General features: G+C 47.9%; 1 protein-coding gene across 1 annotated transcript; it reads left to right on the top strand.

Annotated features, from left to right (window-relative positions):
• Positions 1–135,013: 135,013 nt before the first annotated feature.
• LOC121008737 (guanine nucleotide-binding protein-like 3-like protein) lies at positions 135,014–140,484 on the top strand. The gene is made up of 5 exons (XM_040441432.1): positions 135,014–135,089; positions 136,253–136,397; positions 137,369–137,456; positions 138,581–138,758; positions 140,419–140,484. Exons 2-5 carry the CDS (start codon positions 136,331–136,333, stop codon positions 140,482–140,484), a joined length of 399 nt encoding a protein of 132 aa, XP_040297366.1. The 5' UTR covers positions 135,014–135,089; positions 136,253–136,330.
• Positions 140,485–144,179: the final 3,695 nt, after the last annotated feature.

Raw genomic sequence — 144,179 nt, 5'->3', positions numbered from 1 at the left:
GTGTCTATGATGGTAATGTTATAAACTTACCTGGTGTGGCAGGCGCAGCACTATGGAGTGCCTTTTGCACTGTGGCATTAGAAGAATTTTGGTATCTCTGACTTTTAGTCTAAACAGACTGCCTATTACTCTGTAATTCCTCTAGCGCCATTCTATGGAAACAGGTTTAAAGAGCACAACAAATGCTTGAAATAACTTCTTTATTAACTTCAACTTTTCTTCATATATAACACTGCCGCCTCCGCAGCAGATAGTCCATGTACATAACACGTGTTGAAAAGATATCACAAAATGGCGGTATGATTAAGATGGTGGTTCAATTGTTCAATCTTGTAATTTAACATAAAATGGTGGATATATTTCTCTCTTGAGTATCTGTACTCTCACTTTAAGTTATTTAAAGGGTTTCTATCACTTCGTTTCACATATTTAGGTGTCAGACACTAGCGATCCGCTAGTGTCTGCTCTAACAAACCATCCTAATATAATAGGTTTTGGGGCAGCCGTTTCGCTAAAAAAAGAACTTATATCTATATGCTAATGAGCCTCTAGGTGCTATGGGGGCGTCATTAGCACCTAGAGGCTCCGTCTACCTTCACAAACTGCCGCCGCCCAGCGCGTCCCTCCAGCCCGCCCATCTCCTGCTGAATGCGATCCTCCCCGTGCGCGTCTCTATTCGGCGCATGCGCAGTGAATGTCTGACCGCTTCCCTGCTTAGACATCTCCACTGCGCCTGCGCCGATGACATCATAGTGCTCCGAGGAACAGGCGCAGTGGAGATGTCTGTGCAGGGAAGCGGTCAGACATTCACTGCGCATGCGCAGAATACATACGCTCACAGGGAGGATCGCATTCAGCAGGAGATGGGCGGGCTGGAGGGACGCGCTGGGCGGCGGCAGTTTATGAAGGTAGACGGAGCCTCTAGGTGCTAATGACGCCCCCATAGCACCTAGAGGCTCATTAGCATATAGATATAAGTTCTTTTTTTAGCGAAACGGCTGCCCCAAAACCTATTATATTAGGATGGTTTGTTAGAGCAGACACTAGCGGATCGCTAGTGTCTGACACCTAAATATGTGAAACGAAGTGATAGAAACCCTTTAAGCACTTTATGATCTTTTTGAGAGTTATATCTGAGGTCTAACTAATAGTTCTGCTTGCTCAACTTGGTTTGCAGTATGTAATTGCTTATGATCTCGTATGAGCAGTTTGCAGTTTGTATGCAATTTGTATGGAATCTAGTTTGTATGCTTGCAATTTGGTGGAACTGTAAGTAAACACATATATAACTGGTTCGGTATACAGTTCTAATCACAATACTAATAATATGAACATTATATCACTGTTTTAAATACCTATTTTGGCCTCTTGTTCCCATAAAACTGGACTCTGACTGGAACTGTGTGTCTGTTCAGCTCCTCTCTCTGGTGAGTAATGATTCCAGCAGCTCCTGCTAGGGGAATTCCCAGACAGGCTGTGTGTGAGGCTGGCTGTGATTGGTGAAAATTCTTGCTGTGTAAGAATCTGGCTGTGATTTGTCTAGACTTCTGCCCAGCAACAACAGATTAACATTATGCTTTCTGTTGTTTCTGTTGTGCCACTGAGCTTACCTTACATTACAAAATGAATCTTAAAAGCATATTATCTTTTTCTGCTTCTGTGAACACAAAATATAAGTTATATGACATCCAAAACATGCTTTTGTCTTTAACACATAAACATAGGAACTGTATTAAGGTTATTAGCAGGTTAAGCTGTATACACATATAAGCTATACTAGCAACCTAGGACAGGTCTTAGCTGGCCAGCTACACCTGGCCTTCATCCAGCTGTCTCTGCCGAACAGCTGCCACACTGGTCTGTGCTATGATGCTGGTGGAGACCTGGAACAACCATGTAACAGCCACTTATGCTCCACTCCTGATATCCCCTAGCTTCGTAAGCACAGACTGGAGTGGCAGCTGATGAGCGGAAAGATAGACACTGCTGGACCGAGGTCAGGTAAGTTTATAACAGTACCACCATAACATGGACCAGAGTGGCGGCTGATGGCATGAGAGACAGACACTGCTGGACCGAGGCCAGGTGAGATTATAACAGTACTACCATAACATGGACCAGAGTGGTGGCTGATGGCATGAGAGACAGACACTGCTGGACCGAGGCCAGGTTAGATTATAACAGTACTACCATAACATGGACCAGAGTGGTGGCTGATGGCCGGTGAGACAGACACTACTAGACCGAGGTCAGGTACATTTATAACAGTACCACCATAACAAGGACCAGAGCGGCGGCTGATGGCTGGTGAGACAGACCCTGCTGGACTGAGGTCAGGTAAGTTTATAACAGTACCACCATAGCATGGACCAGAGTGGTGGCTGATGGCAGGAGAAACAGACACTGCAAGACCAAGGTCAGGTATGTTTATAGCAGTACCACCGGACCATTGAACAGTGCAGCGGATGAAGGGCAGAGAGACAAACCCTGGTGGACTGAAACCACGTTAGAATGCCCGGTGTAAGGCCTCTTTCACATGAGCGTGGCGGATTGGCTCCGGATGCGTTCAGTGAAACTCGCACCATTTTGCAAGCAAGTTCAGTCAGTTTTGTCTGCGATTGTGTTCATTTGTACAGTTATTTCCGCGCGGGTGCAATGCGTTTTGATGCATTTTTCACGGGCATGATAAAAAACGGAAGGTTTACAAACAACATCTCTTAGCAACTGTCACGGCGGACGGGGAACTCAGACTCACAGATAAACCAACAACCAGGCTCTAGGCGAGAAGCAGGGGAAGGGTCACCTCCTAGCTAAACCCTGACCTCTTTCTCTGCACTGCTCAGCCCACATTCAGACCTTGAAGGTAGGAATGATGTGTCCACGTGCCTGGGCTAAAACACCCTAGATTCCCTGAGATGGTGAAAAGGGGAAAAGGAGCAGCCTGCTCGCACAGAACCTGGATGGGAAAGATGACACAAACACAACCTAGACAGCAATCAACAAAAACTGAAACCACACTTATCTTTTCTGAGCTGGAACAGACAACCTTCCTTCCTTGCTTCCAAGGCCAGACTGATTTCTATAACCCGCTCAGAACACTGGACTAGAGTGATATTTAAACCAGTGACCCCACCCAGTGCACCTGATGGGAGGCGGGTTCAGCACGACTCCAAAACAAAACAAAACTAAACACGTGCTGCTATTCTGGCCGACCTCCGCACATAGTCAGAGCAGGGCATGACAGCAACCATCAGTGAAAAACGCATTGCATCTACACTTGCTTGCGGATGCAATGCGTTTTTCACTGAAGCCCCATTTACTTCTATGGGGCCAGGGCTGATTGAAAAACACAGAATATAGAACATGCTGCGTTTTTCACGCAACGCAGAACTAATGCGTGAAAAAAAACGCTCATGTACACAGACCTAGGGAAATGAATGGGTCAGGATTCAGTGCGGGTGCTATGCGTTTATGTTACGCATTGCACCTGCGCGGAAAACTCGCTTGTGTGAAAGAGGCTTAAGGGGTGCTGCACCCAGGTCCGGTCATCCGGAACATGATGAATACTTTCCATGTACCCAATGTCAGTACAGTGTATTGCTGGTGGAAAGCAGTGGATCATTCATAACTATGGTTACCAGAGAAGGTCAGCTATTCTATGTTCTAGTTATGATTGTCAGCAGACAATGGACCAGTTAGAGGAGCTTTGGTCACCCTCCGGGACCTGCCCAAAAATCTGGGCCTAGTGCAGGAGGCCACATTCCCCTGTGCAGAGTCTATCATTTAATCTTTTCCTCATTGTGAATTTTTAGATTCAAGTACACTAGCCATGAACCTTACTCATCCCGTTTCCATGACGATCTGACAGAGGCTTTTATATTTAGTGCCTCCAACCTTACATAAAGACATCTGTACGCTCTGCAGTATTTAGTGCGGGCAAAGCCTGTAGAGCAGAACCTTGCGAAAAAAAATTAACAGTTAAAGGGACAATTTTACATAATTTATAATGCTAAAAAAAAATCTGTCCATCCAGTAAAGCCTGTTATCCTGCAAGATGATCCAGAGGAAGGCAAAAAAAAACTCATTTGATAGAAGCCAAATTTCCTTATTTTAGGGGGAAAAATCCTTCTTGACTCCAATCAGGCAATTAGAATAATTCCCTGGATCAACGACCCCTCTCTAGTAGCTATAGCCTGTAATATTATTACACTCCAGAAATACATCCAGGCCCCTCTTGAATATCTTTATTGTACTCACCATCACCACCTCCTTAGGCAGAGAGTTCCATAGTCTCACTGCTCTTACCGTAAAGAATCCTCTTCTATGTTTGTGTACAAACCTTCTTTCCTTCAGACGCAGAGGATGTCCCCTCGTCACAGTCACAGTCCTGGGGATAAATAGATGATGGGAGAGATCTCTGTACTGACCCCTGATATATTTATACATAGTAATTAGATCTCCCCTCAGTCGTAGTCTACCAATTCCAGTTATTACTTTAGTTGCTCTCCTCTGGACCCTCTCCAGCTCTGCTATGTCTGCCTTGTTCACAGGAGCCCAGACCTGTACACAGTCCTCCATGTGCAGAATTTTCATTTTGATGGCCTTTCCGGGATTTTCATATTGATAGCCTATCGTCAGGATAGGTCATCAATATCTGATTGGCCGGGGCCGGACTCCCAGCACCTCCGCCGTATAACTATTTAAAGAGGCCGCAATGCTCTGTTAGCGTTTAGGCCTATTACTAGGCCATGTGACGTCACGTTCATTGGTCACGTGGCCTAGGGGCAGCTCAGTCCCATTCAAGTGCACCAAAATGATACAGTGCTGTGCTTGGTAAGCCGAAAGGAGGCTGCAACATTCATCGGAGCTCCGGTGAGCGCCGCAGCTTCCTTAAACAGCTGATCGTCGGAGGTGCTGGGAGCTGGACCCCCGACCAATCTCATATTGATGACCTATCCTGGGGATAGGCCAAGAATATAAAAAACCCGGAATTTAGGGGAGATTTATCCCCTAAAGAGCAACTGGCTTACTTGCCCATAGCAACCAATCAGATTCCACCTTTCATTTTTCAGAGCTGCTTTGGAAAATAAAAGGATCAATCTGATTGGTTGCTATTGGCAACTAAGCCAATTTTCCTTTACACCAGTCTTGATAAATCTCCCTCTTTGTTTTGTAAGGAATTGTCCTTAGAAAGCAACAAAACTTTATATTTATGTAGATATCTGGAGAACATGCACTATTAGGGCTCATGCACACCACCATATGTATTTTGCGGTCAGCAAAAAACAGATCAGCAAAAAATATAAAACGGAACGGACACGGAAAGAAAATACGTTTGTGTGCATGAGCCCTATTGGACTTTTATTACTCTCCCACCTTTATGGGCAGTGACCAACCACACAGATACCAGTTGTCGTCGCAATTCATGCGACTCTCCTTCTTCTTTGTGTGGTGCCAAATCAATTAGAAGAATAAGTATGTGTACACCATACTGCCTTATAATGAGACCAGACACTCTAGGTGGTTTCATGAAAGCATCTTCTCATCTCCCTTGAGCCTTGGTAGAAGAGCCGGCGAGCGAGACTTTTATTCACAGTACATTCACTTAAATAGCAGACATGACATCACAAAAGGGGTGTTCCTTAAGAAGAGACTATTGGCTCCTTAACCTGATAGGAGTGGTTTCACTGAGTCTATAGGTGTATTTGAAGACTGTAATGTAATCCCCTCTTCCCCCTCCCTTATTGACCTTCTCATACATATGGTTTGCGGCCATCTAGTGGAGACAAATGTGTACTACATGGAGAAATCAAATCTTGTCTCTCACAAATCCCTCCTTTTTGCGGTAAATAGATACAAGATGAATAAGCAATGTGAGGTACTCTCCCAACGCCCTAAACGGCGAAGAGCTGGACTTTCCTTATTGCTTCACCAGGTCCCCCCAACTCCCTTTCGGGTTTGCCTTCATCTGGTTCTATTTATTCCGCAACTATCAACAAGATTTCATTTGTTTAAGGATGGAATAATCTTTGTCTTTGACAGGGGCACAGCACATATACATAGTGTGGGCATGGATGTATTATACATTTTCAAAAACAATTTTCCTAAAATGTAGAACTATATGACAGCCTGTTAAAACCAAATTCTAATAACATTGTAGTCGCTGAACCAGTTCCCAAAACATTATTCTGGCCATGATATTAATTTCAGAATTTTTCCCGTCAGTTCATTTGATAAAGTCCATCAGTTTCTTCAGATCCTTGGTGATCCTTCCATCAGTTTGTTCAGATCCTTGGTGATCCTTCCATCAGGGGCAGTGTTGTCCGGAATGTAGATGCAGCAGTTCCTGTAGACCCCTCCTTTTTCTGCTGTCAAGGACCAGTCGGTTCTGTAGAGTCATCACTGGAAAAGAGCTCAGTTGTTCCACCATTCCCTTAACAGCATCACAGATATAATTCACAAATCTCTGTTGATGACAATAGATATGTTAATCCAATCAAAAAAAATTATTATTAATTTTTTTATACTACTAATCATGGGAATTAATGACTCGAATCCTGCAACTATCTGACTTTTAGCTTTAAATTAATCAGAAACTCTTCTACAGATTCCTATGGCATCCATGTATAAACGTGAGTCAAAAGATGTAGGCAGTGACCTCCTTAGTCGTGACCGGACATTGTTTTCTGATTTGATCCCACTCAGGAGGTGAGAATAGAACAAATGGCATCAGTACCCGATCAGGACTTGATCAGGGTACATTGACCACTTCATTCCACCTGCATCCTGGGTCGGAGTTTCAAATCTCCACACAATCACCAGATATCTGCGTTTTGATCATTTTGGTTGATAAACCAACTGTCAGAGTAAACGTTAGAGTCACTACTTGTCTTCTTCAGCTGAATTATGTAAGAACAATATCCTGGAGGGAAAACACCAAAGTGCTTTCCTGTATAAATCCTGTCTCTAAGGTCAGTTTGTCATTATATTTTAAATTTGGCCAAATATTTAATGTTAATTATAGGTAAGGATGTAGGAGCTACAGATGCTACTGAACTTTGAGGTTTCTCTCTTACCAACATTCTAAATTTGCCTAGGGGATCTTGGTCACTTACACATGCTCCTAACACATATATCCCCAAATTCTGTTGGATAGGATTTCTAATGGACAGGAACAGAGGATTACATTCATCATGTTTACAACTGTTTGGTGGGGTTCCCTTCAGGATAGTCATTCTTTGCGACAAACCTTCAGTTTTACTGACTCTAGAGGTAGTTTCCACTAGTTTATATTTCTAACACTTTAGACTAGTACTCCATTCTGTTAATTTCCAATATCCACAGTTGGTATGGTCATATTTAAATACAATTACCATAGACTGGGTCAGTCCCCGTCACACAGATGTACTTATCAGACCAAAACCAAGTGTCCTATCTGTCATCTGTCTTACAGTCCACTATACTGCAAAAGTCAACTTAGTTGTTCCTGACTCATCTTGATAATATATCACCGTTGGAATTTGATTTGACTGTGATTTCCCCTTTGTACAATATGGAACAAACAATAAGGCATGAAACAACATTATGGCTCTTATAGTCCTGACACTTGATTGCAATACGATCAGTTTTTCCTTGCAATTCGACAGCAGTGGCGGCGGCTATCAGGACTTGATGTAGGTCTTCAAACCGTAGCTCTAGGACTTTCCACCCGTCTCTTGTTTCACCACTATCCAATCTCCTGATTGTGAAGAATGAATCGCTTCTATACAGTCTGGATTCTAGGAAACAACTAAAACTTGGAAATACACATTAGACAATAACTTGTGCAACAGACAACATCATTTTGGAAAACTACTATGCTGCATCTGGAACTATTGGGGAAATAGACACCTAATCCAGGAGCATTCCCAAAGAGTACTTCATAAGGACTTAGGCCTATCTTCCGGTTAGATGTATATCGGAGGAAGAAAAACCCCAGGGATAGGTACTCTCACCTCAGTCAGTATCTTTTAGCTGTAGCCTTTGCTACAGGCCAAATCTCCGAATATCCTGGAAAGAGATCAATACAGACACAGACATATTCACACTGTTCCACCTTTGTTCTGAATGTAGTCAATCCGCAGTCTCTGAAATGGGTAAGATGACCTTGGCATATGCCTTCCTGGAACTCCCATAGTTCTCCCATCATTATTACAGCATTCACCTAGTGGCAGCATTGTTGAACCCAGGAGTCATCCACTACAGAACCCAATCACACCTTCTCTCTCTCGATTTGCCCATGTTCTAAATCCATCCTCTTTAGGTAGAGTGCCCTCTGAAGGAAGAGTTTATTACCAACCCTCCAGAGTCCTATTATCACTTCTACCTTTTTCCTTTGATGTTTCCTTTCAGCCTCTGTAACCTGTATCTGAAAAAGACAAACTTTTTGGAAGTCCACTGGCCTTAAGCCATCCTGTATCACACAGATTTCCACTTAGGGTAGACTTCAGGTAATAATGTAGCCTCTACCTCCTCAGGCAGCATCAGGGCATCAAACATCTTTCATACACTCAGCATTCATTATTGATGGGCTTAGCCATGGATCCAACAAAATCTCTGCTTCACTAGATTAGACCATAATAATGAGTGATACCGAAGGCATACCTGGATGTTAGCAGTCTTACCCTCAGCCATCTTACCAACCTCAGCGAGTGTCTTCAGCTCTGTCTCCTGCACTACCATTGCTGGACGGAGTGGTTCTTTCTTGACAACATCAGATTAAGTAGTAACAGCATATCCTGTCCAAGGTGATCCATCTTCCAGGAACCTGAAATGATCTACCAGAAACTCAAAAATGTGGTTATTAATTGGAGACATTAAATTTGAATTTGAATTTTTATATTTTTATTTACAGAGGTGGGAAAAAGTATTTGTATTTACTACTCCCAGCCTCCCCCCTTCCAGATGCAGCAGAGTAATCTGATCTAATTTTGCACACCCTTAAGACGGTGATTAATTGGTGAGAGGAGTAGGAATTGCATTACTAGATGCTCCTACACATGTGATACTACCCTCAGTCATGAGAGATCATGGAACATGTTTGCTATGAGGCAATGGAATTAGATCCCAAGGATTATATAAATAATAGGTATCCAGTATTTGATTCTGGGTTGTTAATTTCCTATGGGTGTTTCATTTGAAGGGGCTGAACATTTGTAGCTCCTCCCATGGGCGAGGAAGTGGGCAAGTACCTACAAAGTCTTCCTCCCCCCTTGTGGGGAGGACTGATAGGCAGCCACCCCCGCCTTAGGTCTTTGTTTGATTTAACTTTAACAATATGACAAAATAGGGACAAAATTAACTTCTCTCAAGCCTAGCCAACACTAGACCTTTCTAGATGATTCTCAAGATCATCCACAAAGGCAGCACTTAGGATTTTCTCATGCATAGCTAAAGTAAGCTCAAAAATCCAAATCCACCCAACTTTCCTGGAGTCTAGTGAAAACTTTCTCCACACACTCTGTCCTGAGGACAATGTGACTGACTGATGATCTAAACACTTCATCACAGACTCACTGATCTTCACTATGCATTAAATCCCCAGCTCTACATTGGACTCAATTTTCCAAATCTCATAAATAATATGAGAAAACTCTCCATATTTTAACTAATTTTCTATAAAGCAGCATAAGTAAGTCCTCTGAATTGGGAATTCTATTCATCATGGCAAAATTGATGTTACTACTGGGTGTAATATATGTCATATATCATATAATGATGCAGATATCCCTACATTTTCACTCATACCTGAATAAGGACTTAGAATGGGTGCAATCTAGATTGAGTAGACTGGCCTGGAATATTTCTAGTAGGCATCATAGGGGCAATTACTGCAGGTACATTTTTAACTGATGGGACATACAATTGGGAAGGGTTATTTTCAGACATCACTGGATATAATCCAGTGTTGGAAACTGATAGGATTGTGTCCTGTCTTTGAGATCCACAAACAAACATGTTACTTGCACACACACTCATCCCCCATAAGGCCTAAGGAAAGAGTTTTTGGGGGGTGGGGAAGGGCTAGAGGGAGCAGAAGGCACAGTGGGTGGTGCTGATTAGCACATTCCAGCACATGGTGTAGAGGAGGGGCTGACAGAAAAAGCAATAGGTAGTCTTTGATGAACCACAAGACCCAGGATTACTTAGTTACAACACATGTGGTGGGGGGAAGGGAATGCCGCATGGCCAACTCTCTTTGTTCCCTTACCACATCCAAATCCTCCATTTTACTATAGCAATTACTTTCAACTTTCCATCTACAGTTTTCCACAACTTTAATTTAATCTATCTCCTACTGCATTTGCAATCTCTAGGGGGAACTTTTACACAAAACTGCATATTTACGGATAATACCGGAAATCGCTGCTACTTAGTATGACAGAATGCTTTCAACTTTTATTTCTAACTGAAACTTTTCCTTTCTTTTCTCGCATCAACTGAGCCACCGTTAATATCTCTTTACTCTGTCCTGCAACATTCGAATTTCCCATTATTGTAGTTGCACAAAGCTCTAACAATTGCTACTTATCAAACCCGCAAACTTAAGCGTAGTTGCACAAAGCTCAAACGGAATCCGATTACTATAAGTAATCGCCACCGAACCCACAAACTTAAGCGCAGTTGCACAAAGCTCAAATGAAATAATAGTATTGAACCCACAATCTCTCAAAGTGAAGACCCCTAGTCAATTCACCGGGATACAAAATCTTTATAACTTCCAATTGCCTATGGCAATTGGTATTAACCCTTTCCTCAAATTCTCGTCAGAATATTGGTCTGGGAACCAATTCTACGTCACAGGATATCCGGCTCAGCTGTCTAACAACTTCCGTTTAGTTTCAGCATGTTCTACCACACAAAGAAGGAATATTTCAACAGGTTCTTTCTAACGGACAGATCAGCTATAACTTGAACCCTCTTATCGCGATAACACCAATTCAACTCTTGAGAACCCACAAAAGCGGAAGTTTCAGAGGAGATTTGTAAGAAATAAAGCTTTCTTACCTTGCCGGCATGTGATCTCGTCTGATGGTTCCGTTTAAGTCGCTCTAGTGGCGTTTGAATCGGAAGTTACGCAAGCTATCTGCCCCACGTTGGGCGCCATTTTGTCGTCGCAATTCATGTGACTCTCCTTCTTCTTTGTGTGGTGCCAAATCAATTAGAAGAATAAGTATGTGTGCACCATACTGCCTTATAATGAGACCAGACACTCTAGGGGGTTTCATGAAAGCATCTTCTCATCTCCCTTGAGCCTTGGTAGAAGAGCCGGCGAGCGAGACTTTTATTCACAGTACATTCACTTAAATAGCAGACATGACATCACAAAATGGGTGTTCCTTAAGAAGAGACTATTGGCTCCTTAACCTGATAGGAGTGGTTTCACTGAGTCTATAGGTGTATTTGAAGACTGTAATGTAATCCCCTCTTCCCCCTCCCTTATTGACCTTCTCATACATATGGTTTGCGGCCATCTAGTGGAGACAAATGTGTACTACATGGAGAAATCAAATCTTGTCTCTCACACAGTGCATTATTTTTATAATTTTAGAGAAGAAAGTTGTAGACTGGGATAAGGGGGCAACATACAGTGCTGCCCATAATTATTTATACCCCTGGCAAATTTTGACTTAAAGTTACTTTTATTCAACCAGCAAATAATTTTTTGATGGGAAATGACATAGGTGTCTCCTAAAAGATAATAAGACGATGTACAAGAGGCATTATTGTGGAAAAAAAAAACATTTCTCAGCTTTTATTTACATTTGAGCAAAAAGTGTCCAGTCCAAAATTATTCATACCCTTCTCAATAATCAATAGAAAAGCCTTTATTGGCTATTACAGCAATCAAACGCTTCCTATAATTGCAGACCAGCTTTTTGCATGTCTCCACAGGTATTTTTGCCCATTCATCTTTAGCAATGAGCTCCAAATCTTTCAGGTTGGAGGGTCTTCTTGCCATCACCCTGAACTTTAGCTCCCTCCACAGATTCTCAATTGGAGTCAAGTCTGGACTCTGGCTGGGCCACTCCAGAACGTTAATGTTGTTGTCTGCTAACCATTTCTTCACCACTTTTGCTGTGTGTTTTGGGTCATTGTCATGCTGAAATGTCCACTGGTGCCCAAGACCAAGGTTCTCTGCAGACGGCCTGATGTTGTCGTTGAGAATCCTCATGTATTGCTCTTTTTTCATGGTGCCGTTTACTGTGATTAGGTTCCCTGGTCCATTGGCTGAAAAATACCCCCAAAGCATTAGGTTCCCACCACTATGTTTGACAGTGGGGATGGTGTTCTTTGGGTTGAAGGCTTCTCCTTTTTTACGCCAAATGAAGGAAACATCATTGTGACCAAACAATTCAATTTTTGTTTCATCTGACCATAACACAGAAGACCAGAAGTCTTCTTCTTTGTCCAGATGAGCTTTTGCAAAGGCCAAGCGAGCTTTTGTGTGCCTTATCTGGAGAAGTGGAACCCAGCAGTGTGCAGTGTCCGTTGGATTGTCTGCCTTGAGACATTGCCACCAGCAGAGCCCAGATTCACCAGGATGGCCTTGGTGGTGATCCTTGGATTCTTTTCCCCCTCTCTAACTATCCTCCTGGCCAACACAGGTGTCACTTTTGGCTTCCGACCACGTCCTCTGAGATTTTCCACAGTGCGGAACATCTTGTATTTTTTTTATAATACTTTGCACTGTAGCCACTGGAACTTGAAAACATTTAGAAATGGCCTTGTAGCCCTTTCCTGACTTGTGAGCAGCCACAATGCACTTTCACACATGATAAGGCGCTGTGTGAGTTGGAAAGTCAGAGTGCTGGTCACATGACACAGCTGAGGATCAGAAGGGAGGGTATAACACACAAATACAGTCACTGGTAAGAAGATTACCTTCACTACAGTTTACATCATATACCTGGTCAGAGAATAATTTTTTTGGGTGGGAGTGCTTCTTTAAGGGAAGGTCCATCTTCACGATTTTTTATTATTGTTCCAATGTACGTAACATGAAAAATGAAGCAAGTTTGGAAACTGTTTTAATTAAAAATCCTCTATGGTATTGTGTCTGTAGCTCATATGCAGATTTGTGTGTCTCCGTGGTTACAGACTACAAATGTAGTCTGATACTGCAGACATACTCTCTTCTATCTGTACCCTAATTTTTAAGCTGGTCACGCACTTCAGATACATGTTGGCCAAACCTAGCGGAGATATGGATCAGGCAGCTAGATTTCAACAGCCTGATCCTTTTCTTCTTGGGAGACTAGCCACTGCCAGAGGTATCTAGCAGTGCCTTTCTCTCCGTTCAGAACACATGCATGCTTGGACAAGCGTAGCGTCCATGTGCTAGACAGCACAAACCATCCGCCAACAGCATTATTGAATGATTGGTCAGCCTTGAAGTGGTTGTCTAGGATTTTGATATTAAAGGTCTATCCTCAGTATAGACCATGAATATCACCCCGCAATCTCACCAATCACCTGTTTCAGTTTAGCTGCTGTACTGGAAGTTCACAGCTTCGCCCATTGTGCAATGGACGGAGCTGTTAACTGCAGCGTTGCTCCCATTTTATAAGAAGGCATCCCGAAGGATAAGTTGAGGACAGGGTGCCTTCTTGCTAGTATCCATGATGATCAGCTATATCCAGATCAGTCCATAGAAATCAATGGGTTGTCCTTGTAATGGAGAGGCAGCAGGTCCTCCAGAGTGGTAGAGCACCAGATTGTCCCATTTCCTTCTGGAATAATTAAATATTATATTAGGGATCACAATGGTAAGGCATGCTGGGCTCTATAGTTCACCCATATTAGAGACTGGTGTCTCTTATACCTACGTAGTTGCCAACAGTCTTGATTATGCAGGGACTGTCCCTAATGTTCAGAGCCAGTCCCATGCCCAAAATTGGACACCTATGTTAGCCCTGCTCATAAATGGGCGACCCTGTGCTCTTTGGGGGCGTTTCCAGGGGGGCAAAACACAGATTGTCCCGAATTAGGTCTGTTTCACATTTGCATTATTTTTTTTTTTTTACGGTATTGAGATCCGGCCTAGGATCTCAAAACCAGGGGGGAAAAAAACGTTTCCGTTTAGTCCTCATGCATTCTGATTGGAAAGAGATCCGTTCAGGATTCATCAGGATGTCTTCTGTTCCGTCAGCATTCCATTTTGTGACTGCAAGCTGCGTTTTTTAAGTCCGGTCATAGATACTGAAAAAACCGTATCCATCAATAAAAACAATGTAAGTCAATGGTGACGGATCCGATTTTTTTAGGATCCTAAAAAACCTGATCCATCACCCATTGACTTTCAATGTATTTAGTGACGGATCTGGTTTGTTCCGTTTTGATTTCACACAACCACATCCTAACAGAGCGGATGCATCCCGATGAGCAAAATCAAAACGGATCCGTTTAGTTCCGGTATTGAGATCCTCTGCCGGATCTCAATATCGGAAAACAACAACGCGAGTGTGAAACAGGCCTTAGGAAGGATGCAGGTGTGTGATATGATATTACACAATTACCTATTATGGCGGCTCATTGCACTCTACTGATTTCTAGTTAATACCAATAGCTTTTTTTTATTACTTATCCATATTTATTACAGCTCGCTTGTGAGGACCCAGCAATTACAGATGTCTATTAGCATGTTATGTTCTTCAATGACACGGGCACGGCCTGTAATTTTAAGCTTCCTTGTCGTAATCCTCTTCCTCTTTGTTAACCCTCTCAGGATGGGGCAATATGTGTCATTAACTCACGAGCAGCTGCATTATTTTGCATCATCCACGTTCGCCGATGCTAAGCTCTGTCCTGTCTGCATGACTTGGCAGGAAGATGTGATTCAGCTTAGCAGTGCTTAGTGAATCTGGCCTGCTGTATACATTTTATTGCCATCGGAGAATGCAAATATATGTAATCCTTCAGCATTTTGTATTAAAGGGAATCTGTCACTAGCAATTTACCAATTTTTTTTTTTCATGAATCCATGTTTAACAGAGTACCTTTTTTCCATCTGTCTGATTCTTTTGATTGTCCGTCTTGTCATTTCTTCAAAAACTCGATTCTTGTGATATGTAAATGACGCTGTAAGGAGCCCAGAGGGGCGTTCTTCTTTCTCCACGGTGCCCAGGAACGCCCCTCTGAAGTGCCGTGCCCGGCAAAATTTGAAAACTAATAACGCCTCCAAGTTCATCTAAATCCCCTCCCAGAGGCGCGGCTAAGTTCTCAATACCCCCCCTCCTCAGCGCCGCGCTCTGCAGCAAACACCCCGATCCTCCTCTCGCCGGCATCCCAAATCCCGCGCAGGCGCAGTGCCGGCGATTGCCTGCGCTATGATGAGATGAGTGACGGCACTGCGCCTGCGCGGGATTTGGGATGCCGGCGAGAGGAGGATCGGGGTGTTTGCTGCAGAGCGCGGCGCTGAGGAGGGGGGGTGTTGAGCACTTAGCCGCGCCTCTGGGAGGGGATTTAGATGAACTTGGAGGCGTTATTAGTTTTCAAATTTTGCCGGGCACGGCACTTCAGAGGGGCGTTCCTGGGCACCGTGGAGAAAGAAGAACGCCCCTCTGGGCTCCTTACAGCTTCATTTACATATCATAAGAATCGAGTTTTTGAAGAAATGACAAGACGGACAATCAAAAGAATCAGACAGATGGAAAAAAGGTACTCTGTTAAACATGGATTCATGAAAAAAAAATAATTGGTAAATTGCTAGTGACAGATTCCCTTTAAACTCTATGCACACAGAGGTGCCCGAATCCGAGCACCCTAGTAAAGATAAGAGCCATATCCATCCATAGGCATCCGTGGAGGCCGACTGATGGTAATGGTCTGTCGGCAATGCCTCACTCTTCCTGGGAGTGGCGCTGTAGGGAAATCAGGCATTTGCTTTGTGGGTTGAGCTACTTTCAAACTAGCATTTTAGTTTTCCGGTATTGAGATGAGTCATAGGGGCTCAATACCGGAAAAAAAAAAAACGCTTCAGTTTTATCACCCATTCATTGTCAATGGGGACAAAACTAAACTGAACAGAACGCATTGCTCCAGAATGCATTACGTTCCGTTCTCATACCGGAGAGCAAACCGCAGCATGTTGTAGTTTGCTTTCCGTCCTGGGATACGGAGCAAGACGGATCCGGCATGACCCCCAATGCAAGTCAATGGAGACGGATGCGTTTTCTCTGACACACTAGAAAACGGATTCATCCTCCATTGACTTTCAATGGAGTTCATGACGGATCCGTCTTGGGTATGTTAAAGAGAATACAACCGGATCCGTTCATAATGGATGCGGATGGTTGTATTATCAGTAACAGAAGCGTTTTTGCTGAACCCTGCCGGATCCAGCAAGAACGCTAGTGTGAAAGTAGCCTCACTCTGACAATATCCAGCTGCCTTGCGTTCAGCATGACCGATGTAAGACAAAAGCGTCCATACAGGATAAACACTTAAAGGGAAGGTCCATCTTTCTTTGTTATTTTTTTATTGATCCAGTGCAACTCAAATGAAAAAAAAAATATGGTAATCCCTGCAACTTAATTTAAGTCTTAAAGGGGTTATCCCATGAAAAATATTCTACAGTTTTCAGTTTTACAGCACCTGGGTAAAAATACTTTTGTAATTGCATGTAGTTAAAAATTTAGTATAGCCATCGCGTTATTCAATGAAATCTGTATAGCGCCACCTTCTGTTTGTTCTTCTTCTAATTTCTCTGTCCGCCTGAGGTGGAGGCACATGCTCAGTTCCATCTTTCGACTGTTGCAGCAGGACACTCCCCCTGAGAAAGGACACTCCCCCTTAGAAAGGACACATCCCCCTGAGAAAGGACACATCCCCCTGAGAAAGGACACTCCCCCTGAGAAAGGACACATCCCCCTGAGAAAGGACACTCCCCCTAAGAAAGGACACATCCCCTGACCCGGCAGCTTGATCCATGTGAGGTGCAGGGCTGGTTCTGGCTTTGTTAGAGATTTTCATTTTTTATATTAATCACAGGATGGCCCCTTCAATTAAAAGTCTCCTATTTGGGTCTATAGCTACCACTTGTTTCCATGGTAACAGACTACAAACTGTGTAGTCTGATACTGCTGTTGTATTGCTATCCATCGTTTCCCTACTTCTTGCTAACATACGCAATGGGGGTCATTTGCTAACAAAACTGGCATAAAAAAAAGTTGCAGGATCCTGTTTTGTTAATTTTTAAAAGGGTTCTCCCATGACTAATGTGAAAAATGACAATAAGACATCATATAGGACATGACAATCTCTTTCTAACAAAGCTAGAACCAGCCCTGCACCTCACATGGATCCAGAGATCTCCCCATTCATTGCTCTACTAGATTTATATCAAGGGGAGTGTCTTTTCTGCTGCAGCTCAGGGGGCGTGTCCGTGCTCTCCCTATCACAGCTCAGGGGGAGTGTCCGTGTTCTCCCTATCACAGCTCAGGAGGCGTGTCCATGCTCTCCCTATTACAAATCAGGAGGCAGATGAAGGATGAAACTGAGCATGTGCGGCCATCTCAGTGAGCAGGACAAAGAAATAAGAAAAAGAACAAACAGCAGGTGGTGCTGCACAGATACATTTTATTGAATAGCTCAGTGGCTATAGTAAATTTTTAATCACATGCAATTACAAAAGTATTCAGATCCAGGTGCTGGTTTGAAAACTGTAGAATATTTTTCGTGGGAAACCCCTTTAATGCCAGTGTGACAATTTTTTGTTGCAAACCGTCCTCACCACATTGTAATGGTGGGGGCCGCGGATGTGCCATCGGCCCCGGCATATTCACTTACATTTAGGCTTATTGCACACGAACGTGTGCACTCTGTGACCGTATTGCGGACTTCATTTGCGGATTCGCAATACACAGGCATCGTTCCGTGTGCATTCCGCAAATCCAGAGTTGCGGAACGGAACCCTACGGGAGCACTATGGAGTGCTTCTGTGGGGTTTTGTCCAGTACTTCCGTTCCGAAACGGCTGGATCGCGGACTCATTAAAGTGAATGGGTTCGCGATCCGCTGTGGCTGCCCCACGGTGGGTGTTCGTGCATTCCGAGCCGCAGCACGGCCACGGGGCGCACACGTTCGTGTGCAAGAGGCCTTATGGCAGTTTTAGGGATGCAAGATACCGGAAATCTACTCCACTTGCACGGTGGTTTAGATTTTCATCCCGGGTGCACGGACTGCTGTAGATGCGCCTAATTTACGACAAGGTGCATGCGCAGGAGAGGAACAAGGTCTAGGTCTTTGCACAAGAGCGCCGTTTCCCACGTATCATTTCTGCATTCAGGACAATTCGCAGCACGTTCTGTGTTCTGTGTTTTTCCACGCAGCTCGGGTTCTATAGAAGTGATTGGGGCTTTAGTGAAAAACGGAAGGATCCAGATACAATGCGTTTTTTAACTGATAATTACTAGGAGATGGAGATTGTTATTCTTCAGGGTTTTTTTTCACGTGCATAAAAAACGCATCAAAAAACTGATTGCACCCACGTGGAAAAAACTGATTGCGGTCCGTTTTTCACGGATCCGTTGTTCCGTTTTTTGTTTCCGTTGTGTTTCTGTTTCTGTTCCGTTTTTCCGTTCCGTTTTTCCGTATGGCATATACAGTAATTACATAAATACAATTGGGCTGGGCATAACATTTTCAATAGATGCTTCCGCAAAAAACAGAACGGAAACGGAAGACATACAGATGCATTTCCGTATGTGTTCAGTTTTTTTGCAGACCCATTGACTTGAATCGAGCCACAGAACGTGATTTGCGGGCAATAATAGGACATGTTCTATCTTTAAACGGAAAGGAAAAACAGAAATACGGGAACGGAATGCATACTGAGTACATTCCGTTTTTTTTGCGGATCCATTGAAATGAATGGTTCCGTATACGGAACGCAAAAAACGGCCAGTAAACTGGGGGAAAAAAACTGTCGTGTGCAGGGGGCCTAACGCTCGTGTGAAAGAGGCCTTAGGCCCCTTGCAGACAAATGGAATATGTCCGGATGAGTTCAGTGAAAAAGTGCGCGATTTCGCAAGCAAGTTTATTAAGTTTTGTTTGCGATCGCGTTCAGTTTTTCAGTTTTTATCGCGCGGGTGCAATGCGATTTAATGCGTTTTGCACACGCGTGATAAAAAAACTGAAGTTATACAAACAACATCTCTTAGCAACCATCTTGCGATGCGATTTTCACGCAGCCCCATTCACTTCTGTGGGGCCTGCGTTGCGTGAAAATCGCAGAATATAGAACATGCTGCGATTTTCACGCAACGCACAAGTGATGCGTAAAAAACAACGCTCATGTGCACAGACCCATAGAAATGAATGGGTCCGGATTCAGTGCGGGCCTTAGGCTCCTTTCACATGAGCACGTTTTCCGTCAAGATGCGATACGTGTAGTGAACGCATAGCACCCGCACTGAATCCTGACCCATTCATTTCAATGGGTCTATGTTTCACTCATCATCTCTGCGTTCAGTAAAAATCCTAGCATCTTCTATATTGTGCGTTTTTCACGTAGCCCTCGACCCATAGGAACCAATGGGACTTGCGTGAAAAACTGAAGTCATCTGGCTGCAATGCGTTTTTCACTGATCGTTGCTGGCAGATGTAGATTGTTATTCTTCAGTTTTTTTTTAATGCGCGTCAAAAATGCGTGCAATCTGGATACAATCCGGAGATAAAAAAACGCACACCCTGAACGCAATGGCAGAAAAAAAACTGATTGAACTTGCCTGCAAAACCATCAGTTTTTTCCTAAACAGATCCTGACACCATGGTAAAGAATCCGTGTTGGATCCATGTGTCCGTTTTTTGCTGTCCGCGTGTCATCCGTGTTTCACTCACACTGCACAGCTGAAAAATCTTTTTCAAAGCATCTCTTCTTGGTGATCCGTGAAACACGGATGGAATCCGTGTTGTATCTGTGGTTTTCACGGACCCATAGACTATAATGGGCGTGATGGATCCGTGAATATGGACAAAATAGAGCATGCATCCGTGCTAAAAACACGGACCCGCGGACCATGGTAAAAAAGTGATGTGTGAATACACACATTAAAATGAATGAATGGAGAACACGTACGTGGAACGCTGACGTGTGAATGAGGCTTCGGGTTAAGCCTCATTCACACGTCAGCGTTCCACGTCTGACCCTGTGCACGTAACGATATGTTTTACGCAGTTTTTTTTAGTCCCGTTCATAGGAAATGATGGCGACACAACCCTCCAAGAGCCTATGCAGCAGGTGGCGGAAGCCGAGGGGGTATTAGCAGAGAGAAGAGAGACGCCTGTGACCAGACGGCATCAGCCTTCACCTGACCTGCCCTGTCTGGACGGAGGGAGCAATGGCTGCGTCTGTGTCAGTAGGTCAGTCACAAAGGGCATTAGCAATCTGCACAGATGCCAAGCGTTACCTGACATTCGCACCATCTATAGCCATGGTCCCTCTTCATTTGCAAATTGTCTCTGTCTGCAGAAATAAAGCTGGTAGATTGAAATACTGATTTAAAGGGGATATGTCAGCAGGATTCTGGACTGTTATCATGAGTAGTACTACACATAAGGAGTCCAGATCACTATTTTCCTACTGTCCCCCATTCTCTTACTGTCAGCACTCAAAGCTGCGCTGAGATGCACAGTCCATGCTAATATAATGGAGTCCTGACAGTGGATTCCAGCACAGACAGTGGGGGAACCGGGGACATTAGGAAAATAAAAAATAGTGATCTGAACTTCTCCTTATCTGCAGGACTGCTCACGTGTTACAGGAAATATTAGTCCGAGACTGCAGCGACAGATTCCTGTATCTATGTCATTTGTTTTTCAATGATCTCAGGATGATTGGTGTTGAAAATGCTGCATAACAACTAATAAAAATACAGCTGAAAATACAGGTTTGTCTCCTCTCCTGACGTGTCTGTTCCAGTAACTGCTTCCGTTCTCCGTGTAGTAACAATCCTGGAGCCTCTATTCTTGGGACTCTGTGTTGTGCCGTTCCTTTATTATTCCTGCTGGAAGTTTTCTGAAAGAATGAAAGAAAGTCCATCTAGGTGTTACCAGCTGGGGGTGTCCCTGCTCAGTCTGACACTATCCGATCAGTGCTTCCAGTGTCAGACAGATTTTTCTCCATTCAGAATGCATGGGGATAAAACGGATCAGTTCTTTTCCGGTATAGAGCCCCTAGGACGGAAAACAGTGCCGGAAAAGAAAGTACCCTTAGCAACCATCAGTGAAAAACGCATTGCATCCGCACTTGCTTGCGGATACAATGTGTTTTTCACTGAAGCCCCATTCACTTCTATGGATTTTCACGCAACGCAGAATTGATGCGTGAAAAAACCCGCTCATGTACACAAACCCATTGGAATTAATTCACTTCTATAGATTTGCACGCAACGCAGAACTGATGAGAGACCAGAAAACAGTGACTATCTGGGGGCTGTGAAGCATCAGAAATTGATTTATTTTATTATTTTACATTATACAAAGTCTTTTTATATATTTTTTTTTTATTAACTTCAATGGGTCCGCAAAATAAAAAAAAAACTGAAAAGTGTGCATTCTGTTTCCGTATGTCTGCATGGCTGTTCCGCAAAAAAGATAGAACACGTCCTATTATTGTCCGTTTTGCGGAGAGGGACAGGCATGGTTACATTGGATCCACAAAAAATTAGGATGCAATACGGATGTAGCGCGGACGTCATCCGTATTTATTACGGATCTGTGTTTTGCGGACCACAAAATACATATATTCATGTGTATGAGCCCTAAGGGCTTGTTCACACGACCGTGTGAAGCCCGTGCCCGTGCTGTGGACCGCAAATTGCGGTCCGCTAAGCACGGGCACCTGCCGTGTGGCAGCCGCATAGGGATCTCGGCCCCATTCACTTGAATGGGGTCCGCGATCCCTCCATTCCACAAAAAGGTAGAGCAAGCTCTATCTTTTTGCGGTGTGGAAGCATGGAACGGAACCTCAGAAAGCTTTCCGTAGTGCTTCCGTAGTGTTCCGTTCCATGGTTCCGTTCCGCACTGTTCCGCATCTCCGGATTTGCGGACCCATTGAAAGGAATGGGTCCGCATCCGTGATGCTGAATGGCCACTGAACGGGACCCGTGTATTGCGGATCTGCAAATGCGGTCCGCAATACGGACACGGGCTTCACGCGGTTGTGTGAACGAGCCCTAACGCTACAGAAACGCCCCCTGAACTCCCCCAATCTGAAATTATAAAGTCTGTCTTGTTTACGTCAGCATACGGACAGAACGCCAATGAAGGTTATAATTACAGGTGTTTTTTTTTTATTATTTGGGAGAAAGCACTCTTTATTTGACAGCTTGAATGTCTATAGTGCTTGAACTTGGATTTTCCTTCCTTTCAGTTACTTCAACATTCTTGGATTAGAAGATAACTCGCCCCGTGACCGATTTTCTTATCTTCTATTACTGGTTTTAACCAGGGAATTTATTGTATTCTCCAAAAGCAAACAGGCCACAAGGAGGAAGTCGTAGGTGAATTTTTACAATCTGGTTGACGTCATGTATCTGGAGCAGAGGTTACAGTGACTATGTTGCTGAAGAGCAGGGCTGGACAAACCCTATGAATCCCTGTAGTCAGTGCATCTAGATTTTTGTAAGAATTCGAACTGATGTCTCAGAAAATCACTGAAATGTAAACTTGGCTCAGGGTACTTTCACACCAGCGTTGTTCGGATCCGGCAAACCGTATGCAAACGGAAATATGTTTTTTCCGGATCTGTTAGACTGGTCCGGTGATATACTGGATCCTTCTCATCCGGTATGATCCGGAATAACGGACCCGCTATTCAAATTTTTTAAAAGATCAAAAGCTAAAATAGCTCCTCCTATGTCCCTGCGCATGCGCAGACCAGAAAACCGGATCCGGCAATGTGGCAATTTCCGGAACACTTGGTACCGGATTAATTAATACATCTAATACGACATAATTAATACATCTCTATGGAAAGTGCGGTAGTGTTCCGGAATTTTGTCCGGAAAAAATACCGTACAAGGGACGTAACAGAAGACGTCCTGATGCATACTGAACGGATTGCTTTCCATTCAGAATGCATTAGGACAAAACTGATGCTTTTTTTTCCCAGTATTAAGACCCATTACCGGATTTCAATACCCGAAAAGAATAACGCTAGTGTGAAAGTACCCTAATGGATTGGTCTGACCATCACCTAAGGCCTCGTTCACATTTCCGTTTTTCACTGACATGTGCAGCCCGCATTTTCTACAAACAGCACACGTACCCATTGATTTTAATGTGTTTGCTCACATATATCAGTATTTTTTCACACTCTGGTCCGTGATGCGGAACAAACACGCTCATTGAAGTCTATGGGTTCGTGAAAAATCACTGACACAACACGGATGACATGTGTGTTTGGTCCATTTTTCACTGAACACTAATAGAGGAGACGTTCTGGAAATTAATTTTCAGCTGAGCGGTGCTCGCGGAGTACGGATGTCACGTGGAGGGCAAAAAACAGACACAGGGACCAAACATGGATACTTAACAAACATCTTCACGGATGAAACATTATTTGAGTTAGGGCTCATTCAGACAACCGTATCCGTTTTTGTGGTCCGCATATTGCCTAGCCACAAAACACGGATAACGGCAATGCGGAACGGAACTGGCAACCCTATGATAGAAATGCCTATTCTTGTCCGCAATTGCATGTTCTATCTTTTTGCGGGGCCACGGAACAAGATGTGCTGTCCGCATATTTTGAGGCCCCATTGAAATGAATGGGTCCGCATTTGTTCCATTCTGCGGATTTTTTTTTTACGATCGTGTTAATGGGCCCTAACTGTGTCACCCAGGTTCCCCAGAAAGGGAGATCCTCCTTGTTGCTGCTCACCACTCCAGGTAATTACTGATAATTAGGAGTAAAAGGGAGCATTCACATGAATGTAACCATTCCGCGGATCCGCAAAACACAGATACTGGCTGTGTGCATTCCGCATTTTGCAGATCAACACGTCCCTTCTTTTGTTAGAAATATCTATTCTTATCTGCAAAACGGACAAGAATAGGACATGTTCTTTTTGTTTTTTGCGTGCACGTGGAACAGACATACAGATCTGACAGCACAGGGGTGTCCCCATCTTTTGTGGGCCCATTGAAACGAATGGGTGCTTATAGAATCCGCATCGAAAATACGGTTGTGTGAATGACTCCTTATCCAATGGAGTTTTTAAATGGATTTTATAACCTGGACAACCCCTTTAACTTTAAAGGGGTTTCTATGATTTCCATATTGTTGACTGATCCTCAGGATCGGTCATCAATATGAGATTTAGCGAGAGTCCAACTCCCAGCACCCTTGCCAATCGGCTGTTTGAGGAGGCTGTGGCCTCCTCGCAGCTTACCACGGACAGTGCCATACATCACGTAGTCACTGTGCTTGGTATTGCAGCTCAGGCCATTTCATTTAAATGGGATTGAGCTGCTCCTAGGCCATGCGACTGATGTACGTGACGTCACTGGCCTAAGAAGAAGTCTAAGGCCCCTTTCACACGGGCGAGTTTTCCGCGCGGGTGCAATGCGTGAGGTGAACGCATTGCACCCGCACTGAATCCGGACCCATTCATTTCTATGGGGCTGTGCACATGAGCGGTGATTTTCACGCATCACTTGTGCGTTGCGTGAAAATCGCAGCATGCTCCTCTTTGTGAGTTTTTCACATAACGCAGGCCCCATAGAAATGAATGGGGTTGCGTGAAAATTGCGATTTTCACGCACGGTTGCTAGATGACGATCGGGATGGAGACCCGGTTATAACATGGTTATAAGGGAAAATAATAGCATTCTGAATACAGAATGCTAAGTAAAATAGGGCTGGAGGGGTTAAAAAAATAACTTAAAAAATTTAACTCACCTTATGTCACGACTGTGACTGATCCAGACAGGTCTGGGAGGAGAAGGTCGCAGCGACTTGCTACTCGTGATAGCTTGTGAGTTTGCTCCGTGGTTCAGGGTATGTCATCTGGGTTTTGCCTTGTGAACCTTTTTGTCCTGACTGGGAGTTTGTAGGCATCCTTCTCAGGTGAGTGCTGTCTGCCACTCCCAGCTACTATATTAGTTTCACTTTCACTTGCAGTCATTGCCAGATATAGTCCTTACTTCCAGTTCTATTCTGACCTTTGAAGGAGATCGTTTGATGGTGTTGCTGTGGAGCTCTTGTCCGGCGTGGACTGTCGTGATTGGGATCGCCTTCTCTGCTCGTGACTGGATAAGTCTATCTTTGATATAGTTTGTTTGTTGCTGTCTTCCCCTGCTGTTCTCCTAGACATGAGTGATGGTGACTAGTGCTCCCATCGGCCTTTCCCCACTCTAGGCTTGTTAGGGAGTCTGAGGGTTTAGGCATCCTGCTCGCCGCACGGGTTCACACCCCGTCTAGGGTATCAGGGCAGACAGGTGCCAGCTTAGGGTTAGTCAGGGGTGGCCATACTATTCCCATCCGTAGATAAGGGTCCCCCTTCCCCTCCGTCTAGTGCGACACGACTGCTGCTGGGATAGCGGTTGTGACACCTTAATCCACTTGTTCGCGCAGCCGGCATCTCTTCTGTCTTCATCTGTGAGCAATAGGATCTTTGATGACGTCACTGCGTTCATCACATGGTCCGTCACATGATCCATCACCATAGTGATGGATCATGTGACGGACCATGTGATGAGCGTAGTGACGTCATCAAAGGTCCTATTCCTCACAGAAGAAGACAGAAGAGATGTCAGCTGCGCGAACAAGTGGATTAAGGCGAGTTAAAAAAAAATATATATTTTTTTTAACCCCTCCAGCCCTATTATACTTTGCATTCTGTATTCAGAATGCTATTATTTTCCCTTATAACCATGTAATAAGGGGAAATAATACAATCTACACTACAACTAACCCAAACCTGAACTTCTGTGAAGAAGTTCGGGTCTGGGTACCACAGTCAGTTTTTTATCACGTGCGTGCAAAACACATTGCACCCGCGCGATAAAAACTGAACATCGGAACTTGGATTGCAAGTCAAAACTGACTGCAATTGCGTTCCTACTCGTGCGGGTTTGCCGCAACGCATCCGGACCTTATCCGGACAAGCTCGTGTGAAAGAGGCCTAAGTCTGACTCCCAGGACCCTCTCTGATCTCTTATTGATGACCTATACTGAGGATAGATCACCAATATGTAAATCCTGGACAACCTTTTCAAAAGTGGCTGGAGTTGAATGAGTTACTCACTAGACTTAAAGATTCTCAGTCTGAAGATTAATTTGAGAATTTTTAATTTTACTCAGTGCTGAAAAAGCATACCATCATGGAATATCAAAGTTGGCAAATGAAATCTCCAATCTGGAAAATGTATTTGCACATAGGGGGTCATTTATCAAGACTGGCGTTTAGAAGCCATTCTTAATAACCTCTGCGCTGTCTGTGGATCAGCCAAAGTTATGCAGAGGAGCGGGCCTCTACATAATGATGAATTTAGGCAGGAGTGGGAAAAAGTCGCAGATTGAGGCGCAACTAACCTTTCTGGCGTATCAGTTCTTAAATGACCCCCATAATCTTTAAAAACTAGTTTGCAAACGGCAAATTTTTATGTCAGCAATCGATTTGCTCATCGGTTATAGCGACTAACTGTATTTTATTTTAATTCAATTATTACTAAAATGTATGTTTGATCCTTTTCACTTAAAGAGCATCTGTCAGCAGATTTGTAACTACGAAACTGGCTGAGGATGCGTTCAGGGAAACTCGCACCAGGTTACATCCGGATGCAATGCGTTTTTCACTAAAACCCCATTCACTTCTATGGGGCCAGGGTTGCGTGAAAAACACAGAATATAGAACATGCTGCGATTTTCACGTAATGCAGGACTGATGCGTGAAAAAATTTACAAAGACCCTGAAATGAATGGGTCAGGATTCAGTGTGGGTGCTATGCGTTCACGCATTGCACCCGCGCTGAAAATGCGATCGTGTGAAAGGGGCCTTACATCTGCGCTTGGCAGCTGAAGGCATCTGTGTTGGTCCCATGTTCATATGTGCCCGCATTGCTGAGAAAACTAATGTCTTGATATATGCAAATGAGCCTCTAGGAGCAACGGGGGCGTTGCCGTTACACCTAGAGGCTCTGCTCTCTCTGCAACTGCCGCGTCCTCTGCAATCTGACTTTAGGAGAAGTCAGGGCCGGGCGTGATCACGTTTACACTGCCTGGCCTTGTCAAAGTTAAGACAGTGCAGCAGTTGCAGGGACAGCTGAGCCTCTAGGTGTAACGGCCACGCCCCCGTTGCTCCTAGAGGCTCATTTGCATATATTAAAACGTCATTTTTCTCAGCAATGTGGGCACATATGAACATGGGACCAACACAGATGCCTTCAGCTGCCAAGTGCACATGTAACAGATCAGCCAGTGTCATAGGTACAAAACTGCTGACAGATGCCCTTTAAGATACACCATACATTGCTCTAGGACTGCTGTTCCTCTTTATTATATTCATATTCTCAGTCGGCAATTATTTTAAATGCTTGTGGCGGCTGTGCTGCGATGTGGGGGCCGGACTGAGCTTTTAGACTTGCACGGTATAATATAAAGATGATGTTGTTATATCGGAGGTTCCTCCTGTCCTTCCCCGCCAGCTCCAGTGTAATGAGCTCGCGTCTTCAGAACTATGGTTTGGAGGCTGATATTAAAACTCCCCTGCTGTGTTAGAGCTGATTAATTCTGTTCTCACCAACAGCTGCTCCGCTCCATCTACTATCTATAGCTCTCTTTAAAAGTCTCAAGATGCCGTACCCAGTGCAAAAACTGGGACTTTGTATTTTTTGTGGTTTAACCCTTGAGGCCATATGTCACATGATGATCCATACTGGAAGGGCCGGTTTTAGACAAAATGTGGCCCTGGGCAAAATCAAAAGTAAAAATCTTGTAATAATGTACAATTAACACAGTCACATTCTGTTGATTCCGGCCCTCCCTCACATATTTACACCCCATAAAGCCCCTCACACAGATGTGCACCCTCATGGCCCCAGAATACGCCACATGCCCCCTCCCCTCACAGGATTGAGTTCCCCTCCCTTACAAAAAGCTACAGCAGTGGAGCGGGTGGTCATACATCCTGTACCCCAGGACTGCACACCAGTAGACTCCCCCTCACTGGGGGAATACACAACCCCTCTCTCCCAAAGTACCTCCACGAGCTCCAGTGTCTGTGCAGAAAGAAAGCTCTGTCCTATACACATTTGGTCATGCAACCATTTCCGTCATCCGCCGTAAATGTATGCGCATTTTGGCTCTTTAAAAATGGTGTCTGCTCTGGAGCGGGTGCCATAGTATGAAACAGCAGGCACCCGAGGCCAATGTCCGCGATCTGTGGTAATGTTGACCTGGACATTTAACTGCTCAGATGTCATGGTCAAATGTCACCACAGCATCTGAGAGTGTTAAAAACCGGAAGCGCGGGCTTCCTGTTCAGGGACGATTTCCACCAGTGGAGATCAGGGAAAGCACCTTGTTCTAAAAATGAGCCACAGCCTGTCCTAGAATCCCAGGTTCATTTGTCACATTGTAGGGGGAGGGGAGGAACACCACAATGACAACAGAAGGAAAATTACCAGGAACTAGGCCTCAAGACTAGGGAAAGGGAAATGGTGACCACCTAAGGAAACCCTAAACCTAGAACTGACTCCTGTCAGTATGAATAGACCCTGAAGGTCGGAATATTCATACACCGGAAACCTAGGCCCTAGTAACCCTGAAAATCCCTAGGATTAGTGACAGGGTCTGAGACCACTGGTTCCTTCCCAGATGAACAAACCAGCGTCTTCCTAAGGCCTAGTAAACAACAAGCAAATGGGAGCAACAAAATATCAAGAGAAGTACACTTATCTTCAATAGAATATGGATGAGCAGGAACTCAGAAGAGGACAACACACCAGCTCTTCCAACTCCAGGCAGAGAATATCAACCGCAAGCTACACCTGACACAAGAGGTGTGTTCATTACCAACAACAACACTGCAACAAGTTAAAACAGATAGGCCGTCAGATGACCTAACGTGCAGCCAGTCTCTCAGATCTTCTAACCTCTGTCACTGGAGGGACCGTGACATCATTATTACTATATCCCAGTTCAAGCAACTAGATGGCAGCACTGAACTGTGATACAGTGATTTCTATACAGAATAATGGAGCAATTTCCATTATTCTGTATAAGTTGCATTCTAAGGATTGCAAGTTGTGGTCCGGTTGGGGACCTAAGAAAAAGATTAAAAATTTAAAAAAGTTTTGAAAATATAAAAAAAATATAATCAACCCCCCTTTCCCCAAAATAAAATAAACCAGAAAAATAACACCATGGGCATCGCTGTATGCTGTATGCGAAAACGTCCGTACTATTAAAATATTTTTAAAAAAGTTAGCCCATAAGGTAAATGACATAACAGAAAAAATATAAAAAGGGGCGATTCAATGTTTTTTTTATCATTTTATCTCCCAAGAAAATGGAATAAAAAGTGATTGTCATATATACCCCACAATGGTATTGTCAAAAATGACAGATGGTCCCACAAAAAATGAGCTCCCACACATCTCCGTAGACAAAACTATAAAAAAGTTATGGGGGTCAGAATATAGCGATGAAAAGAAAAAAAAATTTTTTCCCGGGTTGTACAGAGTCTCGCAAGCGAGTCAGAGAAGCACTAGGAGAGGTAAGGATTCTGTGTGTGGGGTTTTTTTTTTGCTTCTCTTCGGGTGCCGTCGCTGAAGAAAATCTGCACCAAAATCCACACAATTTGGTATGGATTTGCTTCTGCAGATTTCCCTGCAAATTCTTGGAATTGCTGCAGAGATTTTCCACAGCAGTTCTGCAACTTGTGCATGTGGCCTTAAGTGTACCATTCAATTTTTGTTGATGGGGTTAGCAGTCAAGCCATATCTGTGGTGTTGCTTATGCAGTACCCCAGAGTTAACCAACTCTACCACGACCCCTAGGGAAACTGCAGTGTGGAGTGTTATCTCCACCCCTAGTTCTAGTAGGGGCATTTAGTTTTAGCAGGGAAGGAGAGAGGAAGCAAAGTCCATATGTTTCTGTCATCAGTACTAGGCCTCAAGCTACAGAGACTAACCATGATCTACCAAGAGAGAACCTTCTTTAGATTGAAATATTCCTGGAAAGAGAGAAATAGAGAGAAGGAAAGGAAATCTCTAACAGCTGAGAAAACGGAGTCAGTAAGGTAAACTGCTATCAAAAGCTATAGACATTACTGCTGTGAGGGGAATACTGCTCAGGTACCATCCACGCTTAGACACAACCTGGTCGGTTGTTTCCCTAAAGCTGTACGTCACAGTAGAGTATTACAGCTATCTTTATCAGAAGTATTATTGTTAGTCTCAGATTGTGCTGAGGAATAGTGAAGGAGTGCATTGAATCTAAACCTGTCTATCCCATACAAAACCACCTAGGGTAAGATTTGCACTGTACATTGTTGAAACCATGTTCTGAGACTGTTGGAAGTACTACAAACTACATTTTGAACTACAGTAAAGAGAAATGTTTTTTTCTGTTGAATCTAACCTGGTTACTGACTCCTGCACCATACGCCATCTACTACACACCCTAAACGCCTTGCCTTGCACTCATACAAAAATTCACACCAGGGGCACGCCAAACAACCATCTGGTCGGGAGTCCTAACACTGGGGAGTGCCCCGAGGTAAGAAAGTGTGCAGAATTTAATTTTTGGACACCTGGGTCATCAAGGGGGCTGATGGTAAGCACGGACAGGAATAGTCTACTCACCTTCTCCAGTAGCCATCCAGCATCCATAAAGCAATCCATCCCCTATTCCCAATATCAAAGGGTGAAACGTCATTGTCAGTAATGCTGATACATGTGAAAAAAGATTAGATGAGATGACTACTAAGTTTAGAGAAGAGGTTACCCCTTAGCACTATTACAGGCACAGAGAGATAAAGTGGAGAATATACAGGTGGCCAGAGACCAAAAGGAATCACGGATTCCTTTAGTGGTAAAATACCACCCCTGGACTCAACGTCTGAAGACCATTGTTAATAAACATTGGCATATTATATCCAAATCCTACCCACAGATAGGTGAATTTCAGAGACCACCCATGATGTGTTTTAAACGAGCCGATAACATCAGAGACAAAATAGTTGGGGCTGATGTGGGTAGTAATAAAATGGAAATGAGACAGAGCACATTGTCTTCTCCTAGACAAGGTAAACTGTGTAAATTGCTCCAGTGTTATCCATGCGGTTTGCTATATGTGGGGGAAACCTCAATGAGAATGAAGGACAGACTGAGAAAGCACAAATCTACTATCAGAAAAGGCAATCTACTACTCCCTGCGCGCTTTCACTTTCACCAACAGAAACACAATATAGCACAACCGCGCTATCAAATCATTGAGGGTGTTCCGTTACCCCGTCGTGGTGGTGACAGAAATAAGTTATTACTAAAGAGAGAGGCATATTTGCAAACGATGGAACCCAGGGGCCTTAACCATGAATACAATGTATCCTGTTTCCTTTGATGTATCCTGAATGTTAATTGACAGCATTTGAGTATATAGATTGTAAGCAATTTCTTTCTTTTTCTTTCAGCGGAATTGAACGACCTGATGAATTGGATTATATTCTTTTTTCATACTTCATTTAATATTACACATTATCATTGCTGAGTTTTCTGTATTTGCATAAGGGAATGAGCCCTATTTATGACGTCAGTTCGTCTGTATTTTAGTTGTCTGTTTGAAGAATCAATGTGGAGATGTATATACATAGTCTGATGAAAGCACGTTGGTGCTGAAACGCGTCACTATGCTGTAATATGTGACCAGTAAATCCACCATACTAAAGTCATCTACTGCAAAGTGCCGGTCTTTTTTTGGAACATGATTTACTCCCATCTAGGCACAACTGTGTATATTGGGATTTAACCAATGCATAAAGCACAAAGGGTCACTAATGAGACAAGGCAAGAAGTGTTCGAGGACTGGAGAAGAGAGATTTGATCTATTGCTTGGCACTTTGGCTTTAAACAGGTGGCTGGAAAAGGGCCCAACAAGCTGACGGCTTCTAAATCAACCTTGTAAAGATCAGAATATCTTCTTGCTTTAAGAAAACTCCAGTTACACATGACCGTCTCAGTGTTTACTGCATGGCAGTCTGTTGTGCAGGTAGTAAATAGACTTATTGATCAGATACCTTGCATCCAGGTAAATGTACTTCTCGCTATAGCTAGGAAATGACGTTATGTTATAGTCAGCAGAAATTTTAAGGGGTTTTCCAGGAGTACAATCCTCAGGATAGGTCACCAATATCTGATCAGTGGGGGGTCTGACTTCTGGCACCCACATCGATCGGCTGTTTGAAGATGCCAAATTCGATTCGATGGGACTGAGTGGCACAGAGCCTATGTGACCAATGAACATGACGTCACATGCCCTAGGAAGAGCTTGGAGCACTCATTGGAGCACCCTGGACTCCTCAAACTGCTGATCAGCTGGAACAGGGCAGAGGCATTGGAGTAGCGGTTGGACAGATAGGTGACCCTGGCTGCTGCATTAAGTATAGATTGGAGTGGGGAGAGTCTGGTGAGGGGGAGGCCAATTAATAGTGAGTTACAGTAATCAAGGCGGGAATGGATCAGGGCGACAATGAAAGTTTTTGTTGTTTCCATAGTGAGAAAGGGGCAGATTTAAGAGATGTTTTTGAGGTGCAGGCGACATGAGCGGGCGAGAGACTGAATACAGGGGGGCGAATGATACACTGAAAGAATGGCTAGAGAGATAGGAAGAAAACCAGGAGAGGGCAGTGTTTTTTAGGCCGATAGATTGGAGCATAGTGAGAAGGAGATGGTGGTCTACAGTGTCAAAAGCTGCAGAGAGGTCAAGGAGAATGAGCAGAGAGTAGTCATCGTTGCATTTTGCTATTAGGAGGTAATTTGTCACTTTGGTGAGGCAGTTTCTTTTGAATGTAGGGTGTGAAAACCAGATTGTAATGGGGCAATATACTGTGCTGCACTGTGATATTTGTTTCTGCTGGAGCAGTACAGTTGCCTCTAATTAAGATATGGAGGAGGGGGCTAAGGAGGTGAGACGTGGGCCACAGTAGCGAGCCAGCATACTGCCTGGTCTTTCAGCAATACCAAACATACAGGAGAATACAGCATCACATACCTATTACATCAAGTGTCGTCTCCTCTGATGTGGACGTTCTCGTTCCTCATCTTCTCCATCTGACGTAGACCGCCATGACAAATTTTTTTCAGCCACGTCTTGTTTCTACAGTTTACTAAGACATCTTAGATTCCTTACTTTTCCATCATTCTGCCCACTTTATTAACACAAACTCCCTATCTTTGTTCCCCAATAGTGTCATCCTGGTGCCACCGCCAGTACTGTACCTGCTGTGCTCCCCAATGCCCCCAAATACTATACTGATAAAAAAAATAGTGCCCCAGTAGTAATAATGACCCCTATAGTGACCTGAGTAATAATAGTGACCCTTTAAATGCCCCCCAGTAATAATAATGCCCCTATAGTGCCTCCAGCAATAATAAACCCAATTGTGCCCCCAGTAATAATGCCTATAGTGTCGCCAGTATTAATGTCCATCATGTTCCCCAGTAATAATAAGGCCCCATAAAATGCTTCTAGTAATAAGAAAGCCCCTATAGTGCCTCCAGCGATATCCCCCATTGTACCCCCAGTAATAATGCCTATATAGTGCCCCAGTATTAGTAACGTCCCCTATAGTGCCTCTAGCAATAAAAAAAACCCAGTGATAATACCCCCAGAACTCAAAATTCCCCTATAGTGCCCCAGTATTAAATGTCCCAAGTTCCTCCAGTAATGCCCCTATTGTAATGCTCCCAGTATTAAAAATTGCCCCCTGTAGTACCTCCTATAGTTCCCAAGTATTACAAAGCTGATAGTTTCTCCAGTAATACCCTGTATAGTGCCCACAGTATTAGAAAATGCCTCAGTAATGCCTCCTATAGTGCCCACGGGATTACAAAAAATGCCCCTATAGTGTCTTCAGTATAAAAAACTCCCTCATAGTGCCACCAGTAATGATGTCTATAGTGCCTTTGTAATGCCTCCCTATAATGCTGCCATTAACGTCCCCACAGTGCCCCCAATAGTGTCCTTTATAGTGCCCCAGTGATGTCCCCCACAGTGCCCACAGCATTGTCTTTTATAGTGCCTCAGTGATTTCCCCCATAGTGCCCCCAAAAATGTCCCTTATAATTGCTCAGTGATGTCCCCAAGTGACCAGTGAAGAAAAAACAAACAAACAACTAATACCTGAGTGCTGTTCCTGGCCACCGTCCATGATGTAGACCCCAGGCCGCTTCTGGCCTACGTCCTGAGATGCCTGCATGCTGGCACACACGACCAATTGCGATTCGTGTTGTGTCTCTGAGCAAGCAGTTGCAATGATGTCATTGTGACTCCTGGGGCCCAGCACAGGCAGTCGTGAAAATGTCATTGCTTTGTGACCGCCTGCAATGACTTACTGAGCCATCTGCTCACGTGCCCCACTGCAGTATTTAACTGCATTGCCATCCTGAAGATATGTACCTGGAGCTACCAGCATTAATTAACCCAGCAAGCCCAACTGGCATTAGCCCACTGAAAACCCTCCTGGAAACAAAGTCAGTAATGTTCCTAGATGTAGCTAGCTAGGAAGTGGAGGTGCTTGGTACTCATCATAAGAGGACAACACCTCAGGGCATAATTAGGGCCACAGAGCAGTTAAGAATTGTGGAGGTCGGAGCTGAGGATACAAAGAATACAGCTAGCTGATGCAATCCTGGAAGAAACCAAGGCCTGTATAATAGACCTCCTGTGATCAAGACCAGCCAGTCTACTGCCTGTAAGCAACCTTGTGTGAGAGATTGTGTGGAATACTGGTTGCCATGAGGTTGGGGATATGGCAACTGATCGGGACTGTGCAGATTGGAAAGAAAGCCATGCAGTCATGGTCATTGCTGTCACTCTGAGGAGACTAGAGTGAGAATATCAGCCAGTAACTGGATGTCTCTTAAAAGGACTGTGTTATATTTGCTTGTTATGTACGGTCAACAGACCAAAAAAATCCCTTTAGGAAGTCTATAACTAATACTAAAATATATCTTTATTCATGCTGTATTAAAATTGTGATTCAATAATTCTATAAAGGAACAGCTAATGTTAAAACTTTCAGAGTACAGTGAGGTGTGATATACAGGGTGGGCCATTTATATGGATACACCTTAATAAAATGAGAAATGGTTGGTGATATTAACTTCCTGTTTGTGGCACATTAGTATATGTGAGGGGGGAAACTTTTCAAGATGGGTGGTGACCATGGCGGCCATTTTGAATCCAACTTTTGTTTTTTCAATAGGAAGAGGGTCATGTGACACATCAAACTTATTGGGAATTTCACAAGAAAAACAATGGTGTGCTTAGTAAACGTAACTTTATTCTTTCATGAGTTATTTACAAATTTCTGACCACTTATAAAATGTGTTCAATGTGCTGCCCATTGTGTTGGATTGTCAATGCAACCCTCTTCTCCCACTCTTCACACACTGATAGCAACACCGCAGGAGAAATGCTAGCACAGGCTTCCAGTATCCGTAGTTTCAGGTGCTGCACATCTCGTATCTTCACAGCATAGACCATTGTTTTTCTTGTGAAATTCCCAATAAGTTTGATGTGTCACATGACCCTCTTCCTATTGAAAAAACAAAAGTTGGATTCAAAATGGCTGACTTCAAAATGGCCGCCATGGTCACCACCCATCTTGAAAAGTTTCCGCCCTCACATATATTAATGTGCCACAAACAGGAAGTTAATATCACCAACCATTCCCATTTTATTAAGGTGTATCCATATAAATGGCCCACCCTGTATATTAGGCTCTCATATATATTCAACTTTCCACTGTTGGTTGTTGCTACCAGCAACTCAGGGATAATTATTGGAGATATATCTCCATTGTTTCGCGCTGTTCGTCAAGAACATAAAATGTACAGAGATCATCACAAAGTGACATAGACATGATCATCATTTCAGTGTGACTGTATGAAGCCGTTATCATATGTTATTCTATTGCGACTATGTGAAGCTGCGATTATATTATACTCCACAGACATATGAGGACAATAAACCATCTGGAATCAGAAACCAAGACTCTTACCTTGGGTGACAGCGGATCGCTGTGATGGGAGGAGTCAGAAGAGCGGTTTGGCCGAGTGACGGCGGACGTAATCTGAAGGGAGGAGGCATCAGTGTCGCAGAGCCTGTGACGGATCTAAGGGAAGCAAGCGCATAGTATGTGAGTAAAATGACGCGCTCTGAACTGGCGCACCTGCCATTGTGGGATAATAATGTTACGATAGGCTGTAGACAGCAGATGGGCGGACATTTGCAGTGCACAAATAGAGGTCAATGAGAGCACGTGCACGCTAAGGACCCCACTTCCCCTGACGAAGCCACGCCAGTGGCGAAACATGTCGGGAGGGGTGCTATAGTTCAGTGCTAAGTTTTAGGCAGAATACAGTGAGAAGGCAATAAGGAGCAACAGGAACAGTCTTAGATGAGATAGGAACAGACAAACGGCAGAGTGTTAATACCAATCGAGCTAAGATCTAGCTGATTAGGAATATCAGGCAGAGTAAAGAGTTAACAGAACCTAGGAGAGACCTTTCAATCCAGCCACATTGTTGCAATCAAGTGCCAACATACAGTGCTAGCAACACAAGAAGGTCACCATAGAAGTATTGTCAATTGTTGCAAAAAGTTGCAACCACCTCTAAATTGTCACACGCTAGATATATTGAGTCTCTCGAACAGTTGAGACGTGTGGTCGACTGTGAACAAGCGGCCACGCACTAGCAACATGTTGGACTGAGGGGGTACAAAATAAAAACCATAAACTCCTACCCTGCCAACACTCCACTGCAATGTGACGGTAGTGACAGTTATATCAATTTCTGTCATAAACCAGTGATACATCAACACACAAAACTGTTCCTTTGCTCCAAGTACCTTCATGGGTGATGCACCATGATAGGTATATATACAAATAAATGTTGACTGGGACTATATCCCTGAGTTGCTGGTAGCAACAACCAACAGTGGAAAGTTGAATATATATGAGAACCTAATATATATCACACCTCACTGTACTCTGAAAGTTTTAACATTAGGTGTTCCTTTATAGAATTATTGAATCACGATTTTAATACAGCATAAATAAAGATATATTTTAGTATTAGTTAGAGACCCCTAAAGGGATTTTTTGGGTCTGTTGACCGTACATAACATTGATTATCATATCCCGAGGGTCCCTATTAGGGCGTTAGATTTAATTCAATATTTGCTTGTTGCCACTTAAAAAGACAGTAGGGCACATTTATTAAGACCGGTGTTTTAGATGTCAGTCTTAATAACCCCTATAGCTGGAGGTGGATCACCGAAGTTACAGTATGTAGATGTGCTGGCCTCCATATAACTTCAGCCTATCCACTTCCCATTCTAAATGTAAAACAGCTTCCTTGCTGTCTTACATTTAGACCATTTTCTACGTCTAAACCGGGCATAAAAAATAATGAATGAGATGGGACTGCTGGTCCGTCCCCTTCAACGCCCATGTCACGCCCAACTTTTTTAGACCTCGCGTGATTGTCATCGCCAGAAATACACCTAATATAGGCGTATTTCTGGATAGTAAATGACCCGCAGTGTCCCTAATTAACTTTTTGCCTTTAACTGAACCTGCAGTTACTCTGTAACCACTAAGCCTGTTGCCTATAATGTGAACATACGTTATACTGCCTTCCTGTTTATCCTAGTAAATTACATAGGCACAGATAATACTGCCTCTCTGCAGTGATTCACCTTGCTGCTCATGATTCCTAACTGATAAAGGCTGCATAAACACACAAAAGTAGCGGTGAAGGTATGTTTTTGTGTGTTGATGAATTTTAACAGGCTGTTGCCTTCTCTGAAATGGCCACTAGATGGGGCAAATGTTTGTAGGAATTAGTGTTGAGTGAAGTATTGAAAAATTTGATTCTGCTGTTTTGCTGAATTTTACAAGACAATTTGCTTTGTGACGAATTACTTCATCACAAAGTGCATTTCTTTGTAAGTAGTAGTGGGTGCAATGACAGGGAGCGGCGATTGCGCCGCTCCCCGTCATTGTACCCCACAGAGGCCGCGTTTATAGCTGATCTTGGCATCTGATAGCAATATTACAGTGTAAAATAAAAATAAATGACATCATACTTACCTCAACCATTTGCTCGCGACGGGCCGGACGCCGCCATCTTGATTGAAAATCTTGGCAAAATCTCACATGGCCTTTTATGACGTCATCACGCCAGTTGGCGTGGTGACATCATACGTCACCGCACACAGGATTTCGTGCGAGATCTTCAATCAAGATGGCGGCGGCCCGTCACAAGCAAATGGCTATGATATTTTTTGTTTTTTACACCATTTCAGGGAAAATTGATTCGCTACCACGAAGCACGAGGAAATTCCACTGCGCACAGGAGCTGGAGTAGATTTCTGGTGCACATGTTAAATGAGTCAGGCTGCTGAGTTCCCACCTGTGGCCTGCCTCCTCCTGCTCACACCCTGCCCACATCCCAATATGGGAAAAAATTAAAATATATAAAAATATAATTATAAATATGAATAAAATAAAAAAATACACACTAAAACCTCATTTTGAAATGTGGTTTAAATGTGGTATTTTTATTTAATTAAATGCCTATAACATAAAATAACCCACAAATAACCCCCACCTATTTGGTGTCAGTATGTGTGTAGCAGCCTGTACTTTAACCATATCATATACACATCATCTAAGTTGTCGATGAACAGAGAACAATAGGTAAGACGGGCACTGATGAGAACCAACAGTGATATTGAAGTGATAATAGCTTAATAATAGTAACACATATAGAAAATGATGTGCACACCTAAAATAATAATCAAATATGTAAAAATATGATTTTAAGAAGACATATAACAAACCTTAAATCGCAACCAATGCAACAAAATCAATGAACAATCATGGGGGTCAAAAATAAAATACAGTAAATAAGTGATAAAATTGAACAAACATTGTCATAGAACCCCAGTAGAAAACAATAGTGCACAGGAAAAGCACAATGAAATACACAATGACAAAAAAATTGATATACTGTAAATAAAGCCTCATGCTCAGGACCGTACTATGTATCAATTTCTGATCCACATTTACTCAGGATCACACGCGGAACCATTCATTTCTATGGGTCCGGAAAAAAACAACCTAAAAAAAAACTTGACAATACACGGATGTTATAATAATCTTTACTACTTTGATCTTTTCTACAGTATTATTTTTCTTTATTAATAGCTCAGATTAGTGGCAATCTCTTATACAAGCAATTAAAGATAGTGGACTCGCTATACTCATTCCCCTAGTGACACCATTTGCATGTAGAATTTAAGTGAGGGAGATGCAATTCATATGCCTTTAGGTAATTCATTGAATAACCCTTGAGAAATTATGAAAGAGGTAAAAAAAAAAATCATCTCTCTCCAGTTCTGTGATGCATGTCTGACAAACTGGAAAAGACTGAAGGACACGGCACATGAGCTCACAGAAGAGAAGGAGTTATAGGTTAGAAAGCATATGAATTACAACCATAGAAAACTTACATAAAACCAAAGATAACAATCGCCACTAGATGGCAGCAAAGCACTAAGTATAGTGGAAAACAGATATGACACAATATAATTAAGAATTAACCCCTTCTATTTATGCAGTTTTGGTTTTATGCATTTTTGTTTATTTTTCCATTCACATAGCCGTATTAGAGCTTGTTTTTTTGTGTAACAAGTTGTACTTTCTAATAGTACTATTTAAATTGCATACAATTTAGTGGGAAGCTGGAAAAAAATTCCAAATGGGGTGGTACTGGAATAAAGGCAATTCTCCACCACAGTTTTATGGGTTGTTGCATTATGCAGTAAAATTGACCTTTTACCTTCATTCTCTGGGTCAGTACAATTACTGCCTTTGGAGCCAATATGGGTGTATCACGTGAAAACATGATAGGCATCACTCTTAAGATATTGGATTCTATTACCATGGATTTAAATTTCTTAAGGCCTACTCATGGGACTTTAACCAGCTTCTTAGATGTGTCCGCAATTGTCAACTCAATAGATGCATCCATGGATCCAAGATCCCCTGTTATTCTCACTGCAGTGACTCTTCTCACTCATGGTTGCAATTCATATGTTCTTTATCTTGTAACTTCTCCTTTTCTGTGAGCTCACATCCTGTGTCCTTCAGTCATTTCCTGTTCGTCAGGATTTACCTTTGACCTTTATCATCATTTCTCAAGGTACATTTAATAAACTACCTAAACACATATCTATTTCATCTCCCTCACTAGAATTGTACATGCAACTGGCGTCGCTAGGGGAATGAGTATAGCAAATTCACTATCTTCCACAAGAGATTGTCGCTCACACTCATCAGGGACTTTTCTCACATTGGTAGCAGAATAGTGTGAAAGGAAGAAAAATAGTAATTTCTGTATTGTATTTGCGCTCTAAATTTACGTTGTCCTACATGCGGTATAAATAAGGTGTTACCTATATTCTATGGGTCTGTATGGTCCCAGTGACACCAATATCTATAGTGTTTTTATGTTTTATTACTTTTGCACAGAAATGGCACATTTTGGGTCACATATAGGGTTAAGCTTTGCAATTTGGGTTCGTACTGAACTTTGTCAGTTCGGGTACCCGGACCTGAACCCGGACTTTTTCACTGAAGTTCGGGTTTGGTGTTCGGGTGATTTTATTATTTTCCATTATAACATGGTTATAATGGAAAATAATAGCATTCTTAAGACAGAATGCTAAATAAAATGACTATGGAGGGGTTAAAAATAATTTTAAAATAAACTCACCTCATCCACTTGATCGCTCAGCTGGTATCCTCTTTTTTCTTCTTTCTGCAGGACCTGCGATGATGTTACTGCACTCACCACGTGGTGAGCGCGGTGACGTCATTTGCAGGTCCTTTTGCAGGTCCTGCAGAAAGAAGAAAAAAAAGGATACCGGCTGAGCGATCAAGTGGATGAGGTGAGTTTTTTTTTAATTATTTTATTTTATTTTTAACCCCTCAATGGCCATTTTATTTAGCATTCTTTCTTAAGAATACTATTATTTTGTGTTATAACCATGTTAAAGTAAAGTTCGGGTCCCTAGTGACTTTATTGGGGCCCGGGGTCAAGTTCCGGTCAAGTTCGGGCCCCGAACCCAAACTTTGACCTGAAGTTCGTACGAACCCAGAGAACCCGATCTTCCACGGGTTCACTCATCCCTAGTCACATATAAATTATTGACTTTTATTATTTTTAGGCACATGGAAAAATAACTATTTTGCTATGTATTTTTATTTTTATTTAATATCAACTTAGACTTAAATAACATATTAGCTTAAATATCTGTATTCTTATGATTGAAATGATACCATATATGTATAATTTTTTAAGATATTTTTGCTGAATTTTTAAGTATCACTAGGGACTACAAAAAGCAATCTGTTGATTAATTTTACAGGGTGGTCCACGGAAACCAGACCCCTGTTTGCCTTGCGTGGTTTGTGCAGCATAAGGCCTTTTGCACATGAACGTTGTAAGCCCGTGGCCGTATTGCGGCCCGCATACGGCGGGTCACTAATACACGGGCACCTGCCTATGTGCACTCCGCACCATCACTTGAATGGGTCCGTAATCACGGAGATGCGGAACAGAAGCACGGATCGGAACCCCACAGAAGCACTACGGAGTGCTTCTGTGGTGTTTCTGTCCATGCCTCTGCACTGCAAAAAATAGAACTTGTTCTATTTTTTTGTGGTGCAGACGGATCACGGACCCATTAAAGTTGAATGGGTCTCGATCCGTCCCGGCCGCTGCACGGATCCCCAATGCACGGAACAGATGCACAATGTTAGTGTCTAAGACGCCTAATGCTTATTAGGGCTCATTCATCAGAACTGTCTTACCATAAAACAGAGCTCAGCTTTCACTTTACCACCGCAGTTTAAGAAATGACATAGTTACACAGTGGAGGCAAAAAAAGACATTTGTCCATCAAGTTCAACCAAAGGATGGGGATTGAGGGAAGGGGGATGAGAACCCAGAGTTGTACAGATTTACTTATTTATTTTTCTTTAATTATTATTATTATGTTTTTATTATGTTGGCTTGCAAAAGCCAACATATTGATATTCGATTGTCAAAAAGCGTTTCAGCTTATTCTTCTTCTTATTATTATTCTTAGCCGCGTTTTCTATACGCTACTCCTCCTACAGTTTTGGGGCTACATACCCCAAACTTTCTACACTTCTTCGACCTATAGCGACTCGAGTTGCTTGTGCTTTTATAAGCGATTCCACCCCCGGGGCCCCCGTGGCGGACCCCGGAAGCCCCCTTTTTTCCCATAGACTTTGACAGGGTACATTTTCAAATCGCTCCCACTCGCCACGCTTTGACGCTAAAGTCACCAAACTTGGGTCACTTAGTCATGGGGTCAACCCGAAAATTTTGGGCACATTTCGGGGACCCCAAATTGTGGGCCGGGCCACACAGAACCAATCAAAATCTCCCTATTGACTGTAATAAGACGTTTAAATTGCTACTCCTCCCACATTTTTAGGAGTACAAATTCCAAACTTTGCAGACTTGGTCGGCACCCACCCGAGTACCTTGCTTGTGCTTTGTTAACCGATCCCACCCTCCGGGCCCCTGGGACGGGCACCCAAAATCCACGTTTTTCCCATTGACTTTGACAGGGAAAATTTTCAAATCGCTCCCAGTCGCACAGATTTGAAACTAAAGTCACCAAACTTGGGTCACTTAGTCATGGGGTCAACGCGCAATTTGTTAGAACATTTCGGAGACCCTAAAATGTGGGCGGGGCCACACAGAACCAATTACATTCTCCCCATTGACTATAATGAGACGTTCAAATTGCTACTCCTCCCACAGATTTAGGAGTATAAATACCGAACTTTGCACTCTTGGTCGGTACATACACGAGTATCTTGCTTGTGCTTTGTTAACCGATCCCACCCTCCGGGGCCCTGGGGCGGGCCCCCGAAAACCTCTTTTTTTCCCATAGAGTTTTATTGGAAAAATGCAAACGTTTGTCACTCATACAGCTTCGGAGTGAAACTCACCAAAATTGGGTCACTTAGTCATGGGGTCAACCTGAAAATTTATGTCACATTTTGGGGACATTAAAAAGTGGGCGGAGCTACAAACAACCAATCAGATTTTCCCTATTGACTTCAATGAGAAAATTTTAAATTGCTGCCATTTCAACATTGTTAATGGCAGGGTTGTTGAACTTAAAGAAGACCTTTCACCAGAATAAAGTATGTAAACTGACTATACAGACGTGTAGAGCGGCGCCCAGGGATCCCCCTGCACTTACTATTATCCCTGGGCGCCGCTCCGTTCTCCGGTTATAGCCTCCGGTATCTTCATAGTTAGGCTCCACCCAGTGATCTCCTACCTGAGTACGGCTGGACTCCTGGATCCTGGATCACTTGCAATAAATTGAGTGTGGTGCTAGTAGGAGTAATAGAGGGATTTGCAGCAGTAATTGAGATCCAGACCTTTGGTAAAGTTCAAACTTGTCTTTACTGATGGTAACTTTCATCCAAGCAAGATACAGCTTTAGTCTTAGGTCCCAGCAGATATTGGCAATGGTTGGCAGGAATTTATGCTTCTGCTCTCTCATGTACCCGGAGCTTGCAGGAAAGGACGTCTGCTTGTTAGCTCTATACTGTGGCAGGAATTTGGCTTCTACACTTTCTATCTTCTGCTTTATGGGGACTGACTAGCTGAGGAGGAATATGGCTTCTCCTGGGTCTCTGGACTGTACTCACAGTTATCTTCACAGTGTATGCTTTCTTCCTGGAATTCTGGAGTTGTCTGCTTGCTTCTTCCAGCTGAGGCTGCAAGGCTCAGGCTGGGGATGATGATCAATGTCTTAGCCGAGACAAGATCCTGGCTTTATTCCCTATATCTGGGAGCTCCTACACGCACAGCTTTACCCTAGCAGGGGTGGGTGGCACACTGACTTAACTTCCTTCCCTCACCATGAGGCAGGATATGGACACATTACTACACAACAAGGTCTGCAGCTAGTATGGGCAAACATGTCTGGAATTCTCAATAATTCAATACAACAACAACCAAGAGAGTATATATAATTCCATCAATATAAAATATATATTTATTGATAATTTTTAAAAGAGTGTACAAAACACTGTCATAAACAACATAAAGTACGAGTTTCCAAAGTTGTAGTACCACATCTATAGCGTCAAATTACTTGTGCAATAAAGCCACAACTTTGGAAACTCGTACTTTATGTTGTTTATGACGGTATTTTGTACACTCTTTTAAAAATTATCAATAAATATATATTTTATATTGATGGAATTATGAATTATATATACTCTCTTGGTTGTTGTTGTAAGGATATGGACACAGTTCACTCTGCTTACAGAGGGGGGAGCCAAGCTGGAATGAACTATTCCAGCTCAGAAATACTAAACTGAACCTAGCTCCTTGCCAGAACATTGCTGCCACCTGCTGGTAAACATGAAGAATGACAACAATATACATTTAACAAGGCTTATAATGCACAGTTGTAAGGTTATTATGTAAAATTACATCAGATGACAAAGTTAATTCTCTTAGCAGATTGTAGCGGGGTAAAAGAGTTTCGTAACACAACTCTGGGGAGTTACACATGGGGAAAGTTTAATGAATCATAAAATAGTGTCCTGCATTTTGGAATACAGTATGAAGGCCTCACGTGTCCCGTGATATGGATAGCCACTCTATAGGTATTCTAGACGGCTGTATGGGGAATTTAGGCGAGACGGCATCTGGATGGTTTAGCCTCCAACTTTTCAGTAAATGGAGTCCTTTTTCCAGTGAGGTGATGAGGTGCTGATCTCCATTTTTGGTCATGATAAACTTTTTTGGGAAGCCCCACTACGGAATCTCGTGGTGACAAAGGCTTTTGGTGAGGGGTAGTAGTTTTCTCCTTGCTGCCAAGGTGTGCTGAGAGAGGTCTGCAAAGAGTGTTACCTCTTGGAAGGGGTCAGGTAGCTTGCCTTTCTTTCTCACCGCCTGCATGAGCTGCTCCTTTATGTGATAAAAGTGGATAAGTGAAATTGTATCCCTTGGTACTGAGTCAGGGAGAGATTTAGGCTTTGGTAGCCTGTGGGCCCTTTCAATAATTACATCTGTATCTGTAGCATGGCGTGTAGTGATGATCAGTTTCTTGAGAAATTTGACCAAGTTGGCTGGTGATACGGATTCTGGAATGCCGCAGAATTTTACATTGTGCCGCCGGTTGCGGTCTTCTTGGTCCGCCATTTTGGATTTCATGGACTCCATTTCCGCCTGTCTCGCGGTGGCGGGATTGCGAGCGCCATTGTTTGCCGTCGAAAAAAAGCTATAAGAAGCTTAGGAGCTTCTTTCTTACCCCGCTTGGGCATCTTTTGTGGAGTGGGGTTCTTAAAGGGGTTGATGGTTGCCAAGTTTTTGGTGATCCACTGCTTTATAAGTCGCTTTTGCAGGATGCCTGAAGGGAGCTCTTGAGCTAAGCAGTTATTGCGCTCCCAGTCCAGGCCACGCCCCCCCGTATATATATATATTTAACGTGTATAAATATATATATTTACAGTTCATGTGCATAAATATATACATAGTAGAAAATAATAGACTGTAAACTTTGTATTGTTTTAATAAATTTATTTAATCGTAATACCGTATATAGACTTTTCAGTCGCCGCCACTGTAGTTCAGTACAGACACACAGTTCAGAAAGGTAAAGGAACAGAGAGATAGAGATAGGAAGTAGGCAGAGTCAGTAGTAGTTGCCTATTTTTTTATATTAATTATTAATAATTGATATGTCCTATAACAGGGGCACTGTAGGGTGCTCTATTACTAATGAAGGGAATTAATATTGGTGGGGCTTTGAGGAGCACAATTACTATAGGGGGAACTATGTCTTTGGCACTATTATTTCTTCTGGATAGTATTTGGGGGTATTGGGGAGCACAGAGAGCAGCAAGATAAATCTTGTGGGACTTGAGGATGGGGAGAATGATAGAAAAGTGAGGAACCTAAGATGTCTATGCGTTAATCTCTGCAGAGATGGGGCACGGCTGAAATAAGTTGTGTAGGAGAAGATGAAAGAAAACATCTACATCAGAGTAGACGTCACCTGGGAGGCTCTGGATGTGAGAAGTATGTGCTGCTGTATAGTCCTGTATGTTTGATAGTGTCTATGCAGCAAGTAAAGCAATTAAGGCTACTTTCACACTTGCGGTAGCAGGGTCCGGCATTCTGTTCCAGTGGGGGAACAGCCTGCCGGATCCGTGCTAACGCTAGCCCACCATGCCACCAGAAGTCTGCTCCGGCCCCAATCACTATAATGCCTGCCAGACCCTGCTATCGCAAGTGTGAAAGTAGCCTAAAATCTTTAGTGCTAATGCGAGCGGTGGGGTGTGGACTGGAGCCATATGCATTGGGGCTTGGGCCCTGGATCTTTTGAGACCCCAGCAATGCCCCTGATTGGTGGTGTTTTATAATTTTTATACATTTTTTTTTTTTTTTTAAAGATTTCTTTTAATTGCTGATTTCTCCTGTAACAGAGGCCAACATATTAGCCCCAGCTAAGGGGGAATACTGCTTCTGCAGCTGCATGATGTCCTTGCAACTGCTAAGGCTACTTTCACATCTGCATTTTTGCTGGATCCATCATGGATCAGCAAAAACGCTTCCGTCATGATAATACAACCTTCTGCATCCATTACGAACGGATCCGATTGTATTATCTCTAAAATAGCCATGACGGATCCGTCTCTAAAACCATTGTAAGTCAAGGGGGGGGCGGATCTTTTTTTTTGTGTCAGAGAAAACGAATCTGTCACAATTGAGAGTCATGACGGATCCGTCTTGCTCTGCATCCCAGGACGCACTCAAAAGCTCTGCTTGCAGTGTTTTTGTGTGCGTCATTGGAACACAATGAAACAGAATGGAATGCATTTTGGTGCACTCTGTTCCCTTCAGTTCAGTTTTGTCCCCATTGACAATGAATGGGGACCAAACTGAAGCGTTTTCCCCACTTTTTAGATCCTATGACGGATCTCAATAGCTGAAAGTGAAAGTGCAGATGTGAAAGTATCCTAACTTTGCAAGGACACTCAGAAATGTCCTTGTGTAGTTAAATGCAACACCCCCCCCAGATGTATATAAATGGGCAGTCAACAACTGGTTAACATTGCCCAGTTTAATGAAGGCATTCTTCATAAGACAATTAACGTGATCATCTAGTTCAAGTAGAATTGCCTCTCCACTCGTTTTAAGGGTCCCCGCAGGGGATTACAATAAAGTAATATGGCAATATATTGTAAGATTACAATATAGTCACATACAGCATGCAAAGAGCATGTAGTATTGAACATGGTAAACAACTTATTAGAATGCAAGCAGTCAAATTCAAGAGATATGTGTCCTTGTCTTCTGTCTTCTTGGAATGTGGGGATGTTGATGGTAGGCTCGACGGGTCCTGAAGATATGAGGTCTTCTTGTTAAAAAAGTTTCATAAGTATAATTTTCTCAAGCACAACAGAATATATTATAAATATGAATGAAATAAGATTACAGGCAGGCAGGGTATCAGAAATAATTTATTTCTTTAGCGTTTTTCACCATTTTGATCATTACATTATCACACATATGTATTTATCAATGATTTATTAGCTAACTATCTATCCTACCTGTCTAGAAAAGGCCCCTTAGACTGCCTGTACTGCATGAAGTATACAGATAAGCTGCATAGATCATGGGATGTTAAACATCCATTCCTGGCCGCCTCATAGTAGCCATTTCATCTGAACATTCACACATCTTTATGGAGTTGTTGACAATACACACACACATAATTATCTACCTAAAAGGATGACGACAGCCAGCCAGAGGTGCATCCCAACACAAGGACCACCCTGGAGTAATCCCCGGTGAAATCACGCTTTTAGGGCATTGACTCTTCTTGTAAGAGTGGTGCTCAAACTGCTAGGGTGCATCTGTGGGACCCTCTTTCAGAGATGATGTCCTCCACCCAACTCTCAAAAAGCTGAGGGGTCTTCAGGAGAGGTGGGCAGTCGAGCTGGGCTATCAGACGGTCAACTCTGTAGCTGTGATGTCATCTTTCCTACAAAATGGACATGTCCACGCCCTTAACTACGATTATTTTATATGAATCATTTCCAGGTAATTATTGAATGTTATATCAACAGAGGAGAAGCAGGAAAGTGGAAAGAAACCAGACATGAGCCAAAACCCTGATAATGATTGATACAAGAAATCAGAGTTACTTCTTTCCTTTCACATTTTCTCCTCTTTTGATCATTACATTATCACTCATATATGCATTTCTCATTGATTTGTTAGCTAACTATCTGTCCTAGCTGTTTAGAAAAGGCCCCTTAAATTGCATGTACTGCATGAAGTATGAAGATAAGCTGTATACATCATGGGATGTTAGATATCCCTTCCTGAAAACCTCATAGTAGCCATTTAATCTGAACATTCCGCTTTTTTATGGGGTTATTGACAGCACACACTTCATTATCTACCTAAAAGGATGATGACAGCCAGCCAGAGATGCATCCCAACACAAGGACCACCCTGGAGTAATCCCCGGTGAAATCACGCTTTTAGGGCATTGACTCTTCTTGTAAGAGTGGTGCTCAAACTGCTAGGGTGCATCTGTGGGACCCTCTTTCAGAGATGATGTCCTCCACCCAACTCTCAAAAAGCTGAGGGGTCTTCAGGAGAGGTGGGCAGTCGAGCTGGGCTATCAGACGGTCAACTCTGTAGCTGTGATGTCATCCTTCCTACAAAATGGACATATCCACACCCTCAACTAGGAATATAACATATTAATCATTTCCAGTCAATAATTGAATGTTATATCAATAGAGGAGAAGCAGGAAAGTGGAAAGAAACCAGACATGAACCAAAACTCTGATAATGACTGATACAAGAAATCAGAGTTAATTCTTTCCTGACACATTTTCTCCTCTTTTGATCATTACATTATCACTCATATATGCATTTGTCATTGATTTGTTAGCTAACTATCTGTCCTAGCCGTCTAGAAAAGGCCCCTCAAACTGCATGTACTGCATGAAGTATTTAGGTAAGCTGTATACATCATGGGATTTTAGATATCCCTTCCTGAAAACCTCATAGTAGCCATTTCATCTGAACATTCCGCTTCTTTATGGGGTTATTGACAGCACACACTTCATTATCTACCTAAAAGGATGACGACAGCCAGCCAGAGATGCATCCCAACACAAGGACCACCCTGGAGTAATCCCCGGTGAAATCACGCTTTTAGGGCATTGACTCTTCTTGTAAGAGTGGTGCTCAAACTGCTAGGGTGCATCTGTGGGACCCTCTTTCAGAGATGATGTCCTCCACCCAACTCTCAAAAATCTGAGGGGTCTTCAGGAGAGGTGGGCAGTCGAGCTGGGCTATCAGACGGTCAACTCTGTAGCTGTGATGTCATCCTTCCTACAAAATGGACATATCCACGCCCTCAACTAGGAATATAACATATTAATAATTTCCAGGCAATAATTGAATGTTATATAATAGAGGAGAAGCAGGAAAGTGGAAAGAAACCAGACATGAACCAAAACTCTGATAATAATTGATACAAGAAATCAGAGTTAATTCTTTCTTGCCACATTTTTTACATTGTCACTCATATATGCATTTCTCATTTGTTAGCTAACTATCTTTCCTACCTGTCCATAAATGGCCACTTAGACTTCCCGTACTGCATGAAGTATCCAGATAAGCTGCATAGATCATGGGATGTTAGACATCCATTCCTGGTTGTCTGATAGTAGCCATTTAATCTAAACATTCACAAATCACTCAGGGAATTGACTCTTGTAGGAGTGGTGCTCAAGCTGCTAGGATGCATCTGTGGGACCCTCTTTCAGAGATGATGTCCTCCACTCGACTGAGGGGGTCTTCAGGAGAGGTGGGCAGTCAAGCGAGGCTATCAGACGGTCAACTCTGTAGCTGTGATGTCATCCTTCCTACAAAATGGACATGTGCACACCTGCAAGGAAGAATACAACATATAAATCATTTCCAGGCAATTGTGGAGGCAATAGAGAAGAAATCTAAAATTTGATGTAAACTAGAAATAAAACAAAACCCTGATAACGATTGATGCAAGAAATTATTTCAACTTCTAGAACAATGGTCTCCAACCTCTGGCTCAGCAAGTGCTGCTGTAGAAATACAACTACCATCATCCCATAATAGCCAGCAACTGTCAGAACATGTTTGGAGTTGTTTTCCACTCACTAAACATCTCAGGGGAAATTTATCAAGAGCAGGGGGGATGCATTTAATTTATCATGAAGTTCACGCCTGGTTACAAATTAAGTGCATCCTCTGACAGTCTATGCACCCTGAATGAATTCTTGGCCAGCTTACAGCTGCCATAGATTTCGGTCATCATTTACAGCAGAAAACTGGCATACATCAAGTAAATCTTCTGGGGCTAATGTCTAAGTCCACCCCTTTCAAAAAATGAAGAGGCTGGCAGTAAAACGCCATTTACAAACATTTTAAACAGAATTTGCAACTTTTGTTTATCAGTTTTCTGGTGTACAGGAATGATAAATCTCTCCTTGTGCTGTGAACTACCAAAAGCAGTGGACTTAATAATTAGGCTATTTTCACACTCGCGTTTGGTGCGGATCCGTCATGGATCTGCACAGATGGATCCGTTCAGATAATACAACCGTCTGCATCCGTTCTGAACGGATCCGTTTGTATTATCTTTAACATAGCCAAGACAGATCCGTCTTGAACACCATTGTAAGTCAATGGAGGACAGATCCATTTTCTATTGTGCCAGATTGTGTCATAGAAAACGGATCCGTCCCCATTGACTTACATTGTGGCTCAGTTTCGTCAGACGGACACCAAAGCAGAATGGAGATGGAATGAAGGCAAACTGAGGCATACTGATGCATTCTGATCGGATCCTTTTCCATTCAGAATGCATTAGGGCAAAACTGATCAGTTTTGGACCGCTTGTGAGAGCCCTGAACGGATCTCGCAAACGGAAAGCCAAAACGCCAGTTTGAAAGTAGCCTTAATCATCGCCTCTCTTTACCTTGGTGTTATCATGGTTGCTATTGTTTGTGTGACCAGTGACAGTGACCAGTGAAATAGGGGGAACATTAACCAGTAAGATAGAGCAGCATCCAGGAAGATAGGGGAGATCATAAGCAGTAAGATAGGACAGAGACTAGTAAGATAGGATGAATAATAACCAGTAAGATAGGGTAATGACCAGTAAGACAGGACAGTGGAAATGTCAGACTATTAAGACCACTGATACATACGATAATGGGCGATACAGTAATTAATAATGGGTAAATTGTGAGAGTCACCCACAATAAATATCATCCATAACCCCAATTGTAGTATCAAAAAACTGATTTTACTGATTCATGACCATACCCAAAAACAGGACATTGAGATAACCCATAATTCCCAACATATCTTTTTTGGTGTTCTACATCATCAATCTCAGTGAATTGAAGATAGGACAGTTAGCAGTAAAATAGGGCGGATAGAGACCAGTAAGGTAGGGTAATAACCAGTGAGTTAGGACAGTGACCAGTAATATATGGAAGTGAATTGTAAGATAAGGCAGTGATCTGTAAATTAGGGTGGGAAGTGACCAGTACGATAAAGGGGGCAGTGAATAGATGAACCAAAGGCACTTTCCAAATGGTCTGAAAGCTGGAACCTTATTGGCTGCTATAAACAAGCTCCGCTCGTCTTATGCAGTGGTTTAGATGAACCTCTTCATACACATAAATCATCCCATACAGTTCCCTGGTACAGTAATGATCCCCCTCCTGCAATGTCAGAACTTACCATGATCTAAAGAGGGGTCGCAGACTTCACTACAGACACACGGATGCTTCTCTCTTGCAGACAGAGGGGGATGTGATGCAGCAGAGCTGGGAGAGATCTTCCTCCTCCTGCAGCCGGTAACCAGGAATGACAGTTGGTAACAGCAATTATCATTCATGTTTCTGAGGGGAAGTGCTGATTGGCTGATCAGATTCTAATCCACCAATCAGCAGCTCTCTGTTCTCTACAGCCTGGGACTGGAGGAGCACACAACAGCCCGGCGGCCCCGTTATTCTGAGTAGACGTGAGATTTGCTGTGAACGAGTGCACACAGGCGCACGCATTCACAGGAACTGCAGGTAAGCGAGTGGATCTAGACCTGCAAGCGGTGATCGTTCGCTGGCAGGCTATAGATGCGATTTTTTTTAACCCCATAAAGGTATATTAGACGCTGTTTTGATAACAGCGTCTAATATACCTGGTCCTCTGGTGGTCCCGTTTGCTTGGATCGACCACCAGAGGACACGGGCAGCTCAGTAATAAGTAGCACCAAACACCACATTACACTACACCCCCCCCCCCCGTCACTTATTAACCCCTTATTAACCCCTGATCACCCCATATAGACTCCGTGATCATTCCCCTGTCATTGATCACCCCCCTGTGAGGCTGGCTCCATTCAGAGGTCCGTATGTGTTTTGATCATTTCCCCTGTAAGGCACCCACCCTGACCCTTAGGTGCACCCACTCCGATTCTTAGGTGCACCCACTCCGACCCTTAGGTGCACCCACTCCGACCCTTAGGTGCACTCACCCTAGTCATTAGGTGCACCCACCCCAACGATTAGGTGCACCCACCCCGACTCTTAGGTGCACCCACTCCGACCCTTACGTGCACCCACTCCGACCCTTAGGTGCACCCACTACGACCCTTAGGTGCACCCACTCCGACCCTTAGGTGCACCCACTCCGACCCTTAGGTGCACCCACTCCGACCCTTAGGTGCACTCACCCTAGTCATTAGGTGCACCCATCCCAACGATTAGGTGCACCCACCCTGACTCTTAGGTGCACCCACTCCGACCCTTACGTGCACCCACTCCGACCCTTAGGTGCACTCACCCTAGCATTAGGTGCACCCACCCCAACGATTAGGTGCACCCACCCCGAATCTTAGGTGCACCCACTCCGACCCTTACGTGCACCCACTCCTACCCTTAGGTGCACCCACCCCAACGATTAGGTGCACCCACACCAACCCTTAGGTGCACCAACCCCGACCCTTAGGTGCACCCACTCCGACCCTTAGGTGCACCCACTCTGACCCTTAGGTGCACCCACTCCGACCCTTAGGTGCACCCACTCCGACTCTTAGGTGCACCCACTCCGACCCTTAGGTGCACCCACTCCGACCCTTAGGTGCACCCACTCCGACCCTTAGGTGCACCCACTCCGACCCTTAGGTTCACTCACCGTAGTCATTAGGTGCACCCACCCCAACGATTAGGTGCACCCACCCCGACCCTTAGGTGCACCAACTCCGACCCTTAGGTGCACCCACTCCGACCCTTAGGTGCACTCACCCTAGTCATTAGGTGCACCCACCCCAACGATTAGGTGCACCCACCCTGACCCTTAGGTGCACCCACCTCGACCCTTAGGTTCACCCACTCCGACCCTTAGGTGCACCCACTCCGCCCCTTAGGTGCACCCACTCCGACCCTTAGGTGCACTCACCCTAGTCATTAGGGGCACCCCCCAACGATTAGGTACACCCACCCCGACTCTTAGGTGCACCCACCCCGACTCTTAGGTGCACCCACTATGACCTTTAGGTGCACCCACTCCGACCCTTAGGTGCACCCACTCCGACCCTTAGGTGCACCCACTTCGACCCTTAGGTGCACTCAACCTAGTCATTAGGTGCACCCACCCCAACGATTAGGTGCACCCACCCGACTCTTAGGTGCACCCACCCCGACCCTTAGGTGCACCCACTCTGACCTTTAGGTGTACCCACTCCGGCCCTTAGGTGCACTCACCCTAGTCATTAGGTGCACCCACGCCAACGATTAGGTGCACCCACCCCGACCCTTAGGTGCACCCACTCCGACCCTTAGGTGCACCCACTCCGACCCTTGGGTGCACCCACTCCGACTCTTACCTGCACTCACCCTAGTCATTAGGTGCACCCACCCCAACGATTAGGTGCACCCACACCGACCCTTAGGTGCACCAACCCCGACCCTTAGGTGCACCCACTCCGACCCTTAGGTGCACCCACTCCGACCCTTAGGTGCACCCACCCCAACGATTAGGTGCACCCACCCCAACTCTTAGGTGCACCCACACGACCCTTAGGTGCACCAACCCGACCCTTAGGTGCACCCACTCGGACCCTTAGGTGCATCCACTCCGACCCTTAGGTGCACCCACTCTGAACCTTAGGTGCACCCACTCCGACCCTTAGGTGCACCCACTCCGACCCTTAGGTGCACCCACTCCGACCCTTAGGTGCACCCACTCCGACCCTTAAGTGCACCCACTCCGACCCTTAGGTGCACCCACTCCGACCCTTAGGTGCACCCACTCCGACCCTTAGGTGCACCCACTCCGACCCTTAGGTGCACCCACTCCGACCCTTAAGTGCACCCACTCCGACCCTTAGGTGCACCCACTCCGACCCTTAGGTGCACCCACTCCGACCCTTAGGTGCACCCACTCCGACCCTTAGGTGCACACACTCTGACCCTTAGGTTCACTCACCGTAGTAATTAGGTGCACCCACCCCAACGATTAGGTGCACCCACCCCGACCCTTAGGTGCACCCACTCCGACCCTTAGGTGCACTCACCCTAGTCAATAGGTGCACCCACCCCAACGATTAGGTGCACCCACCCCGACTCTTAGGTGCACCCACCCCGACTCTTAGGTGCACCCACCCCGACTTTTAGGTGCACCCACTCTGACCTTTAGGTGCACCCACTCCGACCCTTAGGTGCACCCACTCCGACCCTTAGGTGCACCCACTCCGACCCTTAGGTGCACCCACTTCGACCCTTAGGTGCACTCAACCTAGTCATTAGGTGCACCCACCCCAACGATTAGGTGCACCCATCCGACTCTTAGGTGCACCCACGCCAACGATTAGGTGCACCCACCCCGACCCTTAGGTGCACCCACTCCGACCCTTAGGTGCACTCACCCTAGTCATTAGGTGCACCCACCCCAACGATTAGCTGCACCCACCCCAACGATTAGGTGCACCCACCCCAACTCTTAGGTGCACCCACACCGACCTTTAGGTGCACCAACCCAGACCCTTAGGTGCACCCACTCGGACCCTTAGGTGCACCCACTCGGACCCTTAGGTGCACCCACTCCGACCCTTAGGTGCACTCACCCTAGTCATTAGGTGCACCCACCCCAACGATTAGGTGCACCCACCCCAACGATTAGGTGCACCCACCCCAACTCTTAGGTGCACCCACACCGACCTTTAGGTGCACCAACCCCGACCCTTAGGTGCACCCACTCGGACCCTTAGGTGCACCCACTCGGACCCTTAGGTGCACCCACTCGGACCCTTAGGTGCACCCACTCCGACCCTTAGGTGCACCCACTCCGACCCTTAGGTGCACTCACCCTAGTCATTAGGTGCACCCACCCCAACGATTAGGTGCACCCACCCTGACCCTTAGGTACACCCACCTCGACCCTTAGGTTCACCCACTCCGACCCTTAGGTGCACCCACTCCGCCCCTTAGGTGCACCCACTCCGACCCTTAGGTGCACTCACCCTAGTCATTAGGGGCACCCCCCAACGATTAGGTACACCCACCCCGACTCTTAGGTGCACCCACCCCGACTCTTAGGTGCACCCACTATGACCTTTAGGTGCACCCACTCCGACCCTTAGGTGCACCCACTCCGACCCTTAGGTGCACCCACTTCGACCCTTAGGTGCACTCAACCTAGTCATTAGGTGCACCCACCCCAACGATTAGGTGCACCCACCCGACTCTTAGGTGCACCCACGCCAACGATTAGGTGCACCCACCCCGACCCTTAGGTGCACCCACTCCGACCCTTAGGTGCACTCACCCTAGTCATTAGGTGCACCCACCCCAACGATTAGGTGCACCCACCCCAACGATTAGGTGCACCCACCCCAACTCTTAGGTGCACCCACACCGACCTTTAGGTGCACCAACCCAGACCCTTAGGTGCACCCACTCGGACCCTTAGGTGCACCCACTCGGACCCTTAGGTGCACCCACTCCGACCCTTAGGTGCACTCACCCTAGTCATTAGGTGCACCCACCCCAACGATTAGGTGCACCCACCCCAACGATTAGGTGCACCCACCCCAACTCTTAGGTGCACCCACACCGACCTTTAGGTGCACCAACCCCGACCCTTAGGTGCACCCACTCGGACCCTTAGGTGCACCCACTCGGACCCTTAGGTGCACCCACTCGGACCCTTAGGTGCACCCACTCTGACCCTTAGGTGCACCCACTCCGATCCTTAGGTGCACCCACTCCGATCCTTAGGTGCACTCACCCTAGTCATTAGGTGCACCCACCCCAAAGATTAGGTGAACCCACCCCTACTCTTAGGTGCACCCACCCTGACCCTTAGGTGCACCCACTCCAACCCTTAGGTGCACTCACCCTAGTCATTAGGTGCACCCACCCCAACGATTAGGTGCACCCACCCCCACGATTTGGTGCACCCACCCCGACTCTTAGGTGCACCCACTCCGACCCTTAGGTGCACCCACTCCGACCCTTAGGTGCACCCACTCCGACCCTTAGGTGCACCCACCCACCCCAACGATTAGGTGCACCCACCCCGACCCTTAGGTGCACCCACTCCGACCCTTAGGTGCACTCACCCTAGTCAATATGTGCACCCACCCCAACGATTAGGTGCACCCACCCCGACTCTTAGGTGCACCCACCCCGACTCTTAGGTGCACCCACCCCGACTCTTAGGTGCACCCACTCTGACCCTTAGGTGCACCCACTCCGACCCTTAGGTGCACCCACTCCGACCCTTAGGTGCACCCATTTCGACCCTTAGGTGCACTCAACCTAGTCATTAGGTGCACCCACCCCAACAATTAGGTGCACCCATCCGACTGTTAGGTGCACACACGCCAACGATTAGGTGCACCCACCCCGACCCTTAGGTGCACCAACTCCGACCCTTAGGTGCACTCACCCTAGTCATTAGGTGCACCCACCCCAACGATTAGGTGCACCCACCCCAACGATTAGGTGCACCCACCCCAACTCTTAGGTGCACCCACACCGACCTTTAGGTGCACCAACCCCGACCCTTAGGTGCACCCACTCGGACCCTTAGGTGCACCCACTCGGACCCTTAGGTGCACCCAATCCGACCCTTAGGTGCACCCACTCCGACCCTTAGGTGCACCCACTCCGATCCTTAGGTGCACCCACTCCGATCCTTAGGTGCACTCACCCTAGTCCTTAGGTGCACCCACTCCGACCCTTAGGTGCACTCACCCTAGTCATTATGTGCACCCAAGCCAACGATTAGGTGCACCCACCCTGACCCTTAGATGCAACCACATCGACCCTTAGGTGCACACACTCCGACCCTTAGGTGCATCCACTCCGACCCTTAGGTGCACCCACTCTGACCCTTAGGTGCACCCCACTGACCCTTAGGTGCACCCACTCTGGCCCTTAGGTGCACCCACTCTGACCCTTAGGTGCACCCACTCTGACCCTTAGGTGCACTTACCCTAGTCATTAGGTGCACCCACCCCAACGATTAGGTGCACCCACCCTGACTCTTAGGTGCACCCACCCGACTCTTAGGTGCACCCACTCTGACCCTTAGGTGCACCCACTCCGACCCTTAGGTGCACCCACTTCGACCCTTAAGTGCACTCAACCTAGTCATTAGGTGCACCCACCCCAATGATTAGGTGCACCCACCCGACTCTTAGGTGCACCCACCCCGACCCTTAGGTGCACCCACCCGACCCTTAGGTGCACCCACTCCGACCCTTAGGTGCACCCACTCCTACCCTTAGGTGCACTCACCCTAGTCATTAGGTGCACCCACCCCAACGATTAGGTAAACCCACCCCGACTCTTAGGTGCACCCACTCCGACCCTTAGGTGCACCCACTCCGACCCTTAGGTGCACCCACCCGACCCTTAGGTGCACCCACTCCGACCCTTAGGTGCACCCACTCCTACCCTTAGGTGCACTCACCCTAGTCATTAGGTGCACCCACCCCAACGATTAGGTGCACCCACCCGTACTCTTAGGTGCACCCAACCTGACCCTTAGTGGCACCCACTCCAACCCTTAGGTGCACTCACCTTAGTCATTAGGTGCACCCACCCCAACGATTAGCTGCACCCACCCCGACTCTTAGGTGCACCCACACCGACCCTTAGGTGCACCCACTCCGATCCTTAGGTGCACTCACCCTAGTCATTAGGTGCACCCACCCCAACGATTAGGTGAACCCACCCCTACTCTTAGGTGCACCCACTCCGACCTTTACGTGCACCCACTCCGACCCTTAGGTGCACCCACCCCAACGATTAGGTGAACCCACACCGACCCTTAGGTGCACCAACCCCGACCCTTAGGTGCACCCACTCCGACCATTAGGTGCACCCACTCCGACCCTTAGGTGCACCCACTCCGACCCTTAGGTGCACCCACTCCGACCCTTAGGTGCACCCACTCCGACCCTTAGGTGCACCCACTCCGACCCTTAGGTGCACACACTCTGACCCTTAGGTTCACTCACCGTAGTAATTAGGTGCACCCACCCCAATGATTAGGTGCACCCACCCCGACCCTTAGGTGCACACACTCCGACCCTTAGGTGCACTCACCCTAGTCAATAGGTGCACCCACCCCAACGATTAGGTGCACCCACCCCGACTCTTAGGTGCACCCACCCCGACTCTTAGGTGCACCCACCCGACTTTTAGGTGCACCCACTCTGACCTTTAGGTGCACCCACTCCGACCCTTAGGTGCACCCACTCTGACCCTTAGGTGCACCCACTTCGACCCTTAGGTGCACTCAACCTAGTCATTAGGTGCACCCACCCCAACGATTAGGTGCACCCATCCGACTCTTAGGTGCACCCACGCCAACGATTAGGTGCACCCACCCCGACCCTTAGGTGCACCCACTCCGACCCTTAGGTGCACTCACCCTAGTCATTAGGTGCACCCACCCCAACGATTAGGTGCACCCACCCCAACGATTAGGTGCACCCACACCGACCTTTAGGTGCACCAACCCCCACCCTTAGGTGCACCCACTCGGACCCTTAGGTGCACCCACTCGGACCCTTAGGTGCACCCACTCGGACCCTTAGGTGCACCCACTCCGACCCTTAGGTGCACCCACTCCGATCCTTAGGTGCACCCACTCCGATCCTTAGGTGCACTCACCCTAGTCATTAGGTGCACCCACCCCAAAGATTAGGTGAACCCACCCCTACTCTTAGGTGCACCCACCCACCCTTAGGTGCACCCACTCCGACCCTTAGGTGCACCCATTTCGACCCTTAGGTGCACTCAACCTAGTCATTAGGTGCACCCACCCCAACAATTAGGTGCACCCATCCGACTGTTAGGTGCACCCACGCCAACGATTAGGTGCACCCACCCCAACCCTTAGGTGCACCCACTCCGACCCTTAGGTGCACTCACCCTAGTCATTAGGTGCACCCACCCCAACGATTAGGTGCACCCACCCCAACGATTAGGTGCACCCACCCCAACTCTTAGGTGCACCCACACCGACCTTTAGGTGCACCAACCCCGACCCTTAGGTGCACCCACTCGGACCCTTAGGTGCACCCACTCGGACCCTTAGGTGCACCCACTCCGACCCTTAGGTGCACCCACTCCGACCCTTAGGTGCACCCACTCCGATCCTTAGGTGCACCCACTCCGATCCTTAGGTGCACTCACCCTAGTCCTTAGGTGCACCCACTCCGACCCTTAGGTGCACTCACCCTAGTCATTATGTGCACCCAAGCCAACGATTAGGTGCACCCACCCTGACCCTTAGATGCAACCACATCGACCCTTAGGTGCACACACTCCGACCCTTAGGTGCATCCACTCCGACCCTTAGGTGCCCCTTAGGTGCACCCATTCTGACCCTTAGGTGCACCCACTTTGACCCTTAGGTGCACCCACTCTGGCCCTTAGGTGCACCCACTCTGACCCTTAGGTGCACCCACTCTGACCCTTAGGTGCACTTACCCTAGTCATTAGGTGCACCCACCCCAACGATTAGGTGCACCCACCCTGACTCTTAGGTGCACCCACCCGACTCTTAGGTGCACCCACTCTGACCCTTAGGTGCACCCACTCCGACCCTTAGGTGCACCCACTTCGACCCTTAAGTGCACTCAACCTAGTCATTAGGTGCACCCACCCCAATGATTAGGTGCACCCACCCGACTCTTAGGTGCACCCACCCCGACCCTTAGGTGCACCCACCCGACCCTTAGGTGCACCCACTCCGACCCTTAGGTGCACCCACTCCTACCCTTAGGTGCACTCACCCTAGTCATTAGGTGCACCCACCCCAACTATTAGGTGCACCCACCCCGACTCTTAGGTGCACCCACTCCGACCCTTAGGTGCACCCACCCCGACCCTTAGGTGCACCAACTCCGACCCTTAGGTGCACCCACTCCGACCCTTAGGTGCACTCACCCTAGTCATTAGGTGCACCCACCCCAACGATTAGGTGCACCCACCCTGACCCTTAGGTGCACCCACCTCGACCCTTAGGTTCACCCACTCCGACCCTTAGGTGCACCCACTCCGCCCCTTAGGTGCACCCTCTCCGACCCTTAGGTGCACTCACCCTAGTCATTAGGGGCACCCCCCCAACGATTAGGTACACCCACCCCGACTCTTAGGTGCACCCACCCCGACTCTTAGGTGCACCCACTATGACCTTTAGGTGCACCCACTCCGACCCTTAGGTGCACCCACTCCGACCCTTAGGTGCACCCACTTCGACCCTTAGGTGCACTCAACCTAGTCATTAGGTGCACCCACCCCAACGATTAGGTGCACCCACCCGACTCTTAGGTGCACCCACCCCGACCCTTAGGTGCACCCACTCTGACCTTTAGGTGTACCCACTCCGGCACTTAGGTGCACTCACCCTAGTCATTAGGTGCACCCACGCCAACGATTAGGTGCACCCACCCCGACCCTTAGGTGCACCCACTCCGACCCTTAGGTGCACCCACTCCGACCCTTGGGTGCACCCACTCCGACTCTTACCTGCACTCACCCTAGTCATTAGGTGCACCCACCCCAACGATTAGGTGCACCCACACCGACCCTTAGGTGCACCAACCCCGACCCTTAGGTGCACCCACTCCGACCCTTAGGTGCACCCACCCCAACGATTAGGTGCACCCACCCCAACTCTTAGGTGCACCCACACGACCCTTAGGTGCACCAACCCGACCCTTAGGTGCACCCACTCGGACCCTTAGGTGCATCCACTCCGACCCTTAGGTGCACCCACTCCGAACCTTAGGTGCACCCACTCCGACCCTTAGGTGCACCTACTCCGACCCTTAGGTGCACCCACTCCGACCCTTAGGTGCACCCACTCCGACCCTTAAGTGCACCCACTCCGACCCTTAGGTGCACCCACTCCGACCCTTAGGTGCACCCACTCCGACCCTTAGGTGCACCCACTCCGACCCTTAGGTGCACCCACTCCGACCCTTAAGTGCACCCACTCCGACCCTTAGGTGCACCCACTCCGACCCTTAGGTGCACCCACTCCGACCCTTAGGTGCACCCACTCCGACCCTTAGGTGCACACACTCTGACCCTTAGGTTCACTCACCGTAGTAATTAGGTGCACCCACCCCAACGATTAGGTGCACCCACCCCGACCCTTAGGTGCACCCACTCCGACCCTTAGGTGCACTCACCCTAGTCAATAGGTGCACCCACCCCAACGATTAGGTGCACCCACCCCGACTCTTAGGTGCACCCACCCCGACTCTTAGGTGCACCCACCCCGACTTTTAGGTGCACCCACTCTGACCTTTAGGTGCACCCACTCCGACCCTTAGGTGCACCCACTCCGACCCTTAGGTGCACCCACTCCGACCCTTAGGTGCACCCACTTCGACCCTTAGGTGCACTCAACCTAGTCATTAGGTGCACCCACCCCAACGATTAGGTGCACCCATCCGACTCTTAGGTGCACCCACGCCAACGATTAGGTGCACCCACCCCGACCCTTAGGTGCACCCACTCCGACCCTTAGGTGCACTCACCCTAGTCATTAGGTGCACCCACCCCAACGATTAGGTGCACCCACCCCAACGATTAGGTGCACCCACCCCAACTCTTAGGTGCACCCACACCGACCTTTAGGTGCACCAACCCCGACCCTTAGGTGCACCCACTCGGACCCTTAGGTGCACCCACTCGGACCCTTAGGTGCACCCACTCCGACCCTTAGGTGCACCCACTCCGACCCTTAGGTGCACCCACTCCGATCCTTAGGTGCACTCACCCTAGTCATTAGGTGCACCCAGCCCAACGATTAGGTGAACCCACCCCTACTCTTAGGTGCACCCACCCTGACCCTTAGGTGCACCCACTCCAACCCTTAGGTGCACTCACCCTAGTCATTAGGTGCTCCCACCCCAACCATTAGGTGCACCCACCCCGACTCTTAGGTGCACCCACTCCGACCCTTAGGTGCACCCACTCCGACCCTTAGGTGCACCCACTCCGACCCTTAGGTGCACCCACTCCGACCCTTAGGTGCACCCACTGCGACCCTTAGGTGCACCCACCCCGACCCTTAGGTGCACCCTCTCCGACCTTTAGGTGCACCTACTCCAACCCTTAGGTGCACCCACTCCGATCCTTAGGTGCACCTACTCCGACCCTTAGGTGCACTCACCCCAGTCATTAGGTGCACCCACCCCAACGATTAGGTGCACCCACCCCGACTCTTAGGTGCACCCACCCCGACTCTTAGGTGCACCCACTCTGACCTTTAGGTGCACCCACTCCGACCCTTAGGTGCACCCACTCCGACCCTTAGGTGCACCCACTCCGACCCTTAGGTGCACCCACTTCGACCCTTAGGTGCACTCAACCTAGTCATTAGGTGCATTCACCCCAACGATTAGGAGCACCCACCCGACTCTTAGGTGCACCCACCCCGACCCTTAGGTGCACCCACTCCGACCTTTAGGTGCACCCACTCCGGCCCTTAGGTGCACTCACCCTAGTCATTAGGTGCACCCACGCCAACGATTAGGTGCACCCACTCTGACCCTTAGGTTCACCCACTCCGACCCTTAGGTGCACCCACTCCGACTCTTAGGTGCACTCACCCTAGTCATTAGGTGCACCCACCCCAACGATTAGGTGCACCCACCCCAACGATTAGGTGCACCCACCCCAACTCTTAGGTGCACCCACACCGACCCTTAGGTGCACCAACCCCGACCCTTAGGTGCACCCACTCGGACCCTTAGGTGCACCCACTCGGACCCTTAGGTGCACCCACTCCGACCCTTAGGTGCACCCACTCCGACCCTTAGGTGCACCCACTCCGATCCTTAGGTGCACTCACCCTAGTCATTAGGTGCACCCAGCCCAACGATTAGGTGAACCCACCCCTACTCTTAGGTGCACCCACCCTGACCCTTAGGTGCACCCACTCCAACCCTTAGGTGCACTCACCCTAGTCATTAGGTGCTCCCACCCCAACCATTAGGTGCACCCACCCCGACTCTTAGGTGCACCCACTCCGACCCTTAGGTGCACCCACTCCGACCCTTAGGTGCACCCACTCCGACCCTTAGGTGCACCCACTCCGACCCTTAGGTGCACCCACTGCGACCCTTAGGTGCACCCACCCCGACCCTTAGGTGCACCCTCTCCGACCCTTAGGTGCACCTACTCCAACCCTTAGGTGCACCCACTCCGATCCTTAGGTGCACCTACTCCGACCCTTAGGTGCACTCACCCCAGTCATTAGGTGCACCCACCCTAACGATTAGGTGCACCCACTCTGACCCTTAGGTGCACCCACTCCGACCCTTAGGTGCACCCACTCCGACCCTTAGGTGCACCCACTATGACCCTTAGGTGCACCCACTCTGACCCTTAGGTGCACTCACCCTAGTCATTAGGTGCACCCACTCTGACCCTTAGGTGCACCCACTCCGACCCTTAGGTGCACCCACTACGACCCTTAGGTGCACTCAACCTAGTCATTAGGTGCACTCACCCCAATGATTAGGTGCACCCACCCACTCCGACCCTTAGGTGCACCCACTCCTACCCTTAGGTGAACTCACCCTAGTCATTAGGTGCACCCACCCCAACGATTAGGTGCACCCACCCCGACTCTTAGGTGCACCCACTCCGACCCTTAGGTGCACCCACTCCGACTCTTAGGTGCACTCACCCTAGTCATTAGGTGCACCCAAGCCAACGATTAAGTGCACCCACCCCAACTCTTAGGTGCACCCACACCGACCCTTAGGTGCACCAACCCCGCCCCTTAGGTGCACTTACTCCGACCCTTAGCTGCACCCACTCCGACCCTTAGGTGCACCTACTCCAACCCTTAGGTGCACCTACTCCGACCCTTTTGTGCACTCACCCTAGTCATTAGGTGCACCTACTCCAACCCTTAGGTGCACCTACTCCGACCCTTTTGTGCACTCACCCTAGTCATTAGGTGCACCCACCCCAACGAATAGGTGCACCCACCCCGATTCTTAGGTGCAACCACCCAGACCCTTAGTTGCACCCACTCCAACCCTTAGGTGCACTCACCTTAGTCATTAGGTGCACCCACCCCAACGATTAGGTGCACCCACCCCGACTCTTAGGTGCACCCACACCGACCCTTAGGTGCACCCACCCCGACCCTTAGGTGCACCCTCCCCGACCCTTACTTGCACCCACTCCGACCCTTAGGTGCACCCACTCCGACCCTTAGGTGCACCCACTCCGACCCTTAGGTGCACTCACCCTAGTCATTAGGTGCACCCACCCCAACGATTAGGTGAACCCACCCCGACTCTTAGGTGCACCCACCCTGACCCTTAGGTGCACCCACCCTGACCCTTAGGTGCACCCACTCCAACCCTTAGGTGCACTCACCCTAGTCATTAGGTGCACCCACCCCAACGATTAGGTGCACCCACTCCAACCCTAAGGTGCACCCACTCCGACCTTTAGTTGCACCCACTCCGACCCTTAGGTGCACCCACTCCGACCCTTAGGTGCACCCACCCCGACCCTTAGGTGCACCCTCTCCGACCCTTAGGTGCACCTACTCCAACCCTTAGGTGCACCCACTCCGATCCTTAGGTGCACCCACTCCGACCCTTAGGTGCACTCACCCTAGTCATTAGGTGCACCCACATCCAACGATTAGGTGCACCCACCCTGACCCTTAGATGCACCCACCTCGACCCTTAGGTGCACCCACTCCGACCCTTAGGCGCACCAACTCCTACCCTTAGGTGCACTCACCCTAGTCATTAGGTGCACCCACCCCAACGATTAGGTGCACCCACCCCGACTCTTAGGTGCACCCACTCCGACCCTTAGGTGCACCCACTCCGACCCTTAGGTGCACTCACCCTAGTCATTAGGTGCACCCACCCCAACGATTAGGTGAACCCACCCTGACCCTTAGATGCACCCACCTCGACCCTTAGGTGCACCCACTCCGACCCTTAGGTGCATCCACTCCGACTCTTAGGTGCACCCACTCTGACCCTTAGGTGCACCTACTCTGACCCTTAGGTGCACCCACTCCGACCCTTAGGTGCACCCACTCTGACCCTTAGGTGCACCCACTCTGACCCTTAGGTGCACTCACCCTAGTCATTAGGTGCACCCACCCCAACGATTAGGTGCACCCACCCTGACTCTTAGGTGCACCCACCCGACTCTTAGGTGCACCCACTCTGACCCTTAGGTGCACCCACTCGGACCCTTAGGTGCACCCACTTCGACCCTTAGGTGCACTCAACCTAATCATTAGGTGCACCCACCACAATGATTAAGTGCACCCACTCGGACCCTTAGGTGCACCCACTCGGACCCTTAGGTGCACCCACTCCGACCCTTAGGTGCACCCACTCCGACCTTTAAGTGCACCCACTCTGATCCTTAGGTGCACTCACCCTAGTCATTAGGTGCACCCACCCCAACGATTAGGTGAACCCACCCCTACTCTTAGGTGCACCCACCCTGACCCTTAGGTGCACCCACTCCAACCCTTAGGTGCACTCACACTAGTCATTAGGTGCACCCACCCCAACGATTAAGTGCACCCACCCGACTCTTAGGTGCACCCACTCCGACCCTTAGGTGCACCCACTCCGACCCTTAGGTGCACCCACTCCGACCCTTAGGTGCACCCGCTCCGACCCTTAGGTGCACCCACTGCGACCCTTAGGTGCAACCACCCCGACCCTTAGGTGCACCCTCTCCGACCCTTAGGTGCACCTACTCCAACCCTTAGGTGCACCCACTCCGATCCTTAGGTGCACCCACTCCGACCCTTAGGTGCACTCACCCTAGTCATTAGGGGCACCCACCCCAACGATTAGGTGCACCCACCCTGACCCTTAGATGCACCCACCTCGACTCTTAGGTGCACCCACTCCGACCCTTAGGTGCATCCACTCCGACTCTTAGGTGCACCCACTCTGACCCTTAGGTGTACCCACTCTGACCATTAGGTGCACCCACTCCGACACTTAGGTGCACCCACTCTGACCCTTAGGTGCACCCACTCTGACCCTTAGGTGCACTCACCCTAGTCATTAGGTGCACCCACCCCAACGATTAGGTGCACCCACCCTGACTCTTAGGTGCACCCACCCGACTCTTAGGTGCACCCACTCTGACCCTTAGGTGCACCCACTCCGACCCTTAGGTGCACCCACTTCGACCCTTAGGTGCACTCAACCTAGTCATTAGGTGCACCCACCCCAATGATTAGGTGCACCCACCTGACTCTTAGGTGCACCCACCCTGACCCTTAGGTGCACCCACCCGACCCTTAGGTGCACCCACTCCGACCCTTAGGTGCACCAACTCCTACCCTTAGGTGCACTCACCCTAGTCATTAGGTGCACCCACCCCAACGATTAGGTGCACCCACCCCGACTCTTAGGTGCACCCACTCCGACCCTTAGGTGCACCCACTCCGACTCTTCGGTGCACTCACCCTAGTCATTAGGTGCACCCAAGCCAACGATTAGGTGCACCCACCCCAACTCTTAGGTGCACCCACACCGACCCTTAGGTGCACCAACTCCGCCCCTTAGGTGCACTTACTCCGACCCTTAGGTGCACCCACTCCGACCCTTAGGTGCACCTACTCCGACCCTTAGGTGCACCTACTCCGAACTTAGGTGCACTCACCCTAGTCATTAGGTGCACCCACCCCAACGATTAGGTGCACCCACCCCGACTCTTAGGTGCACCCACCCTGACCCTTAGTTGCACCCACTCCAACCCTTAGGTGCACTCACCTTAGTCATTAGGTGCACCCACCCCAACGAATAGGTGCACCCACCCCGACTCTTAGGTGCACCCACTCCGACCCTTAGGCGCACCCACTCCGACCCTTAGGTGCACTCACCCTAGTCATTAGGTGCACCCACCCCAACGATTAGGTGAACCCACCCCGACTCTAAGGTGCACCCACCCTGACCCTTAGGTGCACCCACCCTGACCCTTAGGTGCACCCACTCCGACCCTTAGGTGCACTCACCCTAGTCATTAGGTGCACCCACCCCAACGATTAGGTGCACCCACTCCTTCCCTTAGGTGCACCCACTCCGACCCTTAGGTGCACCCACTCCGACCCTTAGGTGCACCCACTCCGACCCTTAGGTGCACCCACTCCGACCCTTAGGTGCACCCACTCCGACCCTTAAATGCACCCACTCCGACCCTTAGGTTCACTCACCGTAGTCATTAGGTGCACCCACCGCAACGATTAGGTGCACCCACCCCGACCCTTAGGTGCACCCACTCCGACCCTTAGGTGCACTCACCCTAGTCATTAGGTGCACCCACCCCAACGATTAGGTGCACCCACCCCGACTCTTAGGTGCACCCACCCCGACTCTTAGGTGCACCCACTCTGACCTTTAGGTGCACCCACTCCGACCCTTAGGTGCACCCACTCCGACCCTTAGGTGCACCCACTCCGACGCTTAGGTGCACCCACTTCGACCCTTAGGTGCACTCAACCTAGTCATTAGGTGCATTCACCCCAACGATTAGGAGCACCCACCCGACTCTTAGGTGCACCCACCCCGACCCTTAGGTGCACCCACTCCGACCTTTAGGTGCACCCACTCCGGCCCTTAGGTGCACTCACCCTAGTCATTAGGTGCACCCACGCCAACGATTAGGTGCACCCACTCTGACCCTTAGGTTCACCCACTCCGACCCTTAGGTGCACCCACTCCGACTCTTAGGTGCACTCACCCTAGTCATTAGGTGCACCCACCCCAACGATTAGGTGCACCCACCCCAACGATTAGGTGCACCCACCCCAACTCTTAGGTGCACCCACACCGACCCTTAGGTGCACCAACCCCGACCCTTAGGTGCACCCACTCGGACCCTTAGGTGCACCCACTCGGACCCTTAGGTGCACCCACTCCGACCCTTAGGTGCACCCACTCCGACCCTTAGGTGCACCCACTCCGATCCTTAGGTGCACTCACCCTAGTCATTAGGTGCACCCAGCCCAACGATTAGGTGAACCCACCCCTACTCTTAGGTGCACCCACCCTGACCCTTAGGTGCACCCACTCCAACCCTTAGGTGCACTCACCCTAGTCATTAGGTGCTCCCACCCCAACCATTAGGTGCACCCACCCCGACTCTTAGGTGCACCCACTCCGACCCTTAGGTGCACCCACTCCGACCCTTAGGTGCACCCACTCCGACCCTTAGGTGCACCCACTCCGACCCTTAGGTGCACCCACTGCGACCCTTAGGTGCACCTACTCCAACCCTTAGGTGCACCCACTCCGATCCTTAGGTGCACCCACTCCGACCCTTAGGTGCACTCACCCCAGTCATTAGGTGCACCCACCCTAACGATTAGGTGCACCCACTCTGACCCTTAGGTGCACCCACTCCGACCCTTAGGTGCACCCACTCCGACCCTTAGGTGCACCCACTATGACCCTTAGGTGCACCCACTCTGACCCTTAGGTGCACTCACCCTAGTCATTAGGTGCACCCACTCTGACCCTTAGGTGCACCCACTCCGACCCTTAGGTGCACCCACTACGACCCTTAGGTGCACTCAACCTAGTCATTAGGTGCACTCACCCCAATGATTAGGTGCACCCACCCACTCCGACCCTTAGGTGCACCCACTCCTACCCTTAGGTGCACTCACCCTAGTCATTAGGTGGACCCACCCCAACGATTAGGTGCACCCACCCCGACTCTTAGGTGCACCCACTCCGACCCTTAGGTGCACCCACTCCGACTCTTAGGTGCACTCACCCTAGTCATTAGGTGCACCCAAGCCAACGATTAAGTGCACCCACCCCAACTCTTAGGTGCACCCACACCGACCCTTAGGTGCACCAACCCCGCCCCTTAGGTGCACTTACTCCGACCCTTAGCTGCACCCACTCCGACCCTTAGGTGCACCTTCTCCAACCCTTAGGTGCACCTACTCCGACCCTTTTGTGCACTCACCCTAGTCATTAGGTGCACCTACTCCAACCCTTAGGTGCACCTACTCCGACCCTTTTGTGCACTCACCCTAGTCATTAGGTGCACCCACCCCAACGAATAGGTGCACCCACCCCGATTCTTAGGTGCAACCACCCAGACCCTTAGTTGCACCCACTCCAACCCTTAGGTGCACTCACCTTAGTCATTAGGTGCACCCACCCCAACGATTAGGTGCACCCACCCCGACTCTTAGGTGCACCCACACCGACCCTTAGGTGCACCCACCCCGACCCTTAGGTGCACCCACCCCGACCCTTACTTGCACCCACTCCGACCCTTAGGTGCACCCACTCCGACCCTTAGGTGCACCCACTCCGACCCTTAGGTGCACTCACCCTAGTCATTAGGTGCACCCACCCCAACGATTAGGTGAACCCACCCCGACTCTTAGGTGCACCCACCCTGACCCTTAGGTGCACCCACCCTGACCCTTAGGTGCACCCACTCCAACCCTTAGGTGCACTCACCATAGTCATTAGGTGCACCCACCCCAACGATTAGGTGCACCCACTCCAACCCTAAGGTGCACCCACTCCGACCTTTAGTTGCACCCACTCCGACCCTTAGGTGCACCCACTCCGACCCTTAGGTGCACCCACCCCGACCCTTAGGTGCACCCTCTCCGACCCTTAGGTGCACCCATTCCAACCCTTAGGTGCACCCCCTCCGATCCTTAGGTGCACCCACTCCGACTCTTAGGTGCACTCACCCTAGTCATTAGGTGCACCCACCCCAACGATTAGGTGCACCCACGCTGACCCTTAGATGCACCCACCTCGACCCTTAGGTGCACCCACTCCGACCCTTAGGTGCACCCACTCTGACCCTTAGGTGCACTCACCCTAGTCATTAGGTGCACCTACCCCAACAATTAGGTGCACCCACCCTGACTCTTAGGTGCTCCCACCCGACTCTTAGGTGCACCCACTCTGACCCTTAGGTGCACCCACTCCGACCCTTAGGTGCACCCACTCCGACCCTTAGGTGCACCCACTCCAACCCTTAGGTGCACCCACTCCTAACCTTAGGTGCACCCACCCTGACCCTTAGATGCACCCACCCTGACCCTTAGATGCACCCACCTCGACCCTTAGGTGCACCCACTCCGACCCTGAGGTGCACCCACTCTGACGGTTAGGTGCACTCACCCTAGTCATGAGGTGCACCCACCCCAACGATTAGGTGCACCCACCCTGACTCTTAGGTGCCCTCACCCATCTCTTAGGTGCACCCACTCTGACCCTTAGGTGCACTCACTCCTACCCTTAGGTGCACCCACTTCGACCCTTAGGTGCACTCAACCTAGTCATTAGGTGCACCCACCCCAACGATTAGGTGCACCCACCCGACTCTTAGGTGCACCCCCCCCGACCCTTAGGTGCACCCACCCCGACCCTTAGGTGCACTTAACCTAGTCATTAGGTGCACCCACCCCAACGATTAGGTGCACCCACCCGACTCTTAGGTGCACCCCCCCTGACCCTTAGGTGCACCCACCCCGACCCTTAGGTGCACCCACCCGACCCTTAGGTGCACCCACTCCAACCCTTAGGTGCACCCACTCCGACCCTTAGGTGCACCCACTCCGACCCTTAGGTGCACCCACTCTGACCCTTAGGTGCACCCACTCCGACCCTTAGGTGCACCCACCCCGACCCTTAGGTGCACCCACTCCGACCTTTAGGTGCACCCACTCCGGCCCTTAGGTGCACTCACCCTAGTCATTAGGTGCACCCACGCCAACGATTAGGTGCACCCACTCTGACCCTTAGGTTCACCCACTCCGACCCTTAGGTGCACCCACTCCGACTCTTAGGTGCACTCACCCTAGTCATTAGGTGCACCCACCTCGACCCTTAGGTGCACCCACCCCAACGATTAGGTGCACCCACACCAACTCTTAGGTGCACCCACACCGACCCTTAGGTGCACCAACCCCGACCCTTAGGTGCACCCACTCGGACCCTTAGGTGCACCCACTCCGACCCTTAGGTGCACCCACTCCGACCCTTAGGTGCACCCACTCCGATCCTTAGGTGCACTCACCCTAGTCATTAGGTGCACCCAGCCCAACGATTAGGTGAACCCACCCCTACTCTTAGGTGCACCCACCCTGACCCTTAGGTGCACCCACTCCAACCCTTAGGTGCACTCACCCTAGTCATTAGGTGCTCCCACCCCAACCATTAGGTGCACCCACCCCGACTCTTAGGTGCACCCACTCCGACCCTTAGGTGCACCCACTCCGACCCTTAGGTGCACCCACTCCGACCCTTAGGTGCACCCACTCCGACCCTTAGGTGCACCCACTGCGACCCTTAGGTGCACCTACTCCAACCCTTAGGTGCACCCACTCCGATCCTTAGGTGCACCCACTCCGACCCTTAGGTGCACTCACCCCAGTCATTAGGTGCACCCACCCTAACGATTAGGTGCACCCACTCTGACCCTTAGGTGCACCCACTCCGACCCTTAGGTGCACCCACTCCGACCCTTAGGTGCACCCACTATGACCCTTAGGTGCACCCACTCTGACCCTTAGGTGCACTCACCCTAGTCATTAGGTGCACCCACTCTGACCCTTAGGTGCACCCACTCCGACCCTTAGGTGCACCCACTACGACCCTTAGGTGCACTCAACCTAGTCATTAGGTGCACTCACCCCAATGATTAGGTGCACCCACCCACTCCGACCCTTAGGTGCACCCACTCCTACCCTTAGGTGCACTCACCCTAGTCATTAGGTGCACCAACCCCAACGATTAGGTGCACCCACCCCGACTCTTAGGTGCACCCACTCCGACCCTTAGGTGCACCCACTCCGACTCTTAGGTGCACTCACCCTAGTCATTAGGTGCACCCAAGCCAACGATTAAGTGCACCCACCCCAACTCTTAGGTGCACCCACACCGACCCTTAGGTGCACCAACCCCGCCCCTTAGGTGCACTTACTCCGACCCTTAGCTGCACCCACTCCGACCCTTAGGTGCACCTACTCCAACCCTTAGGTGCACCTACTCCGACCCTTTTGTGCACTCACCCTAGTCATTAGGTGCACCTACTCCAACCCTTAGGTGCACCTACTCCGACCCTTTTGTGCACTCACCCTAGTCATTAGGTGCACCCACCCCAACGAATAGGTGCACCCACCCCGATTCTTAGGTGCAACCACCCAGACCCTTAGTTGCACCCACTCCAACCCTTAGGTGCACTCACCTTAGTCATTAGGTGCACCCACCCCAACGATTAGGTGCACCCACCCCGACTCTTAGGTGCACCCACACCGACCCTTAGGTGCACCCACCCCGACCCTTAGGTGCACCCACCCCGACCCTTACTTGCACCCACTCCGACCCTTAGGTGCACCCACTCCGACCCTTAGGTGCACCCACTCCGACCCTTAGGTGCACTCACCCTAGTCATTAGGTGCACCCACCCCAACGATTAGGTGAACCCACCCCGACTCTTAGGTGCACCCACCCTGACCCTTAGGTGCACCCACCCTGACCCTTAGGTGCACCCACTCCAACCCTTAGGTGCACTCACCATAGTCATTAGGTGCACCCACCCCAACGATTAGGTGCACCCACTCCAACCCTAAGGTGCACCCACTCCGACCTTTAGTTGCACCCACTCCGACCCTTAGGTGCACCCACTCCGACCCTTAGGTGCACCCACCCCGACCCTTAGGTGCACCCTCTCCGACCCTTAGGTGCACCCATTCCATCCCTTAGGTGCACCCCCTCCGATCCTTAGGTGCACCCACTCCGACTCTTAGGTGCACTCACCCTAGTCATTAGGTGCACCCACCCCAACGATTAGGTGCACCCACGCTGACCCTTAGATGCACCCACCTCGACCCTTAGGTGCACCCACTCCGACCCTTAGGTGCACCCACTCCGACCCTTAGGTGCACCCACTCTGACCCTTAGGTGCACTCACCCTAGTCATTAGGTGCACCTACCCCAACAATTAGGTGCACCCACCCTGACTCTTAGGTGCTCCCACCCGACTCTTAGGTGCACCCACTCTGACCCTTAGGTGCACCCACTCCGACCCTTAGGTGCACCCACTCCGACCCTTAGGTGCACCCACTCCGACCCTTAGGTGCACCCACTCTGACCCTTAGGTGCACCCACTCCGACCCTTAGGTGCACCCCGACCCTTAGGTGCACCCTCTCCGACCCTTAGGTGCACCCACTCCAACCCTTAGGTGCACCCACTCCTAACCTTAGGTGCACCCACCCTGACCCTTAGATGCACCCACCCTGACCCTTAGATGCACCCACCTCGACCCTTAGGTGCACCCACTCCGACCCTTAGGTGCACCCACTCTGACCGTTAGGTGCACTCACCCTAGTCATGAGGTGCACCCACCCCAACGATTAGGTGCACCCACCCTGACTCTTAGGTGCCCTCACCCATCTCTTAGGTGCACCCACTCTGACCCTTAGGTGCACTCACTCCTACCCTTAGGTGCACCCACTTCGACCCTTAGGTGCACTCAACCTAGTCATTAGGTGCACCCACCCCAACGATTAGGTGCACCCACCCGACTCTTAGGTGCACCCCCCCCGACCCTTAGGTGCACCCACCCCGACCCTTAGGTGCACTCAACCTAGTCATTAGGTGCACCCACCCCAACGATTAGGTGCACCCACCCGACTCTTAGGTGCACCCCCCCTGACCCTTAGGTGCACCCACCCCGACCCTTAGGTGCACCCACCCGACCCTTAGGTGCACCCACTCCAACCCTTAGGTGCACCCACTCCGACCCTTAGGTGCACCCACTCCGACCCTTAGGTGCACCCACTCTGACCCTTAGGTGCACCCACTCCGACCCTTAGGTGCACCCACCCCGACCCTTAGGTGCACCCTCTCCGACCCTTAGGTGCACCCACTCCAACCCTTAGGTGCACCCACTCCTAACCTTAGGTGCACCCACCCTGACCCTTAGATGCCCCCACCCTGACCCTTAGATGCACCCACCTCGACTCTTAGGTGCACCCACTCCGACCCTTAGGTGCACCCACTCTGACCCTTAGGTGCACTCACCCTTGTCATGAGGTGCACCCACCCCAACGATTAGGTGCACCCACCCTGACTCTTAGGTGCCCTCACCCGTCTCTTAGGTGCACCCACTCTGACCCTTAGGTGCACTCACTCCTACCCTTAGGTGCACCCACTTCGACCCTTAGGTGCACTCAACCTAGTCATTAGGTGCACCCACCCCAACGATTAGGTGCACCCAACCGACTCTTAGGTGCACCCCCCCCGACCCTTAGGTGCACCCACCCCGACCCTTAGGTGCACCCACCCGACCCTTAGGTGCACCCACCCGACCCTTAGTTGCACCCTCTCCGACCCTTAGGTGCACCCACTCCAACCCTTAGGTGCACCCACTCCGATCCTTAGGTGCACCCACTCCGACCCTTAGGTGCACTCACCCTAGTCATTAGGTGCACCCACCCCAACGATTAGGTGCACCCACCCTGACCCTTAGATGCACCCACCCTGACCCTTAGATGCACCCACTCCGACCCTTAGGTGCACCCACTCCGACCCTTAGGTGCACTCACTCTAGTCAATAGGTGCACCCACCGCAACGATTAGGTGCACCCACCCTGACCCTTAGGTGCACTCACCCTTGTCATGAGGTGCACCCACCCCAACGATTAGGTGCACCCACCCTGACTCTTAGGTGCCCTCACCCGTCTCTTAGGTGCACCCACTCTGACCCTTAGGTGCACTCACTCCTACCCTTAGGTGCACCCACTTCGACCCTTAGGTGCACTCAACCTAGTCATTAGGTGCACCCACCCCAACGATTAGGTGCACCCACCCGACTCTTAGGTGCACCCCCCCCGATTCTTAGGTGCACCCACCCCGACCCTTAGGTGCACCCACCCGACCCTTAGGTGCACCCACCCGACCCTTAGTTGCACCCTCTCCGACCCTTAGGTGCACCCACTCCAACCCTTAGGTGCACCCACTCCGATCCTTAGGTGCACCCACTCTGACCCTTAGGTGCACCCACTCCGACCCTTAGGTGCACCCACCCCGACCCTTAGGTGCACCCTCTCCGACCCTTAGGTGCACCCACTCCAACCCTTAGGTGCACCCACTCCTAACCTTAGGTGCACCCACCCTGACCCTTAGATGCCCCCACCCTGACCCTTAGATGCACCCACCTCGACCCTTAGGTGCACCCACTCCGACCCTTAGGTGCACCCACTCTGACCCTTAGGTGCACTCACCCTTGTCATGAGGTGCACCCACCCCAACGATTAGGTGCACCCACCCTGACTCTTAGGTGCCCTCACCCGTCTCTTAGGTGCACCCACTCTGACCCTTAGGTGCACTCACTCCTACCCTTAGGTGCACCCACTTCGACCCTTAGGTGCACTCAACCTAGTCATTAGGTGCACCCACCCCAACGATTAGGTGCACCCACCCGACTCTTAGGTGCACCCCCCCCGACCCTTAGGTGCACCCACCCCGACCCTTAGGTGCACCCACCCGACCCTTAGGTGCACCCACCCGACCCTTAGTTGCACCCTCTCCGACCCTTAGGTGCACCCACTCCAACCCTTAGGTGCACCCACTCCGATCCTTAGGTGCACCCACTCCGACCCTTAGGTGCACTCACCCTAGTCATTAGGTGCACCCACCCCAACGATTAGGTGCACCCACCCTGACCCTTAGATGCACCCACCCTGACCCTTAGATGCACCCACTCCGACCCTTAGGTGCACCCACTCCGACCCTTAGGTGCACTCACTCTAGTCAATAGGTGCACCCACCGCAACGATTAGGTGCACCCACCCTGACCCTTAGGTGCACTCACCCTTGTCATGAGGTGCACCCACCCCAACGATTAGGTGCACCCACCCTGACTCTTAGGTGCCCTCACCCGTCTCTTAGGTGCACCCACTCTGACCCTTAGGTGCACTCACTCCTACCCTTAGGTGCACCCACTTCGACCCTTAGGTGCACTCAACCTAGTCATTAGGTGCACCCACCCCAACGATTAGGTGCACCCACCCGACTCTTAGTTGCACCCCCCCCGACCCTTAGGTGCACCCACCCCGACCCTTAGGTGCACCCACCCGACCCTTAGGTGCACCCACCCGACCCTTAGTTGCACCCTCTCCGATCCTTAGGTGCACCCACTCCGACTCTTAGGTGCACTCACCCTAGTCATTAGGTGCACCCACCCCAACGATTAGGTGCACCCACGCTGACCCTTAGATGCACCCACCTCGACCCTTAGGTGCACCCACTCCGACCCTTAGGTGCACCCACTCCGACCCTTAGGTGCACCCACTCTGACCCTTAGGTGCACTCACCCTAGTCATTAGGTGCACCTACCCCAACAATTAGGTGCACCCACCCTGACTCTTAGGTGCTCCCACCCGACTCTTAGGTGCACCCACTCTGACCCTTAGGTGCACCCACTCCGACCCTTAGGTGCACCCACTCCGACCCTTAGGTGCACCCACTCCGACCCTTAGGTGCACCCACTCTGACCCTTAGGTGCACCCACTCCGACCCTTAGGTGCACCCACCCGACCCTTAGGTGCACCCACCCGACCCTTAGTTGCACCCTCTCCGACCCTTAGGTGCACCCACTCCAACCCTTAGGTGCACCCACTCCGATCCTTAGGTGCACCCACTCCGACCCTTAGGTGCACTCACCCTAGTCATTAGGTGCACCCACCCCAACGATTAGGTGCACCCACCCTGACCCTTAGATGCACCCACCCTGACCCTTAGATGCACCCACTCCGACCCTTAGGTGCACCCACTCCGACCCTTAGGTGCACTCACTCTAGTCAATAGGTGCACCCACCGCAACGATTAGGTGCACCCACCCTGACCCTTAGGTGCACTCACCCTTGTCATGAGGTGCACCCACCCCAACGATTAGGTGCACCCACCCTGACTCTTAGGTGCCCTCACCCGTCTCTTAGGTGCACCCACTCTGACCCTTAGGTGCACTCACTCCTACCCTTAGGTGCACCTACTTCGACCCTTTGGTGCACTCAACCTAGTCATTAGGTGCACCCACCCCAACGATTAGGTGCACCCACCCGACTCTTAGGTGCACCCCCCCCGACCCTTAGGTGCACCCACCTCGACCCTTAGGTGCACCCACCCGACCCTTAGGTGCACCCACCCGACCCTTAGTTGCACCCTCTCCGACCCTTAGGTGCACCCACTCCAACCCTTAGGTGCACCCACTCCGATCCTTAGGTGCACCCACTCAGACCTTAGGTGCACTCACCCTAGTCATTAGGTGCACCCACCCCAACGATTAGGTGCACCCACCCTGACCCTTAGATGCACCCACCCTGACCCTTAGATGCACCCACTCCGACCCTTAGGTGCACCCACTCCGACCCTTAGGTGCACTCACCCTAGTCAATAGGTGCACCCACCGCAACGATTAGGTGCACCCACCCTGACTCTTAGGTGCCCTCACCCGACTCTTAGGTGCACCCACTCTGACCCTTAGGTGCACCCACTCCTACCCTTAGGTGCACCCACTTCGACCCTTAGGTGCACTCAACCTAGTCATTAGGTGCACCCACCCCAACGATTAGGTGCACCCACCCGACTCTTAGGTGCACCCACCCCGACCCTTAGGTGCACCCACCCCGACCCTTAGGTGCACCCACCCGACCCTTAGGTGCACCCACTCTGACCCTTAGGTGCACTTACCCTAGTCATTAGGTGCACCCACCCCAACGATTAGGTGCACCCACCCCGACTCTTAGGTGCACCCACCCTGACCCTTAGTTGCACCCACTCCAACCCTTAGGTGCACTCACCTTAGTCATTAGGTGCACCCACCCCAACGATTAGGTGCACCCACCCCGACTCTTAGGTGCACCCACACCGACCCTTAGGTGCACCCACCCTGACCCTTAGGTGCACCCGCTCCGACTCTTAGGTGCACCCACTCCGACCCTTAGGTGCACCCACTCCGACCCTTAGGTGCACCGACTCCAATCCTTAGGTGCACCCACTCCGACCCTTAGGTGCACTCACGCTAGTCATTAGGTGCACCCATCCAACGATTAGGTGCACCCACCCGACTCTTAGGTGCACCCACCCTGACCCTTAGGATCACCCACTCTGACCCTTAGGTGCACTCACCTTAGTCATTAGGTGCACCCACCCCAACGATTAGGTGCACCCACCCTGACTTTTAGGTGCACCCACCCCGACTCTTAGGTGCACCCAATTATTCCATTTATTAAATTTTTAAAATTCAAAAAAGTGGGTGGAGCCACCAACAGCCAATCAGATTTCAAGCCAACATCCTGTGGTTTCTTCAGAAACGACACTTTCTAGTTTAATATTAATATTTAATTATTTAATCCTTTTTTAAGACCATCAACTGTGACCACATCCTGAGGTGACTATGCCGCAGGTTCACAACTTTTATGGTGAAGAAGCCTTGTCACCTCTGGAGACTGAACTTGTTCTTCTCTAGATGGAGGCAGTGCCCCCTTGTATTTTGGGGGATATTTTACATGAAACACTTTCTCACCATATTTTTTTATGGTCTGTTTTTATGGGTTAACCCCTTCAGGCTCCGGGCCATTTCCGTTTTTTGTTTTCATTTTTTACTCCCAGCCTTGAGAGCCATATTTTATTTTATTTTTTCTATTCACATAGTCGTATCAGGGCTAGTTTTTTGGGGGACAAGTTGTACTTTCTAATCACACCATTTACTATTGCATATGATGTAGTCGGAATCTGTAAATTTTTTTCTAAAAGGGGTGGAATTATAATAAAACCACATTTCCAACACAGTTTTAGGCTAGGGCTGCACTACAACAAAAAGTATACAACTATACTGTGTCACGTAACATTTTTTGTATTGATTGTCAATGGTGTTGCACTGCGACATTCTGCGACTGCGACGCGACAGTCACACAACAATTCAACTTGTAGTTTGTATTGATACCAATGTAAAGTGTGTATGACTTTTTGATCATGATTTTTTTTGGGTAGCTGAAGTGAAAAAAAAAATGGCCAATCAGCGCTTTTAATGTTTTTCCATTACGCCATTCGTAAATATTTGTATATTTTAATAGTATCGGCGTTTTCACATGCAGCAATGCCTATGGTGTTTTTTTTTATTTTTTATGTGTTTTTATTTTAATTTTGAAAGGCGGGTGATTTGAATTTTTATATATTTTATATATTTTTAAAACTTTTTTTTTTTTTTAATAGTTCTCCTAGGGAATTTAAACAAGCAATTATTAGATTGTTTCTCTCATAGACTCCATGCATTAGCATTTGAGTCTAGGAGAATTTCACTTTGTTCCTGCCACAGACACGCAGTCCATAGGAGCCTATGTGTGGCAGCCTCGCTTCACTCAGGAGGACAGAGGCTGCCGCACACACACTCCAGGTTCACCAATCCCTGTTAGGAGGAGCTGTTGCACAGGCGGGAGCATGCTCTCCCAGCTTTTTGAGCTCCCACATTTGACCATGGCATCTGAGGGGTTAAATGTATGCGACCTACTATTTACATTGGGCGGTCAGGATGTCGTAAATCATGCCCCCCCCCCCCTCTTTGATTCCTTTTCTTACATCCTCTTTTGAATGAGGCCCATGGTATCCTTCTCTCCAGTCGAGTGGTATTCTTTGCGTAAGGCAGAAGTGTTTAGTGTGAGTGTGTCCACCATGTTATATTTGATTCAACAAATAATTGCGATAGTGATGTACGCCCAGGATCATTCACAGAAACACAAGACTGATTTGCTGGTCAATTTCTGGACCTTCCCTTTCCAGCAAAAAGTGCATTTTTGTAAGTGCATGGGGATCCAGCGGTCAAGTAGAGGATCCAGCAACTCCAGATCCTGTGAGATCCTGCCAGAACATGGATCTCCTAACTGAGATGTGAACAAGGCCTTACAAACTGATGATGAGTGTACGTATTGTTTCTTTCAGCAAGACGGGATGACAACTATCCCAGGCACCCCTGTGTAGAATTCACACGACATTCATGGAAGAACCTATGGTGAACAAAGGGTTGTGGCCTCCAGACCTAACGGCGTGCAACTTTTATCTGTGGGGTTACCTGAAGGGTAGAATTCATGAAACTACTTCCCAGGCAGTGGCCAAACTGAAACCTCAAACTGGAAATTGTGACCGGAATATGGAATGTGTGGCGTTGTGGAAAGTGTCCCTGAACATGATAAGACGGGCATGACTTTATATAGCTGCTGGCAGAAACCACTTTCGGACAAGAATAAGACACGTTCTATCCTTTTTGCGGGACCATGGAGCGTACATGTACAGATGGGGACAGCACATGGTGTGCTGTCCTCATCTTTTGCAGCCTCATTGAAATGAATGGGTGTGCATCCGATCCGCAAAAAATGTGTATCGGAACCTGATCTAACTGTCTAATAATGAGAAGTACCTCGATAAAGACCATGGTGTCCAATTTTTGGTGTATTTAGTAACCCCTTCACGACTGCCATACGGCTATATACGCCCTATCTGCACATACCCCGTGCAGATAACACGTATATAAACGTCATGGCAGCTCTTTAATCCAAGTGCTGCAGACCTGCTGCTTAGCTTCGGGAGCGAGGATCTGTGTTTGACCTCGTTCCCAGGGCGGCTTTGCTAGCTGGGAGGCCCCCTGCTCCTAAGTCTGCCTTGAGCGCCGAGCTGATCACTTGGTGCGCGACTGGTTGGTCTGTCGGTCATGTGACGCTGGCCAGGTCACATGACCCTCACTCCCCACTATAAATACAGGCAGCCTGCTGGCCACAGGTTGTCTGTTAATTTAGGTTCCTGGCGTTTGTTGGATACCTGTATACTTACCTGATCCTGTTCCCTGACGATCCTTTGCCTGCTTCTCCTGTACTGCGCATCCCTCCTGGTATTTTGACCTCGGCTTCCACCTGACTATTCTTTGCGGACTCCTTTGGTACTTCTCGACTCTCCTGGTATTTATGACCCCGGCTTCTCCTGACCATTCTTTGCTTATCCCTCTGTACTGCTTTGTCCTCTTGGTTTTGACCCGGTCCATTCACTATCCGAGTGCTATTGCAGAGTGCTATTGCATTTGTATTTTGCGTTTGTATATGTATTTCGCCATAGCGATGTGCACCTGCATACAGGGTTGTGCTGACTGAATCACCCACACTATCCGTTATTTGTCTTGCCTGTCCTTCCCGCACGTATCCTAAGTTAGGGACTGCCGTCCAGTTGTCCCCTGTCATCAGGACTCGTGAGGCAAGTAGGCAGGGCCAGGGGTGAGGGTGGAGCGCAGTGGTCACTATCCTTCCCCCTGTATGTGTGTGTACGTGACCGTTACAATCAGTGCCTGCAACCTATCTGCTTTCCCCCTTCAAACTCTCCAGCCTTGCTCAGCACATGCCTGTCCCTAGCTACAACTATGCCTGCCGATGTCCCCTGCCCCTTACTGTATTGCCAGCATTCATCTTTGCCCCCTGTTGTGGTCCTCTTGAATGTGATGATGGAGCCGCCGCCATCAGCAGTGACGTTGCAATTCGCTGACAATGACTGGGGTCTTCTCTCAAGCCGAGCGCAGACGGAGCCGTGGACTAAAGTGCCAGATACAACTGCCACAGGCGCGACGTACGACGGAGCTTCGGTGAGTCGATCACACACCTACCCTGCGTCCTGGCTGTCGGCTACAGGTAAGACTGTAAAGAGGATCGGTCCTGCTCTGTCCCTTCGCTCTGTCTTCCCGCCACATTGATACAGCGGCAGGAAGAGCCGCCATTTTAGTGCTTATGGCCCAAGAGCTCAACAAGGTCAAACAGACCCACAGCTGCTGCCTATAGCAGCAAAACACAGCATAGTCACCTCTGCTGGGAGTCAGAAGATTTTCAATTTTTTCGGACTGGGCTTAGGCCGGCTCTACTACAACTCCCATTCTCCCTTTCTACACATCCTTGTCAAAAGGACATTGTATATTGAGTATACTGCTCTATAAGCCTAGGAGAATCAAAAACCCTCACGGGCTCCATGTTTTATACCTACCTCCTTGCATAATAGGCAATATATCAGCCACACAGTAGAAGTTTGGAATACTTCAATTTTTACAGACTGAAGCCTGTTTGGTCTATATTAACCTTCTATGATAATTTTGCCTCTTGCCTGAGGCATATATCCTTAACTCTAACGACGGTTGAGCACATCACTTGTCTGTCCGTAAGCAGCATAGGAAAAGCAACTAGTCAACTATATCACTTGTAAGAACTATTTCATGTAATCTTAACTTAGTGTGAGAGAACAGAGTACCCCATCACTTATATACAATATACTGGGTACACAATTTCACCATGGTCAAAGTCAGGAGATCAGAAATCGTAGCCCCACCAAAGCAGAAGAAAACGCAACATGATATGGATAAATTTTCACAAAAGCTCTCCACATACTAATATAGCCAACACTCAGTAGCTGCGGTTGCTGCAAATCAGGACCAGTTGGAATCCTAGCAGAGAAAGACCATCAACCAAAGACATGCAACTGGTCACTACTCAGAATGCCCTGCAAAAAATAATAGAAACAGCCCTACAACCAGTCCTATCAGACCTCTCAGACATTAAACAAGATATACATGTCATAGGAGGGAGAGTAGAAAAATTTGAAGAATCTCAAACTGCTTTAATAGGTTTCGGAGAAGCCACAACAGAAGCTTTCCAAACTTGTCAAGCCAGAATGAAGAATCTGCTGGCTTACTTAGAAGATCATAACAATAGAGGAAGGCAAAATAATCTGAGGATCAAGGGAGTTCCAGAGACTTCAAACGACTCATCAGTGATGGACATCACAAATTCAATTTTAAGGCCCTTACTCAACACGGAGCTGGCGGCTGATCTGGTGCTGGAAAGAGCACATAGGGCACTTAGAACCAAACCAAAAGAGGGAGAACCTCCAAGAGACATTATATGCAGAGTCATGCATTCTCAACACAGAGATGCCATCTTAAAAGCTGCCAGAGAAACAAAGGAAATTACATTTGAGGGATCTCGGCTCTTCTTTTTTCATGATCTCTCCCCATTTACACTCAACAAGCGTAGACAAATGAAACCAGTCACAGATGCGCTTAGTGCGAAGGGGATTGCTTATAGATGGTTATTTCCGTTTGGCATCTCTTTCTCCATTCAGGGATCCACCAGAATCATTAGAAGACCTGATGATCTACTCCCCATATGTGAAGCCATAGGACTTACACATTCAGAGATCCCGTCCTGGCTCCAGATCACGGACTTGACAGATCTTCCGAAACTCCCAGAAATAACACCATGGAAAACAGCTAAAGGTCGTCAATACCGAAGACGCATGCCGGTCTCAGGAGACTGATTTTTTTGTTTTGTATTCTTTCTGCTATCTTATTCATGTTCATAAATACTCTACTCTGGCACCTATAGTTGTAGGATGACCATTTGCTACAGTCTTCTCTAAAAAACATGGACATGGGTCTAACTTTGGAACGGAAAATTGAGTGAACTCGCTGTTCCAAGGTTAATGCCTAGCTTAGGGAGGGCCACAGGGACGTCTGGTCTCTTATGTAGCTATCCCCAGTTAGAGCGATAGTTCTCTGCTTAACCACTAGGGGGGAAATGCCTCTTACCTCGGTAGAGTATTCGCTAACAGGAACCGTTTTATTGTATTTGATTTACTTGTGTTCTTCTTCCGTTTTAGTTTTATATGGCTAATATCAATGTTGTAACATGGAATGCGCAGGGAATGAACTCTTCACAAAAAAGATCCCGTATCCTCCAACACTTACGCTCAATGCACGCGGATGTGGCTATTATACAGGATTCCTACACTATCTCAGAAAGATTTCTCGCAATGTTTCTACTCCTGCTATGGCATGTCCAAATCCAGAGGTGTAACCATAGCTATTAAAAAAGACACACCATTCACATTACAGTCCAGTCTATCAGGTGGTAGATTTCTCTTACTTAAAGGAACCATTGCAAACACCCTTGTAACTATTGCAGGCTTGTATGCTCCTAACACGGAACAGATTTCCTGACTGGCCGAGACACTTTAGAGGCTGAGATCCTTCAGTGAGGGTTTGTGCATAGTAGGCGGAGATCTGAACTTAGTGATGGAACCCTCTCTAGATTCCACATCTGGGAAATCTCATATCTCTCCAAAAAAAAATCAGAGCTCTGAGAAGATCACTAACTTAATTACAATTGTGTGATGTTTGGCGATTGACACATCCCTCTGAAAAAGACTTTACCTTTTATTCCGAAGCACATAAATCATAGCAGAGGTTAGACTACCTTTTCCTAACTAACGCACATATTGCTGGTGTAGTAAAGTCCAAGATTGGGAATATAGGGATTTCAGATCACGCGCCGGTTAATATGACTTTGAAGGTGGACTCTCTACCTAGAAGGGCATTTACCTGGAGACTTAATGATTCTCTGCTGAAGTTCGAACTAAATAGGGACAAAATACTTAAGACAATTCAAAATTATTTTGCTGAACATGACACCCCTCAAATGTCATCCATAACAATATGGGAGGCACATAAAACAGTAATAAAGGGAGAGCTGATTGCTTTGGGGACATATGTCAAGAAACAGAGACAACAAGAGATAGATGAGATCCTGAAAGATATCTCAAAATTATAACAACAACATAAATACTCTCTAGCGCAGCAAGTGTTTGCCAAACTTACAATACAGAGAGAGAGACTTAGGCTGGGTTCACACTTGAGCGAATTTGATATGCGCGTTTAACGCGTGTTTTTGTCGCGCGTTTTTGTGCACGTTTTTGTCCATGGTGAACGCGCATATTACGCGCGTTTGTATGATTGACAGCAGTGTCCTATGGCTGCAAACGCGCGACAAAATGCCCCAAAGAAGCTCAAGAACTTGTTTGAGCGTAGGGCGTTTTTCAGCGCGTTCAAGCGCGCTGTAAAACGCTCAAGTGAGAACCAGGGCCATAGGGAAGCATTGGTTTTCATATGTTGAGCGTTTTACAGCGCGTTTGAACGCGCTGTAAAACGCTTAAGTGTGAACCCAGCCTAAGGGTCCATTCACACGTCCGTTTTTTCTTTCCTGATCTGTTCCGTTTTTTGCAGAACAGATCTGGACCAGATCTGGACCCATTCATTTTCAATGGGTCCTGGAAAAAAACGGACAGCACAATGTGTGCTGTCCGTTTCCGTTGTTCCGTTCTGCATGTCCGTTTAAATATAAAACATGTCCTATTCTTTTCCGCAAAATTCGGATCCTGGTACAATACAAAGTCAATGGATCCGCAAAAAACGGAAGACATTCGGATGTCATTACGTATGTCATCCGTTTTATGCGGATTCCGTTCCTGGAAATTACATTTTAATTTTTTATTTTTTTTCAAAGAAATCCAAACAACTTTATTTGCTTATTGAAATTTATACATGTTTCCGTTTTTTGCGGATCCGCAAAAAACGGATGACATACGGGTGACATACGGAAACATTTTCAGGAACAACGGATCCGCAAAAAACGGAGCGAAAATCGGGATATAGAAAAATACTGACGTGTGAATGTAGCCTAAATCAAATAATGAACCAGAAAGCGACCAAGGCATATCTTTATGCACGGCATACGATATACATTCATGGTAATAGGGGTTCTAGATTAATGGCTCTCATAGTGAAGCGTAGGCATCTCAAATGTTTATAAGAGAGATTAGAGGCTCTTCAAGAGAAACAGTACAAGAAACAAAAAATATAGCAGTACAATTTGAAAGGTTTTAAGCGACACTGTATAACTTAAGAGCTGATGACACACCTCAATCTACTCTGACCCATCAGGGTAAGATTGAGCAGTTTCTGAACTCCCTACAACTACCCTGCTTGATAGAGTCACATAAACAGCAGCTGGCGACCCCTTTCTCCCTGCAGGACCTGCAGATAGCTCGAAAAGAAACCCCAGTCGGTAAGAGTCCCGGCCCAGATGGCCTACCGGCAAACTATTATGAAACATTCTCAGATGCATTGCTTCCACAGCTCCTAAAGGCCTTTACCTCGGCAGCGACTAGAAATGATTTTCCCATTCAATCACTGGAAGCTCACATCTCTGTTTTGCCCAAGGATGCTAAACTATGCAGCAGCTATCGACCAATATCCCTACTTAATGTAGGTGTCAAGCTGTATGCTAAGATTCTGGCAAATAGGCTTAAGCATCAACTCCCCATTTTGGTCAATCAGGAACAAGTTGGGTTCATAAAAGACAGAGAGGGAAAGGACAATACGCTAAGGATTCAACAACTCATTCAATACGCAAAGACTAAGCGGGTACCCATTGCGTTAATTTCCACCGACGCCAAAAAGGCATTTGACAGGATTGATTGGCTATACATTTGGAAAGCTTTAGAGAGATTCGGGTTACTAGAAACTTTTATAATGGCAATATTTGCACTCTATTCCCGTCCATCAGCTTCAATCAAAACCTAATGGTACACTGTCTCGGAGGTTTCTGATTTTTAATGGTATAAGGCAGGGTTGTCCCCTTTCGCCCCTATTATTTGTTCTCACTATGGAAACACTCATACAAAGCATCAGACAACATGCAGATATTAAGGGAGTGACAGTGGGGGACCAATGTCATAAATCGGTGGCTTATGCAGATGATCTTCTCATAATAACCTCCAATCCTGATATATCTTTTCCTTTGTTATCAAAATTGTTTGATGAGTTCCATTACCTATCGAATTTCAAAATAAACCCAACTAAGTCGACGGCCTTGAATGTATCCTGCCCTCCAAATATGATCCGCAAAGCTAAAATTCTCACCAACTTCCAATTGTCACACAATTTCATCAAATACTTGGGCTTATAGTTATCACCGGATAAATTTATGTCCCATTGGTTAGTCAGATAGAAAACATTATAGGCTCTTGGAAAATCCCATATGTCTCCTGGTTAGGTAGGGTAAACTTATTGAAAATGATGATAATGCCTAAAATATCGTATTTACTACAGAACCTCCCATTTTTCTCCAAAATTCCTTTTTTGCAAAACTCCAGGGGAATCTTTCTGAAATACATTTGGGCAAAAGGAATGTGCAGGGTAGCTTTATCCACGTTGAACACACCCAAGCAACTAGGCGGCATAGGCTTCCCGGACATATTAAACCTCTATAAAACAGTACAACTAACTAGGATACTAGATTGGTACAAAACTCCTTCTATTAAATTATATGTTTGGATAGAACAAGAAATAGTTGGGTACTCACTTACACAGGCACACATATGGGTAGCCTTTGGGAAGCGCCCACTCACCGGAAACCCCTCTGTTAACAAAGGTGTTGGGCCTTTTCATAGGTAAATGCATTGATATCCAATTCATTATTGTCAAAATGGATGTTCATTGCCTTTAAGAGCCATGCTCGACTATAGTTGCAATTTTGTATGTCTTGAGTAGGCCAAATTAAGGTCACACAAAGGTTTATACTCTTCAGTGTTATCCTTCTCATGAATGTACCAGTCTGAGAAGAATCCGCCTTGTTTACTTACTTAAATTTATGACAGGAGATAAGATAAGAAGCAGCTGGTGATAATTACCTATACAATTAGGCATTTATTAATGAAGCAAAATATATAATATGTATGTATTCATTTATTGAGCCTTAGTTAGTCCTTAGCATAAGACAATCAGTAGGACATATATATATTTGTTTATATTATATTGTTATATGTTACGAAGACAACATGTATCCAGTATATTGTATATATTTCTCATTAGAAGAGTGTCTGTGAAGATGTGTGTTTTGTAACAATTAATCACATCTTTGGTATGACAGAGGAGGTACTGATATCTCTGTGAGAAAACAAGCCATTTACGATCCATAAATTAAGTGTGAGAAACGTTTAAAGAGACGCCTAGAGGTCTGTCTCTAATTGCTACAAGTGTCAGAATTAATCCCTATAGCTTTGAATTAAAGCTTCTAAGGTCAAAATGTATATTCAGACTTACATAAGTTAACCCTTTATACTATGATGCAGATAGCTTATACAGCAGTGCCACCTAGGTATCAATAGGTGACATTACAACAGTAGCAAAAGTGCATTCTGGGTAAGGTTATGATGTCACATTTTTATCAATGGTCACGCCCATCCAACAATGATTGGAAAGTTCCCAAACTAGGAAGGTGTGTCTAACTGATAAGTTTGGGATCATAAGCCAAAGTGAGAAAGAAAGAAAGAAAGAGAGAAAGAGAAGGTAGAAGGAAGGAGAGGAGAAGTTGAGGTCTATCAAGATGAAAGCCATGGTGAGATGTGCTATGATGGACCACCCAGCTTTCCTAGGAGCAGAAGTGAGATTCCTACTAGGACTTGGTAAGAGACACAGAAAATGATATTTCATTTTATTAAGACTAATTTGATAGTGTGGGTGAAATTATACCATCTAGATTGGCGAATAAATAAATAATTAAATTAATTGATCATCTCCATATTGAGATGTAGTTTTAGGATATTGTGAGGCTTCATTCTACCTGCAGAAGAATCTGGACTCATAATCTAGCAAAGCATTAAATAATTGTATGTGTATATATATATATATATATATATATATATATAAATAGAACATTCTTCGCCAAGCTAAGTGATGGATTCCCACAGGAAGGACTTATATCAAATCCTTCCCATTTAAGATATGGACTAGCAAAATCCTAGATCCCTGTTATTTGTCTTAATAGTCTTACCAAAGTCATGTATGTGAAATTAGTCCAGGATGGGGCGGAAGGATATGGTTATCTCTTCTAAGTTATATCCTTGGATGGATTTGCCCATCTTGAAGTCATGTGATGTGTAGTTGGTTAGGGGGGCAGAATGTATTTAGCATTCTATATTGATGTCTAGGATTAGACATTCCCATCCTGATATCATGAGGTTTTCTCTGAACAGAAGTAATGTATATAACTTATGTTCATATTTTGATATCCTAACCTAATAATAGCTTGGTAATAATGTGACAAGTTATTTCCACTCACATGTATTGTTAAGCTTGTAATGCTTTATATTAACGCTATATATATTCATTTGCATGTATCTTTGTGTTTATTTACTTATATATGTATAACCTTGTAACCAATAAATCTGCATATTTTTATAATACCTGTGTATTATTGTATAATGCAAAACTACATTTTATCATTAACGTCATCTCACGTCAAAAAGAACTTATTTATCTGAGGAAATAGTCGGACTCAGATGTGAATTGTATCAATTAGGTTGTCTACAATTCACCAGGTCATGATTTTAAGAATTTATAACAAATTTTATAAATTTAATTTTTTTATGATTAATAATTTTTATGACCATAATTAATAATTCTTAATTGAATTATTACCCACCGACAAAGGCCACGCTGTCAATATGGAAAGGCTCCCAACTACCACCCAATCTTTGGGTTCACACATCCCCTCTTCTCAGCTTAGGGGACCTTTTGGGCCTAAATAGACCTTTTTCTACTGCGGGGTATGGCAACCAAAGGGCTTTGAATAAATACAAAGTGAGGGATATCTTGGTTGAGGATACGTTTCCTGAATTAGCTGTTACAGTCCAAAATCCCACAGATTAGGATAGATCTGCTGACTTATTCCCAACTCCTCTTCAACTTTAAAAACATACCTACTGGGGATATGACAATTAAGCTAAAAAGAGAATACCAGGAGTTTAAAAAAACTAGCTGCACACTGAGCTCCCACACCGAAACTGATATCTAAAATCTACAAATTGCTAACACATCATCCCGATTGTCAAGCGCCTGCATACGGTATATAGCTGCATGGGAAAGAAAACTAAATATCAAGCTTTCCACAGAAGATAATTCTCTGGTATACAAAAACTCATGTGGCCCATCTAGATGTATCAGCATGCAGGAAACCTCGTACAAAGTAGTTAGTAGATGGTATAAATCTCCAGTGGAGTGCCTGCGTCCTGCTGGAGGTGTCAGACCGAGACAGGTTCATACCTCCATTTATGGTGGGAATGCACCTTGATAACTCCCTTTTGGCGTAAAATTCAAACGGTACTGAACAAGGTTTTCCCGGGATCCCCGACTTTAACACCGAAGATAATATTTCTAAATCTATTGCCGTCCTCTTCAAATACCTTTAACCACATCTTATGGAGACAGATGGTTCTAACTGCTAAAAGCATGATACCACTCTACTGGAAGCAAATGCCCTCCTTATGCCATTTGATATGGAAGGTGAGCCAGATAGCCAGATTGGAGGAATTGGGGGCACAATCAGGGCTCGCTGTGGCCAAATACACCAGGATCTGGGATCCCTGGCGGAGATTCGCTAAAAGTCCGGATTCACACTAATTTTTGAATGAGTAACATTGGAGAGCTTTCCATACTTTACAGATTGGGGATGATTCCTCGCGCATCTCTATTCTTGTCTTCAAGTTTTTTTCATAAACGGCACTAGTATGTGCTATCTACGTTACTTTGTAAAGTGATATAAGTTTAAGTTTGTAATTTCCTAACTAAAGCCTAAGAACCACTTGGCGTAACCCATGTGATTGTCACTTTCTTGCTATAATACTGTACACTGTGTGTCATATTGTCAACTTATGAAAAATAAAGAATTACAAAAAAAAACTACCCATAATTGGTATTGCCACATCCTTAATGACGTGATCTATAAAATGATTATGGTACTAATTCCACATGGTAAACGCTGTAAAAAATAAATAAAAAAAACAATGGCGGAACTGCTGTTTTTTTGCCTCAACTCCCCAAAAAGATAAATAAAAAGTGATCAAAAAGTAATATGCATCCCGAAAATGATACCAATAAAAACTACAGCCTATCCCGCAAAAAATAAGCCCTCATATAACTATGTTGACGGAAAATAAAAAAGTTATGGGTCTCAGCTTTTGGTGATGCAAAAAATAAAAGTTTAATAAAAAGTGATTTTATAATATAAAAGTTGTAGAACATGAAAAAACAATACAAATTTGGTGTTGCCATAACTGTATCAACCCACAAAATAAAATCATATCAAATATACCACATGAAGAAGCCCATAAAAAATAAAAATAAAAAACACTGACAGAAATGCAATTTTTGCCTGCTCCACCACTTAAAAAGTGGAATAAAAAGTGCTCAAAAAGTCATATGGACCCCAAAATTGTACCAGTAAAAATTACAGCCTGTCCTGAAAAAATACAAGCTTTCCTAGAGCTACATTGATGGAAAAATCAAAAAGTTACAGGTCTTCGATTTGGTAAGTTAAATAAAAAGTGATTTTATGATATAAAAGTGGTAGAACATAAATAAAACAATCTAAATTTAGTATCACCATAACCGTATCAACCCACAGAATAAAACTAGAAAGTGTCGTTTCTGAAGAAACCACAGGATGTTGGCTTGAAATCTGATTGGCTGTTGGTGGCTCCACCCACTTTTTTGAATTTTAATAATTTAATAAATGTAATAATTGGATGCACCTAAGAGTCGGGGTGGGTGCACCTAAAAGTCAGGGTGGGTGCACCTAATCGTTGGGGTGGGTGCACCTAAGGATTGGAGTGGGTGCACCTAAGGGTCGGAGTGGGTGCACCTAAGGGTTGGAGCGGGTGCACCTAAGGGTCAGGGTGGGTGCACCTAAGGGTCGAGGTGGGTGCACCTAAGAGTCGGGGTGGGTGCACCTAATCGTTGGGGTGGGTGCACCTAATGACTAAGATGAGTGCACCTAAGGGTTGGAGTGGGTGCAACTAAGGGTCAGGGTGGGTGCACCTAAGAGTCGGGGTGGGTGCACCTAATCGTTGGGGTGGGTGCACCTAATGACTAGGGTGAGTGCACCTAAGGGTCGGAGTGGGTGCACCTAAGGATTGGAGTGGGTGCACCTAAGGGTCGGAGTGGGTGCACCTAAGGGTCGGAGTGGGTGCACCTAAGGGTCGGAGTGGGTGCACCTAAGGGTTGGAGCGGGTGCACCTAAGGGTCAGGGTGGGTGCACCTAAGGGTCGAGGTGGGTGCACCTAAGAGTCGGGGTGGGTGCACCTAATCGTTGGGGTGGGTGCACCTAATGACTAAGGTGAGTGCACCTAAGGGTCGGAGTAGGTGCACCTAAGGGTCGGAGTGGGTGCACTTAAGGGTCGGAGTGGGTGCACCTAAGGGTCAAAGTGGGTGCACCTAAGGGTCGGAGTGGGTGCATCTAAGGGTCGGGGTTGGTGCACCTAAGGGTCGGTGTGGGTGCACCTAAGAGTTGGGGTGGGTGCACCTAATCGTTGGGGTGGGTGCACCTAATGACTAGGGTAAGTGCACCTAAGGGTCGGAGTGGGTGCACCTAAGGGTCGGGTGGATGCACCTAAGGGTCGGGGTGGGTGCACCTAAGGGTCGGGGTGGGTGCACCTAAGGGTCGGGGTGGGTGCACCTAAGAGTCGGGTGGGTGCACCTAATCGTTGGGGTGGGTGCACCTAATGACTCGGTTGAGTGCACCTAAGGGTCGAAGTGGGTGCACCTAAGGGTAGGAGTGGGTGCACCTAAGGGTCAGAGTGGGTGCACCTAAGAGTCGGGTGAGGGCACCTAAGAGTCAGGGTGGGTGCACCTAATCGTTGGGGTGGGTGCACCTAATGACTAGGGTGAGTGCACCTAAGGGTCGGAGTGGGTGCATCTAAGGATCGGAGTGGGTGCACCTAAGGGTTGGAGTGGGTGCACCTAAGGGTCGGAGAGGGTGCACCTAAGGGTCGGGGTGGGTGCACCTAAGGGTCGGAGTGGGTGCACCTAAGGGTCGGGTGGGTGCACCTAAGGGTCGGGTGGGTGCACCTAAGGGTCGGGGTGGGTGCACCTAAGAGTCGGGTGAGTGCACCTAATCGTTGGGGTGGGTGCACCTAATGACTAGGTTGAGTGCACCTAAGGGTCGAAGTGGGTGCACCTAAGGGTAGGAGTGGGTGCACCTAAGGGTCAGAGTGGGTGCACCTAAGAGTCGGGTGAGGGCACCTAAGAGTCAGGGTGGGTGCACCTAAGGTTAGGAGTGGGTGCACCTAAGGGTTTGAGTGGGTGGACCTAAGGGTCGGAGAGGGTGCACCTAAGGGTCGGGGTGGGTGCACCTAAGGGTCGGAGTGGGTGCACGTAAGGGTCAGAGTGGGTGCACCTAAGAGTCGGAGTGGGTGCACCTAAGGGTCGGAGTGGGTGCACCTAAGGGTCGGAGTGGATGCACCTAAGGGTCGGAGTGGGTGCACCTGAGGGTCGAGGTGGGTGCATCTAAGGGTCAGGGTGGGTGCACCTAATCGTTGGGGTGGGTGCACCTAATGACTAGGGTGAGTTCACCTAAGGGTCGGAGTGGGTGCACCTAAGGATCGGAGTGGGTGCACCTAAGGGTTGGAGTAGGTGCACCTAAGGGTCGGAAAGGGTGCACCTAAGGGTCGGGGTGGGTGCACCTAAGGGTCGCAGTGGGTGCACCTAAGGGTCGGAGTGGGTGCACCTAAGGGTCGGAGTGGGTGCACCTAAGGGTCGGAGTGGGTGCACCTAAGGGTCGGAGTGGGTGCACCTAAGAGTCGGGGTGGGTGCACCTAATCGTTGGGGTGGGTGCACCTAATGACTAGGGTGAGTGCACCTAAGGGTTGGAGTGGGTGCACCTAAGGGTCAGGGTCAGTGCACCTAAGAGTAGGGGTGGGTTCACCTAATCGTTGGGGTGGGTGCATCTAATGACTAGGGTGAGTGCACCTAAGGATCGGAGTAGGTGCACCTAAGAGTCGGAGTGGGTGCACCTAAGGGTCGGAGTAGGTGCACCTAAGAGTCGGGGTGGGTGCACCTAATCGTTGGGGTGGGTGCACCTAATGACTAGGGTGAGTGCACCTAAGGGTTGGAGTGGGTGCACCTAAGGGTCAGGGTGGGTGCACCTAAGAGTAGGGGTGGGTTCACCTAATCGTTGGGGTGGGTGCACCTAATGACTAGGGTGAGTGCACCTAAGGGTTTGAGTGGGTGGACCTAAGGGTCGGAGAGGGTGCACCTAAGGGTCGGGGTGGGTGCACCTAAGGGTCGGAGTGGGTGCACGTAAGGGTCAGAGTGGGTGCACCTAAGAGTCGGAGTGGGTGCACCTAAGGGTCGGAGTGGGTGCACCTAAGGGTCGGAGTGGATGCACCTAAGGGTCGGAGTGGGTGCACCTGAGGGTCGAGGTGGGTGCATCTAAGGGTCAGGGTGGGTGCACCTAATCGTTGGGGTGGGTGCACCTAATGACTAGGGTGAGTTCACCTAAGGGTCGGAGTGGGTGCACCTAAGGATCGGAGTGGGTGCACCTAAGGGTTGGAGTAGGTGCACCTAAGGGTCGGAAAGGGTGCACCTAAGGGTCGGGGTGGGTGCACCTAAGGGTCGCAGTGGGTGCACCTAAGGGTCGGAGTGGGTGCACCTAAGGGTCGGAGTGGGTGCACCTAAGGGTCGGAGTGGGTGCACCTAAGGGTCGGAGTGGGTGCACCTAAGAGTCGGGGTGGGTGCACCTAATCGTTGGGGTGGGTGCACCTAATGACTAGGGTGAGTGCACCTAAGGGTTGGAGTGGGTGCACCTAAGGGTCAGGGTCAGTGCACCTAAGAGTAGGGGTGGGTTCACCTAATCGTTGGGGTGGGTGCATCTAATGACTAGGGTGAGTGCACCTAAGGATCGGAGTAGGTGCACCTAAGAGTCGGAGTGGGTGCACCTAAGGGTCGGAGTAGGTGCACCTAAGAGTCGGGGTGGGTGCACCTAATCGTTGGGGTGGGTGCACCTAATGACTAGGGTGAGTGCACCTAAGGGTTGGAGTGGGTGCACCTAAGGGTCAGGGTGGGTGCACCTAAGAGTAGGGGTGGGTTCACCTAATCGTTGGGGTGGGTGCACCTAATGACTAGGGTGAGTGCACCTAAGGATCGGAGTGGGTGCATCTAAGGGTCGGAGTGGGTGCACCTAAGGGTCGGAGTGGGTGAACCTAAGGGTCCGAGTGGGTGCACCTAAGGGTCCGAGTGGGTGCACCTAAGGGTCGGGTTGGTGCACCTAAGGGTCGGTGTGGGTGCACCTAAGAGTTGGGGTGGGTGCACTTAATCATTGGGGTGGGTGCACCTAATGACTAGGGTGAGTGCACCTAAGAGTCGGAGTGGGTGCACCTAAGGGTCGGAGTGGGTGCACCTAAGGGTCGGAGTGGGTGCACCTAAGGGTCAGAGTGGGTGCACCTAATCGTTGGCGTGGGTGCACCTAATGACTAGGGTGAGTGCACCTAAGGGCCAGAGTGGGTGCACCTAAAGGTCGGAGTGGGTGCACCTAAGGGTCGGGGTGGGTGCACCTAAGAGTCGGGTGGGTGCACCTAATCGTTGGGGTGGGTGCACCTAATGACTAGGTTGAGTGCACCTAAGGGTCGAAGTGGGTGCACCTAAGGGTCGGAGTGGGTGCACCTAAGGGTCGGAGTGGGTGCACCTAAAGGTCAGAGTGGGTGCACCTAAGAGTCGGGGTGGGTGCACCTAAGAGTCGGGGTGGGTGCACCTAATCGTTGGGGTGGGTGCACTTAATGACTAGGGTGAGTGCACCTAAGGGTCGGAGTGGGTGCACCTAAGGGTCGAGGTGGGTGCACCTAAGGGTCAGGGTGGGTGCACCTAATCGTTGGGGTGGGTGCACCTAATGACTAGGGTGAGTGCACCTAAGGGTCGGAGTGGGTGCACCTAAGGGTCGGAGTGGGTGCACCTAAGGGTCGGGGTGGGTGCACCTAATCGTTGGGGTGGGTGCACCTAATGACTACGGTGAGTGAACCTAAGGGTCGGAGTGGGTGCACCTAAGGGTCGGAGTGGGTGCACCTAAGGGTCGGAGTGGGTGCACCTAAGAGTCGGAATGGGTGCACCTAAGGGTCCGAATGGGTGCACCTAAGGGTCCGAGTGGGTGCACCTATGGGTCCGAGTGGGTGCACCTAAGGGTCGGGGTTGGTGCACCTAAGGGTCGGTGTGGGTGCACCTAAGAGTTGGGGTGGGTGCACCTAATCGTTGGGGTGGGTGCACCTAATCGTTGGGGTGGGTGCACCTAATGACTAGGGTGAGTGCACCTAAGAGTCGGAGTGGGTGCACCTAAGGGTCGGAGGGGGTGCACCTAAGGGTCGGAGTGGGTGCACCTAAGGGTCAGGGTGGGTGCACCTAATCGTTGGCGTGGGTGCACCTAATGACTAGGGTGAGTGCACCTAAGGGCCGGAGTGGGTGCACCTAAAGGTCGGAGTGGGTGCACCTAAGGGTCGGGTGGGTGCACCTAAGAGTCGGGTGGGTGCACCTAATCTTTGGGGTGGGTGCACCTAATGACTAGGTTGAGTGCACCTAAGGTTTGAAGTGGGTGCACCTAAGTGTCGGAGTGGGTGCACCTAAGGGTCGGAGTGGGTGCACCTAAAGGTCAGAGTGGGTGCACCTAAGAGTCGGGGTGGGTGCACCTAAGAGTCGGGGTGGGTGCACCTAATCGTTGGGGTGGGTGCACCTTATGACTAGGGTGAGTGCACCTAAGGGTCGGAGTGGGTGCACCTAAGGGTCGAAGTGGGTGCACATAAGGGTCGAGGTGGGTGCACCTAAGGGTCAGGGTGGGTGCACCTAATCGTTGGGGTGGGTGCACCTAATGACTAGGGTGAGTGCACCTAAGGGTCGGAGTGGGTGCACCTAAGGGTCGGAGTGGGTGCACCTAAGGGTCGGGGTGGGTGCACCTAATCGTTGGGGTGGGTGCACCTAATGACTACGGTGAGTGAACCTAAGGGTCGGAGTGGGTGCACCTAAGGGTCGGAGTGGGTGCACCTAAGGGTCGGAGTGGGTGCACCTAAGGGTCCGAGTGGGTGCACCTAAGGGTCCGAGTGGGTGCACCTAAGGGTCCGAGTGGGTGCACCTAAGGGTCGGGGTTGGTGCACCTAAGGGTCGGTGTGGGTGCACCTAAGAGTTGGGGTGGGTGCACCTAATCATTGGGGTGGGTGCACCTAATCGTTGGGGTGGGTGCACCTAATGACTAGGGTGAGTGCACCTAAGAGTCGGAGTGGGTGCACCTAAGGGTCGGAGAGGGTGCACCTAAGGGTCGGAGTGGGTGCACCTAAGGGTCAGGGTGGGTGCACCTAATCGTTGGCGTGGGTGCACCTAATGACTAGGGTGAGTGCACCTAAGGGCCGGAGTGGGTGCACCTAAAGGTCGGAGTGGGTGCACCTAAGGGTCGGGGTGGGTGCACCTAAGAGTCGGGTGGGTGCACCTAATCTTTGGGGTGGGTGCACCTAATGACTAGGTTGAGTGCACCTAAGGGTCGAAGTGGGTGCACCTAAGTGTCGGAGTGGGTGCACCTAAGGGTCGGAGTGGGTGCACCTAAAGGTCAGAGTGGGTGCACCTAAGAGTCAGGATGGGTGCACCTAAGAGTCGGGGTAGGTGCACCTAAGAGTCGGGGTGGGTGCACCTAATCGTTGGGGTGGGTGCACCTAATGACTAGGGTGAGTGCACCTAAGGGTCAGAGTGGGTGCACCTAAGGGGCGGAGTGGGTGCACCTAAGGGTCGGAGTGGGTGCACCTAAGGGTCGAGGTGGGTGCACCTAAGCGTCAGGGTGGGTGCACCTAATCGTTGGGGTGGGTGCACCTAATGACTAGGGTGAGTGCACCTAAGGGTCGGAGTGGGTGCACCTAAGGGTCGGAGTGGGTGCACCTAAGGGTCGGGGTGGGTGCACCTAAGAGTCGGGTGGGTGCACCTAATCTTTGGGGTGGGTGCACCTAATGACTAGGTTGAGTGCACCTAAGGGTCGAAGTGGGTGCACCTAAGTGTCGGAGTGGGTGCACCTAAGGGTCGGAGTGGGTGCACCTAAAGGTCAGAGTGGGTGCACCTAAGAGTCGGGGTGGGTGCACCTAAGAGTCGGGGTGGGTGCACCTAATCGTTGGGGTGGGTGCACCTTATGACTAGGGTGAGTGCACCTTAGGGTCAGAGTGGGTGCACCTAAGGGTCGGAGTGGGTGCACCTAAGGGTCGAGGTGGGTGCACCTAAGGGTCAGGGTGGGTGCACCTAATCATTGGGGTGGGTGCACCTAATGACTAGGGTGAGTGCACCTAAGGGTCGGAGTGGGTGCACCTAAGGGTCGGAGTGGGTGCACCTAAGGGTCGGGGTGGGTGCACCTAATCGTTGGGGTGGGTGCACCTAATGACTACGGTGAGTGAACCTAAGGGTCGGAGTGGGTGCACCTAAGGGTCGGAGTGGGTGCACCTAAGGGTCGGAGTGGGTGCACCTAAGGGTCCGAGTGGGTGCACCTAAGGGTCCGAGTGGGTGCACCTAAGGGTCGGGGTTGGTGCACCTAAGGGTCGGTGTGGGTGCACCTAAGAGTTGGGGTGGGTGCACCTAATCATTGGGGTGGGTGCACCTAATCGTTGGGGTGGGTGCACCTAATGACTAGGGTGAGTGCACCTAAGAGTCGGAGTGGGTGCACCTAAGGGTCGGAGTGGGTGCACCTAAGGGTCGGAGTGGGTGCACCTAAGGGTCAGGGTGGGTGCACCTAATAGTTGGCGTGGGTGCACCTAATGACTAGGGTGAGTGCACCTAAGGGCCGGAGTGGGTGCACCTAAAGGTCGGAGTGGGTGCACCTAAGGGTCGGGGTGGGTGCACCTAAGAGTCGGGTGGGTGCACCTAATCTTTGGGGTGGGTGCACCTAATGACTAGGTTGAGTGCACCTAAGGGTCGAAGTGGGTGCACCTAAGTGTCGGGGTGGGTGCACCTAAGGGTCGGAGTGGGTGCACCTAAAGGTCAGAGTGGGTGCACCTAAGAGTCGGGATGGGTGCACCTAAGAGTCGGGGTAGGTGCACCTAAGAGTCGGGGTGGGTGCACCTAATCGTTGGGGTGGGTGCACCTAATGACTAGGGTGAGTGCACCTAAGGGTCGGAGTGGGTGCACCTAAGGGGCGGAGTGGGTGTACCTAAGGGTCGGAGTGGGTGCACCTAAGGGTCGAGGTGGGTGCACCTAAGCGTCAGGGTGGGTGCACCTAATGACTAGGGTGAGTGCACCTAAGGGTCGGAGTGGGTGCACCTAAGGGTCGGAGTGGGTGCACCTAAGGGTCCGAGTGGGTGCACCTAAGGGTCGGGGTTTGTGCACCTAAGGGTCGGTGTGGGTGCACCTAATCGTTGGGGTGGGTACACCTAAGGGTCGGAGTGGGTGCACGTAAGGGTCGGAGTGGGTGCACCTAAGAGTAGGGGTGGGTTCACCTAATCGTTGGGGTGGATGCACCTAATGACTAGGGTGAGTGCACCTAAGGATCGGAGTGGGTGCACCTAAGGGTCGGAGTGGGTGCACCTAAGGGTCGGAGTGGGTGCACCTAAGGGTCGGAGTGGGTGCACCTAAGGGTCGGAGTGGGTGCACCTAAGGGTCGGAGTAAGTGCACCTAACGGTCCGAGTGGGTGCACCTAAGGGTCGGTGTGGGTTCACCTAATCGTTGGGGTGGGTGCACCTAATGACTAGAGTGAGTGCACCTAAGGGTCGGAGTGGGTGCACCTAAGGGTCGGAGTGGGTGCACCTAAGGGTCGGAGTGGGTTCACCTAAGGGTCGGAGTGGGTGCACCTAAGGGTCGGGGTTGGTGCACCTAAGGGTCGGGGTTGGTGCACCTAAGGGTCGGTGTGCGTGCACCTAATCGTTGGGGTGGGTGCACCTAAGGGTCGGAGTGGGTGCACGTAAGGGTCGGAGTGGGTGCACCTAAGAGTCGGGGTGGGTGCACCTAATCGTTGGGGTGGGTGCACCTAATGACTAGGGTGAGTGCACCTAAGGGTCGGAGTGGGTGCACCTAAGGGGCGGAGTGGGTGTACCTAAGGGTCGGAGTGGGTGCACCTAAGGGTCGAGGTGGGTGCACCTAAGCGTCAGGGTGGGTGCACCTAATGACTAGGGTGAGTGCACCTAAGGGTCGGAGTGGGTGCACCTAAGGGTCGGAGTGGGTGCACCTAAGGGTCGGAGTGGGTGCACCTAAGGGTCGGAGTGGGTGCACCTAAGGGTCGGGGTTTGTGCACCTAAGGGTCGGTGTGGGTTCACCTAATCGTTGGGGTGGGTGCACCTAATGACTAGAGTGAGTGCACCTAAGGGGCGGAGTGGGTGTACCTAAGGGTCGGAGTGGGTGCACCTAAGGGTCGAGGTGGGTGCACCTAAGCGTCAGGGTGGGTGCACCTAATCGTTGGGGTGGGTGCACCTAATGACTAGGGTGAGTGCACCTAAGGGTTGGAGTGGGTGCACCTAAGGGTCGGAGTGGGTGCACCTAAGGGTCGGGGTGGGTGCACCTAATCGTTGGGGTGGGTGCACCTAATGACTACGGTGAGTGAACCTAAGGGTCGGAGTGGGTGCACCTAAGGGTCGGAGTGGGTGCACCTAAGGGTCGGAGTGGGTGCACCTAAGGGTCGGAGTGGGTGCACCTAAGGGTCGGAGTGGGTGCACCTAAGGGTCGGGGTTTGTGCACCTAAGGGTCGGTGTGGGTGCACCTAATCGTTGGGGTGGGTACACCTAAGGGTCGGAGTGGGTGCACGTAAGGGTCGGAGTGGGTGCACCTAAGAGTAGGGGTGGGTTCACCTAATCGTTGGGGTGGATGCACCTAATGACTAGGGTGAGTGCACCTAAGGATCGGAGTGGGTGCACCTAAGGGTCGGAGTGGGTGCACCTAAGGGTCGGAGTGGGTGCACCTAAGGGTCGGAGTGGGTGCACCTAAGGGTCGGAGTGGGTGCACCTAAGGGTCGGAGTAAGTGCACCTAACGGTCCGAGTAGGTGCACCTAAGGGTCGGTGTGGGTTCACCTAATCGTTGGGGTGGGTGCACCTAATGACTAGAGTGAGTGCACCTAAGGGTCGGAGTGGGTGCACCTAAGGGTCGGAGTGGGTGCACCTAAGGGTCGGAGTGGGTTCACCTAAGGGTCGGAGTGGGTGCACCTAAGGGTCGGGGTTGGTGCACCTAAGGGTCGGTGTGGGTGCACCTAAGAGTTGGGGTGGGTGCACCTAATCATTGGGGTGGGTGCACCTAATCGTTGGGGTGGGTGCACCTAATGACTAGGGTGAGTGCACCTAAGAGTCGGAGTGGGTGCACCTAAGGGTCGGAGTGGGTGCACCTAAGGGTCGGAGTGGGTGCACCTAAGGGTCAGGGTGGGTGCACCTAATAGTTGGCGTGGGTGCACCTAATGACTAGGGTGAGTGCACCTAAGGGCCGGAGTGGGTGCACCTAAAGGTCGGAGTGGGTGCACCTAAGGGTCGGGGTGGGTGCACCTAAGAGTCGGGTGGGTGCACCTAATCTTTGGGGTGGGTGCACCTAATGACTAGGTTGAGTGCACCTAAGGGTCGAAGTGGGTGCACCTAAGTGTCGGGGTGGGTGCACCTAAGGGTCGGAGTGGGTGCACCTAAAGGTCAGAGTGGGTGCACCTAAGAGTCGGGATGGGTGCACCTAAGAGTCGGGGTAGGTGCACCTAAGAGTCGGGGTGGGTGCACCTAATCGTTGGGGTGGGTGCACCTAATGACTAGGGTGAGTGCACCTAAGGGTCGGAGTGGGTGCACCTAAGGGGCGGAGTGGGTGTACCTAAGGGTCGGAGTGGGTGCACCTAAGGGTCGAGGTGGGTGCACCTAAGCGTCAGGGTGGGTGCACCTAATGACTAGGGTGAGTGCACCTAAGGGTCGGAGTGGGTGCACCTAAGGGTCGGAGTGGGTGCACCTAAGGGTCCGAGTGGGTGCACCTAAGGGTCGGGGTTTGTGCACCTAAGGGTCGGTGTGGGTGCACCTAATCGTTGGGGTGGGTACACCTAAGGGTCGGAGTGGGTGCACGTAAGGGTCGGAGTGGGTGCACCTAAGAGTAGGGGTGGGTTCACCTAATCGTTGGGGTGGATGCACCTAATGACTAGGGTGAGTGCACCTAAGGATCGGAGTGGGTGCACCTAAGGGTCGGAGTGGGTGCACCTAAGGGTCGGAGTGGGTGCACCTAAGGGTCGGAGTGGGTGCACCTAAGGGTCGGAGTGGGTGCACCTAAGGGTCGGAGTAAGTGCACCTAACGGTCCGAGTGGGTGCACCTAAGGGTCGGTGTGGGTTCACCTAATCGTTGGGGTGGGTGCACCTAATGACTAGAGTGAGTGCACCTAAGGGTCGGAGTGGGTGCACCTAAGGGTCGGAGTGGGTGCACCTAAGGGTCGGAGTGGGTTCACCTAAGGGTCGGAGTGGGTGCACCTAAGGGTCGGGGTTGGTGCACCTAAGGGTCGGGGTTGGTGCACCTAAGGGTCGGTGTGCGTGCACCTAATCGTTGGGGTGGGTGCACCTAAGGGTCGGAGTGGGTGCACGTAAGGGTCGGAGTGGGTGCACCTAAGAGTCGGGGTGGGTGCACCTAATCGTTGGGGTGGGTGCACCTAATGACTAGGGTGAGTGCACCTAAGGGTCGGAGTGGGTGCACCTAAGGGGCGGAGTGGGTGTACCTAAGGGTCGGAGTGGGTGCACCTAAGGGTCGAGGTGGGTGCACCTAAGCGTCAGGGTGGGTGCACCTAATGACTAGGGTGAGTGCACCTAAGGGTCGGAGTGGGTGCACCTAAGGGTCGGAGTGGGTGCACCTAAGGGTCGGAGTGGGTGCACCTAAGGGTCGGAGTGGGTGCACCTAAGGGTCGGGGTTTGTGCACCTAAGGGTCGGTGTGGGTTCACCTAATCGTTGGGGTGGGTGCACCTAATGACTAGAGTGAGTGCACCTAAGGGGCGGAGTGGGTGTACCTAAGGGTCGGAGTGGGTGCACCTAAGGGTCGAGGTGGGTGCACCTAAGCGTCAGGGTGGGTGCACCTAATCGTTGGGGTGGGTGCACCTAATGACTAGGGTGAGTGCACCTAAGGGTTGGAGTGGGTGCACCTAAGGGTCGGAGTGGGTGCACCTAAGGGTCGGGGTGGGTGCACCTAATCGTTGGGGTGGGTGCACCTAATGACTACGGTGAGTGAACCTAAGGGTCGGAGTGGGTGCACCTAAGGGTCGGAGTGGGTGCACCTAAGGGTCGGAGTGGGTGCACCTAAGGGTCGGAGTGGGTGCACCTAAGGGTCGGAGTGGGTGCACCTAAGGGTCGGGGTTTGTGCACCTAAGGGTCGGTGTGGGTGCACCTAATCGTTGGGGTGGGTACACCTAAGGGTCGGAGTGGGTGCACGTAAGGGTCGGAGTGGGTGCACCTAAGAGTAGGGGTGGGTTCACCTAATCGTTGGGGTGGATGCACCTAATGACTAGGGTGAGTGCACCTAAGGATCGGAGTGGGTGCACCTAAGGGTCGGAGTGGGTGCACCTAAGGGTCGGAGTGGGTGCACCTAAGGGTCGGAGTGGGTGCACCTAAGGGTCGGAGTGGGTGCACCTAAGGGTCGGAGTAAGTGCACCTAACGGTCCGAGTAGGTGCACCTAAGGGTCGGTGTGGGTTCACCTAATCGTTGGGGTGGGTGCACCTAATGACTAGAGTGAGTGCACCTAAGGGTCGGAGTGGGTGCACCTAAGGGTCGGAGTGGGTGCACCTAAGGGTCGGAGTGGGTTCACCTAAGGGTCGGAGTGGGTGCACCTAAGGGTCGGGGTTGGTGCACCTAAGGGTCGGGGTTGGTGCACCTAAGGGTCGGTGTGCGTGCACCTAATCGTTGGGGTGGGTGCACCTAAGGGTCGGAGTGGGTGCACGTAAGGGTCGGAGTGGGTGCACCTAAGAGTCGGGGTGGGTGCACCTAATCGTTGGGGTGGGTGCACCTAATGACTAGGGTGAGTGCACCTAAGGGTCGGAGTGGGTGCACGTAAGGGTCGGAGTGGGTGCACCTAAGAGTTGGGGTGGGTGCACCTAATCATTGGGGTGGGTGCACCTAATGACTAGGGTGAGTGCACCTAAGGGTCGGAGTGGGTGCACCTAAGGGTCGGGGTGGGTGCACCTAATCGTTGGGGTGGGTGCACCTAATGACTACGGTGAGTGAACCTAAGGGTCGGAGTGGGTGCACCTAAGGGTCGGAGTGGGTGCACCTAAGGGTCGGAGTGGGTGCACCTAAGGGTCGGAGTAAGTGCACCTAACGGTCCGAGTGGGTGCACCTAAGGGTCGGTGTGGGTTCACCTAATCGTTGGGGTGGGTGCACCTAATGACTAGAGTGAGTGCACCTAAGGGTCGGAGTGGGTGCACCTAAGGGTCGGAGTGGGTGCACCTAAGGGTCGGAGTGGGTTCACCTAAGGGTCGGAGTGGGTGCACCTAAGGGTCGGGGTTGGTGCACCTAAGGGTCGGGGTTGGTGCACCTAAGGGTCGGTGTGCGTGCACCTAATCGTTGGGGTGGGTGCACCTAAGGGTCGGAGTGGGTGCACGTAAGGGTCGGAGTGGGTGCACCTAAGAGTCGGGGTGGGTGCACCTAATCGTTGGGGTGGGTGCACCTAATGACTAGGGTGAGTGCACCTAAGGGTCGGAGTGGGTGCACGTAATGGTCGGAGTGGGTGCACCTAAGAGTCGGGGTGGGTGCACCTAATCATTGGGGTGGGTGCACCTAATGACTAGGGTGAGTGCACCTAAGGGTCGGAGTGGGTGCACCTAAGGGTCGGGGTGGGTGCACCTAATCGTTGGGGTGGGTGCACCTAATGACTACGGTGAGTGAACCTAAGGGTCGGAGTGGGTGCACCTAAGGGTCGGAGTGGGTGCACCTAAGGGTCGGAGTGGGTGCACCTAAGGGTCGTGGTTGGTGCACCTAAGGGTCGGTGTGGGTGCACCTAATCGTTGGGGTGGGTGCACCTAAGGGTCGGAGTGGGTGCACGTAAGGGTCGGAGTGGGTGCACCTAAGAGTCGGGGTGGGTGCACCTAATCGTTGGGGTGGGTGCACCTAATGACTAGGGTGAGTGTACGTAAGGGTCGGAGTGGGTGCACCTAAGGGTCGGAGTGGGTGCACCTAAGAATCGGAGTGGGTGCACCTAAGGGTCGGGGTGGGTGCCTTACAGGGGAAATGATCAAAACACATACGGACCTCTGAATGGAGCCAGCCTTACAGGGGGGTGATCAATGACAGGGGAATGATCAGGGAGTCTATATGGGGTGATCAGGGGTTAATAAGGGGTTAATAAGTGACGGGGGGGGGGTGTAGTGTAATGTGGTGTTTGGTGCTACTTATTACTGAGCTGCCCGTGTCCTCTGGTGGTCGATCCAAGCAAACGGGACCACCAGAGGACCAGGTATATTAGACGCTGTTATCAAAACAGCGTCTAATATACCTTTATGGGGTTAAAAAAAATCGCATCTATAGCCTGCCAGCGAACGATCGCCGCTTGCAGGTCTAGATCCACTCGCTTACCTGCAGTTCCTGTGAATGCGTGCGCCTGTGTGCACTCGTTCACAGCAAATCTCACGTCTACTCAGAATAACGGGGCCGCCGGGCTGTTGTGTGCTCCTCCTGTGCCATGCTGTAGAGAACAGAGAGCTGCTGATTGGTGGATTAGAATCTGATCAACCAATCAGCACTTCCCCTCAGAAACATGAATAATAATTGCTGTTACCAACTGTCATTCCTGGTTACCGGCTGCAGGAGGAGGAAGATCTCTCCCAGCTCTGCTGCATCACATCCCCCTCTGTCTGCAAGAGAGAAGCATCCGTGTGTCTGTAGTGAAGTCTGCGACCCCTCTTTAGATCATGGTAAGTTCTGACATTGCAGGAGGGGGATCATTACTGTACCAGGGAACTGTATGGGATGATTTATGTGTATGAAGAGGTTCATCTAAACCACTGCATAAGACGAGCGGAGCTTGTTTATAGCAGCCAATAAGGTTCCAGCTTTCAGACCATTTGGAAAGTGCCTTTGGTTCATCTATTCACTGCCCCCTTTATCGTACTGGTCACTTCCCACCCTAATTTACAGATCACTGCCTTATCTTACAATTCACTTCCATATATTACTGGTCACTGTCCTAACTCACTGGTTATTACCCTACCTTACTGGTCTCTATCCGCCCTATTTTACTGCTAACTGTCCTATCTTCAATTCACTGAGATTGATGATGTAGAACACCAAAGAAGATATGTTGGGAATTATGGGTTATCTCAATGTCCTGTTTTTGGGTATGGTCATGAATCAGTAAAATCAGTTTTTTGATACTACAATTGGGGTTATGGATGATATTTATTGTGGGTGACTCTCACAATTTACCCATTATTAATTACTGTATCGCCCATTATCGTATGTATCAGTGGTCTTAATAGTCTGACATTTCCACTGTCCTGTCTTACTGGTCATTACCCTATCTTACTGGTTATTATTCATCCTATCTTACTAGTCTCTGTCCTATCTTACTGCTTATGATCTCCCCTATCTTCCTGGATGCTGCTCTATCTTACTGGTTAATGTTCCCCCTATTTCACTGGTCACTGTCACTGGTCACACAAACAATAGCAACCATGATAACACCAAGGTAAAGAGAGGCGATGATTAAGGCTACTTTCAAACTGGCATTTTGGCTTTCCGTTTGTGAGATCCGTTCAGGGCTCTCACACGCGGTCCAAAACTGATCAGTTTTGCCCTAATGCATTCTGAATGGAAAAGGATCCGATCAGAATGCATCAGTATGCCTCAGTTTGCCTTCATTCCATCTCCATTCTGCTTTGGTGTCCGTCTGACGAAACTGAGCCACAATGTAAGTCAATGGGGACGGATCCGTTTTCTATGACACAATCTGGCACAATAGAAAATGGATCTGTCCTCCATTGACTTTCAATAGTGTTCAAGACGGATCTGTCTTGGCTATGTTAAAGATAATACAAACGGATCCGTTCAGAACGGATGCAGACGGTTGTATTATCTGAACGGATCCATCTGTGCAGATCCATGACGGATCCGCACCAAACGCGAGTGTGAAAATAGCCTAATTATTAAGTCCACTGCTTTTGGTAGTTCACAGCACAAGGAGAGATTTATCATTCCTGTACACCAGAAAACTGATAAACAAAAGTTGCAAATTCTGTTTAAAATGTTTGTAAATGGCGTTTTACTGCCAGCCTCTTCATTTTTTGAAAGGGGTGGACTTAGACATTAGCCCCAGAAGATTTACTTGATGTATGCCAGTTTTCTGCTGTAAATGATGACCGAAATCTATGGCAGCTGTGAGCTGGCCAAGAATTCATTCAGGGCGCATAGACTGTCAGAGGATGCACTTAATTTGTAACCAGGCGTGAACTTCATGATAAATTAAATGCATCCCCCCTGCTCTTGATAAATTTCCCCTGAGATGTTTAGTAAGTGGAAAACAACTCCAAACATGTTCTGACAGTTGCTGGCTATTATGGGATGATGGTAGTTGTATTTCTACAGCAGCACTTGCTGAGCCAGAGGTTGGAGACCATTGTTCTAGAAGTTGAAATAATTTCTTGCATCAATCGTTATCAGGGTTTTGTTTTATTTCTAGTTTACATCAAATTTTTGATTTCTTCTCTATTGCCTCCACAATTGCCTGGAAATGATTTATATCTTGTATTCTTCCTTGCAGGTGTGCACATGTCCATTTTGTAGGAAGGATGACATCACAGCTACAGAGTTGACCGTCTGATAGCCTAGCTTGACTGCCCACCTCTCCTGAAGACCCCCTCAGTCGAGTGGAGGACATCATCTCTGAAAGAGGGTCCCACAGATGCATCCTAGCAGTTTGAGCACCACTCCTACAAGAGTCAATTCCCTGAGTGATTTGTGAATGTTTAGATTAAATGGCTACTATCAGACAACCAGGAATGGATGTCTAACATCCCATGATCTATGCAGCTTATCTGGATACTTCATGCAGTACGGGAAGTCTAAGTGGCCATTTATGGACAGGTAGGAAAGATAGTTAGCTAACAAATGAGAAATGAATATATGAGTGACAATGTAAAAAATGTGGCAAGAAAGAATTAACTCTGATTTCTTGTATCAATTATTATCAGAGTTTTGGTTCATGTCTGGTTTCTTTCCACTTTCCTGCTTCTCCTCTATTATATAACATTCAATTATTGCCTGGAAATTATTAATATGTTATATTCCTAGTTGAGGGCGTGGATATGTCCATTTTGTAGGAAGGATGACATCACAGCTACAGAGTTGACCGTCTGATAGCCCAGCTCGACTGCCCACCTCTCCTGAAGACCCCTCAGCTTTTTGAGAGTTGGGTGGAGGACATCATCTCTGAAAGAGGGTCCCACAGATGCACCCTAGCAGTTTGAGCACCACTCTTACAAGAAGAGTCAATGCCCTAAAAGCGTGATTTCACCGGGGATTACTCCAGGGTGGTCCTTGTGTTGGGATGCATCTCTGGCTGGCTGTCGTCATCCTTTTAGGTAGATAATGAAGTGTGTGCTGTCAATAACCCCATAAAGAAGCGGAATGTTCAGATGAAATGGCTACTATGAGGTTTTCAGGAAGGGATATCTAACATCCCATGATGTATACAGCTAACCTAAATACTTCATGCAGTACATGCAGTTTAAGGGGCCTTTTCTAGACGGCTAGGACAGATAGTTAGCTAACAAATCAATGAGAAATGCATATATGAGTGATAATGTAATGATCAAAAGAGGAGAAAATGTATCAGGAAAGAATTAACTCTGATTTCTTGTATCAATCATTATCAGAGTTTTGGTTCATGTCTGGTTTCTTTCCACTTTCCTGCTTCTACTCTATTGATATAACATTCAATTATTGACTGGAAATGATTAATATGTTATATTCCTAGTTGAGGGCGTGGATATGTCCATTTTGTAGGAAGGATGACATCACAGCTACAGAGTTGACCGTCTGATAGCCCAGCTCGACTGCCCACCTCTCCTGAAGACCCCTCAGCTTTTTGAGAGTTGGGTGGAGGACATCATCTCTGAAAGAGGGTTCCACAGATGCACCCTAGCAGTTTGAGCACCACTCTTACAAGAAGAGTCAATGCCCTAAAAGCGTGATTTCACCGGGGATTACTCCAGGGTGGTCCTTGTGTTGGGATGCATCTCTGGCTGGCTGTCGTCATCCTTTTAGGTAGATAATGAAGTGTGTGCTGTCAATAACCCCATAAAAAAGCGGAATGTTCAGATTAAATGGCTACTATGAGGTTTTCAGGAAGGGATATCTAACATCCCATGATGTATACAGCTTATCTTCATACTTCATGCAGTACATGCAATTTAAGGGGCCTTTTCTAAACAGCTAGGACAGATAGATAGCTAACAAATCAATAAAAAATGCATATATGAGTGATAATGTAATGATCAAAAGAGGAGAAAATGTGAAAGGAAAGAAGTAACTCTGATTTCTTGTATCAATCATTATCAGGGTTTTGGCTCATGTCTGGTTTCTTTCCACTTTCCTGCTTCTCCTCTGTTGATATAACATTCAATAATTACCTGGAAATGATTAATATAAAATAATCGTAGTTAAGGGCGTGGACATGTCCATTTTGTAGGAAGGATGACATCACAGCTACAGAGTTGACCGTCTGATAGCCCAGCTCGACTGCCCACCTCTCCTGAAGACCCCTCAGCTTTTTGAGAGTTGGGTGGAGGACATCATCTCTGAAAGAGGGTCCCACAGATGCACCCTAGCAGTTTGAGCACCACTCTTACAAGAAGAGTCAATGCCCTAAAAGCGTGATTTCACCGGGGATTACTCCAGGGTGGTCCTTGTGTTGGGATGCACCTCTGGCTGGCTGTCGTCATCCTTTTAGGTAGATAATTATGTGTGTGTGTGTTGTCAACAACTCCATAAAGATGTGTGAATGTTCAGATGAAATGGCTACTATGAGGCGGCCAGGAATGGATGTTTAACATCCCATGATCTATGCAGCTTATCTGTATACTTCATGCAGTACAGGCAGTCTAAGGGGCCTTTTCTAGACAGGTAGGATAGATAGTTAGCTAATAAATCATTGAGAAATACATATGTGTGATAATGTAATGATCAAAATGGTGAAAAACGCAAAAGAAATAAATTATTTCTGATACCCTGCCTGCCTGTAATCTAATTTCATTCATATTAATAATATATTCTGTTGTGCTTGAGAAAATTATACTTATATACGCATAAAAACTTTTTTAACAAGAAGACCTCATATCTTCAGGACCCGTCGAGCCTATCATCAACACCCCCACATTCCAAGAAGACAGAAGACAAGGACACATATCTCTTGAATTTGACTGCTTGCATTCTAATAAGTTGTTTACCATGTTCAATACTACATGCTCTTTGCATGCTGTATGTGACTATATTGTAATCTTACAATATATTGCCATATTACTTTATTGTAATCCCCTGCGGGGACCCTTAAAACGAGTGGAGAGGCAATTCTACTTGAACTAGATGATCACGTTAATTGTCTTATGAAGAATGCCTTCATTAAACTGGGCAATGTTAACCAGTTGTTGACTGCCCATTTATATACATCTGGGGGGGTGTTGCATTTAACTACACAAGGACATTTCTGAGTGTCCTTGCAAAGTTAGGATACTTTCACATCTGCACTTTCACTTTCAGCTATTGAGATCCGTCATAGGATCTCAAAAGTGGGGAAAACGCTTCAGTTTGGTCCCCATTCATTGTCAATGGGGACAAAACTGAACTGAAGGGAACAGAGTGCACCAAAATGCATTCCATTCTGTTTCATTGTGTTCCAATGACGCACACAAAAACACTGCAAGCAGAGCTTTTGAGTGCGTCCTGGGATGCAGAGCAAGACGGATCCGTCATGACTCTCAATTGTGACAGATTCGTTTTCTCCTACACAAAAAAATAAGATCCGCCCCCCCCTTGACTTACAATGGTTTTAGAGACGGATCCGTCATGGCTATTTTAGAGATAATACAATCGGATCCGTTCGTAATGGATGCAGAAGGTTGTATTATCATGACAGAAGCGTTTTTGCTGATCCATGATGGATCCAGCAAAAATGCAGATGTGAAAGTAGCCTTAGCAGTTGCAAGGACATCATGCAGCTGCAGAAGCAGTATTCCCCCTTAGCTGGGGCTAATATGTTGGCCTCTGTTACAGGAGAAATCAGCAATTAAAAGAAATCTTAAAAAATAAATAAAAAAAATGTATAAAAATTATAAAACACCACCAATCAGGGGCATTGCTGGGGTCTCAAAAGATCCAGGGCCCAAGCCCCAATGCATATGGCTCCAGTCCACACCCCACCGCTCGCATTAGCACTAAAGATTTTAGGCTACTTTCACACTTGCGATAGCAGGGTCTGGCAGGCATTATAGTGATTGGGGCCAGAGCAGACTTCTGGTGGCATGGTGGGCTAGCGTTAGCACGGATCCGGCAGGCTGTTCCCCCACTGGAACAGAATGCCGGACCCTGCTACCGCAAGTGTGAAAGTAGCCTTAATTGCTTTACTTGCTGCATAGACACTATCAAACATACAGGACTATACAGCAGCACATACTTCTCACATCCAGAGCCTCCCAGGTGACGTCTACTCTGATGTAGATGTTTTCTTTCATCTTCTCCTACACAACTTATTTCAGCCGTGCCCCATCTCTGCAGAGATTAACGCATAGACATCTTAGGTTCCTCACTTTTCTATCATCCTCAAGTCCCACATTTATCTTGCTGCTCTCTGTGCTCCCCAATACCCCCAAATACTATCCAGAAGAAATAATAGTGCCAAAGACATAGTTCCCCCTATAGTAATTGTGCTCCTCAAAGCCCCACCAATATTACTTCCCTTCATTAGTAATAGAGCACCCTACAGTGCCCCTGTTATAGGACATATCAATTATTAATAATTAATATAAAAAAATAGGCAACTACTACTGACTCTGCCTACTTCCTATCTCTATCTCTCTGTTCCTTTACCTTTCTGAACTGTGTGTCTGTACTGAACTACAGTGGCGGCGACTGAAAAGTCTATATACGGTATTATGATTAAATAAATTTATTAAAACAATACAAAGTTTACAGTCTATTATTTTCTACTATGTATATATTTATACACATGAACTGTAAATATATATATTTATACACGTTAAATATATATATATACGGGGGGGCCGTGGCCTGGACTGGGAGCGCAATAACTGCTTAGCTCAAGAGCTCCCTTCAGGCATCCTGCAAAAGCGACTAATAAAGCAGTGGATCACCAAAAACTTGGCAACCATCAACCCCTTTAAGAACCCCACTCCACAAAAGATGCCCAAGCGGGGTAAGAAAGAAGCTCCTAAGCTTCTTCTAGCTTTTTTTCGACGGCAAACAATGGCGCTCGCAATCCCGCCACCGCGAGACAGGCGGAAATGGAGTCCATGAAATCCAAAATGGCGGACCAAGAAGACCGCAACTGGCGGAACAATGTAAAATTCCGCGGCATTCCAGAATCCGTATCACCAGCCAACTTGGTCAAATTTCTCCAGAAACTGATCATCACTACACTCCATGCTACAGATACAGATGTAATTATTGAAAGGGCCCACAGGCTACCAAAGCCTAAATCTCTCCCTGACTCAGTACCAAGGGATACAATTTCACTTATCCACTTTTATCACATAAAGGAGCAGCTCATGCAGGCGGTGAGAAAGAAAGGCAAGCTACCTGACCCCTTCCAAGAGGTAACACTCTTTGCAGACCTCTCTCAGCACACCTTGGCAGCAAGGAGAAAACTACTACCCCTCACCAAAAGCCTTTGTCACCACGAGATTCCGTAGTGGGGCTTCCCAAAAAAGTTTATCATGACCAAAAATGGAGATCAGCACCTCATCACCTCCCTGGAAAAAAGACTCCATTTACTGAAAAGTTGGAGGCTACACCATCCAGATGCCGTCTCGCCTAAATTCCCCATACAGCCGTCTAGAATACCTATAGAGTGGCTATCCACATAACGGGACACGTGAGGCCTTCATACTGTATTCCAAAATGCAGGACACTATTTTATGATTCATTAAACTTTCCCCATGTGTAACTCCCCAGAGTTGTGTTACGAAACTCTTTTACCCCGCTACAATCTGCTAAGAGAATTAACTTTGTCATCTGATGTAATTTTACATAATAACCTCACAACTGTGCATTATAAGCCTTGTTAAATGTATATTGTTGTCATTCTTTATGTTTACCAGCAGGTGGCAGCAATGTTCTGGCAAGGAGCTAGGTTCAGTTTAGTATTTCTGAGCTGGAATAGTTCATTCCAGCTTGGCTCCCCCCTCTGTAAGCAGAGTGAACTGTGTCCATATCCTTACAACAACAACCAAGAGAGTATATATAATTCATAATTCCATCAATATAAAATAAATATTTATTGATAATTTTTAAAAGAGTGTACAAAACACTGTCATAAACAACAAAAAGTACGAGTTTCCAAAGTTGTGGCTTTATTGCACAAGTAATTTGACGCTATAGATGTGGTACTACAACTTTGGAAACTCGTACTTTATGTTGTTTATGACAGTGTTTTGTACACTCTTTTAAAAATTATCAATAAATATATATTTTATATTGATGGAATTATATATACTCTCTTGGTTGTTGTTGTATTGAATTATTGAGAATTCCAGACATGTTTGCCCATACTAGCTGCAGACCTTGTTGTGTAGTAATGTGTCCATATCCTGCCTCATGGTGAGGGAAGGAAGTTAAGTCAATGTGCCACCCACCCCTGCTAGGGTAAAGCTGTGCGTGTAGGAGCTCCCAGATATAGGGAATAAAGCCAGGATCTTGTCTCGGCTAAGACATTGATCATCATCCCCAGCCTGAGCCTTGCAGCCTCAGCTGGAAGAAGCAAGCAGACAACTCCAGAATTCCAGGAAGAAAGCATACACTGTGAAGATAACTGTGAGTACAGTCCAGAGACCCAGGAGAAGCCATATTCCTCCTCAGCTAGTCAGTCCCCATAAAGCAGAAGATAGAAAGTGTAGAAGCCAAATTCCTGCCACAGTATAGAGCTAACAAGCAGACGTCCTTTCCTGCAAGCTCTGGGTACATGAGAGAGCAGAAGCATAAATTCCTGCCAACCATTGCCAATATCTGCTGGGACCTAAGACTAAAGCTGTATCTTGCTTGGATGAAAGTTACCATCAGTAAAGACAAGTTTGAACTTTACCAAAGGTCTGGATCTCAATTACTGCTGCAAATCCCTCTATTACTCCTACTAGCACCACACTCAATTTATTGCAAGTGATCCAGGATCCAGGAGTCCAGCCGTACTCAGGTAGGAGACACCGTTGACACTATACCCACTACCATACAGAGACATTACACCACTCTGCCATTCCTAACCTGGTGCGTGAGTTACAACACCTTAAAGGGCCCTGGCTATGAGCTGAGCGCTGCAATTGGCCAGCGCTACAGCATAGGAGAAAGAGACGCCGGCAGGTTCCCCTGGGTGGAGCCTAACTATGACTATACCGGAGGCTATAACCGGAGAACGGAGCGGCGCCCGGGAAAAATAGTAAGTGCAGGGGGATCCCTGGGCGCCGCTCTACACGTCTGTATAGTCAGTTTACATACTTTATTCTGGTGAAAGGTCTTCTTTAAGTTCAACAACCCTGCCATTAACAATGTTGAAATGGCAGCAATTTAAAATTTTCTCATTGAAGTCAATAGGGAAAATCTGATTGGTTGTTTGTAGCTCCGCCCACTTTTTAATGTCCCCAAAATGTGACATGAATTTTCAGGTTGACCCCATGACTAAGTGACCCAATTTTGGTGAGTTTCACTCCGAAGCTGTATGAGTGACAAACGTTTGCATTTTTCCAATAAAACTCTATGGGAAAAAAAAGAGGTTTTCGGGGGCCCGCCCCAGGGCCCCGGAGGGTGGGATCGGTTAACAAAGCACAAGTAAGATACTCGTGTATGTACCGACCAAGAGTGCAAAGTTCGGTATTTCTACTCCTAAATCTGTGGGAGGAGTAGCAATTTGAACGTCTCATTATAGTCAATGGGGAGAATGTAATTGGTTCGGTGTGGCCCCGCCCACATTTTAGGGTCTCCGAAATGTTCTAACAAATTGCGCGTTGACCCCATGACTAAGTGACCCAAGTTTGGTGACTTTAGTTTCAAATCTGTGCGACTGGGAGCGATTTGAAAATTTTCCCTGTCAAAGTCAATGGGAAAAACGTGGATTTTGGGTGCCCGTCCCAGGGGCCCGGAGGGTGGGATCGGTTAACAAAGCACAAGCAAGGTACTCGGGTGGGTGCCGACCAAGTCTGCAAAGTTTGGAATTTGTACTCCTAAAAATGTGGGAGGAGTAGCAATTTGAACGTCTCATTACAGTCAATGGGGAGATTTTGATTGGTTCTGTGTGGCCCCGCCCACAATTTGGGGTTGACCCCATGACTAAGTGACCCAAGTTTGGTGACTTTAGCGTCAAATCCTGGCGAGTGGGAGCGATTTGAAAATGTACCCTGTCAAAGTCTATGGGAAAAAAGGGGGCTTCCGGGGTCCGCCACGGGGGCCCCGGGGGTGGGATCGCTCATAAAAGCACAAGCAACTCGAGTCGCTATAGGTCGAAGAAGTGTAGAAAGTTTGGGGTATGTAGCCCCAAAACTGTAGGAGGAGTAGCGTATAGAAAACGCGGCTAAGAATAATAATAATAAGAAGAATAAGCTGAAACGCTTTTTGACAATCGAATATCAATATGTTGGCTTTTGCAAGCCAACATAATTATCTTATCAAATATACCACATGGAGAACCCCATAAAAAATAAAAATAAAAAACACTGGCAGAATTGCAATATTAGCCCACTTCACATCATAAAAAATTAAATAAAAAGTGATCAAAAAGTCATAGGTACCCAAAAATGCTACTATTAAAAACTACAGCCCATCCCGCAAAGAATGTGATCCCACAGCTCAGTTAACAAAAAAATAAAAAAGCTATGGCCCTTAAAATCTATTTCAGCTAATTCCATGTTAGAAAATGCAGATGCCGGGGGGGGGGGGGCGTGGCTAATGGCCGACATGAGCGCACGCACTTGAAGTCTTCTCCGTACCCCGTACTGCATCCTGCAACATCCTGACAGAGTGGAAGGTGCAGAAGAGGAGGAGAAGATCTGGGAAGTCGATGATGGGCCCCAGCAAGGCGCAATCAGCGGCTGAAAAGCTTAAAGAATACGTGAAGCAAGAGGCCCAAAATGGCGCCGCCGCTCCTGCTACACCGCGAGCGGCGGTTACGCGAGGTCAAGCAGCACAGCAAAAAACTGTCTCTCATCAGCTCCTGACAGCAATCTCCACCTGCCAGACATCGCTTACCTGCAAAATAGAGGAAGTAAAGGTGGACTTGGGCTTGCTGAGGCAAGATGTGCAGCAGCTCAGGGAGCGTGTGCGTCATACAGAAGACAGGGTCTCGGCTCTAGAAGATCTTACTAGGCCACTTGCAAGCAGAGAGCTTGATGTGGAGAGGTCTGTGAGCTTATGGCAGCAACAGTGCGATGATCTTGAGAACAGAGCCCGACAACGTCAGGATCCTGGGGCTACCAGAGAGAGCGGAGGGCTCAGATCCGGCTACTTTTCTGGAACTTTGGTTCAAGGCACAATTTCCTGAAGCACCATTTTCTGGTGCCTACGCCGTTGAAAGAGCGCATCGGGTTCCCGCCAGACCTCCCCCTCCAGGAGCTCCCCCAAGGCCCCTATTGGCGCGAATGCTTAATTGGAAAGACAGGGGTCTTATCCTGAGCCAAGCAAGGAACAAGCGTGATATCAAACATGAAAGTGCAAATATATCGCTGTTTCACGATTTTTCAGCTGAGCTGCAAAAGAAAAGAGCCACCTTCATCTCTGTTAAGCGTCGACTCCGTGATCTAAACCTGCAATACTCCATGGCCTATCCGGCACGTCTTCGGGTGATAGATGGAGAGAAGACGGTCTTCTTTGTGGATCCTAAGGAGGCGGAAGAGTGGATTTCCAAGAGGCCAAGTCGTCCAGGACCTCGCTGATACTTTTACCACCGCAGATGCCGCAAGTATCCTGTTCACACTAATACACTTGCCTGCTAGATGCGTTCTTCTGACTTTTAACATCATTGTCCGGGACTAGAAAGGAATTCCCTCATCTTATACTGGAGACGTAATTGAGCTTGCAGTACTTCACGTTGATGTGTTGGTGGAGACGCCATTACCCCTTTCTTTTCTCTCATCCTCCCCCTCATTGCCTCATCCCTTCTTCCTCCTTCCTCTATCCCCTTTCTCCTTTCTATTAGCGTTACATGTGCATGCATTAAGCAGTATTATCCCATTGTTACGGGGCCGAGCAGACACCTGCATAGGTTTAACATCATACTGCACTATGCAGGTCTCCGGTAACTCAGCCATAGTACAGGATGGCAGTGATGTTGTCATTTACTGGTTCACTTAATTATTTGTTACTCTACAGTTAAGATATATACTGTTTATTCTGTTAAAGGCATGGTACACTAATCACAATATTGCAGCGCAGAGGGTATGCAAGAGAGGGTCTGAGGAAATGGGTCCTTATTTGCCTGAGGATGGAGGGTTGATCTGTTTGGAGAAAAAGCTGATGAAATACAAATGGCAGATTTAAATGTTGTATCTTGGAATGTAAGGGGACTGGGCAGCCCTAGGAAAAGGATTGCTGTATTCTCTCATCTCCGACAGTACAATCCCCACGTCTTGGGGCTGCAGGAAACCCACCTGACGCCAGAAACAGGGAATAGAATCAAGAAGCCATGGGTCCAGTGGTCTCTGAATGCGTTTGGATCAACGCACTCCAGAGGGGTGGCTATACTTGTTTACAAGAACATTAGATGGGAAGTCCAGCAATCGGTGGTGGATCCTGAGGGGCAGTATATTCTTGTGTATGCATTCATCAATTGTGCTCCATATGTTGGGGTCAATATATATAATCCCCCCCCCCCCGCCACTATAGTCATATTCCAGGTGGTGTTGAGCTTTGCTGTGCAATATCCCAATGCTAAACTCCTTTGCATGGGGGATTTTAATCTAGTGATGCATGAAGACATGGATAGATTTCACTCAGTGGGGAGAGAGGGTGGATGCACTCAGCACGCCACTAACCTATCTAGAATGATTAAAGAACTTGGATGGCTAGATATGTGGAGGCTGCGGCATCCACTTCAGAGGGAGTACTCCTGCTTCACTCCAGCCAGGGGCGCACTGTCCAGAATTGACTATCTTCTTGGCAGTGCTGCAGTATACACAGGTCTCAAAGATATTAGGTATGGATCACAGGGGCCCTCGGACCATGCACCGGTTTTTGCTCAACTTAGACTTTATGATGGTATCAAACAGAGTGTCAAAATGCGTGTTCATCCATTCTGGTTGTCTCTTATGACCACTGTTTCCTGAGGCGAGGTAATTCAACAAACTTTATTCAGACACAAACAGGTTAACAACTGTCATATCTATATAGCCTACAGGTGGCAGTAAACATGTTAACATGTATAACTCCTAACATCCTCCCTTTCTTGTGAAATCAAGTAATATATAACATAAGATGATTGGATATCACAATACATTCCAAAGGTGACAATGTTTTTTATAATGTATCTAGCATAGAAAATCCTTATATCTTGTTGGTGTTCTAATAACCCTAGTTCTAGTACGTCTTGGTGTGGCAGGAGCTTCACATTGTTGCATATGATCATCCATCCCTGTTTCTTTGGGAGTTGTCTCATCTGGAGATGTACCTGGTGTAATCACTTCACTTATTTCAATGTCAGATTTGTCATCTGCATGCCTCAGAAACTTCCTATTCCTTCTGTACAACTGTCCATTTGCTTCCACTTTATAAGATCGTGGAGCAACTTTCTCCAAACAAATACCTTGTCGCCAAATTTCATCTGTTGACGACATCGATGGTTGTATTCGCACTGTCTGACCAATGCTTAGTTCAGGAAGTTCCTTGGCTCCTTTATCATAATATGCCTTTGCTTTTTTGCGTCTTTCAGTTAGGTTCTCGACCACTCCTTTTATAACCTTTGGAAACAGCAGTTTCTGAGCAGTCGGAAGTAAAGTCCTGGTCCTTCTTGACATTAGCCGTTGTACAGGACTACTGCTGGTGCCTTCTGATGGGGTATTTCCCCAGTCAAGAACCGCTTTCCAGATATCCTTGTCATCTCGTTTAGCTTTCTTTATGAGTGTTTTTGCTATTTTTACAGTAGCTTCAGCTTTACCGTTGGACTGACTGTGATATGGGGATGATGTAAGATGTTCAAATTCCCACTCTCTACAAAATCGTGCAAACTCTGAGCTGACAAACTGTGGTTCGTTATCTGTAATTACAGAATCAGGGATTCCATGTCTGCTAAAATGTGCTTTGCAACAATCTATAATTGTTTTAGAGGTGGTATCAGAAACTAAATCAATTTCCCAGAAATCTGAATAATAATCAACAATTATTAAGTAATCTTGTCCTGTTAAGGAAAATAAGTCCATGCCTAGTTTGCTCCAGGGTAGAGTGGGCAATTTGTGAGTCATCAGAGGTTCTTTTGTTTGTTTACGCATATACTTATTGCAAGTGCTACAGTTCTTTATTGCCTCTATAATCTCTGGGCCCATGTGTGCCCAAAAGATGACATCCTTGGCCTTGCAGTTCCCCGGGCAGTCGCTTACAGACGGCAAAACTGGGAAATTATTCGTTAGGTTTTGGAAAGATTTCCTTATGGATAAACTCTGGTTGAATTCATCACTGTCTCCACATTTACCGACACATCACACTTCCATTTCGGTGGGGCCTGGAGCCATCCTGCAGGAACATAGACAGCACCAGCAGGTTAATGGGGATTTTTATTCTTTTAGCATGCCCGACCATCCACAATATTTTTGAAACTACCCTTTAAAGGGGTGCCCGCTTCTTTCTGGCAGACTCCAAAACATTAGAACCTATTAACAAGGAGACCCTTTGCCAATCACTTGTGAAGGAATCCCATGGCTGTCCCTTTATGGTCAAGTTAGAAGAGCCAAAGGGGCACAACACTTTCTTAATGCCCATTGATCTAGTGATTGGCAGGGGTTACAATGGTTGCACCCCCCCTACTCGGACCTAATCCTAGTGACACGCCATCATTGGGAAAAACCCCTTTTAAAATACATGTCTAGGTATAGAAGAGGGGTGGACTGTCTATGGCGGTTCTCTCGTCATTATCTTCATGCATTAGACTAATGTGCAGACCTGTGACATATGGCAGAGGTAAATATGGTGTCGCTGATCGTCCGCCATCTGCTGCTTGTATGGGACCTCACTTGCTATGACTAGTGGGTCCAAGAAAGGTAACCTGCCTAAGTAAAAGTTCATTAGGAGTCTCATGAGGAGCACGTACCTGCTTTTTCATTGGGGGGCAGGGAGGGGTCTCAGAAAGAAAATGTGTCTCTTTATGTCGTGTCTGTAGCAGGAGTGGAATAAGGCGTGACACCCGCTATTTCTGTCCTGACTGTCCTGACCACCCTGCCCTATGCTTAGGAGAGTGTTTCCGGAAGTACCACACACAGGTACACCTAGCATAGGGATTGCATCTCACAGGACAGGCACACAGGGCTATTAGGGCCCTTTTACTCACAGCTGCTGCAAACCTCTCCTTTCACCTGGGATAAAGTGCATAACGTACTTCGCCACATCTTTGGGCGATTTGCGCTTTGCACATTGTCCCATGGGGAAGGAGAGGTTTGTTCTATAAAGGTAAAAAAAACGAAGCAAAAAAAAATTACCGGTAAGTAAAAAAGTTAACGTTCAGTTAAAAAAAGTTTATATGTTCTGTTCAAAAGTTAATAAATTTATTGCGTTGCGGCCTGGTTTTTTCTTTTTTGTTTTGTTTTTTTTTACCTTCCAGGTGGACCAACCGATCGACTAGCTGCAGCACTGATGTGCATTCTGACAGAAGCATTGCGCTGCTGTCAGATTACACGCTAGTCGGTGTATGCGGCGCTGCAAGACGAGATTTCTCCTCTGCAGTAAAAGATACGTTTGCCAAGGCATATGAGCTGAGGAGGTGGCGGTGTTCATATACTTTGGCAAACACTTTGTATATATATTAAAAAAAATCCCGGCAATGATTTATTCATCCACATCGATTGATGTGAATGGAGAAATCTGGTTTGCCAGGGCATACGAGCTAAGTGGGTATGGATGTTGGGCGGAGCTCCTATGTCCTGGCAGACGCCTTTCCCCTCCTTTTTCTTTTTTTGGCAGAGATTTTTTCATCCACATTGATCGATGCGAATGAAGAAATCTGTGCCGTTCATTTTTTTCTTTCAGCCCAGAGGCTGAACGGAAAAAGAAAATCTCATTACCCGTATGCTCAATATAAGGAGAATAGCAGAAACTCCTAATGCTGGGCATACATGTAATGATTGCGGAGACCCTCAAATGCCAGGGCAGTACAAACACCCCACAAATAACACCATTTTGGAAAGAAGACACCCCAAGGTATTCGCTGAGGGGCAGTGATCGCCACACTAAAAAGTTGAACATGCAGGACTTTTAGACCAGCAATCTCTGGCCGCGCTGTGCCGTAGCTCCGCCCCCTGCCCCTATTACAGTCAATAGGGACGGAGCGGCAGCACACGGGCACTTGCGGCATGGTGGATCCGGCGGGCTGTTCACCTGCCAGAACAGCTTCCGGATAGCCATGCCACAGGTGTGAAAATACTCTAAAAGACATAAAAAATTCTTTGGTCTTCCCCCCTGCAGGAAAAAAAAAAATCTGTGATAAAACTTAATAACAAAGAAAGTGTCACAGAAAGTTGAGTCATGTAAAAATAAAAAAAACTCCAAAATTATTTTGGCATCCCAAAAAATAAAAGTGGCCCATTACACCACCAAATCGCTAAATCACAAAAAAAGTGTCTGGCCATTAAATGGGCTGTTCAGTTTGAATAAGAAACCAGACAACACTTAGGAATAGGATGCAATAAAGAACAGAGCAGTACCTACCTAGAAAATCCAGCACTGCTGTTCTGGTTCTCCCTACTAGGCTCTGTTTACTTGGGGGCAACAGCAACTTCACAAGTGACCGCTGCAGCCAAGAGGCCAGCTTGGCTGCAGTGATCACATGTTATGGACATGACATCACCATCGCAGCTGAGAAAACAGAACCCAGATTGGAAAACTTGAGCGGCAGTTCTAGAGTTGCAGGGTAAGTACCATTCTATTCTTTATTCAGGCTAATCTTCAGTGTTGTCCGGATACTTTCTGAAACTGGACAACCTTTTTTTATTTGGTTTATTGGAGATGTTTAAAATGCAGTATGCTCCAAGTCAAACTTTTTGACATTTTTGACATATCCGTTGTAATAGAAATGTAAGAACACGTGAAATCCATGGGATTCGCAAACCAAAAATAAAAACCACTAGAAGCAAGTGTGTATTTTTAATGGAGACCTTAGTGTACTATTATCTCATTCTGTTGCAATATTTAAAGATCATCAAAATTGTATTTTTAGGTCATATCATCCCGACTATATATCTGAGGGTTGCTTGGATTTTAGGAAGACACAAAAAAACATTTTCAGATGCAGAGATTGTTAAAGAATGTATGGTTGAAGTTGTAGACGCCATGTTTGAAGGTAAACAGAAAGAAGAATTTCAAGGAAAAAATCAAACAAATTCCCTTGTCTGATTCCACGGCAGCACGCCGAACTGAAATAATTTCAGAAGATCTGCTCTGTGGATGAATTGTGTGATGCCACTGATAATGCCCAGCTCATGGTATTTGTTAGATTTTATGACGACACACAAAAAGATTTTTGTGAAGATCTACTTGGCATGACTGCCCTCCGTGCTCACACAAGAGGTGAAGATCTTTATGGAGCAATTACAGAAATGCTGAAGAAAAGGGACATTAACTTGAATTCAGTTATTTCCGTTGTAACGGATGGAGCTCCTGCTATGGTAGGAAAAGAGAAAGGGTTGGTGCCACGCTTGAAAGTGCTCAATCCTAGTTTGATTTCTTACCATTGTATAATACACCAGTCTATCTTGTGTGCTAACCTTGGAGAAAAATATGCAAATGTCATGGAAAATGTTATGAAGCGGATTCATTTTCACCGGGCCTCTTCAGCACTTCAACATCGTCTGCTGAAAGACTTTTTAACTGATGTCAATACTGCCTTCAGTGATCTACTTGTCCACAACAATGTAAGGTGGCTTAGTAAGGGCAGAGTTTTAGAACGCTTTTGGAGTATTCGGAAAAAGAGCTGGAAAAGTTTTTAGCTGAACAGAAGACAGAAAAAGCAAAAGCATTTTTGACATTTATGAGTAACAAATGCAGCGTACTCAAGTTGTGTGTAATAGGTGTTTCTGGGTGATGTAGTGCAATATACACTAACCTGAGACGGCTGACTCTCTACATAGGCAGGTGATGGTAGAAATTGTTCGTGACGCCAGTGCCAAGTAAACGGTGGCACGCCGTTTGCGGATAGCAGGAATAAATGAGGGACCACGTGATCTTAAAACAGAACTCCAACTTTAGTAGGTTTCATAGAGACAATAATGGAATCGCAGTTCCTTGGCATACAGTCGATTTTGCAATACGGTTGATGCAGGCAATTACAGATTTAGCAAGGTGATTACAGAGTGTTGAACACAGGACTTGCAGTACAGGAGCTTGCACTCTATTTCTGTCTGATCCTGGAATATAGCAATTCTTCACCAAGGCCCAATAACCTAGTTCTGGCTTTATATCCTTGGTTGTAGCTTTAGAAAGTACCTCCTCTGTTATTTTGAGTACCTCTTACTTCTCTGCACTTTGCCTCTGTCCCTCTCAGCTTCCTTAGGCTCTAGAAACTTCTGAGCTCTCCACTAGACTGCCTTTTGCTTCCCTGTCTGGGCCTTATATAAACTAGGGCTCTCTAGCTCCCTCTAGTGACTAGAAGCTGGAATGACACCCCTAGCAGGCCTGTACATGCAAGTGTCATAGTAACAGGGAAACACATAGCATTGCATTACATGACATTTTATAAAGATGACATATACCAACTTCCCCATAAGTAAGGGGGGACGACAGCACACCAAGTGACACTTTTGTAGTGACGGGCATTACAGTCCCCGTACACTACATACCCCACTGCTTTAAGCTGAGTACGACCTCGTACTCCATCAGGGCTCGCCCAACTGGAATCTCTACCTGAAACAGAAAATAGAGACATGCAGGCATACATACATGTAATTCATCTGCATTTACATTCACATCAGGTCCAATTGGCAAAGGTGAAGTGTGGTGACAAGGGGCGTCGTTCTCTTCTCTCAGGATAGTGAATGGAACTGGGGCGCTGACCTGGCACAGCGTAACATTATAACCAGGATAGTCCATGACAATGAATAAGTCTATAATAGAACAGTAGGAAACGGTAAAACAGTATAAAAACGGAACTACCCAGGAGTTTCCTGTGGGTGTATCACAGGCAAGGGCTCACGTGGAGGAGTCCATTCTTGCGCACAAATGTCAAGTAAAGTATTGCCAGTGGCAACTGTTTGGGAGGAGACACCACCAGAATAATCAAAGTCTCCTAAACGGACTGGTGGGCGTCCCCTGGTCATCCGGGTAGACCTTCTCAAAACAGGGGTCTCCTCTTCCCTTAGCAACGAGGTAGAAGAGAGAGGAGCAACAGGAGGGTCTCCGTCAGGGAGGTCTTGGTCAGGAACAACAGGAACAACTGGAACAACAGGAACAATTAGATCCACTAGAGGGGGAACTGGATCCGGGGCATCTTGAACCAGCTCTTCCGGAGGTGAAGCTATAGTAGGTGCCGGAGCAGGCACCAGCAAGTTCAACCAAGGTGTCAGAAGCCAATGCATGGGATCAGCGTCATACTTCAGATTACGAACAGCCTGCATAGGATCCTCGGGCTGTATTGCTGACTCTGACACAGGATATTCAGATCCAGAACTCTCGGCACTAGGTTCTGGTGTCAGGCAGAGCTTCAACCGGTTTCGGTGTACAATTTGGGACCCCTTGTCTTCCCGGGTGATCCCATAAGTGTGAGTTCCAACATTTGGGATTGCAGTGACAACATAGGGACTTCGCTCCCACTTACTGTCCAATTTACTGGTACGGCGGTTATTCTTTAACCATACCACGGCCCCTATTGTCAAGGGTTCTGCATGGGCTGCTTGATCATAGTCTCTCTGCTGTCGGTCCCTTGCATAGTCCATACGTTCCTGAACAATGGCGTTGGCTGTATTCAATCGCCTTTGATGTTCAGCAACCCAGTCGGTGTTAGGTAATGGGTTAATGCAATCAGGTACGTGTATGTCCAATGAATGATCAGCAGGCAATGTCCCTTGGCGCCCAAACATCAAGTAAAAAGGAGTATACCCGGTGGAACAATGTATGGTATGATTGTATGTGAACATGAGCTGTGGCAACAGACTAGGCCAATCTCCTCTGTTTTCAGGAGGTACGGCCCTCAGCATCTCTATCAAGGTCTGATTCATTTTTTCACATAATCCGTTACCTTGAGGATGGTAGGCCGTTGTCCGGATCTTCTTACAGTTGTGTAAGCGGCACAGTTCATGGAACAGATGGGACTCAAAAGCAGGTCCTTGATCGGTGAGGATCTTTTCTGGACATCCATAGGGCAGGAGGAAGTGCTTCCAGAACATTTCGGCTGTAGTCTTGGCTGTCTGGTCTCTCACAGGCACTGCTACAACAAACTTTGTGAAATGGTCAATAATAGTCATGGCATAAGCATACCCTGAGCGACTAGGCTCCAGTTTTACATGGTCGATGGCGACAAGTTCAAGAGGACGGGTACTTACAATGGGTCTCAGTGGTGCCCTCTGATCATGGTGCTCACTTCGTTTCAAGGCACAGGCTACACACTCCCGACACCACTTCTCCATGTCTTCTCTCATGCCCACCCAGTAAAACCGCTGGCGGATAGTAGCCTCAGTCTTTTGGACCCCAAAGTGACCGGATTGATTGTGGTACATCTCCAACACCATACCTGCATCTCGTCGGGGTATGAGAATCTGGTGTACTCTTTCGTTGGACACTGGGTCTAGGCTTCTCCGTAGCAATAGGCCCTTTTGTATGAAGAGTTGATGGCGCTGTCTCCACAGTTTGATGAGCTCAGGATCTGCACTCTTACGCCGAATCCTCTCAGGGGCTCTGCCACTAGTAATGAAGTCCAACAACTCACCCAGCACTCTACTTTCAGTCTGTAGTTTCACCCACCTTTCTTCTTTAGGATCAGGCCTACTGGAGGGTGAAGGAACTGCAGCTCTGCCATTGGTAGCTCGAGCCTGGTCCTGTTGAGCAAACTTGTTATAGAAAGCCGGCATCTCTACATCTTCCCAAGCATCTCGTACATCATCAGGAGCTGTCTCTGTGGGAAGTCTGGATAAAGCATCAGCATTATCATTAGTGCGTCCAGCACGATACTTTACAGAGAAATCATAGTTGGCAAGGCGAGAGGCCCATCTCTGCTCCAAGGCTCCCAATTTAGCTGTATTTAGATGTGCCAGAGGGTTATTGTCAGTGAATGCAATGAACGGGGTGGCGGCTAGATAATCCTTGAATTTTTCTGTCACTGCCCACACTAATGCCAGGAACTCTAGTTTGAAGGAACTATAATTCTGGTCATTTTTCTCAGCTCCTTTCAGGGAGCGGCTTGCATATGCTATCACTCTCTCTTTTCCCTCTTGGACTTGGGCTTACACAGCTCCCAGGCCTCGCTTGCTAGCATCGGTATAAAGATGGAAAGGCTTGCTATAGTCTGGATAACCTAACACTGGAGGTTCGGTCAGTTTCTTTTTTAGCAATTGGAACGCTATCTCTCTTTCCTCATTCCACTCAATGGGCACAGGAGTTCTAGGACTTTTCTTGGGTTGCCCCCTCAAGAGCTCCTGGATAGGATCAGCTATTTGAGCAAAATGGGGGATAAAACGTCTATAATAGCCGGCAAAACCAAGGAAACTCCTCACCTCTTTGACGGTAGTAGGAACCGGCCAATTACGGACAGCTGCTAATTTATCAGGGTCAGGTTGCACGCCCTCTCCACTTACCACATGCCCCAGGTATCTTACTGCAGGTTTGAGCAGGTGACACTTGGATGGCTTTACCTTCAAGCCATATTTGATAAGGATTTCAAATACTTCTGCCAAATGTTTCAGATGGTCTTCATATGTTTTTGAGTACACAATGACGTCATCTAGATACAGCAGCACTGTTTCGAAGTTCTTGTGACCCAACACCGCTCCATTAGTCTCTGGAAAGTTCCTGGGGCATTACATAGCCCGAACGGCATACAGTTGAATTCGAACAGGCCCATGGGAGTAGTGAAAGCAGTCTTTTCCCTATCTGCAGGGGCCATGGGTACTTGCCAGTAGCCACTGGTCAAGTCCAATGTGGAGAAATAGGCAGAGGAACCCAGAGCAGTTAGTGACTCCTCAATGCGGGGCAGTGGGTATGCATCTTTGTGGGTTATTTGATTAATTTTCCTATAATCCACACAGAAACGGATACCACCGTCCTTCTTCTTTACAAGGACCAGGGGTGCAGCCCACGGACTACGGCTGTCCCGGATTACATTAGAGTCCTTCATCTCTTGGATCATTTCCTTTACAGTCTGATATGAAGTAGGCGGTAAAGGTCTGTATCTCTCCTTGATAGGAGGATGAGAGCCGGTAGGTATGGTGTGTTGTATGGCACTCACCTCTCCATAATCAGTGGCATGCTTACTGAAGGCCTGGTGGTACTCTTTGACCAGCTGTAGGATCCCTTCTTGTTGTTGTTGGGGGGTAGTCTCGTCCCCGACATGGAGCTCTTCCCACCAGGGCACTTGTGGCTGGGTCACCGGCGAGCATCCGCTGACTGCGGCTGGCGGCTTTTCTGTCACTGGAAGACGAATGATGTCTTGGAAGGATACCTGAGAAAGCTGGGCAACACGGCAATGCTTATTAAGCGCCACAGGATGATCACTCAGGTTAATCAGACGGACAGGTACCTGGGACTTGGCAGCTCTCACAAAAGGGTAATCCTCCATCTGGATTGGTTCCACCAGGGCTGGATAGTCTCGGCCTTGGACTCCCAGGACAGCACGACACCATAAAAGAGTTTGAGAATTAGGAGGCAAAGTCACAGGCTTAATATCACTAATCCTGGCAGTACAAATTTCTCCTCTCCCATTAGCAAACCTCTGCTGGGCACTTAACACAGTAATAGTCTTTTGAATCACCCTCCTGGATGCAGAGGAAGCTGTGGGCAAAGTCTGATGTAATACAGCAAGTATTTCTGAATAACAGTTTTTGAAGACATTGGTGCCTAGAATGACAGGATGTCCTCCTCTGTCACCGGCCTGTACTACGATCACTCCCTGTTGAGGCAGGGTTACTTCTCCCACCTGCAGGGTGGGTTCCCAGTATCCATGAACCTTTACTGGTTTGCCATTGCTGGCGATAATTTCCACCCAGGATTCAGGCGGTTGGGTCAACTGGTTGGTGTCCCAGAACTTTTCAAATGCAGGCAGCTGAATAGTAGTGACCTGAGACCCAGTATCTAATAGGGCTTCAAAGGGGACCCCGTTGATCTCTATATTGATTTTAGGATGGGATCCTACATACCGTGGCATCCAATTTGGATCCTCTGGACCTAGTGTTCTACCTCCCGAGGGGTGGTCCTCAGCCTCAGGGGTTGCCCGTTTAACTGCCAGCACGTGGATTCTGTGTGTCCCAGCTTTTTGCAGTATGTACACACGGGCCGCTTGCGATCTCTATTACGCCTCCCAGGATCCCTGGGGTGAGTCTCTTGGTAAGGAGGTGGGAACGGCCTAGGAGGTGACAGGAACTCTTCTTCTAGCATTATGGGTTTTTCCCATTCCTCTATTTTTCTGCACACTCTCTCTAGACTTTTAGTGAGGTGATTTACTTGCTCGGTCAGCATGGCGATAGTCTCAGTAGCTGAAGCTTGAACAGCTTGACCGACCTGAGCTTGGTTAGGGACAAGCGGTTTCGGTATGCAGGCTGACGACTCAGGTGGGGTGTTCAACTCTGGAGATACTGCTGACCCCAGAATTTTTATAGCCAGTTCTTTAAAGTCCAGAAAGGTACTGTTAGGGTGCTGGGCAGACAGCATCTTTAATTGGGTCCTTATTTGCTCACTAGACACCCCGGTTATAAATTGTTCCCTTAGGGTCTGGTCCCGGTTATCAGCCTCTTTGGGATCTATCTGAACTACAGCCCCTAAAGCCTCCTGAAGTGATAGGGCATAGTCACGGAGGGACTCACCGGACTTCTGTTTCTTGCCAAAGAAGTGCATCTTTATCTCTGAGGCAGTCCTAGTTTCAAAAGTGGCTCTGAGGCGGGTGAATATCTGTTCTAGAGTACTCCGCTCAGTAGCCGGCCAGGATAACACTTCTCTACGGGCAGCTCCCTCCAGTTGTGCCAGCAGGATTTCCATTTGCTGGTCGGTATTTATAGGGTACAATCGGAATAGTGCCAGCAACTTTTCTTTAAAGTCCCTTAGGGTATGGGTCTCTCCCCTGTAGCGAGGGAACCATGGGGCCCCGAAATAATAAGGCATGGTAAAGGGCATCATGCTGGGGGCTGTAGGATGATTAGGAGCCGCAAGCTCTCCCGGGGCCGGCTGCTCAGGCACTCCTGGCTCTGACATGGTAGTCTATTGAGAGGTGGCCGCTGGCGACTAAAGGGGCCGGTACACTCCCCTTCCCTCCGGTTACAAGTGCTTACCGGTATCGCTGGTCTTGCGCAGGCCAAGTCTCGCGAGGTTCCGGACGTCCTGAGCACCCGATGACGTAGAAGAAACAGGGCCGCGGCGGTGCGATGATGAAGAGGGCGGGACTCTCTGTGTCTTTGCAGGGATCCGCCCACGAAGGTCCTCAGCGGCGCGGGAAACTTTACTCCAGGCAGCCGGTGGCCATCTTTAGCAAAACGCTGTCCATTCACTGACAGCAAGCAGGATTGTAAAAAGTCCACAAAACCACACTCCAATGCGGCGATTTTCTTCCTCTGGGTAGTGCAACACTGCACAGCGCTTTTTAGAGGTTTTTGGTACACTTTGGGTATGATTTTCAGTCCACAAAGTCCACTTGAATAAAACGGGCAAATTGTCACTTTGGTCACAGGGCAACTGTATAAGGCACAAAGTTCACGCTTCTTGCACTATAAAGCGTGCGTATCCTGTTCGTGACGCCAAAAGAGAAGGTGCAGCGTACTCAAGTTGTGTGTAATAGGTGTTTCTGGGTGATGTAGTGCAATATACACTAACCTGAGACGGCTGACTCTCTGCATAGGCAGGTGATGGTAGAAATTGTTCGTGACGCCAGTGCCAAGTAAACGGTGGCACGCCGTTTGCGGATAGCAGGAATAAATGAGGGACCACGTGATCTTAAAACAGAACTCCAACTTTAGTAGGTTTCATAGAGACAATAATGGAATCGCAGTTCCTTGGCATACAGTCGATTTTGCAATACGGTTGATGCAGGCAATTACAGATTTAGCAAGGTGATTACAGAGTGTTGAACACAGGACTTGCAGTACAGGAGCTTGCACTCTATTTCTGTCTGATCCTGGAATATAGCAATTCTTCACCAAGGCCCAATAACCTAGTTCTAGCTTTATATCCTTGGTTGTAGCTTTAGAAAGTACCTCCTCTGTTATTTTGAGTACCTCTTACTTCTCTGCACTTTGCCTCTGTCCCTCTCAGCTTCCTTAGGCTCTAGAAACTTCTGAGCTCTCCACTAGACTGCCTTTTGCTTCCCTGTCTGGGCCTTATATAAACTAGGGCTCTCTAGCTCCCTCTAGTGACTAGAAGCTGGAATGACACCCCTAGCAGGCCTGTACATGCAAGTGTCATAGTAACAGGGAAACACATAGCATTGCATTACATGACATTTTATAAAGATGACATATACCAACTTCCCCATAAGTAAGGGGGGACGACAGCACACCAAGTGACACTTTTGTAGTGACGGGCATTACAGTCCCCGTACACTACACAAAGACAAAATGGAAATCGTTGCTTTCCTGGCAGATATTACAAGTCATTTAAATGCTTTAAATATAAAACTACAAGGCAAAAATCTAACTATTTGTGACCTTGTGGAAGCAGTGAGGGCTTTTCAGAAGAAATTAGAAGTGATCTTAAAGAGAACTTGCTTCATTTTCCAAAGCTTGATGAATATAGCCAACAATAAAATACCAAAGAAAGTGTATTCTCCAACCATGGGGACTTCATGCAAGGCCTAATTGACAATTTTAAAAGTCGCTTCCAAGACTTCACAATTGGCCAAGAAGTTTTGCTATGTATTAAAAATCCATATCTGGTAAAAAACATTGAGCGTTTTGCTACTGAGGCCCATCATGCTTTTACCTGGGCAAATTCTGCTACCCTACGGATGGAGCTAATTGATCTGCAAGAAGATGCTGTTTTAAAAGTTCAGTTGAATGATTGTGACCCCGTTTTTTTTCTGGACAAAACTGTTTATTCCAGCTAAATATCCACTTATACAAAAAATAGCAATCCATGTCCTTACTATGTTTGGTTCTACATACACTTGTGAATCTGCATTCTCCACTATGAATCTGGTGAAGAACAGATACCGCACTCAGATCACAGATGAGCATTTGCACCAGTGTGTTCGAATGGCACTCACCCCCTTTGTACCGAATTTCAAAGGGCTGGTGAAAGAGAAAAAATGCCAATTTTCACACTAAAAACAATTATAAATCTGAATGTAAATAGTTCTACAAAGTTGCAAGACATTAAAAAGATGGCATCTTTACTGTTGCCGTTCAGCTCGGACCTTCACCTGACTGCAGACCCAGGTATGTGGACCTTTAATAAAACTAGTTGAGTACCCCTGCTCTAGACTACCGTCCACCCCCCATCAATACCCTGTGTTCTGGTAATGCTGTAAGGTTTTGCTCCTGCCAATAAAGTTTATTCCAATAGTAGGAACATGTCAGGCTATGATGTCATAATGGCTCCTAGGACAACGCACTTCTAGAACCTGGCTGGCTGGACGGCTCTGCGGCCATTGCTGGTCTGCTCTTCTGCACGATCAGTGCTACTGCCACATTTTGGCGTTTTTTGGATATTTTTCCTGGTATTACCAGAACTTCTCTCTTGTCTTTCCTCATCCGAGGTCCAAGACTTATCGGGCCCTCCTCAATGGAGGTGCCGGAGCCCCTCAGGAGCTCCACTCCCTGCAGCACAAACCATCCGTGCTGCAGGAGAGCCTGTCTACTGGACATGGCAGAAAATTTCAAAAAAGATCTGCAAGAAAAGGTGAACACGCACATGACGGTGATCGCCCACTACGGCCCAGAGAGCCTCGGCGCCCTCCTTCGAGATATAAGCAAAAGTCTCCAGAACCTGGAAGATTATATGGGCCCAAAGGAAAGTGAAATGGAGGCTACAATAAAGTGGATGAAAGTGAGCGGCGATAAGATGATCAAGATGGGCAAAATCCTCCGAAACATGGACATCAGCGACTATGAAATTGACATGGAGCAATACATCGCTGCCAAAGAGGAAGAGGAGGCCGAAAGGGCGATGAAGGCCAAGCGTGTAATGGAGGAGGCCAAGGAGAAAGATCGGAACCTACAGAAACACTGACGCAACATCATCTCCTCCATGCGGCAGAGGATTAGAGCCGCGGTGAGAGCCGTGACCCAAAGGTTTACAAGCTGCATCCAATAAAGCGCCCACTAGTGGTGAAGATCAATCCCCCTGGTTGTGACTGGCGCCCCCCGGCCTCCATCTAGAGACATCACTCCTCTGACTATACTGATGGTTAATAAATATACCATTTACATTTCTGTTTTGCTGCTTCTGCTCTGATAATTTTTTGATAGATTTGTGTCTGCCGTTAGTATGTAAATTAGGGGGGTGCAAGCCCCGCCTACAAGGGGTGTGGCTAAGCTGTGTGAATGACATGTACTAGGTGTAAGGGTATGATAAAGGGGCACTTCTACTATGGACACTTATGGAACACCCACAGGATCTGCTGTATATGGCTGATAGGTGTGTGACCCAGAGGTGGGAGCTCCATTTGTGTGGCTGTACTCGCTGCTCCCGGTCTTCTCTAGGTGTTGCATAGTGCTGACTCTGTACAGCATGTGCTGTGCAATGTCCGGTCACAATGCAGTGCGGGCCCAGAGAAGGACAGGGAGCGGTGAGTGGAGGAAGAGCGGCTGGATATGCTAAGGGACAGCGCCGTCCAAAGAGCATTGGCCCCTTTCACACGGGTGAGTATTCTGCGCGGATGCGATGCGTGAGTTGAACGCATTGTACCCGCACTGAATCCCGACCCATTCATTTCTATGGGGCTGTTCACATGAGCAGTGATTTTCGCGCATCACTTGTGCGTTGCGTGAAAATCGCAGCAAGCTCTATTTTGTGCGTTTTTCACGCAACGCAGGCCCCATAGAAGTGAATGGGGCTGCGTGAAAATCGCAAGCATCCGCTAGCAAGTGCGGATGCGGTGCGATTTTCACGCATGGTTGCTAGGAGACGATCGGGATGGGGACCCAATCTTTATTATTTTCCCTTATAACATGGTTATAAGGGAAAATAATAGCATTCTGATACAGAATGCATAGTACAATAGGGCTGGAGGGGTTAAAAAAAAATGCACTTAATACACTTGATCGCGCAGCCGGCATCTCTTCTGACTCCTTTCTTTGCTCTGTGCAGGAACAGGACCTGTGGTGACGTCACTACGCTCATCACATGATCTTTTACCATGGTGATGGATCATGTGATGAGCGTAGTGACGTCACCACAGGTCCTGTTCCTGCACAGAGCAAAGAAAGAAGTCAGAAGAGATGCCGGATGCGCGATCAAGTGGATTAGGGTGAGTTAAATTATTATTATTTTTTTAACCCCTCCAGCGCTATTGTACTATGCATTCTGTATTCAGAATGCTATTATTTTCCCTTATAACCATGTTATAAGGGAAAATAATACAATCTACAGAACACCGATCCCAAGCCCGAACTTCTGTGAAGAAGTTCGGGATTGGGTACCAAACATGCCGATTTTTCTCACGCGAGTGCAAAACGCATTACAATGTTTTACACTCGCGCGGAAAAATCGTGCATGTTCCCGCAACGCACCCGCACCTTTTCCAGCAACGCCCGTCTGAAAGAGGCCATTTAGTTCGTTTTTGGACTGGTCTGAGGTCAGACGTGGGAGGTCCGATGAAAAGAAAATATAGTGGAGAAATGGCTGAAGTACCTGCGGAATGAGTTTCCTACGGTGGCGTTCAAGGCATCTACACAGCAGCAGAATAATAACCTGGTACTTGGCTTTCTGCAATGTGTTAGGCTTTCCTCCATACTTAAAGGGGCTGTTCATTCTTTTATGAGTAATTAGGCCATGACATGATCGGCAGGAGCTCTGGCGCTGCGCACCCTCGTCGGTCATCTTTTCTGGCACCAGAACGGCACGGCTCTGTCCATTGTGTATCGGTTATTGCACTGAAGAAAATGCAAACCGTGCTGTAGAAACCACCTTCCATCCACTGCACAATAGACAGAGCCATGTAGTTATGGTGCCAAAGCTACAGTGGACTGCCCCTTTAAAGGGAACCTGTCACCAGTGTTAAGCCATACTATCTAACAGCGGCATAAACTAGTGACAGAGACCCTGTTTACAACGCCGGGTCACGTAGTATCTTTTGCCAAGTCCTTTTCTTCAGATGACTGGTGAGCGGCTCCAGCGGACCCGGCGCTCTGGACTCTGCTCACTGTAATGCACGCGCTCAGGAGTCCTCGTATTCATGAGCTGCGGCTCCCCTGCCACTGATTGGTAGCTTTCTCCTTGTGGCTGCCTCTTGTCGGTCATTCACAGGGGTCCACAGCTCTTGGGTACCACTGATTTTAAAAGTTTTTTTTGGGGGTGACTTTAGGAGAGGTCATCAATATCAGATTAGTATTGACCTGACACCCCCCACTGACCAGCCGCTTCGGGCTGGTGCGGCAAACTATACAGCGGACGGAGCTAGAAGCGGAAGGCTCCGATCATTGTCTAGTGGCCGCGCCGGGTTGTACTCTCGCTTTCTTAGGAATGCAGTTGCGATGGGGCCCTTGAAGAGAGGGGCCCAGCTTGCTTCCATCCTATTTTCAATTGAGTGGCAAGTACCTGTGCAGGACTCCCCTCTTAAAAGGGCATCTGTCAGCAGTTTTGTACCTATGAGTACAGTGCTACTGCTTGCATTGTCTCCTGTATATAGCGATGGTAGGAAACGCAACCCCAGAGACTGAGCGGCTGGCATTGTACCATTGCCTTAGTAACTGGACCTCTCACCCCCTCTGCCATGTTGCCTGCCGCCACTTTTATACTTGTACTTATACGCCCAATGACATCTTGAGAGGTGCAGATTATATTTACTGCATAGTTTTACATGAAGTGTAGTATATGATACTGCAGTGTTCTAGTCATTTTCTATCTGTATGTTGTAGCAACAAAGCAGAGTACCGGTCACCCAAGCATCGGAGGACCTGCTTATCTCAGGCGCCTGCATAGGAGCTGATTGTCTTATGAAACTTCTTGGAAACTACTGCAGAAATCAGGACATCAAGACGTCCATAACCGTCAGGGTTGTAGGTGCGTGGTGTGGTCTTCTGTGATCTGATGTCATAAACCCTTAGCCCTGCAGAAATCGGCACTGGATCCTGGCTGCCATCTTTCTTTCCCTGCCCTCTTGGGCCATAAGGTGGCACATTGACATCCAGTGTTATCTTCCATGGGGTACATCTTTAGCTAAGCAGTTCCCCGGGCAGTCGCTTACAGACGGCAAAGCTGGGAAATTATTCGTTAGGTTTCGGAAAGATTTCCTTATGGATAAACTCTGGTTGAATTCATCACTGTCTCCACATTTACCGACACATCACACTTCCCTTCCGGTGGGGCCTGGAGCCATCCTGCAGGAACATGGACAGCACCAGCAGGTTAATGGGGATTTTTATTCTTTTAGCATGCCCGACCATCCACAATATTTTTGAAACTACCCTTTAAAGGGGTGCCCGCTTCTTTCTGGCAGACTCTAAAACATTAGAACCTATTAACAAGGAGACCCTTTGCCAATCACTTGTGAAGGAATCCCATGGCTGTCCCATTATGGTCAAGTTAGAAGAGCCAAAGGGGCACAACACTTTCTTAATGCCCATTGATCTAGTGATTGGCAGGGGTTACAATGGTTGCACCCCCCCTACTCGGACCTAATCCTAGTGACACGCCATCATTGGGAAAAACCCCTTTTAAAATACATGTCTAGGTATAGAAGAGGGGTGGACTGTCTAGGGCGGTTCTCTCGTCATTATCTTCATGCATTAGACTAATGTGCAGACCCGTGACATATGGCAGAGGTAAATATGGTGTCGCTGATCGTCCGCCATCTGCTGCTTGTATGGGACCTCACTTGCTATGACTAGTGGGTCCAAGAAAGGTAACCTGCCTAAGTAAAAGTTCATTAGGAGTCTCATGAGGAGCACGTACCTGCTTTTTCATTGGGGGGCAGGGAGGGGTCTCAGAAAGAAAATGTGTCTCTTTATCCCAAACTATTAGCTTCTCTCCAGGTTTTCCTAATGGGGGAAAGAGCAGTTTAATTAACAGCCTGAAGAGGGCGCGAGCGTGCAGTGTTGGAGCAACGCCCGGAGTCACCAAGTAAGGATACCAAATGTACTGTACCTGGCCACAATGATGGGGAACCACGTCCTTTAAATCCTCAGGTGCGGCGATCAATGCTGATCACGGCACGTGTGGAGTTAGGCAGAGGAATGCGGCTCCCTCTGCCTTCCGATCAGAACCCCTGCAGTGACATCGTGGGGCCCTGATCGATTACCATGGCAGCCTGGACGCTTGTGATGGCTGCCATGGTAACCTCCCTGCTGCGCTGTGCACAAAGCACAGCTCAGCAGGGACAGTGTAAAAACCCTATTCACCCTAATAGATCTCTAATGGGTTGAATATGACAAGGGATCAAAAGATCCTAAGGGGCTAATAGTTAATAAAAATTATTATATTTTTTTTTAAATTAACCCCTATATCTGGTGGTGGATCTGCCGCAGAAATACAGTTGCAAGAAAAAGTATGTGAACCCTTTGGAATGATATGGATTTCTGCACAAATTGGTCATAAAATGTGATCTGATCTTCATCTAAGTCACAACCATAGACAATCACAGTCTGCTTAAACTAATAACACACAAAGAATTCAATGTTACCATGTTTTTATTGAACACACCATGTAAACAGGCAATTTGTGCAGAAATCCATATCATTCCAAAGGGTTCACATACTTTTTCTTGCAACTGTAACTTCAGTGCATCCTTCTCCAGTATAAATGTAAGCCAGCTTCCATGCTGTCTTACATTTAGATCATTTTTTTTTTACGCCTAAAACGTAGAAAATGATGAAAGAGACAGGCCTGCATGCCGACACCGTGCCCACTTTGTTAGACCTGGCGTGAGCAGGGAAAACTTACAGATTGTGCCATTTTTCTCAAGAAAACGGTTGTACATACCACAAACATTGTACCAATAAAACTATAGTTTGTCCTGTAAAAAAAAAAAAGCCCTAATTTGGCTATATGAACAGGGAAAAAAAAGTTATGGCTATTGGGACGTGGTGAATCACTGAATATGAATGGACGGCTTAAAAAAAAAATAACGTGGGAAGAAAAAAACGAAAATGCAAAACCAAAAATGGGCGCTGTACTTAAGGGATTAATATATTATTTTTTGGCATTTTATTTTTTGAAATTATTATTTATTTCTAAACCCCAACCAGATGCCTGCAAGAGGTTCACCTAGACAAGCACATCAAACTTCTGGACTGCCCGGGTATCGTCATGGCGACGTCTACATCCGATGCCGCCATGATTTTGCGGAACTGTGTGAAAATTGAGCAGTTGATTGACCCAGTAGGACCGGTGGAGGCCATCCTGAGACGCTGCAATAAAGATCAGGTAGTAGATGGGAGAGGGTGTCGGGTAGAGGAAAAGAAGATTTCTTATTTAATTTTTTTTCATTTATTTTATGGATTTTGTTTTGAACAAATGAAGCATATTTCAGAGTTAATAGATGATACAGCGGAACTTACATGTTAGGAGAATCCAACATGCACCTTATTCTACGCTTTAGAAGACGCACCTAGGGTTTAGAGGAGGAAAATCTGAAAAAAAATATTTTCTTTTCATCGGACCTCCCACGTCTGACCTCAGACCAGTCCAAAAACTAACTAAATGGCCTCTTTCAGACGGGCGTTGCTGGAAAAGGTGCGGGTGCGTTGCGGGAACATGCACGATTTTTCCGCGCGAGTGTAAAACATTGTAATGCGTTTTGCACTCGCGTGAGAAAAATCGGCATGTTTGGTACCCAATCCCGAACTTCTTCACAGAAGTTCGGGCTTGGGATCGGTGTTCTGTAGATTGTATTATTTTCCCTTATAACATGGTTATAAGGGAAAATAATAGCATTCTGAATACAGAATGCATAGTACAATAGCGCTGGAGGGGTTAAAAAAAATAATAATAATAATTTAACTCACCCTAATCCACTTGATCGCGCATCCGGCATCTCTTCTGACTTCTTTCTTTGCTCTGTGCAGGAACAGGACCTGTGGTGACGTCACTACGCTCATCACATGATCCATCACCATGGTAAAAGATCATGTGATGAGCGTAGTGACGCCACCACAGGTCCTGTTCCTGCACAGAGCAAAAAAAGGAGTCAGAAGAGATGCCGGCTGCGCGATCAAGTGCATTAAGGTGAGTGAGATTATTTTTTTTTAACCCCTCCAGCCCTATTGTACTATGCATTCTGTATTCAGAATGCTATTATTTTCCCTTATAACCATGTTATAAGGGAAAATAATAAAGATTGGGTCCCCATCCCGATCGTCTCCTAGCAACCATGCGTGAAAATCGCACCGCATCCGCACTTGCTTGCGGATGCTTGCGATTTTCACGCAGCCCCATTCACTTCTATGGGGCCTGCGTTGCGTGAAAAACGCACAAAATAGAGCTTGCTGCGATTTTCACGCAACGCACAAGTGATGCGCGAAAATCACTGCTCATGTGAACAGCCCCATAGAAATGAATGGGTCGGGATTCAGTGCGGGTGCAATGCGTTCAACTCACGCATCGCATCCGCGCAGAATACTCACCCGTGTGAAAGGGGCCAATGCTCTTTGGACGGCGCTGTCCCTTAGCATATCCAGCCGCTCTTCCTCCACTCACCGCTCCCTGTCCTTCTCTGGGCCCGCACTGCATTGTGACTGGACATTGCACAGCACATGCTGTACACAGTCAGCACTATGCAACACCTAGAGAAGACCGGGAGCAGCGAGTACAGCCGCACAGATGGAGCTCCCACCTCTGGGTCACACACCTATCAGCCATATACAGCAGATCCTGTGGGTGTTCCATAAGTGTCCATAGTAGGAGTGCCCCTTTATCATACCCTTACACCTAGTACATGTCATTCACACAGCTTAGCCACACCCCTTGTAGGCGGGGCTTGCACCCCCCTAATTTACATACTAACGGCAGACACAAATCTATCAAAAAATTATCAGAGCAGAAGCAGCAAAACAGAAATGTAAATGGTATATTTATTAACCATCAGTATAGTCAGAGGAGTGATGTCTCTAGATGGAGGCCGGGGGGCGCCAGTCACAACCAGGGGGATTGATCTTCACCACTAGTGGGCGCTTTATTGGATGCAGCTTGTAAACCTTTGGGTCACGGCTCTCACGGCGGCTCTAATCCTCTGCCGCATGGAGGAGATGATGTTGCGTCGGTGTTTCTGTAGGTTCCGATCTTTCTCCTTGGCCTCCTCCATTACACGCTTGGCCTTCATCTCCCTTTCGGCCTCCTCTTCCTCTTTGGCAGCGATGTATTGCTCCATATCAATTTCATAGTCGCTGATGTCCATGTTTCGGAGGATTTTGCCCATCTTGATCATCTTATCGCCGCTCACTTTCATCCACTTTATTGTAGCCTCCATTTCACTTTCCTTTGGGCCCATATAATCTTCCAGGTTCTGGAGACTTTTGCTTATATCTCGAAGGAGGGCGCCGAGGCTCTCTGGGCCGTAGTGGGCGATCACCGTCATGTGCGTGTTCACCTTTTCTTGCAGATCTTTTTTGCCATTTTCTGCCATGTCCAGTAGACAGGCTCTCCTGCAGCACGGATGGTTTGTGCTGCAGGGAGTGGAGCTCCTGAGGGGCTCCGGCACCTCCATTGAGGAGGGCCCGACAAGTCTTGGACCTCGGATGAGGAAAGACAAGAGAGAAGTTCTGGTAATACCAGGAAAAATATCCAAAAAACGCCAAAATGTGGCAGTAGCACTGATCGTGCAGAAGAGCAGACCAGCAATGGCCGCAGAGCCGTCCATCCAGCCAGGTTCTAGAAGTGCGTTGTCCTAGGAGCCATTATGACATCACAGCCTGACATGTTCCTACTATTAGAATAAACTTTATTGGCAGGAGCAAAACCTTACAGCATTACCAGAACACAGGGTATTGATGGGGGGTGGACGGTAGTCTAGAGCAGGGGTACTCAACTAGTTTTATTAAAGGTCCACATACCTGGGTCTGCAGTCAGGTGAAGGTCCGACCTGAACGCCAACAGTAAAGATGCCATCTTTTAATGTCTTGCAACTTTGTAGAACTATTTACATTCAGATTTATAATTGTTTTTAGTGTGAAAATTGGCATTTTTTCTCTTTCACCAGCCCTTTGAAATTCGGTACAAAGGGGGTGACTGCCATTCGAACACACTGGTGCAAATGCTCATCTGTGATCTGAGTGCGGTATCTGTTCTTCACCAGATTCATAGTGGAGAATGCAGATTCACAAGTGTATGTAGAACCAAACATAGTAAGGACATGGATTGCTATTTTTTGTATAAGTGGATATTTAGCTGGAATAAACAGTTTTGTCCAGAAGAAAACGGGGTCACAATCATTCAACTGAACTTTTAAAACAGCATCTTCTTGCAGATCAATTAGCTCCATCCGTAGGGTAGCAGAATTTGCCCAGGTAAAAGCATGATGGGCCTCAGTAGCAAAACGCCCAATGTTTTTTACCAGATATGGATTTTTAATACATAGCAAAACTTCTTGGCCAATTGTGAAGTCTTGGAAGCGACTTTTAAAATTGTCAATTAGGCCTTGCATGAAGTCCCCATGGTTGGAGAATACACTTTCTTTGGTATTTTCTTGTTGGCTATATTCATCAAGCTTTGGAAAATGAAGCAAGTTCTCTTTAAGATCACTTTGAAAAACTTCTAATTTCTTCTGAAAAGCCCTCACTGCTTCCACAAGGTCACAAATAGTTAGATTTTTGCCTTGTAGTTTTATATTTAAAGCATTTAAATGACTTGTAATATCTGCCAGGAAAGCAACGATTTCCATTTTGTCTTTGTTACTCATAAATGTCAAAAATGCTTTTGCTTTTTCTGTCTTCTGTTCAGCTAAAAACTTTTCCAGCTCTTTTTCCGAATACTCCAAAAGCGTTCTAAAACTCTGCCCTTACTAAGCCACCTTACATTGTTGTGGACAAGTAGATCACTGAAGGCAGTATTGACATCAGTTAAAAAGTCTTTCAGCAGACAATGTTGAAGTGCTGAAGAGGCCCGGTGAAAATGAATCCGCTTCATAACATTTTCCATGACATTTGCATATTTTTCTCCAAGGTTAGCACACAAGATAGACTGGTGTATTATACAATGGTAAGAAATCAAACTAGGATTGAGCACTTTCAAGCGTGGCACCAACCCTTTCTCTTTTCCTACCATAGCAGGAGCTCCATCCATTACAACGGAAATAACTGAATTCAAGTTAATTTCCCTTTTCTTCAGCATTTCTGTATTTGCTCCATAAAGATCTTGTGTGAGCATGGAGGGCAGTCATGCCAAGTAGATCTTCACAAAAATCTTTTTGTGTGTCGCCATAAAATCTAACAAATACCATGAGCTGGGCATTATCAGTGGCATCACACAATTCATCCACAGCTAATGAAATGCAATCTGCCTTTTTCATTTTCACCTCAAGCTGGGAGAGCAGATCTTCTGAAATTATTTCAGTTCGGCGTGCTGCCGTGGAATCAGACAAGGGAATTTGTTAGATTTTTTCCTTGAAATTCTTCTTTCCCTTCAAACATGGCGTCTACAACTTCAACCATACATTCTTTAACAATCTCTGCATCTGAAAATGTTTTTTTTGTGTCTTCCTAAAATCCAAGCAACCCTCAGATATATAGTCGGGATGATATGACCTAAAAATAAAATTTTGATGATCTTTAAATATTGCAACAGAATGAGATAATAGTACACTAAGGTCTCCATTAAAAATACACACTTGCTTCTAGTGGTTTTTATTTTTGGTTTGTGAATCCCATGCATTTCACGTGTTTTTCACAAATTATTTAGTTTTTTTTATATGTTCTTACATTTCTATTACAACGGATATGTCAAAAATGTCAAAAAAGTATGACTTGGAGCATACTGCATTTTAAACATCTCCAATAAACCAAATAAAAAAAGGTTGTCCAGTTTCAGAAAGTATCCGGACAACACTGAAGATTAGCCTGAATAAAGAATAGAATGGTACTTACCCTGCAACTCTAGAACTGCCGCTCAAGTTTTCCAATCTGAGTTCTGTTTTCTCAGCTGCGATGGTGATGTCATGTCCATAACATGTGATCACTGCAGCCAAGCTGGCCTCTTGGCTGCAGCGGTCACTTGTGAAGTTGCTGTTGCACCCAAGTAAACAGAGCCTAGTAGGGAGAACCAGAACAGCAGTGCTGGATTTTCTAGGTAGGTACTGCTCTGTTCTTTATTGCATCCTATTCCTAAGTGTTGTCTGGTTTCTTATTCAAACTGAACAGCCCATTTAATGGCCAGACACTTTTTTGTGATTTAGTGATTTGGTGATGTAATGGGCCACTTTTATTTTTTGGAATGGCAAAATAATTTTGGAGTTTTTTTTATTTTTACATGACTCAATTTTCTGTGACACTTTCTTTGTTATTAAGTTTTATCACAGATTTTATTTTTTCCTGCAGGGGGGAAGACCAAAGAATTTTTAATGTCTTTTAGAGTATTTTCACACCTGTGGCATGGCTATCCGGCAGGCTGTTCTGGCAGGTGAACAGCCCGCCGGATCCACCATGCCGCAAGTGCCCGTGTGCTGCCGCTCCGTCCCCATTGACTGTAATAGGGGCAGGGGGCGGAGCTACGGCACAGCACGGCCAGAGATTGCTGGTCTAAAAGTCCTGCATGTCCAAGTCCTGCATGTCCCCGCCCCCATTATAGTCAATGGGGACGGAGCAGCAGCACAGCAGTGCACGGGTAATTGCGACATGGCGGATCCGGCGGATAGCC

Source organism: Bufo bufo, chromosome 7 (assembly GCF_905171765.1).
Source record: "Bufo bufo chromosome 7, aBufBuf1.1, whole genome shotgun sequence".
NCBI lineage: Eukaryota > Metazoa > Chordata > Amphibia > Anura > Bufonidae > Bufo > Bufo bufo.
This window is presented reverse-complemented; position numbering and strand designations above follow the sequence as displayed.

Coding starts and splice junctions, on each gene's coding strand:
- LOC121008737 (XM_040441432.1), top strand. CDS start 136,331: ATGAAACTTCTTGGAAACTACTGCAGAAATCAGGACATCAAGACGTCC. Junction 137,457..138,580: donor GCAACGCCCGGAGTCACCAA/GTAAGGATACCA, acceptor AACCCCAACCAG/ATGCCTGCAAGAGGTTCACC. Junction 138,759..140,418: donor GACGCTGCAATAAAGATCAG/GTAGTAGATGGG, acceptor ATTAACCATCAG/TATAGTCAGAGGAGTGATGT.